The sequence below is a fragment of the Budorcas taxicolor genome, chromosome 1 (genome assembly GCF_023091745.1).
Source record: "Budorcas taxicolor isolate Tak-1 chromosome 1, Takin1.1, whole genome shotgun sequence".
Lineage (NCBI taxonomy): Eukaryota > Metazoa > Chordata > Mammalia > Artiodactyla > Bovidae > Budorcas > Budorcas taxicolor.
This window is the reverse complement of record NC_068910.1, coordinates 103057180-103201358: the sequence shown is the minus strand read 5'-3', so window position 1 is coordinate 103201358 and position 144179 is coordinate 103057180. Positions and strand designations below refer to the sequence as shown.

General features: G+C 37.1%; 3 protein-coding genes across 3 annotated transcripts in view; 1 reads left to right on the top strand and 2 right to left on the bottom strand.

The window, feature by feature from the left end:
- The window catches only part of NSUN3 (NOP2/Sun RNA methyltransferase 3), a 60233-nt gene extending 12252 nt beyond the window's left edge, over positions 1-47981 (bottom strand). Inside the window, exons 1-5 of the mRNA XM_052647264.1 lie at positions 47866-47981; positions 46956-47065; positions 37839-38182; positions 28764-28918; positions 27863-27984 (exon numbers count right to left, since the gene is read on the bottom strand). Of these exons, the coding sequence (XP_052503224.1) occupies positions 27863-27984; positions 28764-28918; positions 37839-38182; positions 46956-47065; positions 47866-47880 (746 nt within the window). The 5' untranslated portion in view covers positions 47881-47981. The remainder of the gene's footprint in view (positions 1-27862; positions 27985-28763; positions 28919-37838; positions 38183-46955; positions 47066-47865) is intronic.
- An 8012-nt stretch (positions 47982-55993) lies between these two features.
- Positions 55994-133949, bottom strand: ARL13B (ADP ribosylation factor like GTPase 13B). Its single transcript, XM_052643417.1, has 10 exons — positions 133830-133949; positions 114798-114868; positions 104179-104428; positions 75184-75289; positions 74355-74557; positions 71513-71657; positions 68131-68353; positions 65336-65452; positions 64302-64370; positions 55994-56131 (listed from the first exon to the last, which is right to left on the bottom strand). Exons 1-10 carry the CDS (start codon positions 133886-133888, stop codon positions 56055-56057), a joined length of 1320 nt encoding a protein of 439 aa, XP_052499377.1. The 5' UTR covers positions 133889-133949; the 3' UTR covers positions 55994-56054.
- STX19 (syntaxin 19) lies at positions 91413-92297 on the top strand. The gene has a single exon (XM_052643428.1). It carries the CDS (start codon positions 91413-91415, stop codon positions 92295-92297), a length of 885 nt encoding a protein of 294 aa, XP_052499388.1.
- Positions 133950-144179: the final 10230 nt, after the last annotated feature.

Here is a 144179-nt window from a genome sequence, read left to right as displayed (position 1 = left end):
TTTAATCTGTCTTCTTGTCACTGCCCCCTAAATATTCTCCACAGAAACTTTTTAAAAAGGCTCAGATCTAGACATCAGAGATATGAACTGTTAACAGGGTAACAGCGTCTGGGAGGAAGAGTAATGGACTCCCAGGATGTCCATATCCTAATCCCCAAACCTTTAAACATACCATATCACACGGCAAAAGGACATGTGCACATGTGATGGAATTAAGGATTCAAAATGGGAAGATTACACTGGATTATCTGATTGAATCCAATATAATTATGAAGATCCTTATAAATAGAAAAGGGGAGTAGGTGAGTCAGAGAAAGAGAGGTGATAACTGAAGCTAAGTTTGGAGTAACAGGAATGCTAGCCAAAGACCAAGGATATGGGCTGAATCTAGAAACTGAAAAGGTAAGGAAATCATTCTCCCTGTCTCAGTCTGTTTGGGTTGCTATAACAAAAATACCAGAGACTAGATGGTTCAAACAATAAACAGTTATTTCTCATAGTTTTGGAAGCTGGGAAGTCCAAGATTAAGGGGTTCAGCAGGTATCAGTGAGGATACCTGCCTCCTGGTTCATAGATGGCCCTTGTGTCCACATTTGGTTGGAAGGGGGTAGGGAGCACTCTGGGTTTCCTGTTACAAGGGCAGTGATCCCTATTTTTGAGTGCTCCAACTTCATAACCTGATCACCTCCAAAGGCCTGATGCAATCATACATGGGATTAGGATTTCAACATATGAATTTTGAGGGATACAAACATTGTAGCACTCCCCTAGAACCTCAAAAAAGAAACTGCAGCTCTGCTAACACCTTAATTTTGAACCTATGACCTTCAGAAGTATAAGATAAAAAATTTGTGCTAATTTAAGCCACTAACTTTGTGGTAATTTGTTAATAGTAGCAATAGGAAACTAACACATCTGTTGATGACTTCTTAATTTTTTTTTTTTATAGTGACATACTAAGGCATCAGTGATGGGAAGAAACGTGTTAGTCGCTCAGTTATGTCAACTCTTTGTAATCCCATGGACTGTAGCTTGCCAGCCTCCTCTGTCCATGGAATTCTCCAGGCAAGAATACTGGAATGGGCTGCCATGCCCCGCTCCAGGGGATCTTCCTGACCCAGGGATCGAACCTGGGTCTACCACGTTACAGGCAGATTCTTCACCATCTGAGCCACCAGTGAAGTCCCACAGCATCAGCAGATTTTGCTACAACTGTGCAACGACTACACTCATTTTCATAGCAGTAGGTATAAGATTGTTTTTTAAAAAAACTAGATTACTGTACAAGGGATATATACAATTTGAATGAAGGTATCTTTAAACTCCCATTTAAAGGATTTATTTTGATCCTAGTTCCACAGTTAGCGAAGCCAATGTCTAATCAAGTAAGCATGATCCTTTCTCACAACAGTTGTACAAAAGCACGTAGAAGCCTCATCACTTACAAACAATATGTTCCTGGCTTGATGCAAATTTAAGTTAATTTCTAGAATGTTGCCAACATCGGCCGATTCTTCTGCTTTGTTTTCATTCCAGTTTTCATAATTTATCTTCCTAAAATTAGGTTGGTATAACTTAACTGGCCACATTAATTTCTTAACAAGGAAACTGTGTGTGGTAGCACAAAGCTATTTTTATGAATTGGGCTAATCTCAATGTCTCAGAGCAAAATGTTAGGAATTCCTTTTAAATGGCTGTTGCTGTTTTGCCACTGCTGATTGCTGTTTAAATACAATTTTTGTCCTTTTGCTTACAGTAGTTACAGACCTCAAAAATACCATAATTCTGTATTCAAAGATCAAAGAAAACAGGTAATATGAAAAAAGTTCGTATAGAATTCATATAGCCAAGACTTTTCTATACTGAGAATTATTTTCTTTCATAGTGTCTAGGATAAATCATTTACTTCCATAATCAGTCACATGTATTTTGAAATAGCCTGTAAGAACCAAGTAATTATACTAATTAATTGATTTGGATAGGTTTCATCCAAATCAAAAAGAGAAACCTTTTTAAAAGGCTTTTTAAAGACTGTCCTTTTTTAAAGGCTGGTTAGCAGGTGTGAAAGAGGTGTTACTTCAAGAGAGAAAATATGACAATCAGAAGATATGGCTTAGTAGGTCTTAACAAGCCCAGTAAGAAATTTTAAATTCTAAAAGAGAAAAAAGATTTAGAAGTTATTTAGAGATTTGAATAATACTAAAATTAAACTGGGAAAGTCATGGTAATGGCCATATAAAAACATAAGTCAGGACTAGAGAAGAAAAATAAGCAATGTTGGACCTGGGATCTGGTAGAAGGCAAAAGGTTGCTCTATGCTTGTGTAAATTTCTATGCCATGTAGTTTTGTTTTTTTTTTAATAAGAGGAAGTAAAACTAAACAACTAAGCGACATCCATTCTGGCATAATGGTATCCTCTGCTAACCTTTTCCGAATGAACTATGTATCTTGATCTCTCAAAGACTTATGTTTCATGGCTTAACAAGATCCTGAATAATGGGATATTTTTCACTTGTGCTATAACACTAACTATATTACATGAAATAACAGGTTAAATTAACACGGGCTTTCTTTACTATTGACTTACAACTGATGGTGGAGAAATGGTCAATAGTGCTTTCTACTCATACTTATCAGTGGAAGGCAGAAAAAAAGTCATGACTAATTATAGAAGATGAAGCAAAGTATTATTTTGATCAGATGAGGTTAAAGGCTAACCTAATATTTTAAACTGAAATGGGAACTAGTAGACATTATCCTGGGTTTTATATATTATTCAGTACACAATGTCCAGCTCTAATGCAGAGCTGGAGGAAGTACTTCTAAAGGAAGCAGGATGGCCACATAATACAATCCCTCTATCATTTCCCTGGAACACATATATTCCCCTCCTAAGGGGAAGTCTTAGGAAGAAGTCTCCAACCTAAGTGCTGGTCAGGCTTAATCCTACTTGAAATATGAAATATTCTATCCCATAACTGTACTGCAGGAAATAAAGCTGATCTTGATTACCAGTATAGAATAAAATAGTGGGAAATGCTTTTAGCACAGTACTCCTAAGAGAAAAAGAATGATGGCTTTCTTGCCACAGAATGTACATCAGATACCCTGTTGCTTCATGGTAGATAATGGCTGTACAAATTTTTCCACATCTTTGGTTTTCTTTCAGTGTATTATGGTATTTGCTGAAATGCATTTTATACTTAAACCACCTAGTCAAAGTAAAATGTATTCTTAAAAAACAAAACCATTAAATAGAACATAACATTAAATTAAATTTTTCCCATTTACAAACAGAAAACTGAATTGATTTTTGGCAGTTCAGAGAGTAGACCAAACTGGCACTTCAGATGTACTATCTCTTACACTCCATGGTGAAATCCAAAAAGCTCTGTAAACTATAGCTTTTTTCTTAAGTTGATGGCAGATTCATTTGGCCTCAAAATTGACCTAAGTTGAAGTAAGACTGAGCCCATGTGGTATACCCACTCAAACGTTTTGCTAAAAACATACAAAGTTTGATTGCAGGGTACTGCCCCAGACCCTATCGAGAAAGGTGGGTGATACGATGAAACAAATATGTACTATACCACTTTTTTAAAAAATCAGAATTCTGAAATACATCTGGCCTCAAAGATTTTTAATAAGATTTTTGGGCTTGTAGTTTAGACTCAAGTGAGTCACAATGCAAAGCTAATTAGAATGTTTTCTGTACTATAGCTATATGATAAACTAGACACAGAGTTATTTGTTGAAAGCTTAATTATTTCTTAAAGTAAATCATTTAAATGCTAACTTTAAAAGGCATCAAATAGGCAAATCTGCACTCTATATGCAGAATCCAACAGTATTTTCTTATTCTAATGTAAATTAAGAAAAAAGCTGGATTATTTTGTGTTCTCTCCATACACCAACAGTTCTTCCCCATCACCCCCTCCCAAATGTATTATGATTTACATGTTTGTATTTTTGAAAGAACACTTTACACATCCAACAATAAAGCCACTTTTTTTAGGAGTTCACTGTGCAATTTTTTCCCAGTGATTTTCACTGAATTTCTCTGTCCTTGAAAGATCTGCTTAGAGAAAAACAGAGCATCAAGCCCAGAGAGCCATTTATAATACTGGCTTAGAAACAAGGCGAGAACATGTAGCTTTCCCAGCAAAAAAAAAAAAAAAAAGAGAGACCACCTTTATATTTCCAGACTACCAACAAGTAAAGTATAATGACCAAAGAAATAGAAAGAAAAACGATTACCTGATTTTAACATTTGAAGAAAAAAAGTATCACCTTAATGAAAAAATAACTTCGATGACCTTTAAAAACTAAAAACAAAGAAAAAAACCCTGTAAGACATGTTGGAACCCTGAAAGCCATCCAAGTATCACAGGGAGGGTATTTCAAGCCTACCAAACTTGAAACCGTGACACAAGGTATTTTATTTTTTCTCTGGCAAATCTGAGTATTAGAGAATGTTATTTTTACAAAGAGCTATTAAAACAATCTAAAACATTTTAAAAATATAAATTCCACTTTTCTGATTTATTCTTCTGGTCCTTTGATTAGAAATGTGGCATTCCACTTGAAGGGTCACTGTTAATTAGATCACTAAATCTGTTTTTTGCATTAAAAAAAAAAACTGAGCCCAAACTGCAGAAGAAAACAATGAGCACAGCAATACTGCCATCTTTTGACCAGAGCAGAAAACTGATTTTTCTCCCCTTATACTAATTCCTTGTGATTTACCATCAAGGGATAAACATATTTTTATATCTTCCTGTAATGGGTTTGAAGTTACAGGCACAGCGTCTCCTACCACAACTGCCGGTACAGAAGTAAAACAATCATAGATTCTATATTCTTGAAAATTCAGATTACAGCTAAACTCTACTGTGGTTAATATATTTAGTCCTCACATGAATATGTGCTCAGTCGTGTCTGACTCTTTGAGACCTTATGGACTATAGCCCGCCACGCTTCTCTGTCCATGGGATTTTCTGGGGTTGAACTGGTCTCTTATGTCTCCTGCATTGACGGGCAGATGCTTTACCACTATCACCACCTGGGCAGCCCCATATTTACTCCTCATCTTTCTTCCTGTCCTTTCTATCACCATTAAAGAATCAGACAATGGAGAAGCAATCAGGTGAACTAGACCTAAAAAATCCCTAAACTGACACAATATTAGCAAGCCTGTTCCCTTCAACTTAGAAACTTCAGCATTAAACATTTTTTTAACCAAGTTAGGATACAGTAATTTCAAAAACTTTAAAATAACATCAATCTTGCAACTGGTCCCTTGTAAGCATTTAATATTCAAGTAATGTTTCAGAAGTCCTATAAAAGTCTACTTTATGAGCCTACTTGCAACCTATGTGAAAAAGAAAAGCAGTTATCTAATTAATAATGTGAAAAATACATAAAAACTACTGGCAGTCATTGTATTAGTATCTTGCCCAAATTAGTATTTTGCCCAAATGACAAAAACTAAATCCAAAACCAAAAAAAAGGTGAAATGCTTCCAGAGTACATGTATTCTTCCATGAGGAAATTCTTACACTTTCTATAGGATAGAATATTCCTTCATTAATGGGAACATGGATTTGGTCCAAAAATCAAATGAGATGCTGATTCCTATGTTAGCCAAATGAAGGACAAGTGACAAGCCAAATTAATAATGTTACCTTATGTTTATTGGGTGCTTAACTTTAAAGAGCATTTCACACATGGAGTCTTAATAAAACCTTATGAAGTGTACAGGGTAAATCGTCTGACCCAATTTATCAAATGAAGCGTCACGAAGACTCAGGGACTTGCCTGAAGTTACATAGCTAATTAACATAGCACAAAGCTGCCACCCTAATCTAATACTACGAGAAGGACTGCAAGCTTTACCATCGCTACATACCTTGAAGCAAAGTTTCAGTTCAGTTCAGTTCAGTCACTCAGTCGTGTCCGACTCTTTGCGACCCCATGAATCGCATCACACCAGGCCTCCCTGTCCATCACCAACTCCCGGCGTTCGCTCCAACTCACATCCATCGAGTCGGTGATGCCATCCAGCCATCTCATCCTCTGTCGTCCCCTTTTCCTCCTGCCCCCAATCCCTCTCAGCATCAGTCTTTTCCAGTGAATCAACTCTTCACATGAGGTGGCCAAAGTACTGGAATTTCAGCTTTAGCATCATTCCTTCCAAAGAACACCCAGGGCTGATCTCCTTCAGAATGGACTGGTTGGATCTCCTTGCAGTCCAAGGGACTCTCAAGAGTCTTCTCCAACACCACAGCAAAGTATAATGATTGCTAAAATAAATATGGAATCTGGGGCAGTAAGAAAGAGGATGCCACATGCATACATTTTATCATCCCAATGTCCCAAATACTCATTGAAAGTAAAGAATAAATATGAACATTTAGACACTTTTAATAAAAAGGAACTAAGAATTAGTAGGTCTGAAGCTATGACCTGAGAATCCTGGCTACCTGTTTCTTTTATAGAGCATACAACCTTCACCTATTAAAGTGTTATTGAACTGAATTTATGATGAGATCAATGAAAGCAAATTTGGGATATAATTTTAATCTCTTCATCTCAGATTTACATAAAAATCCTCATCCTGAAGAATTTAGATTTAATGGTTAGAAACTCAAAGGCAGTTACTCCTTCATTAAAATTCCAAATCAGTTCAGTTCAGTCGCTCAGTCATGTCTGACTCCTTGCGACCCCATGGACTGCAGCATGCCAGGCTTCCCTGTCCATAGGGTTGGAGCTCCAGCTTCCCTGGAGCTTACTCAAACTCATGTCCATCGAGTAGGTAATGCCATCTCATCCTCTGTTGTCCTCTTCTTCCGCCTTCAAGCTTCAGGGTCTTTTCAAATGAGTTAATTCTTTGCATCAGGTGGCCAAAGTTTTGGAGTTTCAGCTTCAGCATCAGTCCTTTCAATGAATATTCAGGACTGATTTCCTTTAGGATTGACTGACTGGATATTCTTGCAGTCCAAGAATAATTCGGTAATTATTCCAAATTCCAAAGAATCTGGTAATTCCTTTAACCAAATTTTGTTTCCATAACTCTAAATGGTAGATTAAAATATGTTTTCCTCACAAGTTTACTGATAAAATGAGTAAAAAGGCACCACTGAAAAAGCAAGAGAGTTCCAGAAAAAGATCAATTTCTGCTTTATTGATTATGCCAAAGCCTTTGACTGTGTGGAGCACAAGAAACTGTGGAAAATTCTTAAAGAGATGGGAACACCTTACCACCTGACCCACCTCTTGAGAAATCTGTATGCAGGTCAGGAAGCACCAGTTAGAACTGGACACGGAACAACAGACCGGTTCCAAATAGCAAAAGGAGTACATCGAGGCTGTATATTGTCACCCTGCTTATTTAACTTATATGGAGACAGAGTACATCATGAGAAACTCTGGGCTGGATGAAGCCTAAGCTGGAATCAAGATTGCCAGGAGACATATCAATAACCTCAGATATGCAGATAACACCACCCTTATGGCAGAAAGTGAAGAACTAAAGAGCCTCTTGATGAAAGTGAAAGAGGAGAGCGAAAGAGTTGGCTTAGCTCAACATTCAGAAAATGAAGATCATGGCATCCGGTCCCATCACTTCATGGCAAATAGGTGGGGAAACAGTGGAAGACTACTTTTTTGGACTCCAAAACCACTGCAGATGGTGACTGCAGCCATAAAATTAAAAGACGCTTGCTCCTTGGAAGCAAAGTCATGACCAACCTAGACAGCATATTAAAAAGCAGAGACATTACTTTGCCAAAGATCCATCTAGTCAAAGCTATGGTTTTTCCAATAGTCATGTATGGATGTGAGAGTTGGACTATAAAGAAAGCTGAGTGCCAAAGAATCGATGCTTTTGAACTGTGGTGTTGGAGAAGACTCTCGAGAGTCCCTGGGACTGCAAGGAGATCCAACCAGTCAATCCTAAAGGAGATCAGTCCTGGGTGTTCATTGGAAAGACTGATGTTAAGTTGAAACTCTAATAGCCACCTGATGTGAAGAGCTGACTTATTGGAAAAGACCCTGATGCTGGGAAAGATTGAGGGGGGAGGAGAGGGGGATGACAGAGGATGAGATGCTTGGATGGCATCACCGACTCAATGAGGATGAGTTAGGGTAAACTCCGGGAGTTGGTGTTGGACAGGGAGGCCTGGTATGCTGTGGTCCATGGCATCATAGTCGGACATGACTGAGAGACTGAACTGAACTGAAGTTAAGAAGTTTATTTTCAAAAAAAAAAGAAGTTTATTTTCGCAATCACCTCACCATAGTATTTGATTCTGTCATTCATCCTCAGCTTCGAGAAACTTGCTCTCACTTTGTCTTCGTGGATACTGTTCTTTTTTTGTTCATCTCCTACTTCTCTGAGGTTCCCTTTTAGCTTTCTTATCTACCATTCCTCTTCTTCCTATGCCTGAAATATCAGTCTTCCCTATAACTTTATTTTTGGTTTATGTTCCCCTAAAGTTAGATGTTTTACATACATTATCTCATTCAATCCTTCAATTAAGTTACTGTTCTCACTTTGCAGATGAGGTAACTAAAACAAGAGGACTAGTTAAGCAACTTGTATGAAACCAGTCTAAGTATCCAAACCAGGATTCAAATCCATGTAATAGTGCTATACAGTTCATGCTCTTAAACAGTTACCCTCAATACCTTCTTTTTCTTCCCACTTCAGAGCCAATGAATCACCAAATCCTATTAACTCTCCATTGACAATATCTTGCAAATCTGACCACATATCTATACTTCCTTCCCATTCACTTAGTTAAGGCCTTTGTCATCTACTTCTTATTGTAAAATATTCAAAGTGGTTTTCTTGCTGAAGGATTTTCCTTGTTAATTTTTTTTGCATATGCCAATGTTATCTGATCAAGGAATTTCTGCCTGCAACAGACACTTCTAATTGTCCTTCAACATCTGTTCTCACTTCCTTCTGTAGTAATGAAATTTTTAACTGGGCACAGCAAAGGCTAATTTCTTAAACTGCCTTTCACTAAAGGTAGTCATATGTCTAAGTCTGACCCATTAGATGTGAATGGAAGGAAGTAAGGTGAGATGTGCTCTTTCTCTCCTTCCTACTAGTTGCAATGCAGATTAAACAGTAAGAGTTGGAAATTGTCCCTCTGGACCATGAGATACAAGATAGATAGGGCCTGGCTCCCTGATGACTGCGGAGTCCCCTGATGATTCTCTGCCTCATTTCTCTAGATGCTTAGTGAGTCCTAATGCCTAGATAAATTATTTTTCACTTTGCTTTTGAGCAGGTGAACTTTAATTCAAATTTCCAGATCCACTTCAAAGCTCACTAAGTCTCTGAAACCTTCACTGATTCGTATTTCCAGACTTACTTCAAAGCTCACTTAATCTCTGAAACCAAGTAATTCCTCCCTCGCTCCTTGAAAACAGGATTTATGCTATATTCATTTTGTATGTTTTTATTTATAGCACAACTAGAAAGTATATTCTCAAAATATATTTTTTGAAATAAGTGAATGAATGAAGGTTACCTTAACTAAGAGGTGGGTCAACAAGAGAACTTTTCAGTGCAAAACAAAGGAATATACTGAATTACAAGTAACTCAAAAATTCTGAGGAGAGAAGAGCTCAAGCAATCTACAACTCTTATATAATAGAACAGATGGAAAAAATAGAAGTGAGAGGGTTTGTTTAGGAAAAATAATAATAATAAAACCTTTGCTAACAAGTGATTTATAAGTTTACATCATTTTTATAATTAGTAACAAAGATTTTTCCTCTTGCCAAAAATAAATTTCTACAGAAAGTAAAACAGCCTGTTAATGAAGGTTGCTGCTGCTGGTGCTAAGTCACTTCAGTCGTGTCCAACTCTGTGTGACCCCATAGACGGCAGCCCACCAGGCTTCCCCGTCCCTGGGATTCTCCAGGCAAGAACACTGGAGTAGGTTGCCAAGGTTACTGCCTAGTAGTTGTGCTCTCATTTCTCATTGAGTGGAACAGTTAGGTAATGTTTAGTAAGTGAACTTGTCTTTATAGAAAACTATGGTCATTATTTTAAAACTGAGATATGTGGTACCAAAAGTGCAGTTAAGACCTATTTAAAAACAAATGTTGACCCTGACACTCCCCTTCTAGTAACATACGGGAAATTAACAAAGGAGGTAGGGGCAGGGGGAGAGGATCAGTTCAGTTCACAGTTCAGTTCAGTCGCTCAGTTGTGTCCGACTCTTTGCGACCCCATGAATCGCAGCACGCCAGGCCTCCCTGTCCATCACCAACTCCCGGAGTTCACTCAAACTCACGTCCATCGAGTCAGTGATGCCATCCAGCCATCTCATCCTCTGTCGTCCTCTTCACCTGCCCCCAATCCCTCCCAGCATCAGAGTCTTTTCCAATGAGTCAACTCTTCCCATGACGTGGCCAAAGTACCGGAGTTTCAGCTTTAGCATCATTCCTTCCAAAGTAAATCCCAGGGCTGATCTCCTTTAGGATGGACTGGTTGGATCTCCTTGAGTCCAAGGGACTCTCAAGAGTCTTCTCCAACACCACAGCTCAAAAGCATCAATTCTTCAGTGCTCAGCCTTCTTTACAGTCCAACTCTCACATCCATACATGACCACAGGAAAAACCATAGCCTTGACTAGATGGACTTTAGTTGGCAAAGTAATGTCTCTGCTTTTGAATATGCTATATAGGTTGGTCATAACTTTTCTTTCAAGGAGCAAGCGTCTTTTAATTTCATGGCTGCAATCACCATCTGCAATGATTTAGGAGCCCCCCAAAATAAAGTCTGACACTGTTTCCACTGTTTCCCCATCTATTTCCCATGAAGTGATGGGACCGGATGCCATGATCTTCATTTTCTGAATGTTGAGCTTTAGGCCAACTTTTTCACTCTCCACTTTCACTTTCCTCAAGAGGCTTTTTAGTTCCTCTTCACTTTCTGCCATAGGGGAGGTGTCATCTGCATATCTGAGGTTATTGATATTTCTCCCAGCAATCTTGATTCCAGCTTGTGTTTCTTCCAGTCCAGCGTTTCTCATGACACACTCTGCATATAAGTTAAATAAGCAGGGTGACAATATACAGCCTTGACGTACTCCTTTTGCTGTTTGGAACCAGTTTGTTGTTCCGTGTCCAGTTCTAACTGCTGCTTCCTGACCTGCATACAGATTTCTCAAGAGGCAGGTCAGGTGGTCTGGTATTCCCATCTCTTTCAGAAGTTTCCACAGTTTATTGTGATCCACACAGTCAAAGGCTTTGGCATAGTCGATAAAGCAGAAATAGGTGTTTTTCTGGAACTCCCTTGCTTTTTCCATGATCCAGCGGATGTTGGCAATTTGATCTCTGGTTCCTCTGCCTTTTCTAAAACCAGCTTGAACATCAGGGAGTTCACAGCTCACGTATTGCTGAAGCCTGGCTTGGAGAAGCTTGAGCATTACTCTACTAGCATGTGAGATGAGTGCAATTGTGTGGTAGTTTGAGCATTCTTTGACATTGCCTTTCTTTGTGATTGGAATGAAAACGGACCTTTTCCAGTCCTGTGGCCACTGCTGAGTTTTCCAAATGTGCTGGCATATTGAGTGCAGCACTTTCACAGCATCATCTTTCAGGATTTGAAACAGCTCAACTGGAATTCCATCACCTCCACTAGCTTTGTTTGTAGTGATGCTTTCCAAGGCCCACTTGACTTCACATTCCAGGATGTCTGGCTCTAGATTAGTGATCACACCATCATGATTATCTGGGTCGCGAAGATCTTTTTTGTACAGTTCTTCTGTCTATTCTTGCCACCTCTTCTTAATATCTTCTGCTTCTGTTAGGTCCAGACCATTTCTGTCCTTTATCGAGCCCATCTTTGCATGAAATGTTCCCTTGGTATCTCTAATTTTCTTGAAGAGATCTCTAGTCTTTCCCATTCTGTTGTTTTCTTCTATTTCTTTGCATTGATCGCTGAAGAAGGCTTTCTTATCTCTTCCTGCTATTCTCTGGAACTCTGCATTCAGATGCTTATATCTTTCCTTTTCTCCTTTGCTTTTCACCTCTCTTCTTTTATAGGCAGTTTGATTTAAAAAGAAAACAAACCTACTCTTTAAAAAATGTATTAACCTAATTTGATGTACTAAGAGAAATACCTTAATTACTACAAAATTTAACAAATGGTCCTGGAGAAGGGAATGGCAACACACTCCAGTATTCTTGCCCAAAGAATCCCAAGGACAGAGGAGCCTGGCAGGCTACAGTCCACAAGGTTGCCTAGAGTTGGACATGACTGAGCGACTAACATACTTGACAAATGATAAAATCACACTTTTAACCAACTGTTGCTGCTGCTAAGTCACTTCAGTTGTATCCGACTCTATGAACTCCATAAGCTTGTACCTCTAAGTTGTTCCCTCTGTCTGCCCTCCACCATAATGTTTAATTCCACTACATTTCATATCTTTTCTTTAGGGGAGTTCCGTTTCATTTACGTTTCCTTATCATTTCATATATTTTTTCCTATATCATATTGTTGGCTTCTAGTATTCCTTTCCAATTTTTCTATTTTTGTTCCTTTTCAGCAATTCCCATTTCTTTCATTCTCCCACTGCCTATTTCTTATCACATCACTCTGTATCAGTTTACTACTTCTGCTGGTAAACAGCAGCCACAGCAAGAAAGTAAATATAAAAACCCCTACCATTATTATGTTCTACAGCGAAAGAAAGCATTAAGGTGAAAAGTTGAAGCTCATGTACAATCTATCATATAAATGTAGATGCAAAATTAAGTTTGAGGTACTGTAACTACCTAAAACAAAGATATTTCTAGGTTGATAGTTACCCAGTGCTATCATCAGTTTCAAAAGTATTATTTTACAAGCCTTCAGAGTAATCTTCACTGTGCTCAGAGTAAATAATCAAATATCCAGATATCAAACTGTTTATTATCAAAGAAGTTCTATAAATTCAAGATAAAGAAATGTGATGGAGCTTGCTATTTTCAGAGACACCATACCCAGAAGCCATTCCTTTGTCAGCTTAAGAAACAAAACTGATAATGCTGATAATTATCTCCTTTCTACTCGAAGTAAGTTTTTTTCTTAAACTTAAAGAAGAGTTATTTTTAATATAATACTGGTAGAGCAGAGTAATGACACTAGACACTCCTGAAATAGATTATAAATGACAAGTTCTAACATATTTATTATCAATTTCTACTTGTACAAGATGTACAAGTTTAGCATATCTTCCCAACAGTTAATTACCTCATTATGGGTACGGGAGATAGGAATTAAAATCTCTCTGCTAAGACTGAACATGAGGAATTTAGTTTTGTGTTGCTTAAATTAGAGAAGAGTGACAACAGAAGACATTAGGCCTGCCAAACTTTTAAGATAAGGTCTTTTATGTAATATCAGATATAGCCTGTTTACTCTTATAAAGAAAAAGTACTAAAAAGCTTTCAAGAAAACCACCAGAATTGACTTGACTTTGGCCCATGAATAAATAGATTGCTTATCACTAGAAAAGAGTTTTTCAGACTTTTAATTTTTTTTTTAGTAATGAGAAACTTCTTCAAATAAAATCCCACCAGTTTAATCAGATGGAAATACCATGGTTCTACTTGGATTTGCTGTGATGAACTAAGAGACTGTCCTGGTCATTCCCCCTTCTTCCCTCAAGATGCTCCAAAAGCAATGCTATAGAACCCCTATATAGTTACAGAATAGAGTCTGAAAACCACTGTTCTATAAATAATTCTTTGGAGGAAAACAACAGCTATCTCCTACTAAAGAACGAAATCATTTAACTCCTGCAGCGGTCGAGTTATAAAAGAATGAAAAGCCCATAAAGTTTACCAAAGGCATTTTAGTGACTCTATTTTGGTCAAAGGCATGGCAAGTTCAGAGACCTGTAAGTAACTGTCAGAATGAGGCCAAATGCCAGGAAAACCATTCTGATGGGAGGAAAAAGAGTCACAGGGATTCTTGAGGGATAGGCTGGTCTAATCTTCCTTCTTCAGCCTTAGGTCAAATCCTTTGGATTATAAAAATCATTGTTCCCAGCAGAAAGAAGATTCAAAAGATTCAGCAGAGGCGAAAATAACGCAGACCACCAAATGACAGGAATACTCAAATGACAAAGAAGCACCTCCTCCCAAGTCAAAAATAGCCAGGTCATCCTCAGCCATACTTTTCAATCCCTATTTAGAAATCTTGAGAAAAAAGCTTACATTTTTTAAATAGAAAAATTTATGTGCTCCCATTGTCAAATACTTATCATATACTTATACTAAACTTATTTGTTCAGCTTTATTTTGTTTGATATCCATTAGAGGCTTTTCAAGTTATCAATAAAAAATAAATTCTTGTTAACAGTGATATTTTACAAACTGAATCAACTATGATGAGTTAATGAAATGCTTAAGTATCACTTATTTTGAATACCTTTGTGTCCTAACATAACCCACTGATAATCATTAGTCACCTTGAAAATTTCAACAACTTCCTAATTAACTTTCCTTTGTGTTTGCACCCTTGTATCCATCTACTATATGGAATTAATAATTCTAATATAAATGTAATCATGTCACTCCAGTATTAAAAATACTTTAGGAGCTCCCCACTATTAACAGTTAAGTCATAGAATAAGCTATTCAAATTAAATATCATTCAGAAGCACAAATCAGTAAAACAAATAGAAGCAGTACTGTCTAACTGACTTGGAGGAGGGCATGGCAACTCACTCCCTACTTTTGACTGGAGAACTCCATGGACAGAGGAGCCTGGCAGGCTACACTCCATGGAGTCACAAAGAGTTGGACACAACTGAGCATGCACTATCCAGCTGAAGACTAAGTAGGGAGAATAGAACCCCACTTTGTAATAGCCCAAATAGGGTGACCCCTAAGGGTTCTAAAGTTAGTAGGGAAACCACTAACAAAACAAAACTTGTATGCTACAATAACATGTAGCAAATATATAAAGTGCAACTTTATATAAGCAAATATATAAAGTGCAACTTTATATAAGCAAATATATAAAGTGCAACTTGACTGAGCTACAAGGAAAAATGTACAAATTCAAATTATACACATCTCATTCAGTAACTGACTGAAGAATCAGGGTTATTTTTTTTTTTAAGTAACACCATAAAAGATCTGAATAACAAAATTAACAAATTTCACTGAATGAATATTCATTTTATTGAAATGAACATGTCACTGAATGAATAGTATAGAACACTGTACTAATAAAGAAATATAAAATTCACATTCTTCTCAAAGCACCATAAAATATTCATAAAAATTGACCTAAAGCAAGTCAAAATAAATTTCAGAGAGCAGATATAACATATGCTTCCTTATCATAATAGAAATAAGAAAATAATAAGAAAGGCAGCCAGAAAATCTCCATATGTTTGGAAATAGAAAACAGAATTACAATAAAAAAGATGAACAATGTTTTGACTACTGGATCCTGATAAAAATTTAACAAACCTCAGGAAAGACTGATTAACAAAAATAAAAAGAAGACATCATTATAAATCCTACAAATATTAAAAAGATAACAAGGAGATATTGTGCATAGTTCTATGTCAGTAAGTTTACAGACTTGGATGAAATGGGAAAATTACTAAAAACACAAACAAAAACAAAACCCCCAAACTCATGGAACTGATTCAGGAAGAAAGAAAAAACTTAAAGAGTCTTATAACCATTAAAGAAACTCTATCAACATTCAAAATTCATCCCACAAAGGAAACTCCAGGCCCATATGGCTTCAATTGGAGATTCTGCCAAACATACATGGATAAAAAAAATAATTGCAATGTTACATAAACTATTCCAGAGTATATAAATGAGCCCACTATTCAATTCATTTTATGTGGCTAGTATACCCTTGATTCCAAACTCTAATACTATTTTAAGAATAAAAAATTATAGGTAGTCTCACTTATGAAATAAATAGAAAAATCCTAAGCAAAATATTACCATATAGATTCTAGAAAAATTTTATATATATATATATATATATATATATATATATATATATATATTTCTACACAATACATAATGGTGTAAATTTTGTTGAAAATCCAAAAGAATCTAAAGACAAATTTTTAGACTTAATAAATTTACCAATATTGTTAAATAATAGAAAATGTCTATATTCTACAAATTTTAGTAGACTTAATGTAATCCCCAAATTAAAGCCAATGACGGTAAAATAAGGCCTACAAATTTAAAAAAATGTATGTTTCTAAGGAACATCCAGAGTATGAAATTCCAGAGAAATGAAACAACAGGCCACGAAAATATGAAAACACACACTGTGGAATTTCATAGACGGTGGCTCAGACAGCAAAGAACATGCCTGTGACACAGGAGACCCAGGTTCTGTCCCTGGGTCGGGAAGATCCCCCAGAGAAGGAAATGGCCACCCATTCCAGTATTCTCTCCTGGAGAACTCTATGAACAGAGAAGTCTAGCAGGCTCCAGGGTCTAGCAGGCTCCTCGGGAGTCACAAAGAGCTGGACATGACTAAGCAACTAACAGACTACAAAACATAATCCCAAACAGAATCCCAACAAGTTTTTCAGGAAACTTGACAAGCTGACTCTAAAATATATAAGAAAGGTGTATGAGAACCCAAATAGCCAAGCAATCTTTACAGAAACTTGAGGCAAGGATGGCGACAGCTCTTCCCTATGGTTAATGCTGTCTTTGTGTCCTGGTTAGTAAGTCTGTCCTTTTTCTAGTACTCTGAATTTGACCTCTGTCATAAATCAAGTGTCCACATTAACATGGACCAAACTTTATTCTACTTAATTGCTTTACTGATCCTCAAGCTAGTGCTACATTAACTTAATTACCATAGTATTTGTATCCTAATATGTAGGCACAAATCATATCCCATCATGAAGAAAAGAGATACCATTCACTGACTGCATTAGCTGCTTCTCTCCTTGTTTCAAGAGGCTCAAGTACATAGGTGGAGACAACCTGAATTGTTCACCCAGAAAACGGCCTACCTGCTACCTTGTGGGTAGGTTAGGGGGAGATCTCTTTTATAGAAACTTGAGACATAGATATAATAAATTACATAAAAAGTAATAACATCTTTCTGTAAAAGACAAAAACATAAAACTCCAAAAGAGAAAAAGGGCAAGCGACAACATGGGAGAAGACATTTGTACTACAACGTCAAAAACTATGAAGGGGCTGATATTTCACCCTGCGTGCAAACTAAAAAGTAAGCCCATCAAGTTTCATGGCTGTTGGCAGAAGACATGAAACTCTTGAATTAGAAATGATGGACAGTTAATTACTCACAACAACAAATGCAGCCAAGTCAAACAAGGTTTGCATTTTCCCTGTTTACCACTGGTACCTCGTGGTCAGTCAGTCAGTTCAGTCACTCAGTCGTGTCCAACTTTTTGCGACCCCATGAATAGCAGCACGCCAGGCCTCCCTGTCCATCACCAACTCCTGGAGTTCACTCAAACACATGTCCATCGAGTCGGTCATGCCATCTAGCCGTCTCCTCCTCTGTTGTCCCCTTCTCCTCCTGCACCCAATCCCTCCCAGCATCAAAGTCTTTTCCAATGAGTCAACCCTTCGCATGAGGCGGCCAAAGTATTGGAGTTTCAGTCTCAGCATCAGTCCTTCCAATGAACACCCAGGACTGATCTCCTTTAGAATGGACTGGTTGGATCTCCTTGCAGTCCAAGGGACTCTCAAGAGTCTTCTCCAACACCACAGTTCAAAAGCATCAATTCTTCGGCGCTCAGCTTTCTGCACAGTCCAACTCTCACATCCATACAGGACCACTGGAGAAACCATAGCCTTGACGAGACGGACCTTAGTCGGCAAAGTAATGTCTCTGCTTTTCAATATGCTATCTAGGTTGGTCATAACTTTCCTTCCAAGGAGTAAGCATCTTTTAATTTCATGGCTGCAGTCACCATCTGCAGAGATTCTGGAGCCCAAAAAATAAAGTCTGACACTGTTTCCACTGTTTCCCCATCTATCTCCCATGAAGTGATGGGACCGGATGCCATGATCTTCGTTTTCTGAATGTTGAGCCTTAACCCAACTTTTTCACTCTCCTCTTGCACTTTCTTCAAGAGGCTCTTTAGTTCCTCTTCACTTTCTGCCATAAGGGTGGTGTCCTCTGCATATCTGAGGTTATTGATATTTCTCCCGGCAATCTTGATTCCAGCTTGTGCTTCTTCCAGCCCAGCGTTTCTCATGATGTACTCTCGTGGTATTCAATGAATACTTAAAGAAAGAATAAATGGTTAGGGAAGAACTATCACCATCCTGCCTCAAGTTTATATAAAGGAGGAGATGCCCCCCTAATCTAACCCCAAGTTTGCTGGAGTGAACAATTCAAGACTCTCTCCATCTGTGTGCCTCTTCAAACAAGGAGAGGAGAAATAGCTAATATAGTCAATGTATGGTGAACAATTCAAGACTCTCTCCATCTGTGTGCTTCTTCAAACAACAAGAGGAGAAATAGCTAATATAGTCAATGTATGGCATCTATTATTATTTTTCATTTCAGTTCAGTCACTCAGTCGTGTTGGACTCTTTGCAGTCCCACAGACTACAGCACACCAGGTTTCCCTGTCCATCATCAACTCCCAGAGCTTGCTGAAACTCATGTCCATCGAGTTGGTGATTCCATCCAACCATCTCATCCTCTGTCATCCCCTTCTCCTCCTGACTTCAATCTTTTCCAGCATCAGGGTCTTTTCCAATGAGTCAGTTCTTCACATCAGGTGGTCAAAGTACTGGAGTTTCAGCTTCAGCATTTATCCTTCCAATGAACATTCAGGACCAATCTCCTTTTGGATGGACTGGTTGGATCCGCTTGCAGTCCAAAGGACTCTCGAGAGTCTTCTCCAACACCACAGTTCAAAACCATCAAGTCTTTGGCACTCAGCTTTCTTTATAGTCCAACTCTCATGTTCATATATGACTACTGGAAAAACCATAGCTTTGACTAGATGGACCTTTGTTGGAAAAGTAATGTCTCTGCTTTTTAATATGCTACCTAGTTTGGTCATAGCTTCTCTTCCAAGGAGCAAGCGTCTTTTAATTTTATGGCTGCAGTCACCATCTACAGTGATTTTTGGAGCCCAAGAAAATAAAGTCTGTCACTGTTTCCATTGTTTCCGCATCTATTTGCCACGAAGTCATGGGACCAGATGCCTCGATCTTAGTTTTCTGAGTTTTAAGCCAACTTTTTCACTCTCCTCCTTCACTTTCATCAAGAGGCTCTTTAGTTCTTCTTCGCTTTCTGCCATAAGCTGAGGTTATTGATATTTCTCCCAGCAATCTTGATTCCAGCTTGTGCTTCATCCAGCCCAGTATTTTGCATGACATACTCTGCATATAAGTTAAATAAGCAGGGTGACAATATACAGCCTTGACGTACTCTTTTCCTGATTTGGAACCAGTCTGTTGTTCCATGTCCAGTTCTAACTGTTGCTTCATGACCTGCATACAGATTCCTCAGGAGGCAGGTAAGGTGGTTGGTGTTCCCATCTCTTGAAGAATTTTCCATAGTTTGTTGTGATCCACATAGTCAAAGGCTTTGGTGTAGTCAATAAAGTAGAAGTAGACGTTTCTCCACTTATTATTTTTACTAGTGGTTAAAGGCAAAATGGAAAAAAGTCACAATTCCTGAACATCCCAACCTCTCTTGTTCTTTTGGACCTAGTTGAGCTCTGGCACATTGGATCCTATCCCTTCATCCTCTTTTTAAGATTATAGCCAAGAACTTTTATTCTACTTATAAAGTATTTTTCCACATTAAGAAATCTCTTAATTAATTCCCTTCATCCTCTTAATCATATTTCCCTGCAGAGGACATAAGGCAGAGGGCTATTACTTTCTAACAGTTGGCTGGATGAGTTGACTGAGTTCCAAGACTTAGATGTAGGACTGGAATAAGATCCTTGCACTTGGGACTCAGGTCTAAGTCATGTTCCTCAATTTAGTTTCATCAGAGATGACTGGCTGGGGTTTGGGGATGAGCCTACACAAAGGACCTTCTTGTCTAATCAGATTCTCATGAACCAGAGATCTTACCTTCAAGCTTTACTAAAATAATTACAAGTATATAAGCAATCAAGTGGCACAAAAGAAGTAGAGATATCCAATGTGGCTTGAGTCTTGCTTCTATCTCAGAATGTTTTCTAGCTGAGAATAACAGATGATTTCTATAAGCAAAGTTGACGGGTCACTTCACACATGGGGAGCATTTAGGTTATGTCACACATCTCCAGTATACCTTAGGGAGTTAAATGGCTTACACAACATCCTCTAGGAAAACATGCCTCGTAAATCTATAGACTCTAGGTTGTGTTTACCACAGGCAATCCTAACTAGGGACATTCAGTTCAAAGTATGCCATAAGTAAGAGTTCTCCTCTTAGCAAAATTCATTAGTCTATTTACCAAGGAGGTCAGTTATCAACGTGTTTAACTGGGTCACCTCCCTTCTTCTTTCTGTGGAAGTATCTCCCTGGATCAAAAGAGAAATGGATCACAGGCCAGCTGCTAACCCCTTCCTCAAAGAATTATCAAACTCTTGCCTGGATCATTAAAAAAAAAACTGATGTTTTCATCTCCACTAGGATATGTTTTTGTAACTATTTCTTGCATTAATGAGATTCTATCATTAGGAAGAGCTATCTTTGATACTCTTAACTACCTGCATGAATGAAGAGATTTTATATGATGTAGTCATTTGAAGAGTATGTTTTCAAAGACTACTTAATATAAACTGTTACTAAAATAAATAAAATATTCCTAATGAAATAAGTGATAAAGATATCACATTATATATCACTATGATTTCCATTATTGTAAGTACTATATGCAATCAAAGGAAGTAAATCCAACTAATAATAGCTTCTTTCAATGGATGGCTTATTTTCTTCTTTATATTTCTTTGTACATTCTAAGTGCTTTATGTGGCTTGATTACTTTCATGATTAGGAAAAATTATTAGAAAAATATCTTCAGTTTAAATATTGATATTTATCTGTTGCTTATTTTGTAAAATGTTATCTTACAAAATGCCCACACCCTATCTTTAACCTGAGCAAAGTTAGGTGTCCCTCCTTTTGTACCCTCTGCACCCTAACTAGTCCCTCTATCACTAAATTTATACCATATCTGATGACAACTTCCCTGAGGATCTTGAAGACAAGAATCATTTCATATGTATTTTAGTATCTTCATGTCTAGCAAAGCTCCTGACACAAAGTAGGTATTTAATAAATGCTGACAAAAACCCTGTTTTCAAGATTGTCTTTTACACTGTCAATCTGCCCTTGAAACATATTTTTATGATTGAAAGTACAATGGCTAGAAAGTATAGCTATGGATATTTCCTCAACCCTTTACAATTTCAGTCAATGTTGAATATTTTGATGTATAAACTCTTATTAAAAAGAAACATGTACTTTGCCCAAGTTACAGATTTTTAATCTCAGAATTTCTGACTCCTGCCACCTCACTTAAAGAAAAAAAAAGAAAAAGGAGGAAAACAGGAGGAGGAGGGGAAAGGAAAAGGAGAATTAGCAGCAGCAGCAATAGTAGCAATAACATTAAAAATAGCTTTTGTTTTCTGGATTCTAAATATATGACCAAGCATATAAGGGACAGTATGCAAAGTTAACTAAGTTAAATTTTAAAAAGAAAATATGCACACTGCTGAGGCAGCATTGGAAATCTTCCATTCTGTTAGAACAAGATGCCCAAAGACTATGCTTCTAATATACAAGTATCATTGGTCACTGTGTTGATGAATGATGAAGACCATGCTCCACAGTCCAAGGTATCCCTCATCTCAGCTCAAGAGCATGACAGAAGAGATGTTATTGATTTTTTTAATGTTTCTTTTAAAACACAACTCTTACTGCAAAAGTAACACTTTTTAAGGACTATTATCTGAATGATTTATACAAATTTGCAAAACATTATCAAATAATCTAAGCTTCCTTTTTCAATGACTTCACAAATCCGATTTTACTTGTCAAGTAGTGAGAAAAGAAAACCAGAAGCGGTCACTATTTTAAACATGATCGATTTCCTCTGAGGAAATGGGTGACATGATACATTACTGCAATAAGACGCTTATATTTTTGTTATAAATCAAACTCTTCAGTTCATGCTTTTGCATCTAAAAATTATGTAAACTTCTTTTGCACAAATGTGGCGCTTTCTAAAAAGACTATGTCTATATCACTTTCAGTATCTTTTCCCATTTTGTTTTCTTAATGTAGTTAAATAAAAATGAGGCAAAAGAATTTTATTATGTAGTGTGCACATACACAGTATGTTACTGAAATGACTAGTCTCAGAAATTATTTTGAGAAATGATAATAAAGGTATACTTTCAAATGGCACTTCACTACTAGAACTGGCTTGCTGCTGCTGCTGCTGCTGCTGCTGCTGCTAAGTCGCTTCAGTCCACTCAATTAATTATTCCTTATATCTTCATTCCACATTCTCATGATATGAAACATGTACAAGAGTTGTATATATCTTATATATTCATGTTGTATGAATTTAATAGAAGATTCTAAATTTTCTACCTCTGTATGGATAAACTGAAGAGTCCTCAATAAGTGTACAATGAATTAATATGGTTTGGGATTTCCTGCCATCACTATGCCTTCCAATAAGCTTTTCTTTTCTTTTTTTTTTTCCAGTTTTATAACACTAGAGGACTATTTTTTTGTTTTTTTTTTTACTTCCTCTTGGTTTTATTTTTTTTTTCGATTCTTACATGATAGTACACATGTTTCAATGCCATTCTCCCCCAATAAGCTTTTCATGCCAAAAAAAATCAGATTACTATTTTCTTGATTATGTATAATTATATACATGCATTAATTTTTTAAAAGAATTTCTAAAAAACTGTTAATACTACATATCTACTAATATTACTCCTTTTAAAAATTTAACATCAAGAAACTTTTAACTAAGATATTGATTTTCACTGAAGTATCACATTCATAAACAATAGGTGCAAGATTAATGTTTGGCTGTAGAATAATCAGTAATAGAGTATTGGGTTTTCAACAGCTAAAATTCTGAATATTATACATGTTGCCTATTTAATGTAAATATGAATGATTTCTGGTAAGTGAACAATAACCACGGAAGGCATAAAATATTTTTGAGCATCGTATCTGTCAGCAGACAAATGCAGAAACATACAAATCCAATCTTTGACAAAACAGTACAAACAAGAAGCTTTCCTTATTTGCCGCTTAACTGTCCTCACTTCTTTTCTCTCTTGAGTGCCATCTTCTGTCTCCAGTATCAGGCTAGGCAGTGTTTGCTTGCTTGCTTTCTAACTGTTCTTTGCAAATGCAAATAAGGATCTGTAACAGTCCTTTATAACTCTGACTAAAACTCATACACATCAATGTATTCACTCTCTTGCATGTGCTTGCATTTAAACCTATTCCTTATTGGAATAAAATGACTGCCTTTTATTAAAAGATGGTAAAGCAATAACTAGATGAGGAAGACTTGGGAGAAAAGAAGTTTCACTGTACGTGACATAGTGGTAAAAGAGCCATCTTTGATGAGAAAATTACTAGAGTTATTTTTCATTATTTGGAGGCAAGGGCAGGAAATAAAAGAGAGATTATGGCTGGCATTATCATTTTTTTCTTTATCTTTTTAACCTGCAAATTTGTAGATGTCAGGGAACAAGAACCATTATCTGTGACTACAGCATTGGTATTACGCTCTTTCCCCTTCAGCATCATAATCACAAAGCCAAGGGGCTCAGAGTTTCAACTGCTTCAAGTGGCTCTGAAACCTCTCAGGCAGACCAGCATCAGAGGCAATGAATGCAGAGTAGCTGCTCAAGGAAAAGAATGGGAGGGGGCTGATGTGATGGTCTTTCCCAATCACGTATAATTACATGAAAACCAACATTCACTGTGATTGCTATGTCAATTCTGCAGCCTATTAATATGTTACTAAACTGATGTGGTGCTGAAGCCATTTCCTTTAAGGAGTAAGACGATGGGAGAGAGGGGCAGACAATAAAGAAGAGCCTCAGCTTTTGTGGAACAAGGCTGTGTGGATATAAGGTTTACAAAGATGCATGATCTTTGTGATGATGATCAAAACATTATATGATGTCAAGGGAAATGTATTAAACATTTCTAAACAAACTAAAACCACGCTTGGGTTATGTAAAACTAATACTAATCAAAATAAATCGTGTGAATTGCTTTACATTTATGCCTAATTACCACGTAACACAATAATGATTGTGTGATTATTTTTGTCAGATTAATTTTTCTATAAATTTAATTACATGTATAAATTCTAAATATTCAGCCCTCAAAATTTAGTGCTTTTAAACAATTATTTACTGACCCCGCTCCCTCTTCTACATGCCAGATACCAAACTACATACTGGGAATAAAAACAAAACAATCCTTCCTCCCATGGGGCTTACAGTCTTGGAAAAAAAACAAGTATGAGGCAAATGTCAAACAGAAGAACTGACAATCGATGAACTTTTAAATGAAGGTAAAGACATGAAGGGAATACCAATGCCAGTCCTAGGGTATCAGGTAAGGCTTCAGTCCCTCAGAGCTGATCCCTGAAGACCCAGTAAAATTAGCCAAAAGAAAGAGGAGAATGAGTTAGTAATCCAACACAAGAAACAGGAAACTCACAGGCCTCAGAAATGAGACCCTGCAAGGTGAGTTTGAGAAACTGCTCAGCTGGAACACAGTGCAAGAAGAGTCCTGAGATAGTAAGGTTAATGAAATAAGAAGAGGCCTTGAATATCATGCTGCTGCTGCTAAGTCTCTTCAGTCGTGTCCGACTCTGTGTGACCCCACAGACGGCAGCCCACCAGGCTCCCCGGTCCCTGGGATTCTCCAGGCAAGAACACTGGAGTGGGTTGCCATTTCCTTCTCCAATACATGAAAGTGAAAAGTGAGAAGTGAAAGTGAAGTCGCTCAGTCATGTCCGACTTTTAGCGACCCTATGGACCGCAGCCTACCAGGCTCCTCCGTCCATGGGATTTTCCAGGCAAGAGTACTGGAGTGGGTTGCCACTGCCTTCTCCGGAATATCATACTAAGGAATTTGAAATCGTAACAGTAATGAGGAACCACTGCAGACTTCAAAAAGGAGAATGACATGATCAGATTTACGTTTCACATCAGATGCGGCTTTACTGTAGGGAGTGAAGTAGTAAAGCTCATACCTGGAGGTGAGCAGGGCAGTCAAAAGAAGCCAATTGCAATGATTTAGGTGACAGTTGCCAGGGGTTCAGGTTAGGCTATTAAGAACAGAAAGAAGTGAATGGGCTTGAGAAATATGTAACAGGTAGAACTGAAATGTCTTAGTGATTGATTAGGTATAAGAGAAAGAGGATTTGGGGATGGATTCCTGACTTAGTCAAATGCATGATGCTATGGTATCTCAGCAAAGCGGTCTATTACTGAGATAGAGAGGAGAGGAAAAGAGGCAGGTTGATGGGATTTCTATTTGATTTTTGTTGATTTTGACAGAGGAGAGGCACAGGAGAGCATTCGAAATTATGAGTTCCTCTAGGCAAATTCAGTTCTATGTGTCTGAGGAGAGTGATCTCTGATAGGTGATTGGATATAGAGGTGTGAGGCTAAGAAGAAAGACACGTATTTGGGAGACGGCATCCTGTATCAGCTGAAGCCATCAGATAAACAGAGAAGAGGGCCAACATCAGCAGCTCAAGGAAACCCAAAATTTATGAGATGACCTGATTAAGAGCCAATTAGGAAAATAAGTAGGAAAAAAGTCAGTAAAGCACATGATCACAAAAATCAGGGAAAGGAATATTTTAAGAAGGAACAAGTAGTCAACAAAGTCAAGTACAAAAGAAAATGCAGACTGGTATAGTCATTCACAATTCAATAATCTGTACCTATTAAAATGTCTGGTTCTTAATTCCATTTCTTGATATTTAATCAATAAAAATGTTATCCTGCTTATCCAATGAGACAAAGAATAGTTTATAGAAGTAAAAAAGAATGTAAATATCCAAAAACAGAGAATTAACTCAAATATTATAGACTAACCTTGTTGAATATGTCACAGAACTTGAAGAGAACAAAATAGATTTATGAGAAAAAGACTTTAACGAATGTTAAATACAAGAAGTAGCCAGTTTTAGAACAATGCATACATAATAACAAGTTATTTTTTAACATATTTCTCTATGCATATATAAGAAAAACTACAGAAAGAGTTGGAAGAGTATACACCAAAGTCCAATAGTCAACTCTGTGAAGAAAGCTGCTATTTTGTTGGGTCTCTGGTCAAGGAGACCTTTTGCTTCATTTGTATTTTTTTTTAATTTTTACAGTGAAAATGTTTCCATGTAACAGTTGCATAATAAAACACATTTTTTAAAATGCTATCAAGAGATCAAACAAAATTAAAATTGAGAAATAACAATTAATTTAATGGTTGTTTAGTAACTTTAATAAGCATAGATTTGGAAGAATACAGGGAATAGAGGTTACATTATAATGAATTGAGACAAAACAGAAGGAAAAGCAGTACACAGAATATAAAACAGGAAGTGTGGTATGGTACAGAAAGAAAAAGAAGTGAAAGAAGGATTTTTTATGAGAAGGAAGAAAAATGATATTCTCAGGCAGCCTCTCTGCTGAAAGGTTAAAAAAAAATTAGAGATAACAAAGCTAATAAGGCACCAAAAGACCTGGTGCCTGTTACAGCGTCAGGCATAACAACAGCAAAGTCTGGAATAACAAGAGTAACTTACTGAAGAGCCAGATCAAGGGAGTTTAGGTGAGAAAAAAAGATTTATTATGGTTGGATCTATGCAACATCCCAAAACTAATAACCAAAGACAAGAGAAAGGTGGAAAAGAATTCTCAAAATATCTTAGGGTTATAGCAAATGAAGGGCTGACATTGGAAGAATACAAATAAATAGTCTAATTGCAAGATGATAAATGTTTTAAGGACCGGCTGGTTGATGGTACCTGGAATGACCAGAATGAGCTGAGACATAATCCGGTACAAGAACAAGACTATTTATTAGTATTGGCTGTAACACTTAGGAAATGGTGTATATTCATTGCTGTGATGTATGTTGTCAGCAGGGCATATTAACTGTCACTCACTCTGCTTCAACATGTAAGAAGTAATGAGTGATAAAGCATCATTTAGGTATATTTAACATAGTCCAAGAATTTTGGTTCAGCATTAAACACTAGGAATTGCTTCGGATTAGGGTATAAATATAAATCTCTTTTGAAACCAAAGCAGGATGTCCCCAAATGGCTCTGTTCTGAAGAAACCAAGTCTCTCTCAGTGGTCATGCCTTTCTAGAAAAGTCTTAGATGGGAGATAAGTGCTAACAACAAACTAAAACTTCTTACTCACCCAGAACAATGTGTCCTTACTGAAAAAAAGAAAAAAAAAAAAATCCTGGTCCAAAGCTACTCCTACAGAGCGGCTATTCACATCCTGGTGAAAGAATAGGGTGATGAACCCTATGCTTTGGATGGTCCTGATAACCGAACAACTTTAAATCACAATAAAATCATTTGTGTCCTTTAAAAGACAATGCATAGCAACACTGGATTTCATTAAGCGGGAGGGCAGAGGTGACATTACAACATGAGACTCAAAAGGAAGAGACAGAATCTTCTGGGTGCAGACGTCAGAGAATTAATTATTGACACCTACATGGTAAATTCTCCGTTTGGGCACTGCTCTGTGTCATGTTTTGTCATGACTACTGAAATTATATTAGAAACCAAAATAAACTTTTGTATTAATAGCTCTCACCTTAAGAGTTCTATCTGTAGAAGAGGCAAATTTCTCCTCTGGCTTATCCTACAGGCAGCCTTCTGAGAATCAGAAGCGAACAACCAACTTCGATCATTTGAACATGGAGCATCAACTAACACCTATAGAAAAAAAGGACACATAAGGCAAGCATGCACTGAAAACATATCCTCAGACACAAAGTATACAGGGAAGCTACATAAATTGTGGCAAAAATTAGAAACTAAATAAGTAAATTTATTTTAAAACTAAAAATACACCTTGGTAAGTTGTTTACAACATTTCTTCACTAATACCTTACAAAAGAATTTCCTGTGACTTTCAGCATTTAGGTTTTTTTCAGTGGAAAAGGGGAATGAGAGGACTAAAAGTCTACTAATGTCTACTAACATTTCATATTCTTGTTGACTATAGCAAAAACTTTTATAAAAGTTACCCATTTCATTTTATTTTTTTAAGTTACTCATTTTAAACAGATGTTACTATATTCCTGAATTCTCAGCATTTATATTTAAGAACTAATAATTCAATTTCAGTTTACTGAAATGCTGTCTTTTTCTTCAACTGTCATACTCTGATACGAAATGTCACCGAATTAAAGCAATACAGTGCACAAGCTTGTGTACTGACTCAGATAATATCTGATCTCTTCCTGAGTATCTTTGAGGTACCTGGAAATAAAAAGCATTCAATAATCCCCAATCCCAATGTTACCGCTTCCTTTGAACATGCTGACCATCAAATAAAAACTGCTTCCATGCTCACTTTATCAGAATTTCCCAGGGTACTGAGAAATTGTATCCAGCTATGTCTGGAAGCAGATGGGAAATAACCACAACAAAGCAACATAACAGTAGTATCACTGGGAGTCTATCAGTCTGTCACAATGTAATAAAAGTACCTTGTCAAAGGTTTCAGGCTGGGCATCTCCCATTTCTCTGCCATCCAATTCAGACACTTTAATTACATTTACCAAAGGCTGTGGGATGAAAGATTCTAACGTCTGCCTCAGCCACCTCAATCTCAGACTATCGTATTCATTACAATGAAGATAACCTAAATATAAAGGAGTAAAAAGTTTAAAAAAAAAAAAAGAACACAATAGAATTGTTAAATTTCCGCTTTTGATCAAATAAACTTCAGAAATACATTGGTTCATCATAATTATACAGGAACAGGGCTGAGAGGTAAACATGATTGTCTTGTGTTTAAAGACTTAAGTACACTCACAAACACTACATAAAACATTTACCATAGTCATACCTACAGAGCCTCTCAGAAGCTCTCACCATTATTCATTCAAATTTAATTCTGAAGGTAAAAACCTTTAGAAAATTATAGATTCCTAAAGATATATTATACAACCAATACCTTAGACACAGTTCTCTCCTAACACTCTTAAGAGTAAATGATATATAAAGTTCCTTCCAGGTCAGAACACCTTGATTTTAAATAAAGGAAGGTATGTGGCATGTGGAAAAAAGCATGTAAAGTGTTAAGTGGCTTTATGATAAGAAAGGCATAGGCTCAAATTAAGAATGGTAAGACTCCGGAAACCTGACTCAGCTCTCCTACAGAGTCTCACTTTCCTTATCTGTAAAATGGGGACTATAATAGTGAAGGAGTTTAGAACACTCCACTCCAAAATATGCTGCTTTGGCATACTGATTATTTTGAGTAAAAAGCACTTGAATAACAGCAGATGTGGGAAGGGCATTGTGACCTATCTTTTTCTTCCTGAAAGCAGGAGATGAACTCCTATGTGAAACATACCCTCCCTATACCAAGAGGAAAGAATATTCTTATCACCAGAGATAGAGAGTCAAGGCCAAGAGAAAAATGCATGTATGCTTTACTCCTGTCATCCTGTCTTATGTCAGTCACTGCCAGAAGCCCTAATAGGATACAGGAGAAATTTTACTACCCCTGCCTTACGAAGTGGTTGTTAAGATGAAAGGCTACACCTTAAACTTATACAGTACTATATATATGTACATTGTATCTCATAATGAAACTAGAAGGAAGAAAAAAAAAAGACTAACTGTGATAGTTTGGTAACGTATCTAGCATGTGTGATGTGCTTAGTCGCTCAGTCATGTCTGACTCTGAGACCCCAGGGACTGTAGCCTGCCAGCCTCCTCTGTCCATGGAATTCTCCAGGCAAGAATACTGGAGTAGGTAGTTGTTCCCTTCTCCAGGGGATCTTCCCAACCCAGGGATCGAACTCAGGTCTCCCGCATTGCAGGCAGATTCTTTACCAGCTGAGCCACCAGGAAGCCCATATCTAGCATAGAACTGCAAAAGGAGTAACAAGAAATGTTCATAATGTTAGTGTTAGTTGCTCATTTGTGTCCGACTCTTTGCGAACCAACAGACTGTAGGCCGCCAGGCTCCTCTGTCCATGGAATTCTCCAGGCAAGAATACTGGAGTGGTGGGTTGCCATTCCCTTTTCCAGGGCATCTTCCCAACCCAGGGACTGAACCCGGGTCTCCTGCATTGCAGGCAGATTCTTTACCATCTGAGCCATTAGGGAAGCCCAGTTTTTTTTGGCACCAGTTCTTTTAGCATTGAACTGCAAAAGTAGTAACAAGAAATGTTCATAATGATTATTAACAATACATGTAGCAGTAGTGGCTTCCCTGGTGGCTCAGTTGGTAAAGTCTGCCTGTAATGTGTGAAACCTGGGTTTGATCCCTGGGTGGGGAAGATCCCCTGGAGAAGGAAATGGCAACCCACTCCAGCAGTATTCTTGTCTGGAGAATTCCATGGACAGAGGAGCCTGGTGGCCTATAGTCCATGGAGTCATAAAGAGTTGGACATGACTGAGTGACTAATTTTCACTTTCTTATAGTAGTAATTATTATCTTGAGTCCCTATTAAGGGCTAGGCACTGTTCTAAGACTTTACATGTAGTAACATATTTAATCCTCACAAACCTCAGGTAGATAATTTTATTATCATTTCTCTTTTACTGATAAGGAAACTGAGGCAAAGAGAGGTTAAGTAATTTGCTCAGGTTTACACAGTAGGAAACCAAGATACCTTGGTTCCAGAGCCTACCTACTTTTCAGCACCATGCCATGCTGCTTCTCAGAAATAGAAGGGATTTAGCACATTGTTCTCTAATAAAAAATTGTTTTGTTTTTCCTATAAATATATATTTATAAATATTTGTATATATTTATTATAGTAACATAAATTTCATATAACATTAAAGACAAGCATATTTTCAAATGCACAAAAGTATAAAGAACACCAAAAATTACCTAAAACTCAGCCTTCAGATAAGCATCATTTAACATTTTCATTAAATAATCCTACCATATCTCTTTATGTCTACACCTACATATAAAACCAATATAAATGGAATTATATATTTTTGTAGTGTCTTTTTTCCATCTTACTCTTTATCTCCCCACTGTCAACTGCCCAACCACCCATCAAAAGGAACCTATATTATCAACCTGATATACATATGCTTATATAATTATCTGCATATACAGAATTTTATTTACACACTTTTCTGCCTCCTGACTCTCCACGTCAATACTTCAAAGGCAATACCACCAACTCAATCAGCAGAGATGCGAATCACTTTTAAAGGCTAATGAATAGTATACAGACAAAAACGTGCCCTTTTTTATTCAACTATTGCCAATTTCGGGGCATTCACACAACTGTCATTAACAACAATATGCTTCTGAACTGTGGTGTTGGAGAAGACTCTTGAGAGTCCCTTGAACTGCAAGGAAATCCAACCAGTCCATCCTAAAGGAAATCAGCCCTGAATATTCATTGGAAGGACTGATGCTGAAGCTCAAACTCCAATACTTTGACCACCTGATGCGAAGAACTGAGTCATTTCATGGCTGCAGTCATTGTTCACAATGATTTTGGAGCCCAAGAAAATAAAATCTGTCACTGCTCCCATTTTCCCCCTTCTATTTGCCATGAAGTGGTGGGACTGGATGCCATGATCTTAGTTTTCTGAATGCTGAGTTTCAAGCCAGCTTTTTCAGTCTCCTCTTTCACCTCCATCAAGAGGCTTTTTAGTTCATTTTCTGCAATTAGAGTCGTATCATTTGTATATCTGAGGTTGTTGATATTTCTCCCAGCAATCTTGATTCCAGCTTGCGATTCCTCCAGCCTGGCACTTCGTATCATATATTCTGCATATAAGTTAAATAAGAAGGGTGACCCTATACAGTGCTGACATACTCCTTTCCCAATTTTGAACCAATCCATTGTTCCATGTCCAGCTCTAACTGTTGTTTCTTGACTCGCATACAGGTTTCTCAGAAGACAGGTAATGTGGTCTGATACTCCCATCTCTTCAAGAATTTTCTACAGTTTGTTGTGATTCACACAGTCAAAGGCTTTGAAATAGTCAATGAAGCAGATTTATTTCTGGAACTACTTTGCTTTCTCCATGATCCAACAAATGTTGGCAATTTGATCTCTGATTTCTCTGCCTCTTCAAAACCCATCTTGCACATCTTTAGTTCTCTGTTCCCAAAGTGCTGAAGCCTAGCTTGAAGGATTTTGAACTCAGAGGAGGGCATCAATTTAGGGAGTGGTTTCAGAAAGGAATAGAAAATCACCTGAAAGCTTCATTTGTACAGGTAGAACATTCTTTTTTATTTAGTCTACATTGTTTATTTTGAGTGGTTTTTGGAGGATTCACTAATGCAGCTTATGGATAGGTAGCTGAAAGCTTTTGTCTTAGCCTGAAATCACTAGAAAACAGCCTAAGACAAAAGTTTACATCACAGAATGGTATGATCCCAGGGAAGCAAGAGTGAGAAATAAAAAGAAGTAAATCATGCAAGGAGGGAGCACAAATGTAAGAGGGTTTATAATCAAGCTGGTTATGTCATTGTTCAGTTAAATTTCATTCCACTTTTCTTTTTTCTGGTTTAAATATCTTATATTCTATTTCTGTTTTTTTAGTGGTAACCCTAAAGCATTTAACATGCATATGTAAAAGAAAAACCTAAAATAAGTCAATCTACACCATTTTTCCTAAAAGATGCAAGAATCTCATAACATTTCCTCCTAAATAAGATGCTATTGCATTGTATATTGGCATTTATTTGTGCTTATATTTTTTAACTGTATAAAATGTTATTATCATTGTCTTCTATATCCAATGACTGTTAGATTTTCCCCATGTATTTCTCACTTTCTTCTTTCTTCAATTCTTTTTGTATTTTCCATTTTCCACCTAGGATGGCTTTTCCTTTTCCTTCAGACTTGCTGGTGACAAACTACACTCTTGCTCTCTGTCTAAAAGAAAAGTCTAATTCACTTTTTCTCTTCAAGGATATTTTGATGTATGAATTTCTGGACTGACAGTCATCTTTTCTTAGCACATTGAAAACATCATTCCTCTGAATGCCAGCTTCCATTATTACACTAAGAGGTCATTCCTCAGTCCAACTGTTGTCCTTTGAAGGTAAACTGTCTTCTCTGACTGCTATTAAGATTTTTATTTTCATAATTCTGCAACTTCACTATAATGGTCTACACTGGCTTAACTCTGGTTACAAAGTTTCAGAGGGTATGTCCACTCCTCCCCTACCACTAAAACTGAAAACAATCTTCCTTTCAGTTCTTTGGAGAGGACAATTTCTTCCTAGTTTACCTTATTGGAGGGAAAAGTATTTTGGAGTCTCAGGTTTGTACAAGTTAATCTCCTAATCGATGCTTTAATTGAGCAGGCTCTGGCTTCTTTTATCCACACATGTTCATGAAGCAGTAAATTTTCCAGGTGAAGCAAAAAAAAAAAAAAAGTGCTCTCAAGTGAAAACCCAGCTTCAATGCTCAATTTACCTCCCAGGTTCTCAAACTATTAACTTTCGGCCACTGAGTATTTGGAGAACATTGACAGACTTTAAAAAGATTTTGCTTTTCTTTAATATTATATCCCATACTTTTAAGTTATTTTCAACAGGAGAGTTGGCTAAAACACACAGTTTATCATATCACAGGAAACAGACATCTTAGTTACCTCTCTATCCTTCAGAGCTCTACACTTACCATGCAATGCCTCACACATAGTATGTGCTCACCAAATGTGGCTCACTTGATGTAAAATATGGCATTATAATAAAGATATTTAAATTGCTAAAACTGAAAATCAGGGCAGCTTTTCATTAAATTGTAGCTTAAGTCAAGATCCTCAATTCAGCATTTTAAAGTAACTCTCAGTTGAAATACAGCTTTATGCTATATTACAGTTTGGTCTAGACAGATTTTATTTGAAATAGAATTGGTTAAACTTTAAAAAAATATACAATATAAGGCATTACAATCCAAGTTTCATACACACACACACACACACACACACACACACACACACTCAGACTCACTACATTGAGAAAGAATTAATTTTCAAGCTTAAATTCCCAAAAATAAACCAAAAATTTTTTTTTCTCATCTAAGTAGAAAAGGGGATAAATTTAACAAATTCTTGAAAAAGTCATTGAGCTTTTTCAGGAATAGCATTTGGAATCTCGGCTTTACTTTTTCTTTTTTCTACTACATGCTCAAATTTATCACTGTTGTTATTATTTCCAAAAAGAAGATGCATCTAATGCAGGGAGTTCTTGGAAGGCTTTCCAGGAAAGCTGATTTCTGAGTGAAAACCTGAGGAATGGAAAAGAATTAGCAAAGAGGAAGAAGGGGAAAATGGTACCTGTAGGGTGTGCAAAAGGCTCAGAGGGAGAAGGGCAAAAGCAATTCAATAAAGAGTCTGATTAATGTTCTCTACTACCAAAAGCTAACTAGATGTAAAAAGGGTATTATTGACAGCAAAGAGAATTTCATGTCAACCCTCAGCAAGAAAGTTGATCAAGCCACTCTATCAGGCTGGGTCATTCTTAACTTTTTAATGCTTTCCTATTTAGAATCAAAGGTGGTTTTTTTTTTTTTTTTCTTTTTCTGTGAACACCAGGACATTACAAAGCCTCCACTGACAAAAACAGAACAATAAAAAACACTGGACAGTCCCTCACCATGCTAACAGGTAGGAGCAGCTAGACCAAGAGAGTAGACTAATTTTTTTTAATCATCCTAAAATATGAGCTTTTTAATTATTCATAGCTGTGAGCCTCCTGACCCAGAATAAAGGCCAGTACTGATCTGAAGAAATTCAGAGGATAAATGCACATTTAGTGCAGCCATCATTTAAAGTTTTGCTCATAAAAGCTTTTTTTAGCATGGCATCTGCATTCCAGATTCAAGCACTGTAGCTAACCTAATTTGGGATTTGAGCATCAGCATGAAGACATCTGTACTTCTTAGTAAACCATTATCATTAGCCCTTCTTAGATGAAAAGCTACTTTACTTGGACTACTGCCTGTAACTCATTGCCCTTGATGTAAGAAGAGGAAGATTCTTCTATACTTCAAACTCCTAGAATATATCCATTTGCCTTTGGATTCTTAATCTGAATTTCTTTACCATAAACATGTTAAATATTTATAGCCTACTAATGAGGATAATCTAGGATTAAAATGCCCTCTTTTCAAAATGGTACCCAAATTTGGCATTTCTCTTCCATTTTTCACAATACTAAAAATTCTATATTCGAGACTGATGTAACAAACAAAATAAGCATGCTATCAAAGAACAGAGGGTAAAAGTAGTAACAAATACTCCTTATAACACAATTCCATAAAATTTCATTTTCAGCTCAAATTGTAAAAATAATAAAATAAACTTACAAAATAATCTCTTATGTTGTGATTTCTTACCAAAAAAAAAAAAGCAAGTTTCAATAACAGTTATAACCACAATTTGAAAACACAGTATTTTTTCACCTAAAATATACATTTAACTAGTATACTTATACCAATGCCTAGTACAACTGGATTCAGAGTTCTCATAAAAATGTTTATAAACTATTTCAACAGGAATGCTTTTGAAGGAAGATATATATTAGCAGTTCTCAAACTAGGATATGCATGCCCTGGGGATACATAACAACTTTTAAGGGATAAGCATTCTTAATAGCCTAACCTGAACCCCTGGCAACTGTCACCTAAATCACTGCAATTGGCTTCTTCTGACTGCCCTGCTCACCTCCAGGTATGACCTCTACTAACTTCACTCCCTACAGTAAAGCCACATCTGATGTGAAACGTAAATCTGATCATGTCATTCTCCTTTTTGAAGTCTGCAGTGGTTCCTCATTACTGTTACGATTTCAAATTCCTTAGTATGACATTCAGGAGAAGGCAGTGGCAACCCACTCCAGTACTCTTGCCTGGAAAATCCCACGGACCGAGGAGCCTGGTAGGCTGCAGTCCATGGGGTCGCTAAGAATCAGACAAGACGGAGCGACTTCGCTTTCACTTTTCACTTTCATGCATTGGAGAAGGAAATGGCAACCCACACCAGTGTTCTTGCCTGGAAAATCCCAGGGACAGGGGGAGCCTGGTGGGCTGCCGTCTATGGGGTCGCACAGAGTCAGACATGACTGAAGCGACTTAGCAGCACCAGCAGCAGCAGGCTTAGATAGTTTCAAAGGAATCAGTTTTCAGATCATCAGCTTCTTAAAAAAGGAGAACACCTCTGGTCAAGGCTTCTCCTAGCTCTTCACCAACTTTATAAATAAGGAGCACACTTCCTACCCATCCAGAATCTTATTACAGCAAGTTGTGCCAGGGCACAGAAACCCCCCAGAGCACTCCAAAGGCAGTTCAGCACACTAGTGCTTTGGCTGAGAAAGTGAATGAGTCTCCTAATTAGGCAACACAGTCTTTTAAAATTGGTTTCCAATCCTTTGCCTTCTTCAAAATCAAAAACAGACCTAGTGTTTACATAGGTTTACATAGTTCTTACATTGGTTTACATAGAGTATCTATATAGTAGATGATTAAAATAATGCTTAGTGAACGAGATCTATGTGATTAGGGTTATAATTCAGGAGTTTAAAGAATTAGTGAGATTACTATAACACATTTCTCACCATTTCATCTTTTCATCTCTGTGAACAGCATTTGCACTTATGAAAACAAAACTATCAAACAAAAACCAGGTAGAATTGAGGCTGAACCCTGTCTAATCTACCCATAAGTAATTTTCACCCAGGGAAATCTGAAGTAATAGTGTAAAAGTCGCATTGTCTCATTAAGAAAAGAATTTGCAATGAATGCATTACTTTTAACAAATATATAAATGTATATTACATATATTTCATCCTTTTTGTACTACTAATATAGCAATGATAAGTCATTTCAAAAGAACTTTAAAAATCTTTAGAATTGCACCATCCAATACTATACCCACTTGCTACATGAGGCTGTGAGCACTTGAAATGTGACTAATCCAAATTAAAATGCACCCTATGTGTAAAATGCATACCAATTTCAAAGACTATAAGAAAGAGAATGCAAATATCTCATTGATAACTTCTATTTTGATTACATGTTCAAATAATATTTTGAATGTGTTAGGTTATAATGTATTATTAAAATTAACTTTACTTGTTTCTTATATTAATGAGATTGCTCAAAAACATAAAATTATATATATACTCCATGTTATATTCCTATTGGACAGAACTCTCTTAGAACCTTATGGTCCAATAATACAAAAAATGAGTTTCAATGTGTATGTTTTTGTTGCATAAAAGTATACCAGGACATCAATACAAGACTCTGAAGTGTAATAGTAACAATAAAACTTTAAAAATCTCATCAGGTTTCATATTATCTGATAGATTTGTGTTCACAAAATGTTGTAGTTTTGTTGTAGTTTCCCAATTACCTGTAAGGACTAAGTAGCCGGGGGGAAAAAGTTATTTACACTATTTCCTCAGTAAAACTTCCACTCTTCTCCACACTGTCTTGGTTTTTAGGCTTTAAAAGTCTGAAAATTCAATCTTACATTTCTCCCTGCATATTCTGAAAGTATTCTGTAACGTGGATATTTAAAAGCTGTCAGTTATGGAGAGAAAAGTACATTACCTGGATAAGCGCACTGCAGCAAAGCTAGAGATTTCCCTCCAGGGGCAGCACACAGATCCAGAACCTTCTCCCCATCCCTCAATTCCAGAGCCAGTACTGGGAGAAGGGAGGCAGCATTCAGGAGATAGTATTGTTTTAGGTTTCCAATTTGGTGTCTTTCTGAAGGCATTCTGTGAGGAGTTCTGCTAAGGTAACATTTCATTGACTGAGGATAGTAGGGTAAAGATCCTTGAAAGAGGGAGTGATAGCCCTTCAAATGTAAATTCTTTTCCAGTTCAAAAGGGTAATTGAATCTGTTAAGAAGAACAGCATATTGCCAACAAGATGGAGATGTTAGTATGTCCCTAGGGAGAAAAAGAAAAACAAAGGGGTATTAAGATAATACACAGTAATACAATTTTATACTAAGTCAGGGAACTAGGTCCTAGTCTTACGCTTTATTTACCTATGATTTTCAGAACCAGGAGAATTACTTTTTCTTTTGCCTCAGGCTCCCAAATGACTCAACACAGCACTGTTTTGATCCTGTTTTTAAAACTTTGATATTTTGTTCATCGTGGGTTTTTCTCTTTGGTATCAGTTTTGGTCATTAAAACAGTATTTATCTTGGTTCCTGAGTTTTAGGGGCCCCTTAAAATCTGCACCAAAGAGGAATGCCTCACTTGCCTCTCAATCTTGTCCCTCCCTGCACATTATCTTGCAAAAAAAACATGACCTGTCTTTCAGTTCAGTTCAGTCACTCAGTCGTGTCTGACTCTTTGTGATCCCATGAATCGCAGCACACCAGGACTCCCTGTCCATCACCAACACGCAGAGTCTACTCAAACTCATGTCCACAGTCAGTAATGCCATCCAGCTATCTCATCCTCTGTCGTCCCCTTCTCCTCACGCCCCCAATCCCTCTCAGCATCAGAGTCTTTTCTAATGAGTCAACTCTTCACATCAGGTGGCCAAAGTACTGGAGCTTCAGCTTTATCATCAGTCCTTCCAATGAACACCCAGGACTGATCTCCTTTAGGATGGACTGGTTGGATCTCCTTGCAGTCCAAGAGATCTCAAGAGTCTTCTCTAACACCACAGTTCAAAAGCATCAATTCTTTGGCACTCAGCTTTCTTCACAGTCCAACTCTCACATCCATACATGACCACAGGAAAAACCATAGCCTTGACTAGACGGACCTTTGTTGGCCAAGTAATGTCTCTGCTTTTGAACATGCTATCTAGGTTGGTCATAACTTTTCTTCCAAGGAATAAGCGTCTTTTAATTTCATGGCTGCAATCACCATCTACAGTGAGGGATCTCAAGAGTCTTCTCTAACACCACAGTTCAAAAGCATCAATTCTTTGGCACTCAGCTTTCTTCACAGTCCAACTCTCACATCCATACATGACCACAGGAAAAACCATAGCCTTGACTAGACGGACCTTTGTTGGCAAAGTAATGTCTCTGCTTTTGAACATGCTATCTAGGTTGGTCATAACTTTTCTTCCAAGGAATAAGCGTCTTTTAATTTCATGGCTGCAATCACCATCTACAGTGATTTTGGAGCCCAAAAAAATAAAGTCTGACACTGTTTTCAGTTTCCTCATCTATTTCCCATGAAGTGATGGGACCAGATGCCATAATCTTCGCTTTCTGAATGTTGAGCTTTAAGCCAACTTTTTCACTCTCCTCTTTCACTTTTATCAAGAGGCTAGTTCCTCTTCACTTTCTGCCATAAGGGTGGTGTCATCTGCATACCTGTCTTTAGCATACTTCAAAATCCATCAAAGTAAGATTTTAGTCTATCACTCTTTGCACAAGGAAGTGTTTAAGAAAAAATTTAAAACCTGAGTCTTAATTTTAAAGGGAAAAGTACTACATTAAAGGCTGTTCGAAAGAGTCAAGTATTCAAGTTTTCCTCTGATGAAGATAAAAGTATGGAAAGCTAACTACAGCGAACACTACAGTAAAAGAGTTAATGAGGCAATCAGTGGCTCAGAGGATACAAAAACCAAGGATGGTTTAAAAATCACTTATGGACTGATGCTGCAGGTTTTCCCTGCTCCCACCTTCCCAGCAGATGTACCATCCTAATTTTTTATTCGGTCCAACAGTTAGATCTCTTGACAATCACAAGCTCACATCAACTGACAAATGATACCGCAGGAAATATTTATTTACGAGCTGACCTTTCTAGCTGAGTTATTTAGGAGCCTCATTAACCATGGTCAATTAAATAAATTCCAGCTGCTACTCACCCTGGTGTTGCCTATGCGAGGAATGGCTGGATTGAAATGTAACACCTGCGACTCTTAGAGTGCCATGTGAATTTCAATTGAGGCTAATATGTGAAATTGCTTTCTCTTATCACTTCCACTTACTATGACAGTGCATCACAGAAGCCCAGCATTTCAGCTCTACCGGAGGATGACAATCTCTTTCTTTAAAAACATGCTTCATAAACTTTAACGTGCATCAAGTGACTGTAAGAGATTGCTGGGCCCCATCTGGGGTTTTCTGTTGCAGGTCTAGTAAGTCTTCAGGTGATACTAATGATGCTGATCCGCAAACCACACTTTGGGAACCACTGAATTAAAATGGACCCTAAAAGGAAATCTACTGTCGCAACCATATGTCAGTCCATCCTAATTATACTCTCTACACTGGCTGAATATTGATCCAGAGTTTTGAGTCATGTAGTAACAGGGAAATAATGCTCAGAAGTACAACTTTATTAATACAGACTGGAGCGGCTCGGTTTACATCATGTGTCCATCCCTCTGCCAACAAATGGCTTTACACACTTCCAACTGGTTAACATCTGGCAGGGCACTTTTAATTGGCTTTATACACTTTCAACTGGCTTTAAACACTTCCAATTGGTTAACATCTGGAAGGGAAAAATCTAATTTTTTTCTTCATAATTTCCAAAGCTCTTTTAGAAAGTTTATTATTTCAGATGAACATGAAAAGCCGTTAGTTAAAAAAATTTCATAAAATATTTGTAAAGATATATTTAGCAGATTTCCTTTAGGATGGACTGGTTAGATCTATGGCAGCAAGGAGATCAAACCAGTCCATCCTAAAGGAAATCAGTCCTGAATATTCAGTGGAAGGACTGATGCTGAAGCTAAAACTCCAATATTTTGGACACTTGAGGTAAAGAACTGACTCATTTGAAAAGACACTGATGCTGGGAAAGATTCAAGGCAGGAGAAGGAGATGACAGAGGATGAGATGGTTGATGGTATCACCAACTTGATGAACATGAGTTTGAGTAAACTCCGGGAGCTGGTGATGGACAGGGAGGCTTGGCATGCTGCAGTCCATGGGATCACAAAGAGTTGGACATGACTGAGCGACTGAACTGAAGTGATTTAGACAGATAAAAACTTTAACTAGGATTATATTAAATGTACTAAATTTGGGGAGAATTAACATCTTTATTGTATTCACTCTTTCTAACTTTCATCACAATATGTTTCTCCATTTATTCACATTTTCTTTCAGATCCCTTAGCAAAGGTTATTAATCTTGCATATTTTATTTAACCTTATTGTATGCAAGGACTTTAGTTCAGGGACACTATAGATTCCAATATGCTAAATCTTGAAGGATGAGGAATTAGCCGCAGGATGAAAAGAGAACACAAGTTCCGAGGCTAACACCACAGCATATGGACAGGTACCAAGGTATGATGGAGAACAGTGCATTTGGGGAATTAAAAGTAACCCAGTGTACCAGAAGATTACATGAGACAAGTCTAAGATTATCAAGTTTTAAAATTTTATCTTATATATTTTAAATTCCTATAGATGAGAAGTCATTGAAAGACTCCGTAAGAGGGGACAACCTCATTAGATTTACTTATAGCAGGATGTGGCAGGAATCTTCAGAAATTAATCCTATCTCGTTCTCTAACAACTAGATAAAATAAGCCCTTGTTCAGAACAAACCAATTTTCTGATCCCTCCTAATCTATACCCAGCCAACTTAACTACCTGAATTTCCTGGAGCAAGTTTTCTTTAGTCTTTAACTATCTTAGGATTAACTGGCCCCTCTGCACTAAAATGACCTTTCCTCTCTCACCAACCTGCAGCCTGGCTAACTCTCCTATTTGCTATTAAGCCTTCTCTCTCCAGAAAAGCCTTTCTACCTACCATCCAATCCACTGGATGAGGCTCCACCTCACCCTGACAATATTAATAATAAAGATTACTGACCAGATGCTATGTGCTTTTTTGTGAGGGCAACTATTATGCTTATTTTAGAGGGCAGGCTAACTGAGGTTTTCAGAGATTTGGCAACTTCCAAGGTCACATCACTATTGAAGCAGAAGTCTTTGATTCAAAATCCTCTGGCTTTAAAGTCTAGTAGGAGTGTGAGACTGTAGCACAGTAGCACAAGAGGTACAGGACAGGAAGAGGAAGAGAAGTTCTTCTCCAAACCTCAGTGCCAGAGGCCCTTCCTCTCGGAAGCAGCCTATTGTCTATTAACAATGGGAACAGCTTGACTTAAGTGGCCCTTAAGGAGCAGCTACGACAGGATCAATTCAATGATGGGACTGCTAAGGTTGCTCAGGGTGGCACTTACCAGCCCTGAGAAAGAAAAGCTGTGTATTAATGTGAATCTCAGCTCTCCCTGGCACTCTAGTGCCTGCTCTGGTGGGATGATGCCCCAGAGCCTACTCATTTTGAAAGCTCTGATGGATGGGCGAGTAGCCCAGCAGAAAGTGGAGAGAGCATATACTAGAAGACTTAAGAAGACACTGGCCAGATGCCATATTTCGGGCCTCCTCTCAAGATTCTGAAGCTGCTTCAGAATCTGGTCTCCAGATTCTGGTCTCCAAGCCAGAAGTTCAACTACACCAGCAATCAGCAGAACTGGGACCTAGAAGATCAGTGACCTGCAAATGTTTTGCTAGCATATTCACTGACATCATTTGGGAAAAAAAACTCTGTACCCTCTGCAAAATTTTAAGTTGGTATCAAAATCTTCACCGTATGTTTAAGGATGTAACTTCCAGCATACTGTAAAAATTGACATTTTAAAATATAAATTACACTACTTTTTAAATCTATCCTGTGGAACCTAAATACCAGAGTGATTTTAAAACCCATCACTGTCCATTTAAAAATTCATGGACTGACTCTTCTTGAACAGGTGGAAATTTTACACTGTTCCTTTCCCTTTTCTTTATATTTCCCCACACAACTTTTATAACTTTAAGTCCTAATACAATTTTGTGCTTTTAATCTTTATTACCCTGTATTTCTCTCTCACACATACACACTCACAGACACATGTGCATGCATATACTAAATTCGTTTTCATTGTAGCCTTAAAGTTCTAAGTGTTAAAACAGTAGCTTCCAGAGTAGTTATCAATAAAATTATTAGTACAAAATTGACCAAAATAAACTTATACATTTGATAATTATCTATACATAAAAAGGGGCTTCCCTGTGGCTCAACTGGTAAAGAATCTGCCTGCAATGAAGGAAACCTGGATTTAGTCCCTGGGTTGGGAAGATTCCCTGGAGAAGGGAAAGGCTATCCACTCCAGTATTCTGGCCTGGACAATTCCATATATATAGCCCATGGGGTTGCAAACAGTCGGCCACAAATGAGGGACTTTCACCTTCCTTCTAAACATAAAAAGAAAAAATTCATAGGAAATGGCTCCCTTAATGAAATTAGATGCATCCAGGAATGAATATTACCCAGTGCTATAATGATCAGGGTTCAACATCAATTTCTGTGGTGGCTCAGTGGTAAAGAATCTGCCTGCAATACAGGAGATGTGGGTTCAATCCCTGGGTCAGGAAGATCCCCTGGCGAAGGAAATGGCAATCCACTCCAATATTCTGGACTGGAAAATCCCACGGACAGAGAAGCCTGGTGGCTGCAGTTTAGGGATCTCAGAAGAGTCAGGACAAAACTGAATGACTAAATAACAACAACAAATGACCAGGGTTCAACATCAATTCCTATTTTATGTTTTTAGAAGGGGTAAGAAAAACCTTCACTTATATAAGTAGATGAGAATTAAATATATTTTGTTGCAACAATGTCTCCCTTTTGTTAAAATATTTTCTGTTATGGTCTCCAATCACTAAATTAAATATCTTCAGAAATATTTTAAATGATTTGTTAGCTAGCAGCTCAATTGCAAGTCCTTTACTTTTGCTGAAAGCAAAACTTGAAGACCTTCTGATCTGTCAAAGAATCCTGTAGTAGTCATTTACACTAGCAGTCCCATAGTTTCTTGCAGAGGGATTTTTGACACCCTGGAGGGAATGCAATGTGGAAGAGTCAAGAGAGTGAAAGTGAGACAAAGACAACTGTAGAAGGACAGATTGGGAAAGAGGAATAAGCACCCCCTTAATCAAAGGAAGCAGCGTAATCTTCTGAAAGAGCATATATGAAAGCTGAGCATCCGGAAGTCAATTACCATAACTTGCCTGTGCTCACATATCCCTTGAAAATTGCATATTATTTGGACAAAGTCTGTTACATAACATGATTTTCAACTTTTCTGTGATTTCTTTTCTTTACTATTCTCCATTCTTTTTAATGATGAGGATAAAAAATTATCTTATCTAGACATTGCTAAGTACCATTGCTTAGTTCTGTGTAACTGCACAGATTATAGAACCCACAGAGTTCATAGTTAAAATAAAGAAATCCCTTTTCCTTTATTGCTATTATTGCCCACTAGAGAGCGCTCATACAATCATTTTAAAAGTCTGGTTTAGAAATCCAGAAATAATCAGCTCACAGAAGTGCCTCAAGATACCTTCTTGAGCCACTTTCCCTTCAGTCTTCAGGGACTTCAACAATGAGCTGATGGTCTCCTACTCTAGCCTGACATTGTTTCCTGCTTTCCTCCCATGTAAGGGCTGCACCACAGGAGATGATGGCCTGCTGCTGCTGCTAAGCCGCTTCAGTCGTGTACGACTCTGTGTGACCCCATAGATGGCAGCCCACCAGGCTCCCCCGTCCCTGGGATTTTCCAGGCAAGAACGCTGGAGTGGGTTGCCATTTCCTTCTCCAATCCGCGAAAGTGAAAAGTGAAAGGGAAGTCGCTCAGTCGTGTCCGACTCTTCGCAACCCCATGGACTGCAGCCTACCAGGCTCCTCCGTCCATGGGATTTTCCAGGCAAGAGTAGTGGAGTGGACTGCCATTGCCTTCTCCGAAACAGCATACTGAGGGACCTTTAAAGACGTGACATGAATGGGCTCACCTGAAGAGCATGTAAGCAACAAGGCAAAAATCGAATCAGGGTAAATTCAACTTCAAAGGGCTGCTCAAAGAATGACGGCAAGAAAGATTTTTGCGGAGCAATAAAATTAAACACTAAATCTTCCTCACTACTATAACTAAGAATACTGAGCAAATTATTAGCTTTCTAGATAGCACAAGAACCCACTCTCCCTTCCCTGGTAGTACATAGCCTCTGCAAGCACAATATTATGTCTTGGAAATAAATAGTTAAAAAACAAAAACACTTCTGTTCTTATTTCCCCATGCCATGCTCAGTGCTCAGGCTACTTTCTAAGCAGAGAAAGCCTTTATTTTGCTTACGGCAAATTTAGCACATGTTTATGCAAAACTTAAATTACCATGAAAACCCAACAAAAAGGTAGTTGAAGCAGAAGACATGGCTAATCAAATGGATTTGAGGTTCACTGCTCATTTTGGTTAGGGTCAAATAATAATTTATAAATCTGTCTGAGCACATTAAATATAAAAATAACTCATTACAGGGTCTGAGTAGCCAGATTACTGTTAAGTCTGAAGACAATACACCTCTTGAAATTTTTTTTGATCATCCATTTATGCCTAATTACATCTGAGGTATGAGAGGTATATGGAACAGGAGTGAGCAGGAGTTTGTGAACCAGAGAGGCACACAAACCCTTGTTCTGTCACTTAGTAGCTGAGTGAACCTGGGCAAATTTTAATACTTAAACTATGTGCAGTTCCCTCATGTGAAAAGTAGGAAACCTGGGAGCTTTCTTCCAAGCATCAAATAAAGGCACTATTGCCTGGCACATAATAAGCATACTAAAGATGTCTGGCTATCTGGTTCTTATTCTATCTGAGTTAACTCTGCATACTGAAAACCTCATGAATTAATTACACACTTCACTGTTCATCCCTCTTCTCTGTGACAGAAGACACTCATTTCACTCATTTAAAAACTCTAGTTTTGAAATAAATCTCCAACTATAAACTACACTTTCAAGCTACAGTGTTTACAAGTTTCTAAAACAGTTGGTCTAAGATTACTTCAGAACCATCTCATACTTTGTCAAATTACCAAGACCTGGCTTCTCCTTAGGTCTTTGCTGTCATCAGGCCTTGTTACATGGGACTGGGTACTCCTGCCTGCTTCTATTGGGATACTTATGGAATTAGCAGTTTATATAGTTTTAATCATGTTCCTTCTCTCCTATGAATACCAGAACACTGGACATGGGGACTGTCTTCCTGTGTTTCACAGGGTATGGTATAGTGCATCAGACACTCAATGTAAAGAACCCATAAGAGTTAACATACTGACCAAATGCAAAACTCACTGACATACAAATCAAACTTCTCTCATGTCTATGCATTATTTCTCATTTCTGTTTTCTATAAAATATTTAAATTTGTGTGTGTGTGTGCGTGCATAGGCATGTATGTTCAAAACACATAAAGCTAAAGACATACAGAAGAAACATGATCACCCAACAGTGACTTTAGCCATGATAAAGCAGTGATGGCTTTAAAGATTTGTTGCATTATCTCCTGAACTTTCAGAAACTAGTCAAATATCCTCAGTTTAAAAACCTTTCTGTTACAGTATAATTAATTTTGTCAGACTGGTGGGCAGTCCTGTTTCAAAGATCAAAGCAATTAAACAGGGCTAGGTATAACAATTTTTGCTTATAACAAAATTATGACTACAAAGTTTTCTTTCTCCCCTTTCCATCTTCCTGATTCAAGCTATTTCCTCCTCCTCCTTCTTCTCTTCTGAAGCTACAGCAAAAAATGGTTTAAATTCTTTTATCTTCACAGTACCCCTATCCCAGAAGGGTTTGTTTCTTGTTCTTTCATAAAGCATCAAAAGATTAATTATACTAACCTTACTGTATTCCATGCATCTCCAAGTTCTTTGGAATACTGCTTTTCAAAATGATCCAATACAACTTTGCAAATCTGTTTTGCAAGCTTCCTCTCTGGTTTTGCTTTCAGCTAGGATGACAAGAAAAGTTTGCTGACACACTCTATTACAAATTTACTGAATTTCAACATTACTAGCACAGTCTTTTTTCTTAAGATAACACCCTTTCTTCCCCCTGATAATTACCAGTTAATATAGGAGCTATACCTTACACTTAATAAAACTATATTATCATAATCTACTTATAAAAAACGTTTCTCCAAATGATTATTGCTCAAATGTAAGGCAAAAGGTGAAGTGGAATTGTGGTGCTAACATAGGAATGTGTGTCAAAGGAACAAAATTAATCTAAGCCACTCTAGATGTTAACATCAGGGGAACTCAGGAAAAAAGCATGTATTATCTTCGCAATATTTTTGTAAATGTAAAATTATTCCAAAATAAACTGCATTTAAAAGAAAAGTTACGTTAGTTTCCTGTGGAAACTTCGCTGCAGTTTTATTTCATTTACTAATCCAAAGAGTTTATCGAAGGCCAATTATGGAACAGACATTCTTCTAATCTCCCAGGATAACACGGGGACAAGGGCAGTTTCAGCCTTCCAAGAGCCTGCATTCCGCTCAAAGTTGAAAGGATATTAAAGCCTGCAGGCTAGAGTGCAGACTGGTTATTAGCAGCGGAGGTGAATCGGGAGAAAACAGAAAACGCTCAAGAGCAAGCGTCTAAACACTCAGCATTATTCTACAGCCTTGGACTGAAGCTAAAGAAAGCCTGAAATCACCAAGTTCCCCGCATCCCAGCCCCCTCCCTCGCAACGTCATCGGTCGGTAATGCTTTTGGCTCAGGTACGCGGCTGGGTGCCAGCCCTCACCAAGGTTAACACCATCCCGTCAGGAGAGATCAAACAAGAAATCAATTCCACAGGGTATCTAAAGCTTCCTGGGAACAAATGAACAGCCAGTCTTAGGATGTTCGCCGGAATTCTCTCCCATCCCTCACGTTTCCGGTTTCACTTCTCGCGAGATTCTGCTTTGCCCAGGTTACGAAATCTCGCCTTTTAAAAGATCCCGATCGCGCGAGGCTTTACCTGGCGGCTTAAAAGGTAAAGATTGCGTGCATTCGGGCACGACTGAGCAACTAACACATGTCCCGCGAGAGGCAAGAGCAAGTGAAAGTGAGGTCACTCAGTCATGTCCGACTCTTCGTGACCCCGTGGACTGGAGCCTACTAGGCTCCTCCGTCCATGGAATTTCCAGGCAAGAGTACCGACATGGGTTGCCATTTCCTTCTCCACGGGATCCTCCCGACCCAGGGATTGAACCCGGGTCTCCCTCATTCCAGACAGACACTTTACCATCTGAGCCACCTGACCAGAGGAGGCAGTGCCTACTTACTCCGGGGGTGTGGCCGGAGCCCCTGGTTGGAGCCTTGGGCAGAGGGTCTTCAGAAACCATGCCTCACTCTGAAAAATTTGTTTCTGCGCTGTATTTGAAGTTCAGAAAAAGAATGGAAGTGTTTGTCACTGTTGTTCAATCGCTCAGTCGTGTCTGACTGCGACCCCATGGACTGCAGCTCGCCAGGCTTCCCTGCCCTATCACCAACTCCAGGAGTTTACTCAAACTCATGGCCACTGAGTCGGTGATGCCATCTAACCATCTCGTCCTCTGTTGTCCCCTTCTTCTGCTACCTTTAATCTTTCCCAGAATCAGGTGTCTTAGTCAGCTTGTATGATGGTTGTTTTAAGATGTTCTCAGAGGCGAAGATAGCTACTGCTAATATACCAAATCTGAAGATTCCCATTAGCCCAGATTCAGGACTCAAGATAAAAGGACAGATATGATGAAAAAAAATTGTCACGTGTTTCTTAGAGATGGCTCAGCGGAATAATCTCTCTTGCGGGGAGAGATAAAGGATTAAACTGATTTAAATACACAAAACGTTTAGCATAGAGATCAAGAAATAGTTAACACCCAAATGTTAGCTGCTACTGTGTTTTATATTCACTATCTTGATCTTAGTGATTATCATCAAGTTCTGATACCAAATGCTGACTAACAAAATGACCTTACATTCGATCACCCTAAAAAATGAACCTCTTCACCCACTTTTACTAGGGAAAGTGTTACTGGTTCTCTGGAAAGGATCACACCCATTCTGATAGGAATAGCAATTTATTTGCTCTTTTAGTGTTACTCTTTAGTTGTTCCCTTGTAATATCAATTAGCAATTTATCAGAGAAAGTCAGTGCTAAGGTAGTGCCTAATATTTAATGAGCATCATCATTTTGAGACCCTTGATGCTCAAAATATCAATGTAAGTATATACTATAAGTACAAATCTTAAGACCATATAAAAAGATAAATTTTATTATCTCTAATCTGAAGCTTAATATATTTATTTAAACAAGTTATCCAATAACCTAAAAATGAATTTAGATTTGGTGTAAAAAAAGTACAGTATTAAGGAGTGAGATGATTAAATGAATCATTTTGTTGAAAGTTTAAGGAAAAGTCGTTAGTCTACCTTTAAGCCTCTAAGAGATTTCATATAGTTTTTTCCTGTACTTCTTACAGATGGTTGCATTTAATGAATCAATGTGCTAGTAGTATAATTGCAATGTAGACATATAAAAAACTTAAGGTAAAAATCATATAAACTTTTTCTTTAAGGGAAAGGGGTTAAGAGGATATGGAAAGAGGTCATATTAGTTATTATATTGTTTTGTAACTTCTTTAGCATAATTGTTTTCTGATTTTTATTGAAGAAAAAACTTTTAACCCTATGAGAATGAAAATCATGCATAATGCCAATAGTTCAGTTCAGTCGCTCAGTCATGTCCGACTCTTTGCGACCCCATGAATTGCAGCACACCTGGCCACCCTGTCCATCACCAACTCCTGGAGTTCACTCAAACTCACGTCCATCCAGTCAGTGATGCCATCCAGGCATCTCATCCTCTGCCATCCCCTTCTCCTCCTTCCCCCAATCCCTCCCAGTATCAGAGTCTTTTCCAATGAGTCAACTCTTCACACGAGGTGGCCAAAGTACTGGAGTTTCAGCTTTAGCATCAGTCCTTCCAAAGAACACCCAGGACTGATCTTTAGAATGGACTGGCTGGATCCCCTTGCAGTCCGAAGGAATCTCAAGAGTCTTCTCCAACACCACAGTTCAAAAGCATCAATTCTTCAGCGCTCAGCTTTCTTCACAGTCCAACTCTCACATCCATACATGACCACTGGAAAAACCATAGCCTTGACTAGACAGACCTTTGTTGGCAAAGTAATCTCTCTGCTTTTTAATATGCTATCTAGGTTGGTCACAACTTTCCTTCCAAGGAGTAAGTGTGGCTGCAATCACCATCTTTAGTGATTTTGGAGCCCCCCAAAAGAAAGTCTGACACTGTTTCCACTGTTTCCCCATCTATTTCCCATGAAGTGATGGGACCAGATGCCATGATCTTAGTTTTCTGAATGTTGAGCTTTAAGCCAACTTTTTCACACTCCTCTTTCACTTAATCACTATTAACATTTTGGTGTGTTTCTCTAATTCTATGCATTTTCAAGTTTGCTAAAACTATGTGAAATTGTATCCTGTTTTTATAAGCATTTTATTAAAAATTCTTCACATACAGTATATAATTTCTAGAAGTTGCGTAGTATTTGAAAGTACTTAGGTTAACATACTATCTTATTGATAGACTTTTTTTTCATGATCTTTGCATGTCTGATAATCTTGTAATTTTCAATTATGTCCTTAGTCTGGTAGATCTTCAAATCTTATTACTATATTTCTGTTGTAAATTACCTACTCATATCCATTTATCTGGAGCTATCTTAGTGCCATTTAGGTTTACCTTTATATTAGAGCTATTAACCATATCACATCTTCAAGTACTCTTCCAATTTTTCTTAAAATCATGATTTTAAACATGAAAATTTTAAAAATAAATAAACATGAAAATATTTTAAATTTGTATGCAATTGTTTGTAACTGATACCACTGCTTGGAAATTTCTTCTCACAGAGGGGACCTGCTTCAGTTTCTTTCTCTTTTTTCTTTAGTTTGACCTTTCTCATTTAACCTGCTAATCTATTAGAATCAATATCAGTATCATAAGAATATTAATGGATTTCCCTTACCCAACACCAAATAGCTACTGGAGAATAAACAAAGTTCTACACTTAGTTTTAAGAACAGAAACTATTAGAGAAAGACTTGTTTTTGTAAACATGAGATAAGAAATTAAACTGACACAAACACCAGAAATTGTACTAGGGTTTTAAAACTGTTATGATAAAGACTGAGGCAGCTTAAGAATATAAGGACTTACTGCTATACAGGAAAATAATTTCTACATACTTATGCAATTTTATTGTTGAGGTCATTTAATAAGTGTCTCAGAATAAACTATGAATTTTCATATTTATATAAAATACCTCTGAAAGTACTTCATGTTTAGGTTTATGCATCAAAAAGGTACAGACGGGGTCTGTAAGTAAAACAATCTGATATCAAGAGTGTTAGCTTCTTAAATTGAATGGCAGAAAAACACAACAGAGAAACTTACCATCAAAGCAAGAGAGCAAAGTATAGTTACAGGTGAGGCAATCTTGGACGTCACTTTAGTAGTCAGCTGAGGCTCTCACTTTTTTAATAACAGCCCTCCAAAATGGTGTCTACAAACTACAGCTAACAATAATCCTCTGGAGCTGGGAAGTGAATGTAGTAACTTGTTTTAACTTTTTTTCTAACCTTTAAAAAAAAGTTAGGAAGGCATATATACAAAATATGGGAGAATATGTATATTAATGAAGGGCTGAAACTTTTCCCCTGAAAATTCATTATGTTGAAGCCCTAACTCTCCCCTTCCCTGCCCTCTCCCATCCATTACCTCAGAATGTGACTATTTGGAAATCGGGCCTTTTCAGAAGTGATTAAGTTAAAGGGAGTCCTTTAGGGTGGGTCCTAATCGAATTGATTGGGGTCCTTATAAAAGAGGAAATTTGGGCACACTGAGACACTAACAGCAAATGCACACAGAGAAAAGACGATGTGAAGACAACAGGAGGAGGTGGCCACCCGTAAGTAAGCCAAGGAGAAAGGTTTCAGACACGGTTACCAGCATCTTGATCTTGGACTTCCAGTCTTCAGAGCTATGAGAAAATAAATGTCTGTTGTTTAAGTCACCCAGTCTGTGGTACTCTTTGTTCTGGCAATCCTAGCAAACTAATACAGTAACTTTATATTTAATGTATACCAAGAGTGTTTACTGAAAAGGACGTATAAAATTTGGAGATCACTGTTTCATTTACCCAGGACATAAGTTGTTTTCTCATCAGCAGGCAAAAGGAATTCACAACTCCTGCTGTAACCTGACAAGTGATTTTCTTCATATTTTCCCTTTAACATAAACTCCCATTCAACAAAGAAAATTCATTTCTGATTTACTATTTAAAAAAAAAAAGACTTCTATTGTGTTTCCACAAAGACAATGGATTATTACTATTTTGATAATTTAAAGCATTTTTAATGTAAGCTTTGAAATATATGATTTTTTGGATACACTGGAATGTATTTCTTGATAAACTAGAGGGTATTTGCAGAATCTCAACTGCAAAGTATACTTCAGTTAGAGAAAAATTTAAGTGGCAGAGCCAAGGATAACACAATATATAACCTACAGCTTTATTTACATAGGCAGTGTCATTTTTTATAAGCTTTTGCCATCTGCAGGAAGAGTATTTCTTTAATGGGAGAAACTGAGTAATATAAAAAGCATAGCAAATAGAACCAAGTAGCAAATAAAATAAAATACTGCCACAGTAAAAGAATACTAAGTAAGAGATCAGCCTCAAACATAGTGGCATATTCTAATGCTGAATGAGTCTCAATTATTCACAGAAGTTTTACAAATTCAGTTCAGTTCAGCTGCTGTTTTGCGACCCCCATGGACTGTAGCAAGCCAGGCTTCCCTATCCATCACCAATTCCTGGAACTTGTCAAACTCATGTCCATTGAGTCAGTAATGCCATCCAGCCATCTCATCCTGTGTTGCCCCTTCTCTTCCTGCCTTCTATCATTCCCAGCATCAGGGTCTTTTCTAATGAGTCAGCTCTTCACATCAGGTGGCCAAAATATTGGAGCTTCAGCTTCATCATCAGTCCTTCCAATGAATATTCAGGACTAATTTCCTTTAGGATGGACTGGTTGGATCTCCTAGCAGTCCAAGAGACTCTCAAGAGTCTTCGCCAACACCACAGTTCAAAAGCATAAATCCTTTAGCACGCAGCTTTCTTTATAGTTCAAATTTCACATCCATACGTGACTACTGGAAAAACCATAGCTTTGACTGGATGGACCTTTGTTGGCAAAGTAATGTCTCTACTTTTTAATGTGCTATCTAGGTTTGTCATAGCTTTTCTCCCAAGGAGCATCTTTTAATTAAAAGCATCTTTTAATTTCATGGCTGTGTGCAATGTTTACAAATTAGGTGAATTCTATTCCATAATTTGGCACTTAAAAAGCATTTAATCTTAAACCTGCAGAAACATGACATTTAATTTTTACAAAATAATGAATTTGCTTCCTCCATTATAAGAGACAAGTTTAAAAAAACCTAGTTTGAAAAGCTGAGGAGAAAACAATAGCTAAAATAGTTTAGCATTTTTCAACATTTCTTTCTACTGTTGTTTCTAGAAATAGTATAAAAAAGTATTTGATACTCATAGCGATGACATACAAAATTGTATATATGTTTTATATTTTACACATAAAGGTATACAGAATTATCCTCCAAATAAGTGAAGCTGTATCTTTTGAATAATAGTTTTATCTCAAGAGACAGACCTTGAATCATCTAGAATCATAAGGCAATACGATCTTGTTTTTCAGTCTTTAAAATAATGTTTGTTTCACATATGTAAAAATGTATGCAGAAGAAAAAGTTTTTAACGAAAAACAACAAAAATGTATTATTTTAATTTCTCAACTTGAAATATCAACAATCATTTTTCAAATCCTTTATTTTACTACCAAAAAGAAATCTTTAAGTTTCTCAAATGAAAAACAAAACAACATACTGATACAAGCTATTTTTATTGTGTGAAAATGTCATAATTCATAGTGATTAAGAATGAAAAGGCAGCATATAACAAAATAGGCATTTTACTTGTTAAAAGCCACGTGGACTTACAAAACTAAAAATATTTTCAGAATGCGTTAAGAATACAAATTAATTTTTGAGATATATAAAACATTCTATTTTACCATATATTTAATTTCAAAATCTTAAAAATGATTTTATTTTTATTAAGTGAATTCAGTAATTATTGTACACTAATCACTGGTAGGATACAAAAATTTTAAAGATACATGTATTCCCAAACAAGATGAAGAGTAAAAATGCAAAAGTATGAGTTTAGGTTTTAAAAAATGAACTAATGTAAATTTTACAAAAAGGAACCAAGAAGATATACAAGCCAGTTTTTTCTCTAATGCCAACAGAAAAGTTACATTCTGACTTCTTGTGTTACTTTTCCTTACACTTCAGTCACCTATCAAATTTATTATGAATTTTGTATCTGAAACAGAATGCTTTCTACTCAGGGTGCTAGGTAAGCTCCATGTACAAAACTCCAAAAAACTCTATATGATGCTCAAAACAAAAATTTTTTAAGTAAATAATTGTATTAAACTGCCTTAGACATGCTTAATCGTGTTACTGTTAGGTATCAGTATATATATATATATATATATATATATGTTATCAGTACAAGTTGCCAAACTGACTTACCAATTTTAACAAGGTAATTTCTGTTTACAGTATTTTCACCTTGATGTATATGGATGCTTTTAATTAAACATTTTAATCTATTATTCAAAATATATACCTAAAAGTTTGTCTAAATGCCAGTTGGAAGACAGAATATATAGATGCCATTCTTCAGTGCAAGGGAAGTACTATTATTTGAAATTAATTATTTTGGAATTGTTTCTTTATAAATGTAATTTAAACTAACATTTTATTCTTATTTTGGTAGTACCCAAGCGTTTCCCACTTATAAAATAAAGTTTTGGACTATAGTAGCTTTCTCAGTCTTTTTGCCTTTAATTTCAAGGCACAAAAGAGGTAGAATAACCTACAAGAGTTACTGAAACTTCTGACAGAACAAGGGAGTGAGAAGGAGCACCTTGATTTCTGAAAAGATCTAATCTTTGAAAGAGGGGTTTACTGGGATTTTTTAATAGTATCTCATAAAACATTCCTACTAACTTAAAAAGCATTTAAGTCAAAAGGAGTTGCAACTGTCTTTCATTTATTAGAATGTCATCAAAGAAAACAAACAGCAATAAACATTCAATTAATTAGTGCTTTCAAATAATATAATTTGGTAAAATAAAAATGTGAGAATCTATTTTGATAATATCTTAAGGTCAAATTAAGATGTATACTTAAAGAACAATACTATTATAAAACATACTTTAAACCATATAAATATATCTCCTTTGTATAGTTCATGTCTGTCAAGTAAATCAATTCCATTTTCCAGACACAGTTGAAACAAAGTATCTATAGAAAAGTGCACAGTCAATATCATAGTAATTAAAATCCTTAAACAAAACTTTTAGAAAAATATAAAAAGTTAAAAATTGAGGTTATAAATTCCCAAGAATCCCCTTTCCATGCACATATATCTTACAAACATTTAAAATAAAGACATAAAGACTATTAAATAGTAAAGGAAATGTACAGAGTCCATTGGCTCTTTTTCTGAACAGGCTTTCCTTCAGGAATATACCCATAAGTGGGGATGTATAAACCAGAGTCAATACTAACTCTTGCTAACTTGTTCCAAATGCTCATCCCATTTGCTGGTCTTTTTTTCTTTTTTTTTTAACCATGAAGACCATGGATAAGCAATTTGAACAGTCAGGTCTTTGGCTCACTGATATTGCTATGGTTATCTTGCCCCAGTCATGGATGTTCAAGGTTTTCCTCTGTTGAGAAAGGCCCTCCAGTTCATCCTGCTGATGTAAAGAGAGCACATCCATATGACTTGGTTACGAGATGACATCGTGAGCATCACTGTTAGGTCTCTGTCGCACAGCCACAGGAGGTAGTGGCTTTCCATAGAAATCTATATAAAGAAGGTATACCAACAATATATAATTGTTATGGTAAATCAAGACTTCTAACACAATTCATTTATTTCCAACCAACACCTTTAAAAGAGTAAGAAACTGTGACCTTGTAAGTGAAGCACTGCATAGGGCAGATTGGGGAAACAAGTCTGAATTGGAAAAAAGTTGAATAAACTCAAAAAACAACCACTAGGGTAAATTTTTAACTCAAGGTTATAAATTAATCTCTACTGATTTAATATAAAGCTGCACCTAATATATATATTATTATTATTTCCAAGTAAGTGTTCACATCAGAACAAAACAAATAACAAACATCCAAAACTAATGGAACCTGTTGCCAAAGCCCTGATAAAATCAGTATTTGTACAATCCATGTTCTTATCCAATGTCTATTACTTCTAAGAATTTGGTAAGAAAAATTAATTATCTTACTGTTCTGGTATTAGGAATATTTTACAATGATACTTCAGTATAATTCATTGATATAGGGCATATCTGAGACAAAAACAGTCTTTTAGTTTTTACTTCATAATAAGTTCCCAGCCCTTAATTATCATAAATAGGTTTATAAATTTATTAGCATATGGAAACTTCAGTTTTTCTGGCCTATTACTCAAAAATTATTCTAGAAGCAAAGGTGTTCAAGGTCACTTGAAATAAATATATTAAAAATGTATTTAGGGACCCATTTCCAGTTTCGCACGTGCCAGAGTTCAGCTAAGTGGCTCCATGATACTGCTGCCTCAGCATCCGTTTTGTCTGGCCAACTGGGCTAAGGGGGTCTTAAATAGATACTAGCACCACATGCAAGAACATGCCGTAGAAAACAGCCTGCAAAATTAGATTAGTTGTAAATGTATTTTGCAAACTCTAAGGCTGCCATTAACAAAAGTCTATGACAAAGGAGGCAAGAATATACAGTGGAGAAAAGACAGCTTCTTCAATAAATGGTATTGGGAAAACTGGAGAGTCACGTGCAAAATAATCAGACTGGATTACTTTCTCACACCATATACGAAAATAAACTTTAAATGACTAAACATAAAATCCAAAACCATAAAACTCATATAAGAAAACACAGGCAGTACACACTTTGACATTGGTCTTAATATTTTTTTGGTATGTCTCCTCAATCAAGAGAAACAAAGGAAAAATAAAAAAAGTGGGGCTATATCAAATTAAAACGCTTTCACACAACAAGGAAACTATCAACAAAAGAGCCTACTGGGAGGAGATACTTGCAAATAATACATCCAATAAGGAGTTAATATCCAAACCACACAAAGAACTCATACAACTCAATATCCAAAAACAAACAAAAAAAGTTTTTAAGTGGGCGAGAAGATCTGAAAAGACTACTCCAAAGAAAACAGACAGATGGCCAACAGACACATGAAAAGATGTTCAACATCACTAATCATCAAGGAAATGCAAATCAAAACCACAATGAGATTATCACCTCACACCTGTTAGAATAGCTATCATCAAAAACAACACAAATACAAATGTTGGTGAAGATGTGAAGAAAAGGAAACCTCATACATTGTTGGTAGGAATGTAAACAGCACAGCAGCCACTATGCAAAACGGCATGGCGATTCCTTAAAAAATTAAAAATAGAACTACCATACAATCCAGCAATTCCATTTCTGGGTATTTTTCCAAAAAAAAAAAAAAAAATACTAATTCAAAAAGATCTATGCACCCCTACATTCATTACAGCATTATTCACAGTAGCCAAGATATGGAAGCAAATTAAGTGACATTCAACAGATGAATGGATAAAGATGTGATACATACACATACACACACACATACAATAACTAAGCCATTAAAAAAAAGGAAATCTTACTATTTTTGACAACATGAATGGACTTACAGAGTATTATGCTAAGTGAAATAAGTCAAAGAAAGACAAATAGCGTATAATTTTACTTATGTGAGGAATCTAAAAAACAAAAAAACAAAGGAACAAACAAAACAGAGTCGCAGACACAGAGAACAAACGGGTGGCTGCTGGACAAGGGAGCGGGATGGCAAGGCAGCAGATGGGGTGCAGGAGTGAGGGAAACCGGCGAGGGAAATTAAGAGGCACAAACTTCCAGGTACAGAATAAATAAGCCACAGGGATGAAATGTACAGAGTGGGGAATACGGTCAGTAATAACGTAGTATCTTTGTATGGTGATTAAGGTAGTCAAAAGGTACAAACTTCCAGTTATAAAATAAGTACTAGGAATGTAATGTAAAACATTATTAATACAATTATATAATTAACACTGCTGTATGTTATATATGAAAGTTGTTAAAAGAATAAATCCTGAGAGTTCTCATCACAAGGAAAAAAATTTTCTTTTTTTTTCCTTTTTAATCTGTATGAGATGATGCATACTCACTAAATTTACTGTGGCAAACATTCCATGATGTATGTAAGTCAAAACATTATGCTATACACTTTAAATTTATACAGTGCTTTAGATTAATTATATTTGAATAAAACTGGAAGAAAAAATAAAAAATAAAATACTGAAATTGAACAAATTTCAAGGAAAGAAAGAGTAATAGACAATTACAATTACGCAAATACCACAGTAAAAATTCTCGCACACACAATCCAATGACAGATGCTAAAACGGAAGCTAAAGTTGTGGAGAAAAGAATACTTGCATATTCCAAAGCGTCACTTCTATGACATCTACTAATTACAAAGAAAATAGCAACACTTTACAGTGTGGCAAATGTCACCTTATTCAAATGATGAAGGCTGGCACCACCAATATTGAGACTTATCAACATCACATACACCCCTATTTCAAACATTGTATCAAGTTGGTTCAACAATGACAGGTGCTCTTGTGCCATCAGTTTGCAGCCTCTACCAGAGGGTACCGTAGACAATACTATATTTGCCACAATTATGTCATTACTTTAAGAAAATTTAAAATAAACTGTATATTCTCTCCTTAAAAAAAATTAGGAGAAAATGATTGTTCAAGCAACTATAAATTTAAAGCGAATACTAAGCTGCCATGATGCTCTAACAAATCTTAATATAACAATGTCAATAAAATGAATTAAAAGTATGGATTTCAAAGCTGGACAGACCTAATTTCAAATTCTGTGTCATTTATAGCTGTGTGAGCTTGGGTGTAGGTTTCTCACACACAAACTGCTCATCTTACAAGGCTATTAGAGGAATTAAAATGAGATAATGTACTTAAAAGTGCTTAGCAATATGCCAGGGACATAGTATACAGTTATTAGTACTGCTATTAATAAAATTATAAGATACAATTATTTTGATAAATTTAAAGTATGCCTTTTCTAATTTCTTGCTTTCAAAATTAATGAGAATTTTAACATATCACAGAACTCATGATTAAACCAGAATGAATAGTTTCTATTATGTTTTACTTCTAGAATTGAAAAGTACCCAGATCACATACACATGACAAGAAGTATCAATTGCAGTTGATTCTGTATTATTTCATTGCCAGAATATTATATCATTCTATACAAAACAGGTTTCTTATTGCCTTAACCGTAGGGGATATAAGTTGACCATACTGACCAACTGATATGACCAAATTAATTGATACCCATTTTAATAAAGGGCTTCAAACTTAACATACAAAATATAATCTTCATTCATATTTTAATATTTGAAAATATTCTTTAGTTTTATACTTGGCACTTTTGGCTAACAATGTTTATTTCTCATAATGTATAACATTTATGAAGTATGGATTAAGAGTATTTACAAAGAGAATATAGATTCAATTTTTAAGCCTATTCTCTGAATGTATGTCTTATGTATTACCCAGAGTGAGGTTTAGAGAAAATAAAGCAATTAGAAAAGTAAAACTGCATATAGGGTTGTCATTATCATCTTTCTAAATTCCATATATGTGCATTAATATTCTGTATTGGTATTTTTCTTTCTGACTTACTTCACTCTGTATAATAGGCCCCAGTTTCATCCACCTTATTAGAACTGACTCAAATGTATTCTTTTCTGTAGCTAAGTAATATTCCATTGTGTATATGTACCACAAATTTCTTATCCATTCATCTGCCGATCGACATGTCCTAGCTATTGTAAACAGTGTTAAAATGAATATTAGGGTACACGTGTCTCTTTCAAGACTTGTTTCCTAGGTGAATATGCCCAGCAGTGGGATTGCTGGGTCATATGGCAGCTCGGAGGGGTGTGGGAGGGGGTTCAGGATGGGGGGGAAACATGTACACCTGTGGCTGATTCATGTCAATGAATGGCAAAACCATCACAATATTGTAATTAGCCTCCAATTAAAATAAATTAATTTTTTAAAAGAAAAAAAAAAAGAAAAGTAAAACTAAATGGCCATCAAGGAATCAATGTCTATAATCAAAGAATAAACAAGAATCTGCCTTAATTCCTAATTTAACTATAAAAAATTATTTTTCATCTCAATAAATTTTAAGTGCCAAACCCAAATGCAGTTAACTTAATTATTTCCCTTTGCTCATTATATGTCTGTTGTCTACTTCCCATCAACCACATTCAAATAAATATATATTAATACAGTTAGGAAAGAGAAGAGGATGCAATGATAAGACTGGCAACTATCAGCATCTCAAACAAGAATCTCACAATAAATACTAAAAATTAATTTAACTTTTTAATTAAAATTTTAAATTTACTATACCTACTTTCTTCTCCATAATGAAAACAGAGTTGATTATACTTTTTTTTAGCTACACAAGGTATACTTTGACTTAAAATTTACGGAAAAAAATAATGAAGATATTTAAAAACTTGTAAAGTTAGAATGTTTAATTTTCTGCTTTAAGAAGTTAAATTTATTGATTTACTTAAAATTAACTGATATATTAGAATAACAGTGGTCTTAAATTTAACTAATTCATTATAATTCTTTTCTAGGAGTTCTAATTTTAAAATATAGGAAAGCAAAGAAAAACAAAAACAACTAAAAACAACCTTCTTATTAGCCCATTTTCAACCTCTTTTTTAGTTGCTTTTAACTAATGTTCCCCCAGATGCTACCATTCTTTTCTCTTTATTCTACATACTTTCCCTCAGAAACAGGAAACTATCATTTCTTCAACTGCATTCATTCAGTAAACAAATATACAACATCTATTAGGGACAAAGCATTTCTATTCCGTGATGACAACTGAAAAACAAGACAAAAACTACCTACATACCCTTCCACCCACCTGAGTCCCCTTTCTCCAGAGTTCCAGAATCTTACTTGCACTGATTTATAGACATTTCCAAATAGTTAAGCCTACAGACACCTCCAAAGCAAGTTTCCTTTCTCCTCATGTATTGTCAGTATTAGAGATAGCACCAACCTTCTAGCCCCATCAACCAAATAATATTCTGTTCCTATCTTCTTTCATCCCATACACTCATTCTTCATATAGAACTTATGATTGTTTAAATATTCTCTCAACACATTTTTTATTCTCCATTCCCATTCCCAGTCTTCACTTCTCACTCTGACTACTGCAACAGCTTCTAACTGGGATCCTAACCTTAGTGTGGGCACAATCTAGTCTATGCTGCTGCTGCTGCTACTAAGTCACTTCAGTCATGTCCGATTCTGTGTGACCCCATAGACGGCAGCCCACCAGGCTCCGCCGTCCCTGGGATTCTCTAGGCCAAGAACACTGGAGTAGGTTGCCATTTCCTTCTCCAATACATGAAAGTGAAAAATAAAAATGAAGTCACTTGGTCATGTCCGACTCTTTGCGACCCCATGGACTGCAGCCCACCAGGCTCCTCCATCCACGGGATTTTCCAGGCAAGAGTACTGGAGTGGGTTGCCATTGCCTTTTCCAATCTAGTCTATACATACATAGTGACAAAAATTACTTTCCTAAACAATAACTCTTGTAATACTATTTCCCTGTTAAAAATGTATATTGTCTCTTATAAAATTATAGCGAGTCTAGGTATCTTAAATATATTTGTGAGGCCCTAAACAATCTGGCTATAAGCTATAAATTCTAGTTTCAATATCTCTCTATAACTTTAAACTTCCTATTTCTTACCTGTTCCACCTACATGAACCTAAGCTCTAGTCACAAGTAACTTCATACTATTTTCCAAATTAAGCAATGTGTTTTCCCACCTCTCCATCTTTGAACAGTTTATTTCTTCTGCTTATTAACTCTTCTCACACATGTACGCATGTATATATATCTATATACACATACATTAGCACTACCTAATTGTTTCTAACAATATAGTGAGTATTTAAGCTGATAATATATTCTAACACAATTTCAAAATATAAATAAATAGGAACTAATCTATTATAGTCAACAAAAACATAATGATGTAAAGTTAGCACCAAAAAGACATGACTTCCCTGTTATTCTGAAGTTGAAGGACAAACCTTCTATCTTTAGAAATTAAAAAAAATCTTTTAATTTTCACTGCAAAGCGATCAAATCAGTCAATCCTAAAAGAAATCAGTTCTGAATATTCATTGGAAGGACTGATGCTAAAGTTGAAGATCCAATACTTTGGCCACCTGATGCGAAGAACTGACTCACTGGAAAAGACCCTGATGCTGAGAAAGATTGAAGGCAGGAGAAGGGGACGACAGAGGACGAGATGGTTGGATAGCATCACCAACCTGATAGACATGAGCTTGAGCAAGCTCCGCAAGTTAGCAATGGACGGGGAAGACTGGCGTGCTGCAGACCATGAGACAGCAAAGAGTCGGACATGACTGAGTGACTGAACTGAACTGAACTGAACTGAATGATTACGAAGAAATATTTCATTATTGATACAGTATTCAGAAAAAGAAAGCAACCAGCACATTTACATTTAAATACTTTTTGAATAAAATGTTTTATATAGTTTGATATAATCTCAAACTACATACAATGTTTTTTGAAAGATTAAACTTCTGAATTTTTCTTTTCTAGTAAATGGATCTTCTTAGGAAACCAAGTTTGAGATTAGGTAAACAGGGTTATCAAAAAGGAAATGAGATGTTCTTGATGAATTTTATTGAGCTACAATTCTATATGTATAAATCATCCTTTTGCGTTAGAAATCAGAACTTCTGCCTGTTGTAAAGGGCAGTTCTATATTCCCCACTGTCCTTTTTCAAGTTTCCAGGTGGAGCTCTTATACCCTATACTGGCTGTACTATACCTTATGTTAATTTCATCCAAAAAAGTGTTTCCTTGATTCAATGAAGACTTTAGTAATTTTCTTTCTAGTAAGCTGAATTTCCCTGGTGGCTCAGATGGTAAAGCATCTGCCTACAATGCGGGAGACGTGGGTTCAATCCCTGGGTCAGGAAGATCTCCTGGAGAAGGAAATAGCAACCCACTCCAGTATTCTTGCCTGGAAAATCCCACTGGATGGAGGAGCCTGGTAGGCTACAGTCCATGGGGTCACAAAGAGTCGGACACGACTGAGCGACTTCACTTTTACTAAGCTGAACTTTCTTTGGTTTACTGATTTGGTTTCTGATCTTACAAACTGCATTACTCTTTATTGTAATTTCAGCAGCTGAATATCATTAGAAGCAGAGAAAGAGCAATTACATGGTATTATCATCACTGGGGCCAGTGTAAAGAACACTCCTGCCAATGCAGGAGACATAAGAGATGTGGGTTTAATCCCTGGGTTGGGAAGATTCCCCTGGAGAAGGAAATGGCAGTCCACTCCAGTATACTTGCCTGGAGAATTCCATGGACAGAGGAGCCTCACAGGCTACAGTCCACGGGGTCACGAAGAGTTGGACATGATTGAAGTGACTTAGCATGTATGCATCACTGAGTATACTGAGCATATATAGGACAATGAAGTTTTTAACACCATAATTGTACTGTCTCATATTTAAGCTGCTTAAAATCTTTCTCTTTTACAACTATTTACATTAATATATAATGGAGAAACACAAGCTATGATGGTCTTTACCTCAGTTTTCTAAGATAAATGTTAAATCAAATTATATTGAGGCAAAGGACACTTAAGAATAAAAAATTAAATAAATGAAAGTGAAGTATAATGAAAAAGGATGGTTGTGGATTTGAAAGGCTCCCCAAAGTAAAAGTTTATTGAAGTAATGAGGTAAAGAAAAATAAATGTGATGTGTATAAATATTTGAAAACTGATCCTTTTGCATTACCATTATGACGTGTTTCACCAAGAGGCTCAAGTTTTGGAAGTCTAGTGACTTTGGGGGTTCCCCAGCCAACTGAAGAAAAAGAAAGACATTTAAAAACACTGTTAAACAATATTTCTTTAGGTCTGTTAAGAGGATCCCTCTCTTGACAGCAATGTTTACAACTTTAATGTCAATTCATACACATTGAATGATTTAGTACCAAATAACCATAAACCCATTTTAAATGGTTTCTGTTTTAAAATGTAATTTTAGGTTGGTAATACTTGCTTTAAGTTTTTGTTTCCCTTTAGTAAAAAATATAAGCATCCTCACCACCATCATAAATAACCTTAGGTTACTAATCTAAGTCCCAATAAAAGCTAAAAGAAATATACACTTATTAAATGGAATATCAGAAATGATCCTAAAATGGGGCTCAAAGGAAAATGTTACCATCTTACACCTTCTAGCAAGACTAACAGGAAACTACAAACACATACATTGTAAGGTATTTACTGAATATGTGAGGTACAATGCTTAGTGATGAAAAATTTCTCAAAATTACTATGCCCCAGTGTTTTATATACAGCATTTCATTTAATCTCCATAACATTAGTTAGAAGGTCAGGATGTATGTTGGAAATATAATGGAAACATACAAACATCTTGGCTTCAAATGTTAATTTTCAGGATGAGAGATCCAATTTTTTAAAAGGTCATACTAACCATCCATTCATTACAATTACATTCCTTTTAGCAATCTGGGTACTGATATTCCAAACAGGACCTGAATCCATTATAGGAGGTACTTAAGTAAATATGTCTTATTAATTTTTACTATTTTTTTACTTTCATAAAGCATTTTTTTCTGAATTAAAAAAATCAATATTCATGATGATAAATTCTGAACTAAGCAGACGGAACAAAGAATTCTACCTTTCTCACAAATTCATGAGATTATGAATATGCTGAATAAAAACTGAAAAATTTTTTTTATTTTTCTTCACTGTTTAAGGCAGTATTTCTAAATTCAGTATCAATATCAATTTACTCACCAGGAGGAGGAGGTGGGGGTGGTGTTGGACTCTTAGGAACAGAATCATCTGTATTAACAGGTTCTACACGGTGGCTCCTTTTCATCCTTAGTTTCTTAGTTTTCTTTTTACTGTTATCTATAAGAATATAAACATGAAACTTTATGCCTTTTGGAAAAAGTTACTTCCATAATAAAAAAAAAAGAACAGAATTAGAATACTGATATTATTATTACCATAGAAATATAACTTCAACTTAAAAATTGTTACCAATAATGAAACTGTGAACTTGTCTTTTCTAAGAATAAATTTGTAAGTGCTTATTGAATCAATGATTAAAAATATGATGCAAGTAGCAAAAAGTTATATTTTAAGTTCTATGAGAAGTGATTCAGAATACAAAAAAAATCCATATTTCCAAAGGTAACATTTTTTTTTCAAGTGTCATAATAAATAAATGGAAATATCTAATTACAGAGACTTCTACAAAGCTAGGGATGACCTGGGGGGGAAAGAGAGGTATCAGTTTATCTCAGTAGGATATACACAATGATTCCAGCTCTAAGCCCAAAAATAATCCTTTGAAATGTGAAAAAAGACCCTAATCAAACTGAAGCACATTATCTATGAAAATAATGCCCAAGATGTTCAATATAAATGTATGTAACCAAAACTCATATTAGATCTTACAGAATTGAATCTTAATCTTTCTAAAAATATTTACAAACTCTCGCTTAAGCACATATAGACATTTTAAGTTAATCTATGTTGTTAACATGTAAACTTTAACAACATAAACCAGGATGGTATAGTAGTTAAATAATCAAACAGCAGAGCCACTGAAATATTTTAATTGATAATCCCAAATCACTAAATTTATACATATAATACATTTTCTAAAATGGAAATTATGTTACACAAGAAACAGCTAACATCTATGAAACCTATAAAGCAGTAAGAAAGACAAGTACATTTCGAAACTCATTATTTTTCTAAATAAATTAGAGTCACTTGAGAACATAAACAGAGACATCCTTTTACAATTAAAGCTATAAGCTTTGCAGCTGGGAGAAAGGAAAGAGAGCTTCCAGAATCAAATGGTACTTGAGCATGGGCAGTAAGTCAGGGTCATGGAGGAGCACCGGCTATGCAACAGAGGATCAAAAGTGGAGGGAAGTGTATACCAGCACAGCCACAGATGAGACGTGTGATCTCAAATTACTCAACCTTTCCAAGTCCCTGGTGTCCTACTCTACATAATGGGGAAAATATACCCCAGGATTGCTATGTGAAGTAACAGTTTTGTGTTAAATAATATTTTCAAATCATCTACCAAAACATTTTGTTCTTTAACAATGTATTAATGTTATTAGAAAGAGTTCTTCCAATATATTTAGAGACCGCTTTAAGTCTATATTTTGTTTTATTCTGTTAACAGAGTGATACAGGTACAAATGTGGATACCCTAACTTCCCAAATTACAAAAAGTATAACTTTCAAATCTATGTATTTTTATATAGCAAAACATCCATGTTAGGTACTCTGCATCTCAGGGACTGAGATCTTGTTTTCATAAACTCTTTGAAAGTGAAAGTGAAGTCACTCAGTTGTGTCCGACTCTTTGCGACCCCGTGGACTGTAGCCCACCAAGTTCCTCCGTCCGTGGGATTCTCCAGGCAAGAATACTGGAGTGGGTTGCCATTTCTTTCTCCAGGGGATCTTCCGCACCCAGGGATCAAATCCAGGTCCCCGGCATTGCAGGCAGACGCTTTACCTCTGAGCCACCAGGGCAGACCCCATATTAAATTCTTTAATACTATACAAAAATTCTTATATACCATCCTTATAAATACATCATATACCTAGCTATTGTATCACCAACTAAGAATGGCAAGGAAGCAATGGTTACTGGGTATCTCTCATGTATCAGGCCCTGTGCTAGGAACATTGTAGAGTTACTTTTATTATAAGGAAACCTAAAAGCCTGATGCAAAAAAAAAAAAAAAAAAAGATGAAAACTCCATTTTTGAGAGGAGAAAAACAAGGACTGAAGAACACCACATAACATAACATACATCTAGTAGATGAGAAAGTCTGGACGCTACCTCAGGTTGTATGAGTCCAAAGACATACAAAGACACCAAAAGACAAAAATTTCCTGTTAAATCACATAACTAGTTTAAAAAAAGAAAAGTAACTATAAATTAAAGATTTCATATAATATTAAAATAAGAGGAAAATGGGTATTTGGTAATAAAATAGCTTTTAAATTATATTGTTTTAATTTACTTTAATTGATGGATAATTGCTTTACAATATTGTGTTGGTTTCTGCCATAAAGCTTTCAAAATGTTCAATTATGTCTGCATCCCCTAAAAATCACAAGTAAATAAAGAAAATGTTGCTGACTATAACTTTATGAAGATTAAGAAAAACAAAACAAACCCTCCAAAAATTTTAAACATTGTAAATATATTCTAAGGATTTCTGGGGCTATGCAATATTCCTAATTATTGAAAGTGGAATTTTCAGCTGAAATTCTTTTCAGTTACAAAGGGCTAGGTTTTAAGACATCATGAATAAAAACATAAATTAGCAAACTAATGAACTAAAATTCATGAAAAAAACATAATAAACATTGCATTTGGAGATGAAAAATCTTATGATACATTTCTTTGTGAAAATAACCATGACGAAAGAATATTTTTAAGTTTTATATAATGTTATTTGTCACATATAATACATAAAACTTAAAAATAAACACAATGACCATAAAAATAAATACTTTATATATTTTTAATAACTAGATTTATGACCTGATTCTGATGATCTCCAGTCTGTCTCATCTTCATTTTCCAACTGCTGTGTTAATGCTTCCTTATAATTTTCTACTACTCCGAACTCACTGTTTTTTTGGCTGCTGTCACTGATCTGGCTCTGTGTCTCTATTTGCTCATGCTCCATTTTATGTTTCAGGGGGCAGCCATCACCGTCTTCGGTATTTTGCCTCTTTTTCTCTCTTTCAAGTTTTTTTTCATTCTGACAAAAATGAAATGTATCATTCTTAATATAATGGTCATATCTAAGATAGCTTAAGGGAGAAATCAAATAATTCATGAGCATTATGTAACTTCAGGGCACTGTGATATTTCCGTTAAAAATTATTTGAATGTATCATTAAAACATGCTAATTGCCAAACACTCAGAAAACAGAGATAGTATAAAGAACACTTATATTACTAGTAATTCCACAGTCTAGAGATGATCACTATTTGATGTACAAATCACTGAGAGGTGCTTTTCTTTGCCTATCCCACACATACGACATACACATCCACAAACATACACATCCACAAACATACACAAATGTGACTGTCTCTCTATATATACATATTTATGTATATTTTTGGAGAAGGAAATGGCAACCCACTCCAGTGTTCTTGCCAGGAAAATCCCATGGATCGAGCAGCCTGGAGGGCTGTAGTTCATGGGGTCACAGAGTCGGAGATGACTGAGCAACTAAGCACAAGCACATGTATATTTTTAAACAGATAAGAGTCAAAGATTTAAGAATACATACTTCTTTCTCTGCCAATCAATTTATGAAGCGCTTACAATATTGCATGGCATATACATAGTAGTGTTAGCTATGAAAGTATTATATTATGCTACGGTTTAGTCGTATGCTACGGTTTAGTCACATCTGATTCTTGCGACCCCATGGACTGTAGCCCACCAGGCCCCACTGTCCATGGGATTTCTCAGGCAAGAATACTATGGTGGGTTGCCATTTCCTTCTCCAGGGAATCTTCCTGACCCAGGGATGGAACCAACATGTACTGCATTGCAGGTGATCTACTGCATGGCAGGCAGATTCTTCACCACTGAGCCGCCAGGGATTCCCTATATTATAATGTATATGTAAGCTACTACTACTTTCATCAATTACACTACTGTTTTGAATAATTCTATCATAACTTATTTTACCAACTCCCTCTCAATGGACAAAGACGTGATTTTCAAGTTCTCATTATTACAAGAAATACAATTATTGAATTAGTTCTCCAGAATAAATTCCTAACAGTCATGCTGCTGGATCGATGGGTAAAGCACATTTTAAAGTGTGACTAATGTCAAATTACACCACTGGAAAAGGATTGAAAGAGTGACATTTTCCCACATCTTCCCTTGTTTTGATTGCACAGTGCAGCATATAGGATCTTACTTCCTCAACAAGGATCGAACCTGCATCCCCTATACTGGAAGTGTGCAGTCTTAACCATTGGACTGCCAGGGAAGCCGCCCACCCCACATCTTTTTCAGTGCTTTTTTAATCATCGTGCTCAGTTATTCAGCTGTGTCCGACTCTTCGGACTACAGCCTGCCAGGCTCCTCTATCCATGGGATTTTTCAGGCAGGAATACTGGAGTGGGTTGCCATTTTCCCCTCCAGGTTTTAATCATTATCAATCTTTTATATCTCCACCAAACTAATAAATACTTTTTTACCTCAGTGTTGATTTATTATTTTTATTACTACTGAAGATAAGTTATAAAATATCCTCATTGCCATTTAAATTTTTTCTATAAGGAACTACCCATTATAACCCAATGACCTTTTTTCTATCATATACTAATTATTTACCCAGTAATTTTTTAAGGATTCTTTTTTTCTTTTTTTTTGGTCCCATGTTTCTCAAATATTTTTCATTACCATTAGTTTGGTTTGGTTTTTTGTCCTTAACTTTGTAGAACATCTCTTTAAAAACTGAATATAATAAGATCTACTTTATTTTTCCCATTTTATGATTTTTCACTCTGTGATTTGTGGCCTCATTGTCCTGCTTTGAAAGCTTCTCCTCCTCCAAGTTTACAAATGTCTAACTGTATTATACCCAAGTGTTTTTCAGGCTTCTTTTTTCTATGTTTAAATCTTTTAAAATTTAATTTAGTATACAGTGTTCAATAAGTTTGCTTTTTTTCCAAATGACTCTTCAGTTGTCTCAATATCTTTTTTGCTCCCAGATTTGAAATGCTACCTTTCTCTTATACTAAATGTTTATATATAACTCTGTTACTATTGTTTCATTGTGTATTCTGGAACCAACATCTCACCATTTTCATTATCTGTGATAAAAATCAAAGGAAAAAAATGTCAGGTAACATTTTAAAGGAGAAGTTTTGGGGGGAAGAAAACTTGCTTGATAAAAAGGATAATTTATTTCCATTTATTTCATTTCTTAAGTAACTTAAAACTAAATGTCTCATATTGGCAACTATTTTGCAAAAATAAAGCAACCAAAAACTATACAATCATCTTCTTACCTGCGGAGCTGCCTCCCTCCTCAGCAGCAGCCCCAAGGAAGAAATAGCATCCACCTTTCCAGATGAATACCTGTGTGGAAGGAGGCAGTGATAGGGGAAGAGGGATGGAGAACATACAGGTGGGGCATGCGAGCCACCTGCCACATTAAGCTCTGAGTGAATGGAGAGGTGGCTCAGGAAGCTCTGCCACTGAGGAAGCATAGCTGCTGGGAGTGATTAAAGCAGGACCAATGCAAACTCTGAACATCAGTAGAAAATGAAAACAAAGACACAGATACACAGACAGACAGATATAGAAACACACACACATACACACACACATACTCTCTCTCACCCTTAATTTATGATTAAGATCTACAAATTAATTTTAAACTTCTGACATTTAAAATTAAAATAAGTGATATTCAGATATAAAAGAACATATCATAGTTTCAAACATTAAGTATCCTGGGAAAATAGCTAGAAAGTCATTTACATACGCTAATGTTTCATAAACATCTAAATATTACTATAAAAAGACAGTAATAGCAATATACAGGGATAAAGACAATGTAAATAAGAGTAAACACTACTATCATAGGATATGTGACAAAATATATTTATCAGAACAATAAGATAGTTGTACATCCTATCTTCATTTTCATTCTCAGTGAATTCTGCAGCCATCCTTCCTTTTTATACTAGATCAGAAGGGAAGACTGAAGAGGAAGAAAAAGCAGCAAACCTTTAGCCTGTCTCCCCCTTTTAACTTCTTTTACAAATAATTAACCCTGGTAAAATACTTCTATCTCCCTGCCTCCTTTCCCTACTCCTCACCTCCTTTCTGAACTTCCAACTTTATAACATATAAAAATTAATTCACCACTATCCATACCTCAATGATTACAGATGCTATTGGCTGGAAAGGATTAACAATAACTGGTTCTGGGTCCAACTCAGCCATACCACTGGTTCCATGGAGTTCAGCCCGTTCTTGCTCTCTTTGTTCTCTATATTTTGAAGGAAAGAATTTGGAATTCCTTATTAGAAAATGATAAACCATGTTTAAGAACACTTGCAATAGGTTTATGGCTATTAAATTCAGTATTTAAACATACGGATATGGCTTTGAATTACTGGTTTTCAGATATCCTTATGCAGGTAACAGGCCTCTATCTCCATGTAAAGACTGATCGTTTGAATTTTAAAAGAAAGAAATGCTGACAAAAATGACATTCTCTATGACTGACTTCTTAATGTCTGCAGTACAGATTATTTTTCTATATAATAAAGATTTATATTTCTCAATTTATTAATTACCCTCCCAAACCAATGCTATCCTCTTCTCTAATGGTAACTAGATATGTTCTACTGTTAAACCTCTTAAGAGCTGTGTACAGTTATATATCATAAATGAACCAGATAACAATTATTGCTTTGCATAAGTAGAAAAGGCTATAAAAATAAGTTGCCCTTTGTCACTCAAATCAAATTAAATATTTCTATATTATTTACTATGGAGAATTTTATTACCTGTGACTTAAAATTAATGTTGCCCCAGAGATAAAGGTAATAAATGATTAAAAGAAGCAGCTATAGACAGAAACATGACTATTTTAGGTCTGCAACTAGACTATAAGTATAGTAGAACAATGTCAATGTTCATTACTATGGCATTTATTAATTAAGTTCTATGATGGGAAGATATATTCTCTCATCCTAAACCTAGAAAGCCAAGATTTAGTGATCTGCAATTTACTAATTCTGTGACCTTGGTCATTTATCTGCATACTTGAGTCCATAAATGTGGACAAAATACCTATTTCATAGAGCTATTCCAGGTAAATTAATGCATGTGAAAGCTCTCTGTATATAAACATACTTACAGCACACTTATTCATTATTAATGTTATTCATTTATTAGTAAGTAATTTCAGGTATCTGGTTTTAACATACTATTTTCAGATACCAATAACAGCTGCTTTACTTTTTTTTCAAAATTAGCTAAACCTATAAAAATCTAAAAACCTATTAAATTGTATTTAACAATCAAAAGTTCTTTTTTAACACTCTCATCTAAATTTAATTATGGATTCTGTTAAACAGGAGAGGATTCAGACCACAAGTGGCATGGCTAAGAGAAAGGAGGAAAGGGGAGAGGGGTACCAGAAAAGCCAGCCATAACATGATCTGGAATATCATTATGGAAAAAGGTAAAGGTAAAACCGAAAAAAAAAAAATCTAAATGTCTTTTATTCAATCTTTTTTTTCTTTTTGCTTGTTTTCTAAGTGGAGGAAAAGCAACGAAACTTTTAGAAAACTATGGCCATATATTTTGTTTTCATAAATACATAGAAGGTATATTTACATAAATGGTTGGGTGTACTTAGCTTTATATAATGAAAATATACACTAGAATAGAAAATCAAAGATTCTCACAGGAACTAAAACCTCTTGTTGGTTCAAGAGAGACCTATGTCACTGATCTGCTCATGTTATTGAGCACTTAAGGATAGAAAAGTTATCTCTCCAAGAGATAAGTCCTGACTCTGAATTAAATGAAAGATACCAGTAATCAGAGGATTTCCTTGACAGTGTGAAGGAGCACCTCACAAAGGCATCACCAAGGACAGTTAGTGGGTTCTTGCCTACCAGGCTGCAACTGTTAAAGCACACAGAGGCCAATATTACTTAGGTAGATGGAAGACAACTTTGGATGCCACAAGGGCTCACTTGGAAATCTTTTTGTTTCTTCCCTCCCCTGACATGTAACAATCAAATGAAGAAAGAAAATCTTGGGATTACGAACTAAATTCAACATCTAATCAAATCTGAGAAGCCAATTCGATCTCTCTGTCAGGAAGATCCCCTGGAAAAGGGCATGGCAACCCACTCCAGTATTCTTACCTGGAGAATCCCATAGACAGAGGAGCCTGACAGACTATGGGCCATGGGATCACACATAGTTGGACACAACTGAAGCAACTTAGCATATATGCATGTAGTCAAATCTGGGTATTATTTTACTCCAGCATAAATATTATTATAACTGATTCTGTGGTAGAATTTATGTAAACTTTTTTTAATTTAGAGTTTGCTAAACATTTTTAAAATTTCCATTTAGGCAACACATTTAAAAAATAGTTTTAAAAACATGTTTTTAAAACCTGAGATAGTGCAATTCATTCTCCTTTCAGACAAAAACTAGTGTTGAAGATCAGATTTTGCTTCCGCTGGTTCATCCACTAACAGCTTACCTTCTATTTTTACTAGAAGGTAAGATATGAGGAGTATCTCAGTCTATAACACATCCTTTCCTATGGGAGATTGTCCTGTGCATCACAGAATGTTTAGCAGCATCCCTGGCCTCCACCCTCTAGATGCCAATTGCACGCCACCTCCCAGCCATGACAAGCAAAAATGTTCCTAGACATTGCCAAATGTCTTCTGAGGAGCAAAACCACCCTGTGGATTGAGAACCACTGCACTAAAGGTTGTCATAAGAAATTAAGAAATAAAAATTGTAAAACGGTGAGAGATAAATACCTCAGCAATAAATATAACTACTATACCACCATTAGGAAAATTAGAACTGTATCAACCAAACCTGCTAAGTCTACAGAAATAAAAAAAAATTTACCAAGAAAAACCTGAATAGGCAAACTAAAAAACTATTCATAAAAGTGAGGTGTTTCTGGCTTTTCATACGCACTGCGCTATATAATTAATCTACTTACCTTTCTTCTCGTAATTTCCGTACGCGTTCAGCCCTTTCTCGCTTCTCTTGCTCCTCAAGAGCACGTTGTTCTGTTGTGTCTTTTTGGATGCGTTCATTTAAGGCATCAAAGTCTCTTGCAATGATATGTAGCAGCCAATAAAGGCCCTTTTTAATGGACTTGTCAATTTTCTTTCCATATCCCAAGACTGCTGAACAAGGTTCCTTAAAAATAGAAGTTTATTTGACTTAAAGATTAAAACTAGAAGTTCTCTATAAATATTTATTCATAAACCATTAGTATAAGTACTGGAGAACCAAAATCAATTAACTCGTTAAATAATGACATAAAGCACCTGCTTCTTTCACTTATAAAATACATCTTTGCATTTGTACTACATTAGTATGTACATATGAGCTGAAATATTTTATGGATTATACCTGTAAGCTTCGAGAGTGATTATGACTCAAGCAGTTGGCAGTTCATTATAAATTTTCCTAAGTATAAATTGTCTATTTATACTTCCACCATTTTACAATATTTATAGAATAACATGTTTGTATAGCTTACATATTTGTCAGCAATGTTTAAACAAAATCAAATCTGAAGACTTTGAAATGATGGAAGATATTTTGAAGAAGTCAGTAACAATTAAAAAGAAAACAAATATCACTGTATTAAGTAATTTCAAATGAACAGTGAGATCATGTATTTCCTGGGTCAAATATTTAAAAAAGAAACACTAATAAATTATTTTGTTAGCTGCCTACCCTCTAATTGCTTATCACTGTTACAAAAACTAAGTTATACTGAATATAATTTATAGGGCAAAAGAAGCCTCAAAACTTACTATCTGACACAAGCACTTGTGCTCATTGACCAGCTTTTCCAGAGAAAGACACTCAATCACATCAGCTTCTCCTAGAGCCCCTTCCTTATCCTGTTTATTTGCCAACCTAGAAAGACATAAGTGAAGTGGATTTACAGCAAATATACAATCAGACAGCTGCTTAAAAACATTCTCACCAAGTTCCTACTCCAAAGTTTTAACCCTGCTGATTACAGAACATGCTGGTTTTACAGAGCAATGTACTATCTTTTATTCCATCATTTTTCCTTTATTAAGTTTGTAAACATTTTTTTAAGATTTGGCCTACAAAAGGGAAATCAAGTAAACAGAAATGTCAAGAAAACAAGCTATAGGCCAACAGGCCAACAACAAAGTACAAACAGAAAAAGAAGTGGACTAGTCTCCACAGCACTCAGCCATCAGTTACACCTTTCACCTTAGAGCCTTATCTTCTTAAAATACGCTGCATCGTGATGCAAAGGCCCTTATCCCAAGTCTTTTTTCTTCTTTAAAATACAAACTGCATCATGTTTCACATACCTAAATATTCATTCAAAGCTTGTATTATTTGAGCTAACCTGTATTTCCAGGGTGTGGATGTGTTCACATAAAAGTGCAATTTACTGGAGAAATGAGGTCACTTTTATCTAATTTATTTAGCACAGCACTGGACATAGAAAACCTTATACTCAATTAGGAACAAGCAAAAAAAAACAAAACAAGTTCTAAAAAGAGTTAGGAATTACCACAAAATACTGTTTTCCTGGAAGCCTGGCATGCTGCAGTCCATGGGGTCACAAACAGTTGGGTACAACTGAGCAACTGAACAACAACAACTATTTTCCAATCAGATGGCAGAGGTCAAAAGGTAATAAAACACTGTCTTGGAAAGGGTTTGGTAGTATTTCAGGAAAATATATATATCATAAATATGTAGAATAATCAATCTAATGAACCCTATCCCCATCTTTAAAAATTTATACCATTTTTGCTCATCTATATTATCTTCCATGTTCCCATCAGTCATATCACTTCACCTCAAAATTTAAAATTTTCTAATTCTATTAGAATTTTCTATTCTAATACCACTGTCACACTTAAGCTCTGAAAAAAAATTAATATTCTTCGATATCTTTAAGTGTAATGTCCAAATTCAGACCCAATTTATTCTTTTAAGTGTTTTTGAATCAGTATCACCCCCAATGACAACACTGCCTACTCCTACAACATCACTATCAATACCTCTGAAAAGACTGAATAAAAATGGCAGTATCGTCAATTTTACTTATAATATCTAACTATAAAAACAAGTCAGGGAGGGTACAGTGGAAGGATGAATGAATTTTCATTAGTTTTTTATTAATAATATAAACATGTACATGGAAAAAATGGTATTTTAAAGATCACAATTAGGGCACCTTGGCTATTCACTGGTAGTGATTGGTTAACAGTTATTTATATGTGTTTCTATACCTTCCCTTTCTTCCTCAAAAGTTAGCATACTATATATACTCCTGTGAATCACTATGCATTTTTTTTTCAAACAGTAAATCCTAAAATTACTCTGAAGCAGTATAAAGAAATCATCTTCATTACTATATTCTTTACTAATAAAATGTTCATTATATGCATGTTTCATCATTTACTCAGCCACTAAAGAACTACATGCAGTGTTTATGGGTAGTTCTCAATGTTTTGCTTTTACAAAAAGGGCTGTGAGGAATAAGTGTGTGAAGGTATTATTCCTTATTGTGGGAACAGACTTCAGAAAATGGGACTACTAAACCAAAGAATAAATACAAATGATATTTTGATAAGATATTATAGCAATGTCCTGCCTCTCGTCCTCAAATCATAACACCTTAGGCAAAGAAAAAGTGTAAGAAAAGTTAGTCATGAAAGAGAAATTTCATGTCTGATTTTTCCTACAAATATTTCACTCTGGTAAAACTTAATTTTGAATTTTTGATATAATAAACAGCATAACAGCACTGCGCAATTTCAGTCTTTTCATATGGAAAATTATGAAAGAAACTTAAAAATAGCAGGCATACCAAAAAGAAAAGTAAAGTTGCCAGTTTAAAGATACTATCTCTTTTCTGGCTGTTATAGTTCTGAAACTTGGTAATTTTCTGAGTTAAGAAAATAAGATGAAATTCAACTATTTAATTCCCTAAGTGAAAGTTGCTCAGTCATGTCTGACTTTGCGACCCCATGGATTACACAGACCATGGAATTCTCCAGGCCAGAATACTGGAGTGGGTTGCTGTTCCCTTCTCCAGGGATTCTTTCCAACCCAGGGACTGAACCCAGGTCTTCTGCATCGCGGGCGGATTCTTTACCAGCTAAGCCACCAGTGAAGCAAATTCCCTAAAATAAGATGGAATTCAATTATTTTAAAGTAAACTGAACAAAAAGCCTTCACCCAAGGTTCTTTTCATTCCTATTTATTCCAAATTCCAACAATTTAGCAAGGTTTCACACCTTTAAAAAACAAAATAATCTTTGTTTAATTACAAACGCCCTTTTCTGTGAGTAACGTATTTGATATATACTATAGGACAGGAATTTCAGAGACTATGCCAAGTTTTCTATAGCAGACAGTTTAACAAGGACTTCCTGTTACCAACTAGCTCCAGTGAAAACAATCTTCCTTTAATCTAAAGAATAGGCAGCTAACAGGCAGAACCGGATTCTCCAGGTGTGAGGTAAGCAATTTGTTCTCACTTGATACGAACTGCAAAACAACTTTATATCTAAATTATTTGACTTCATTATGTGGCTTTCAATTACGTTAACTAAATGAAAACCATACAGAGATCAGCCTGTGAACTATAAGACAGAGATCTAAATAAAATATGAATAAAATGTTCCAGGTGATACTCAAGATTTTCTCTCACAGGCAAGACTCCAACTACGCAGGTGGAAAAGCAACAAAAACAAGCCAAAGGAACAAGACAAAGGTAAACAAACCACTCTTTTCTGTACTTTTAATGTGAGACATCCAGAGCTTGAAATCTGTGACATTTAAAAAGAACTCAACAGATAATTGAAGCTACCTGTTTTGTTCAGATTTGGACCAAGCTACAGGCAGCTGATCCGTTCACATATACTATCAATAGGCTGAATGAGATAGGAGTTTAGAGTCCCTAGAAATAGACCACTACAAACAAAATCAACATTTCCTTTTAAGTCCTTTAAAAAATATCTTTCCATTTTGGAAACACTAGAAGGTCAGAACCTATAAAAACAAACTTCAAATTCTTTCCTCTATAAGCAGACTATATAAATTATACTGTGCTTGCTTTAGAGAATATTTTTCTGCTTAATTCCGAAAAGTTTATACCCAACTTGCCACATGTGTATAATGTTTAAAAATTAAGGAAAATTTTCTATAAGGCCTTAATTTCTTCATTGTTGTTTCCTAGAATCTTTAAAATTAATTTGAAGAAATTAAAAAAAATCACGTTGTAAAAGGACTAATGTAAAATATCGACATAATTTCTTTTTAAGTACTCAATTTTAGATGTTTCAGTTAGTACTTAAATTATAAAATTTAATATCAATATTATATTTGATTTGATAATTTTAAAAATTAAGTCACCATCACTTAAATGCAAACTACACAGGTAGTTCCAAATGTAAGTTTAGAAGCTTAATCAAAACATGTTTTATTTTTTTATATTTCTTCAAAGTTATTTTACAATTGTTATGAGATTTTAATATATAATATTTCAAATCAAAATAATATTTCCATTAGTAAATGCTTTAAGGGTAAACGTGAAAGCTGACTATGTAATACCCAGAACACATTACCTCTGTGACAATGCAGTTTTAAATTTAATATAAAAATGTTATATATGTACAGCTTACTTTAGTCAGATATGAGAGTTCAAAATTACATGAGTGTTAATATTTAAACAAAATAGTCTTACTGCTAAAGAGTTAATTTTATAGTTATTTACACTAAACAAAAAGTAGAATTTAAAAAGCACTCAAAGGTTGCATTACCAAAAACTGTACAATAATTTTAACTGATGTAATTAACATAATTCGCAATATTTTTTTTACTTTGTTTTCTTCCTGTAAGCAGCCAAACAGGTGAACATTCCAATAATAGCTGCTTTCACCTTGAACTAGGGAAATGCTGCACACTGTCTTCATACACAGAGGCAAAAAAACATTCCATTTTTTGTTAAATAAACATTTGTTACATTTCTTGAAATGTTTATTCAAAGTGAAAAGTTAAAGTGTAGTCACTCAGTTGTGTCCGACTCTCTGAGACCCTGTGGACTGTAGCTAACCAGGCTGCTCCGTCCATGGAATTCTTTAGGCAAGAATACGGAGTGGATTGCCATTTCCCTCTCCAAGGGATATTCCCAATCCAGGAATCAAACCTGAGTCTTCCGCATTGCAGGCAGATAATAGTAACTATAAAAAGAAATGTCTTACTTTTAAAAACTCTATAAATTATATAAAGTATCCATCCAGGGCATATTTCCTAAAGCATTAGAAAAATTTTACTCATATTTCTGTTCCTAGAAATGTTCCCTATCTGCAATAGGGTGGAGAAACTTTTTAGTCATATGTTTGCTTTTGTATTTCAGAGAACAAATTGTCAATTTACTTACTGTATTTATAAATCAGTGTTCTAACTTTCTTTTTGCAAATATTACATTTAAGCTCAAAGATACAATCAGTTGTTAACAGTAAAATTCAAAACTGTATAGCAAAGCAGTACATTAAACATGCTGAAAGATGACATATTTGAATAGAACTCTCCTGATATTAAAAAAATAAATTTAAGGTACAGAAAAGATTGCATAAATGGTAGTATCATCAATTTCACTTACCTAAACAATTAAATGATTTCACAACTATGTGCTTAATATTTTATGCCTTCATGAAATCTGTCTCTTCCAACTTTAAATTCTAATACTTAGATATCTCACTTTGCTTATATAATTTATAAAGATAGAAGACGATCATAAGATAAATTGGAAATATACATAAAGTTATGAGTACGCAACCACTGGAAAACGCAATTTATCTATAGAATGAAAGTATACCCAAATACCTACATTAAGTTAGTTTCTACAGAGATGAATATAAGGATTTAAGGAATATCTGAATTATGTAAACTCTTTAAAGTAATCACCTATGACTTTCAGTGAAGATGCACATATAAAGAAATTCCTCCTCTTGCTAGAAACCTAAAGAAGTGCTTGATATAATCTTATGGGGAAAAAGAAAAGAAAGACAAATTTCTAAACTACATTATTATATCTGAAGTAAGAAAGGGAAATTTCCAGGTGCCAGAAATGAAGAGCAAAACCACTCAGAGCCAAAGTGGAGAGCAGGAATTAAAGCTAACTCCACTGGTTACTGGGCTTTCCTGGTGTGTTAGTGGTAAAGAATCCACCTGTCAGTGCAGGAGACTCTAGTTCGATCCCTGGGTCAGTAAGATCCCCTGGAGAAGGGAATGGCAACCCACTCCAGCATTCTTGCCTGGGAAATCCTGTGGACAGGGGAGCCTGGTGGGCTACAGTCCATGAGATCACAAGAGTCAGCCATGACTTAGTGACTAAACAACAACAACAACAACCAACCACTGGCAACTAGGGGCAAACACTTTTATCTTAGAGGCTGGGGTTTAGAGTGTGCGTAATTGGGAACTAAAGTCAAGTTTCCTGTATAAAGTATTGAACCAGAAAAAAAAACAGAACACAGTCTGCATACAGAAAAAGGAAAATCTCTGTTGGTTTGTCCAGGACTACAGCAAGGAGTGATGTATTCACTCAGGCTACAAAATCACTACAGAAAAATCAGGCCCATACTTATACTACCTGAGCTATAGAGATCCCTAGAGAAAGGTCAGGCCCACACACTCAGTATCTGCAGGTCCTATGTCCATGGATTCAACCAACATCAGATGGACAATATTTAGGAAAAAATCCAGAAAGTTCCCAGAAGCAAAATTTGAAATTTCCATGTGCCAGCAACTATTTACATAGCATTAACATTTTATTTACAAACATTTATATATGTTACATTGTATTAGGTATTATAAGTAATCTATAAATGACTTGAAGTATATTTTTTAAGTAAAAATATACAAGAGGATATATATAAGTTGTATGCAAATATTACATCATTGTATATAAGACACCTAAGTATCCATGGAGTTTGGCATCTGTGGGCGTCATGGAACCAATCCCCCACAATATCCAGGGACAACTGTATACTAACTGGGCTATGATAGTTTGAGTATGTCAAACTCATAGTTGCGGCAATCATAAAAATGAGGTTAAGAACATATCCATAATGCAAGGCCCTAGGGGCATTCCTATATAATTCCCTACTGAAGATAAACTGCTGATGAAGTTTACTAAACACATTTGTCCATCACCAAGAAAAACAGTTGGTGACCACAATAAACAAAGGAACTATTTCTAAGTAATGGCAACCCACTCCAGTATTCTTGCCTGGAGAATCCTGTGGACAGAGGAGCCTGGAGGGCTGCTATCCATAGGGTTGCACAGAGTAGGACACGACTGAAGTGACTCAGCATGCATGCATGCATGCATTGGAGAAGGAAATGGCAACCCACTCCAGTATTCTGGCCTGGAGAGACTCCCAGGGACAGAGGAGCCTGGTGGGCTGCCATCTATGGGGTCACACAGAGTCGGACACGACTGAAGCGACTTAGCAGCAACAGCAGCAGCAGAAATAACCTAACAATGTAAAAGGATCCAGAACATAAATATATTTTAAATGTTCAAAAGAAATAAATGAAGACATACACAAGATGAACGCAGTAAAACTAGTTGATTTTATATAAATATCATTTACTATAACATGCATGCACTGAAAGGAAATCTGTTTTTCCTTTAATATCAGTAACATATATAGCTTTATAGAAAAAGATTAAAAATACTTTCTTTTGCTAGTAGATTTACTATGATTAATGAATATGAAATACATATTGATATATTTTAAAGAGTTCTTTAAAGTATCTTTTATTCAAATATGAAGTTGTGGTATTCCTTCAGGAAACTGTTCTTCCAAAAACACAGAAACCCAGGATAAGATCGCCTTTAGAAGGGTCAGAGTCAAATATCTTCATTTCCAAAATCAGTGACAGTAAAATTTACCTCCTTAAAAGCACTTTGCAAAAGCATATTGTGCTACTATATTTGAAATACCCTATTTCTTTAAAAAAAATAAGTTAAACTATGAGGCTTCAAAAAGAGGCTTTTGATGGCACATGGCACTGTTCATTCATCGATTCATCGATAACTAACACAAAAAATAGAAGAACCTAACTTGCCGTAAGTATATTAGAGTTTACTTCGGGATTTGTTTCAAGCCATGCAATCAAAGAGAAAATTATACGCACTGTAGTTCTTCACAACTGTGAAATTAAAAAAAATTTTAGGCTACTTAGCACATGAATAAAAAATTAAAATCTGTTTTGGTTTGATACCCACTCCCCTTATTTCTCGTCTAAGCCTCAAATACTCTTTTCTTTTCCCCATATTATGAGGAACAGAAGTCAATTTAAAAAATAGTGCAACAAACATCATACCTGCTATGTACAACATAGTTATAAAAGTTCATAGTAACAGGTTTGAATAGGATACATAAGTCTGTGTACATAAAAAGGAATGCAATACACCTCACTTCCTATCTTATCTCATATTACGACTAAAGCAGAAGAAAATATAAGAATGCCAATTTTTTCATGGTGCCAAAGCTAGAATTCAAAAAATTTTAGTAGATTTCCCATGACACAGGTATATGAGATCAGAACAAATTATTTTTCTTTTTCTAAAGTACTTAATTTGAAAAATTCTAATATGCAAAATCCTAACTAATACAGATGCTAACATAATTATTTTCGATCTAATATGCTACACTACCTCCTGCAAGAACTTTTTTCTTTTAAACACAGCATTTATATTAAAAACATAATATCTGATACAATTCAACTTCACTTATAACATGTTTCATTTAGGATAATCTAAATTTTAAAAAAATTTTAGGCTACTTTCTATTTATTATGAAATAAAGAAAAATAACAGATCTACAATCAAGGGAGGAAGGGAAGGCGGAAGGAAGAAAGAAAAGAGCTTATGACTGTTTCAAAAGCAACATGACATCCTAAACACTTTGGGAAGGAATTAATTTTCAGCACCAATATGGTAATACCAGAGGAAGCATACAGATAAGTAAGTGATAAACACTAAAGCAAAGAACAGTATGGAACTATTCAAGATAATTCACTAAACTAACCAACTTTAGTAAATTACTTCCTTCTATACTGGAAAGATTAGTCTTTATCAGAGGCATATAATAAATCATGTGTGAGAACTCTGCTTCCTCAAAGTTATTACATGATAAAAATTTCTACAATCACTTATCAATAGTTTTTAGTTCTTTTTGAAAATCTTCACCAGCATAATCATCAAATATTTATAAAATACTGAATATAAAAGAGCATATAGACAATGCCAGCTTTATATAACATATACATTCTAGGAAATTTATATTAAACATCTTATAATGTAAAAAAGCACTGGCCTAGCAGCCAGGAAGTTTGCATTATTATACTAGTACTACTAACAAGCTCTGGGTAAGACATTTTACTTCTCTGATTTTCAATTTCCCCATGAGAAAAATCAATTAGTTAACTCTAAGGATTAGTTAGATATTGATTAGTTAACTCTAAGGGTTCATTTTGGAAATTACAATATTCAATAGATGTGGAAAAAACCAGGTTCATGACCTCTCTTTCAGAGAACAGGTGAGAACTACACATCACGACCATCATCCTTCAGTTGGTTGAGGAGTTGCAAAGCAGAGTAACATGCTCTGTTTCATTTCAGGGCTACAGCATGTTAATGTCTATGAGAACTCTCCAGGACTTCCAACTGCCCTACCAATCTACCACATTCAGAAAGGTGGAGCTTAGGTCTCTGAAAGACCAAGATGGGAATAAGAGCCCCTGCCTACCCAACATGGACATGAAACATGAATGAGAAATACATCTTTGTGGTTGTAATACACCAAGATTTGGTGACTGGATATTACTGTGACATAATTATGCAAATCTTGACTGATAAAATGGGACCACAAGAAAGTTCTCATAAACTGAATTATTTAAAACTCACAAGAAGTTCCAACCTAAATTAGTTTATAAAGCTAAAAATCTTTACAATTTATCTTTTAAAACTGAATTTTTATATTAAGAATATTAGGTTAACTACAATTAATTATAATTATAAATAACTATGAAATTATATATATAAATTTCAAACATAGATCTCCTGCATTGCAGGCAGATTCTTTACCCCCAAACCACCAGAGAATCCCCCATACAGTCTAAAAGATGTGAAAAATATAAAAAATGATAACATCAAACTTTCTGCACATTTAATTGGCTGCTCTAGTACTGAAATCTTTCTCAATTAAAATCAGTTTGTTTTTACTTTAATAAAGGACTTAAAAAATAGTATGCTCACATACTATTAAATAAATTTCCTCTATTTTGTCTATTTCCTACTTGTAAGGGCAAAGGCCAGTAAATACATTCCTAGAAGACATGCTTAACACGATGGACAGTTAACTGTTTTATATTGATCTACTTTCCTAACACCCAAAGTCTGCAATCTATATTGCCACCTTCTCATCATCTCCCTTAACTAATCTTTTCACAGATTTTCCAGGCTTAATGTTATAGCTTATCATTTTTTTCCCACAGATCTTAGTAAGCCACTAGATTGTGTTAGCTCTATTTCTAAAGTAGAGAAATTATTCCTTGCAAATAAGGTAGAATACAGACATTGGAAAGGTGGAGAGAGAGGGAGAATAAAATCCTTTCCCTACATAGAAGTCTCTTATTTGCATATATTATACAGACTGAAACTTTTTTAACTTCTAATATAGCAAATCAGTGGTAAAATAAAAGACCTATAGCTATTTGAATTACATATTTAGATAATTTAAAATACATAGCAGAAAATTATAAGTGCATTTCAGGAAACAAAAACTTGCTGTTAAATGTTTCCAACCAATACTTCAAATGCTCAGCAATTCAGGTACACAGAAATGTCTCTGAGTAAACAGTTAATATCTATAAAAGACTTTTTCTATCAAAAACAGATTTCAAGGTCTTATCCTTTGTGATCTGCCTTCTTTCTCAACCACTTCATTTAAATAGCTGCCTCTTCTGAAAACTTACCTGAACTGATCTCTACAGAGCATCTGACACCATTGAAGAAGGCATTATATTATAGCAAAGAGGGAGTCATTCACACTAGACTGCCTGAATTTGAATCCCAGCTCTATAAGCTGACATCTCGGTTAAGTTCCCTAAGATCGGGTCCGAATGTTATTATCTGTAAAACAGAGACTATGGTAATACTTAATTCAGAGTTCTTAAACTTAGAACAGTACCTGTCAAATACTAAGAACTCAAGAAAACACGAGGTGTAAGGAGCTCAATATGAGAACTTGAATAAACATAAGACTTGTCAAGGCGCTAGAAATACAGAATGAATAAATATCCTTGCCCTCATGGAGCTTATATTCAGGGGATAGAGCAGCCAATAAAGTAAGATAAATAAGTAAAATGTAGTGAAAAGTGCTAGGAAGAGAACTAAAGCTGGGGATGCTGGTTGCAGTTCCTGATAGGGTGCCCAAGGACAGCCTTATGGAGAGCGGTGTTATTTCAGTAGGATTTCAGATGGTAAGTGCTAAAGCCCTAAGGCCAGGTATGTGTAAGGAATAACAAGGAGAGCAATGTGGCTGAAGCAGAGGAAGTGAAGAGTTATGGAGGCAGGGTCAGAGAGGCAAAAAGAGGGGTGGAGAAGTCATACAGGACCTTGTGGTGGTGGTTTGGTCACCAAGCAAGTCTAACTCTTGTGACTCCATAGACTGTAGCCCGGCCTCTGTCCATGAGATTTCCCAAGCAAGAATACTGAAGTGGGCTGCCATTTCTTTTTCCAGGGGATCTTCCCAACCCAGGGATCAAACCTGGATCTCCAACACTGCAGGGAGACTCTTGACAGACTGAGGGAAAGAGACCTCAGGGAAGCCTTACAGGACCTTCCTCTGAGAGATCATGTTAAAGGAGGACTTTAGATATAGGAATGATGTGATCTGACTTACATTTTAACTCTGATCTCTATACTAATAAAAGACCAAAGGGGCAAAGGAGAAGGGGATACAAAGGAAGAAACAAAGAGACAATTGCAATAATTCAGGTGAGAAAGGATGGTGCTGACTTGAGTCAGGGAGGTAGTTCGCCATGTACCCTAAAAAGAGATTGGCAAGATTTGCTATTAGTTTAAATATAAGGTATGGGGGGAGGGGGGGTGGGGGGAGGACACAAAACAGAATATTCAGAATTACTCCAAATTCTTTGGTCAAGTGACCTGGATGAAGACTGCAAGAAGAGACCAGAAGAGATGCCACTTACTGAATTGGAGCAGCAGTTTGGGAGTTCAGAGGAAGATCAGGAGCTTACTTTAGACACAGACATTCAAACGGAGCTGTTGAGTAGACAGGTGTTATGTGAGCAGTCTCATAACACTTGAGATATAATTTTGAGTCATCAGCTAACAGACAGTATTTAATGCTGTGAGGCTTGAAAACAATGGTGGATAAAAAGAGAACTGTGTGGAAGCATTCCAGTATTCAGAGGAGGGAAGACAAGGAGAAATCAGAGAGGAGAAAAAGATGAAGAAAGAGCCAAAGAGGCAAGAGGAAAGTCAGGAGAAACACCTGAAAGCATTTGAAGAAGTAATGGTGGTTACATGCTGCTGAAATGTTAAAATCACCAATAAGTCCTATTGTTTCCACCTCCAAAATATATCCCAAATGGTTCCCATTTATTCCATCTAGTTTCATCATCCAGATCTCTCCTGGAGGTCATCAGAAAACTATTTTCTATACAGTGATAGAATTCCAGTTGAGCAATTTTAAGTCCTAAAAGATGATGCTGTGAAAGTGCTGCACTCAATATGCCAGCAAATTTGGAAAACTCAGCAGTGGCCACAGGACTGGAAAAGGTCAGTTTTCCTTTCAGCCCCAAAGAAAGGCAATGCCAAAGAATGCTCAAACTACCGCACAACTGCACTCATCTCACACGCTAGTAAAGTAATGCTCAAAATTCTCCAAGCCTGGCTTCAGCAATACATGAACCGTGAACTTCCAGATGTTCAAGCTGGTTTTAGAAAAAGCAGACAAACCAGAGATCAAATTGCCAACATCCGCTGGATCATAGAAAAAGCAAGAGAGTTCCAGAAAAACATCTATTTCTGCTTTATTGACTATGCCAAAGCCTTTGACTGTGTGGATCACAATAAACTATGGAAAATTCTGAAAGAGATGGGAATACCAGACCACCTGACCTGCCTCTGTCAGAACGGGACAGGGAACAATAGACTGCTTCCAAATAGGAAAAGTAGTACGTCAAGGCTGTATATTGTCGCCCTGCTTATTTAACTTCTACGCAGAGTACATCATAAGAAACGTGGGGCTGGATGAAGCACAAGCTGGAATCAAGACTGCTGGGAGACATATCATTAACCTCAGATATGCAGATGATACCACCCATATGGCAGAAAGTAAAGAAGAACTCAAAAGCCTCTTGATGAAAGTGAAAGAGGAGAGTGAAAAAGTTGGCTTAAAACTCAACATTCAGAAAACTAAGACCATGGCATCCGGTCCCATCACTCCATGGGAAATAGATGGGGAAACAGTGGAAACAGTGGCTGACTTTATTTTGGGGGGCTCTAAAATCACTGCAGATGGTGACTGCAGCCATGAAATTAAGAGATGCTTACTCCTTGGAAGGAAAGTTATGACTAACCTAGACAGCATATTAAAAAGCAGAGACATTACTTTGTCAACAAAGGTCCATCTAGTCAAGGCTATGGTTTTTCCACTAGTCACGTATGCATGTGAGAGTTGGACTATAAAGAAAGCTGAGCGCTGAAGAATTAATGCTTTTGAACTGTGGTGTTGGAGAAGACTCTTTGACAGTCCCTTGGACATCAAGCAGATCCAACCAGTACATCCTAAATGAGATCAGTCCTGGGTGTTTATTGGAAGGACTGATGTTGAAGTTGAAACTCCAATACTTTGGCCACCTGACGCAAAGAACTGACTCATTTGAAAAGACCCTGAGGCTGGGAAAGATTGAAGGCGAGAGGAGAAGGGGACGACAGAGGATGAGATGGCTGAATGCCATCACCAACTCAATGGAGATGAGTTTGGGTAAATTCCGGGAGTTGGTGATGGACAGGGAGGCCTGGCATGCTGCAGTCCATGGGGTTGCAAGGAGTCGGACACAACTGAGCGACTGAACTGAACTAAATATAGTTATCTATTAAAAACATAAACCTTAGGTCAATATCCTATTTCTCTTTTAATTGTCATCCCCTGTATCAAAAATAAAATCTAAACTCCTTACTTTGACCCACAAGGCCATTTGTAATCTGATCGCTGCCTACCATCCTGATTTTACTCCTTCAGTGTTACTGCTCATATTAATTTCTACCCCTCTCTAAAGCTCTAAAGTAGCTAAGTCGTGTCCGACTCTTTGCAACCCCATGGACTGTAACCTACAATGTTCCTTTTCCACAGGACTTTCCAGGCAAGAATACTGGAGTAGGTTGCCATGCCCTCCTCCAGGGGATCTACCCAGGCATCGAACCCAAGTCTCTTAAGTCTCCTGCATTGGTAGGCAGGTTCTTTACCACTAGTGCCACCTGTGAAGCCTGATTTCTATTTACACAGGCATTAATTTTGTCCTTAAAACACAGCAGTCCAATTCACTGCTCCAGCACCATGTGTCTAATTCTCAGGATACACTTCCTTGGCTCTTCATCTTCTTGATATTTATGTCATACAGCTCAAATAGCTCTTTAGAGAGGCCTTGCCCAATTGATCTATCAAGATCTAAAGTTATCTCATTTATCTGTTTAATTGTATATTGTCCACCCCCCTTCAGAGAGTAATTACTCAAGGACAGGTATTATTGAATATACAATACAGCATTTAAAACTTTGCGTAAAGTAAGCTTCAAAAATTATCTGACAGAATGTCAATTTCTTAAAAGCAAAGGGATATTAGTTTAACTTTTTATGTAATAAAGGTATCATTTCTACAATATCCTTTATTGAATCATCATTCAAGAATATCTTGAACATCTCTAGAGATGGCAAGGTTTTTATGTCATGAAGCAGTTCATTCCATGTTCAGACAGCTCTACTTATGTGAAACGCCTTCTTTATACTAAATCAAACCTCGCTCCATGTAATTTCCACCTGCTGCCTTTTGGAATTATGCCAAGTAAAGCCTAATAAAGTCTAATCCCTCTTATATACACAGACCTACACGTTTTAGAAAACAGTTGCAGATATTCCCTACACCTTCTTTTTTTCAGAATAAATATCTCTTTTTCTTTCAACAACTCTCCATATACTACAGCCTTCCAATATCATCCTTTCCATGACAGTTTGAAAATACCCCATTTATGAATTTTCATTTCATACTTAACACAGTCCCTCTCCTATCTGCTTTAACTAGCACAGAATCAGTGAAACAAATATCTTTCTTAGTCTAAACATAACACTATCACTCATGAAAGCACAATAATTATTCTGATACTTTTGATTAAAAGCTCAAAATTAACTAAATCTCTAGTGATTTTCATAGGCCCTGCTATGAACTCAATGGTATTCCGTTTTATAGATGTAAAGGTGTTTTCTAAACAACTAGGTGAAACATTTTACACCTATTCAGTTAAATATATTTTTTTAATTTCAGTATAGTGTTCCATGATATTTTAATTTTCAAATACCAATTCTGTACTTCAACATACTAAAGAGCTCTCTAAATTTTGCACCATCAACAATTTTGAAAAGAATGCCTTCTGTGACATCCAAATAACTGATAAAAAATATTTGCATAAATGTATCAAACACTGAGTGTGATAGTATAACAGCATAACACTAGAGACCTTTTCTCCTAGTTGATATTGATATCACGTGTGGTTCAATGAGCTACTTGTAACTCCCTAATGACTTCTTATCCACAAAAATATCATGAAAGGTATTCTGAATGCCTTTCTAAAGTCAAGATTAACTATGAAAATAAAGTATTTTATTAACAAGGATTTCCTTTTATTCACTTCATTCACATATGCATATTATTATATGTGTATATGCATATCACTATATTTAACTATGTCTATCAACTGATTCCCTGAATAACTACCAACACAGGATAAAGTAAATCTCAATATCATCAGTGTCTCTCAAATAAGATTTTTATATATCCTATAAAAAATACCACTTATTATGAATTTATATAAACAAAGCTATGTCAAATAATGTGTTAGTCAATTCCAGAAGACTGAGAAATTTTAAGATAAATTCAAATATTATCTATACTGCTTAAGGCTTTCATTTGGAATCTCCCGTCCCTATACTGGTTTTAGTTGAATTGCACATATGGGCTTCCCTGGTGGCTCAGAGAGTAAGAATCCACCTGCAATACGGGAGACCTGGGTTCAATCCCTGGGTCAGGAAGATCCCCTGGAGGAGGAATGGCAACCCACTCCAGTATTCCTGCTTGGAGAATCCCCATGGACAGAGAAGCCTGATGGGCTACAGTCCATGGGGTCACAAAGAGTCAGACATGACTGAGTGACTAAACACAGTACAGCAAAATGAGAATGTTTTTAACATTACATAGACCAAATTAACTGGGAATCGTATCTTCAGTAGTAAGGACACATTCAGAGTGACCTTAAAGTCCTAAAAAGATCTGGTCAAATCATCCATTCTAAGATAAATCTTCCTAAATCAAGAAAAAACTCTTCTGTGGCAGTATCATGATACTGAAAAACTTACTTTGGGGCAATTATTTCTCTATCACTGCTTACTCAGCTACTTTACGCAACTGAATAGGACTCACAGAAGCCCTGAATTATGTAAAGTAATTTATAAGACATTTTACACTACTTTTCCTAGTTGAGTAATCTTTATGAGAAAATTCTTCTCAATTTTTCTTATTTTTAACCATCTTCTCAGAAAACCATGAGGGTTTTTCCTGTGAGATAGATGTAGCTATGTGAAACCAACTCCTACTGGGGGAAAACACCAATTTTTTCTTTGTTCAACTCCATCATTTTTGCTTTTAGGAGAAAAGAGAAGATGAAAGACCGACTTCAAGAACTGAAGCAACGAACAAAGGAAACTGAGCTCTCTAAAGACAAGGATGTGTTGACTACAGAAGCAGAGGAACAAGGGGTGTTTCTGCAGCAAGCTGTTATTTATGAAAGAGAGCCTGTAGCTGAGAGACACCTATATGAGATACAAAAACTACAGCAGAGTATTAACAATTTGACAGATAATGTTCAAAAATTTGGGCAGCAACAGAAAAGTCTGGTGGCTTCAATGAGAAGGTTTAGTCTACTTAAGAAAGAGTCTAGCATTGCAAAAGAGATAAAAATCCAAGCAGAACACATTAACAGAGGTTTGGATGATTTAGTAAAAGAAGTTAAAAAGTCAGAGGATGAAAGTGGTCCATCATCAGTGGTCACAAGGATACTTAAATTTCAGCATGCTGCAATGTTCCGGCATTTTCAGCAAACTATGTTTACATACAATGACACAATAGCAGCAAAACAAGAGAAGTGCAGGACATTTATTTTCCGTCAGCTTGAAGTTGCTGGAAAAGACCTACCTGAAGAAGAAGTAAATGATATGCTTCATCAAGGAAAATGGGAAGTTTTTAATGAAAGCTTACTCACAGAAATCAGTATCACTAAAGCACAACTCTCAGAGATAGAGCAGAGACACAAAGAACTGGTTAATCTGGAAAACCAAATAAAGGATTTAAGGGATCTTTTCATTCAGATATCTCTTTTGGTAGAGGAACAGGGAGAAAGTGTCAACAGTATCGAAATGATAGTGAATGGCACAAAAGAGTATGTTAACACTACTAAAGAAAAATTTGGACTAGCTGTAAAATACAAAAAAAGAAATCCTTGCAAGATATTGTGTTGTTGGTGTTGTCCATGCTGTGACTCAAAATAAAGAAGCTATTTTAGAAATTTTTCCAGTGCAATGAAGGATGTCCTATAATTTACTATCTCATATCACTCTTCTTCATTTCATAGAGTCACTCATAACCTTTCATCACTACTAAGTTAGAATTTTCCCCTTTCATTCTTAACTACTAGAAATTTCTCAAGCTAGTAACATAAAACAAGTCTTCGATTATTAAACTAAATATAGTATATTAGCTTCAAACTCATGGGTTAACTATTAAAAATGAGATGAATCATCTTAAGTTTCTAGACAGATAACAAGCTCTATCACATATTTTTTGTAACTTTCAATACCTAAACAAGATAAATGTCAATAAATGAAAACTACTTAATCCTTCAGGTTCCTTTAAGAGCATTTTGGTAGTTAAGAATTGTATAAAACAAGACTTCAAGGAGTGCTATATTGAAGCAAAATCAAACTGGAAGCTGTATAAAACCTTTTATGTTCAGATAGGTCAGTTAACTCAGTGGTGAACAAATCCTAGGAAAACCCAACTATTAGTATGTACTCAATGAAGAGTCTAGTTGGTAACTAGGAGCTGATTCTAGCTTAAGGCCTAAAAAGCTAAGTGAAGGCACTGTTTTCCTGCCCTTGGATCCATTCAGGACACTGTATTACAGATTAAGAAAACTGGCAAATAAATTTAAAAATAAAGATAACTGTATTATTCCTGGAAGTTTCTCCATCACTTCATTGTGAAGTCAGGCAGTAGACTAGGGACTAGGGATACACTCTGAACTAACGTGGGGATAGAGTTTTGGAACTAACATTCTAGTGGAGAAGGGATATAACAAATACAAATAATTAGACAATGTAAAGCTCTGGGCAGAGATTTAAAGTAAGGATGATAAGACAGACTGTCAGAGCGGCTTCTTTTTGACTGGGTGGTCAGTATAGGCCTCTCTAAAAGGTAACGTAAGTGAAGATCTGTGTGGTGAAGACAAGGGAAACATTTACTCTAGGCACACGAAACAAACAGTACAAAGACCCTAAGGAGACTATAACTTACTCCATTGAAAGAAGAATGAGCATACAGCTGTCATCAGTGGGGAAAGCAGTGAGGTAAGAGATGAGGTTAAGAAAGGTCAGCAGGAGCTAGACATAAAGCTCTGCAAGTCGGAAGTTTCCAGCAAGTGTAACGAGTGCAAAGCCCTCGGGCAGTTTCTGGCCTGGGAATTTATGTTCGAGAAAAATCATCCTGTCTACTGTAGGAGAATGGGTTAGAATGGAATTTAGGGCAGGTGAATAGAGGACTAGCACATACGTATAAAAAACAATTAACTGGCTAATGCAACAGTCCCAGTTAAGAAATGATGGAGGTTTGGGCTAGGATGGGAGGGCTGGTGGTGATGGTGGAATCAGCAATAATACTCAAGACTGATAAACAACATGCTTGCTATGTCCCAGCATTGTTCTAATGATTTTACAATTTTACTAATAAGAACACTGAAGCACAGTTAAGTAAGCTAACTTGGGCCATAGAAACTGTACAGAGAACTGGGATTTGAACCTAAGCAATATGATTCCAGGAAACAGTTCTTAATTACCATATACCATGTTGCAGTGATGGGGAAAAATTAGACTAAAATGTGATAGATTTAACAGCTATTATCCAATCTGACTGGATTATAATACCATTTATAATCAGAAAAGACGGAGATGAAGGTTTCAAAACTATGGGTGAGGAAGAAATCAAGAAATTCTATCTTGGCCAAGAGAGTCTGATATGACCATAAAATGTCTTAAGTGAAGGCTTCTAAGATACTAGTTACATCAGGAGGAACTTTTGGGAGATGTCAAAGCTATAGATTTGGGTCATCTGAGTAAGTAAAATAAGGTCTCAAAAGTATCTAGATGTAAAAAACTGGAAGCCCAGAAAAGAGCCTTAAGTATTCTAAAATTTATATTTAAAGGAGAAGAGTTTATGAAGGAGACTAAGAAGAGACCATCAAAGAAGTAGGAGGAAAACAAAGAAAAGAATGCTGTAATGCAAAAGTATTTAAAGAAAAACAAAGTTATAGTACATGTACTTCTGCTCAATGTTATGTGGCAGCCTGGATGGAGGTGAGTTTGGGAGAGAATAGTTGTAGTGTTAGTTGCTCATTTGTGTCCGACTCTGAGACCCTATGGACTATAGCCAACCAGGCTCCCCTGTCCGTGGAGATTTTCCAGGCAAAAATACTGGAGTGGGTAGCCATGCCCTCCTCCAGGGGATCTTCCTGACCTAGGATCAAACCCAGGTCTCCTGCATTGCAGGGGGATTCTTTACCATCTGAGCCACCAGGCAAACCCTGGGGAAGAATGGATACAGGTGTATGTATGGCTGAATCCTTTCGCTGTTCACCTGAAACTATCACAACATTGTTAATCAGCTATACTGCAATACAAAATAAAGAGTTTTAATTTTTTTAAAAAAAGGAAAAACAAAGTTGAGGAAATAAAATAAAAAGCTTAAAAAAAAAAAACAAAGTTGAGGAAATAAGTCAATTTTAGGTAAAATAAGAACAACAAAGTAACAATGGATTTGGCAACATAAGAGATAATTTGTTGACTCCAACAAGAGCAGTTTCAAGGAACTGTAGGGAAAGAAGCACAAATGCAGTATGCTGAGGAAAGAATGTGATATAAAAATGTACAGATTTACTACGGGCAATTCTTTCCAGAATTTGGAATAGACTCCTATAAAAATGAGAAAACAGAGACATAGAATCAAAAAATTCCACAATATACCACAAAACACCAGAGCACACTCTGCTGACGGAAACAGTCCAGGGAGAGAAACTCAGTATAAGAAAAGGAAGGGATAACATACAATAGTAGAAAGGGGTGGGATCTAGAGCAAAAATGGAGAAGCTAACCTTAGATAGGAGTAGCAACACATCTTCTATATTATAGGAAGGAAGGTAAGGTTAGGAATAAAAGCAGATAACTGAGCAAACTTGGTGGTGGGAAAAATGAGACAGTTCTTATATGATAGTTTTTATTTCCTTAGAAAACCATGGGGCAAAATTATAAACTAAAAGCCCCATGGAATTAAGGAAGAAGAGAAATATCAGTATGTATGTGTGTGTATATGTATCTCCTAACACTATAAAATGGAGAGGCCAATGGCACCCCACTCCAGTACTCTTGCCTGGAAAACTCCATGGACGGAAGAGCCTGGTAGGCTGCCGTCCATGGGGGCGCAAAGAATCGGACATGACTGAGCGATTTAGCAGCAACAACACTATAAAATAATTTCAATTTATAAAATATAAATAAATTGAAGAGTTTTATACTTTGCTGCTGCTGCTGCTGCTGCTGCTAAGTCGCTTCAGTCGTGTCCAACTCTGTGTGACCACAGAGACGGCAGCCCACCAGGCTCCCCCGTCCCTGGGATTCTCCAGGCAAGAACACTGGAGTGGGTTGCCATTTCCTTCTCCAATGCATGAAAGTGAAAAGTGAAAGGAAAGTCGCTCAGTCGTATCTGACTCTTAGCAACCCCATGGACTTGCAGCCTACCAGGCTCCTCTGTCCATGGGATTTTCCAGGCAAGAGTACTGGAGTGGGGTGCCATCGCCTTCTCCGTCAAATGTTTAAGGAACATATAAAAAAGATAAATTTAGGGCTTCCCTGGTGGCTCAGATGGTAAAAAAAAAAAAAAAGATAAATTTAATGATAAACTCCCCAGCTAATCAGGTGGTGAGTTTTTCTTCTGTCCCTTCTAAAGCTGTGCTATATCCTTTTACGTAGTGCCTTACTGATACTTATTTGTAATTGTTCCTAAACTGTTTATTATGAAAACTAAGAAAATCAAGTACTATTTATTATTCATTAGCATAATTATATACAGATGGTTTCAGAAAATAGCAATTTTCTATAGTAATATTTATATATCAACATACTCCTTTTAATACAAGACAACCACAGAAAGATTCACAGGACAGTGATATATCACATATATCACAGGCTTCAGCAATATGTGAGCCATGAACTTCCAGATGTTCAAGCTGGTTTTAGAAAAGGCAGAGGAACCAGAGATCAAATTGCCAACATCCGCTGGATCACTGAAAAAGCAAGAGAGTTCCAGAAAAACATCTATGTCTGCTTTATTGACTATGCCAAAGCCTTTGACTGTGTGGATCACAATAAGCTGTGGAAAATTCTGAAAGAGATGGGACTAGCAGACCACCTGATCTACCTCTTGAGAAACCTGTATGCATGTCAGGAGGCAACAGTTAGAACGGGACAGGGAACAACAGACTGATTCCAAATAGTAAAAGGAGTACGTCAAGGCTGTATATTGTCACCCTGCTTATTTAACTTCTATGCAGAGTACATCATGAGAAATGCTGGGCTGGAAGAAGCACAAGCTGGAATCAAGATTGCCAGGAGAAATATAAATAACCTCAGATATGCAGATGACACCACCCTTATGGCAGAAAGTGAAGAACTAAAGAGCCTCTTGATGAAAGTGAAAGAGGAGTGAAAAAGTTGGCTTAAAGCTCAACATTCAGAAAACGAAGATCATGGCATCTGGTCCCATCACTTCATGGGAAATAGATGGGGAAAACAGTGGAAACAGTGGCTGACTTTATTTTTGGGGGGCTCCAAAAATCACTGCAGATGGTGACTGCAGCCATGAAATTAAAAGACATTTGCTTCTTGGAAGCAAATTTATGACCAATCTAGACAGCATATTAAAAAGCAGAGACATTACTTTTCCAACAAAGGTCCATCTAGTGAAGACTATGGTTTTTCCAATAGTCATGTATGGATGTGAGAGTTGGACTGTAAAGAAAGCTGAGCGTGGAAGAATTGATACTTTTAAACTGTGGTGTTGGAGAAGACTCTTGAGAGTCCCTTGGACTGCAAGGAGATCCAATCAGTCCATCCTAAAGGAGATCAGTCCTGGGTGTTCACTGGAAGGACTGATGTTGAAATTGAAAGTCCAGTATATTGTGTATATACCACACACCTTATGCGAAGAGGTGACTCATTTGAAAAGACCCTGAGGCTGGGAAAGATTGAGGGCAGGAGGAGAAGGGGACAACAGAGTATGAGATGGCTGGATTGCATCACGGACTCAATGGACATGAGTTTGTGTAAACTCCGGGAGCTGGTGATGGACAGGGAGGTCTGGCGTGCTCCAGTTCATGGATCGCAAAGAGTCAGACATGACTGAGCAACTGAACAGAACTGAGCTGATATACCACATACAATTTCATTGTTATACTTCAAAAGCATCCTATTAAGCAACAAAAACAACATTTAACTAATTAGCTGCTGAATATATTGTTTATTCACACACAACATGTATTAAAAGTAGCCATCTTTTTCCTTAAAATTACCTTAAAAGAAAAAATTCTTAAGCATTAGAAGCATAATATTAGGAAGCTACTGGCTCAGAAAGTATGCAATAACAAAAATAGTGAAAACTACTTTGAGCACTTGGACTCATTCTTACTAAGCCATGTCAGTTTCTATAAATCAAAAGCTTCAGGTAGCCTGAAATCACACAAGATACTTTAACACTGGCTCTCTTAATTCAATCTACCTGGGCACCACATATCAGCAATCAACAGCAACTATTCAATTCCACAATCACATGCACAGAACACTAATAGAGAACTGCACTAGATGCTTTAAATACATTATTTCAGAATTCATGTAATATAAATATTAAAATCCTTATTTACAAGTGGAAACATAGAAGCTCAAGATGATTACTCAAGGCCTGGCTGACTCCAGAGCCCATGCTTTCCCCTATACCAGTAGATCCCAATTTCTGTTGTGCATCAGAGAGACCTGGAGAACTTGTGGCAAAAATGGAAGCATCCTTGGCCCCACTCTAAAAAAATGTAGCTTGGTCTGATACTGATACAGGTGATTCCTAGAAAACATCTTGCTGCTCAACAACACAGTCAACAGGTTTTTCTTCATTGTTTTGTTTTATAATAGAGTGTGTTGGGACAGGGGAGGGAAAGGATAGGAACGTCTACCGGTTCTTGGAGCATAAATTACTTGAGAAGTCAACCAGCTAAGAACCTTTACTGTAAACTACAGCTACTAGTGAAGCTGGATGCCGTAAGAGACAAAAGGTGGCCCTCAGCAAGGTAATGCAGAGGTAAGTCTACCGTGTAACTAACTAAGGTTGATGAAGATGACAGCTTGGTTAAGTTTCCACTGAAAGAAAAGAAATCTTAAGCCAATGGGCCCTATAAAGTGAGTAGAGGTTTCAGACAGTAAATTAAGGGACTCACCACTACAACTAAAGATCAAGTGATTAAATGATATAGGTTGTCCCCACTCCCATACTTGAGGGTTTCCAGAATTTGACAAAGGACCCAGGTTCTCCTATTTCTCACTGAAAGCTGTAACTCTGTAAAAGTACATTTGACTTAAATTCTAAGGACAGTGTTAGGATAGCCCACAACCTAATTAACTTCTCTTGGGCACTTACAAGAAAAAAATATCACTCAAACTAACAGTTTTCCATACTACTGTCTAGAAGAAAGCTGAGTCAAATAGGTATATAGAAGCTGAAAAATCCCCTTATCAAAAACTGATAAAATCCTGGTTATTGTTTCTCCTAATATAAAAACTCACTGCCATTTTTTTTTAACCTCTTTGGTCATGAAATCCTTTAGCAATTTGAAGAGAGCTAGAATCTGCTCTCAAGAAAAATGCACAAGCACTCAGAACTGTGTACGTGATTACAGAGGATCTGGAAAGCCATCCGTGGTACAAAGACCTCTAGGTCAAAATATTCTTTTTCCCTGAAATGTTCATAACATCTAATCAGATTATAAAAGAGATATTATGTTTTCTTCCCTGAGTGAATCTCCTATACATTTAACACTTTTGGTATGAAGTATATAATTTATGAGGTTTGACTAAAAGTTAAGTTAGGTCATATAACTCCACAGGAAAGCAGACAGTACATAAGGAGAGAGTGGCACCATTCCAAGAGTTCAAGTGTGCTAACACATAAGAGTTGTTATTATTCTGGGAGGAAATTTTAGGCAGTGGATCTCCAGAGTTATTTCAGTTGGCAGTATTAGGAGATTCAACCACAAAAAGTGAAGGGTAATTTACATTCGCTCTAAGGGCAACATTTAAGACTATATTAGAAAGAAGAGATACAGAAAGAACATGCATCTTCTTATAACATTAGTGTAACCTTGGGTTGCTGAAAATTGCAACTTAAGATGTTTAAAATATCTGCCAGCTCAGTAGCAAGGAATCAACAAACAGTGCCTTGTTTTATTGACAGAAAACTTCTATGGTGGATGTTGAGCTTAAATTTTGAAATTACTGCTGATTTCAGTGCTACTTATACAACTGCAAAAGTTGTTTACTTTTTCTCTTGGAAAGGTCTTCTTTATCTGACTATGTAGCATTAGGCTTTTAACAAAATAATTAAGTTATAAATGGTTAAAGTTAAGCATGTGTATGTGGAGGGGAAAGTGAGGGTAGATAATATATTTCAAACCTTAGTTAATTTGAGTACATTGTTTTTGTTTAGTCCCTAAGTTGTGTCTGACTCTTTGCGACCCCACGGACTGTAGCTCCCCAGGCTTCTCTATGGGATTTCCTAGTCAAGAATACTGTCGTGGGCTGCCATTTCCTTCTCTGAGGGATCTTCCCAACCCAGGGATTGAACTCAAGTCTCCTGCATTGGCAGGCAGATTCTTTACTGATGAGCCACAAAGGAAACCCAATCAGAGTGTAGGTTCAAATTAATCTCTATAATAGTAGATATGAGAGAAAAGAAGCTTTCTATTCTAGGTAAATAAACAACTTAACACGATAACATGGTAACATTTAATATCTTAGAGCAGATATTTACATCAAATCTGTTTTTAATTTCTTTAGAAGAAATACAAATCACTTCTACCTTTTTACCAAAATGGATTCTTCACATAGACTATACTATGGTTCACATTATAATATACAGCTGAATACAATATTTTACAGATACTTTTATTAAGGAAGAGGTATTTAACCATTAGGGCTTCCCCGGTAGCTCAGCTGGTAAAGAATCCACCTGCAATGCAAGAGACCTGGGTTCTATCCCTGGGTTAAGATTCCGTGGAGGAGGGCATGAGAACCCACTACAGTATTCTTGCCTGGAGAATCTTCATGGAGAGAGGAGCCTGGTGGGCTACAGTGTATGAGGTCACAAAGAGTTGGACACAACAGAGTGACTAAGCACAGCACAGCATTTAACCACTAAGCCCTAAGAAGCAAAGTGACTTGCCAGGGTCATAAATTCACAATAGCTCTTAGAATCCAGGTTCTAGGTGCTCCATTTTCTCCCTAAACCCATGTTTTTTCAACTTTTCATCACTTATTTCAGAGATCTGACTAGAATATTATGCTGATTAAGAAGTAAATACTACGTAACTGCCAAACAGAACTTCCAAGCTAATAAAGCACAGAAGCCTAGTGATCTGTGATTCTGACCTTTCCCGAGAACCCTCAAGTCTATGACATGAAATGACACGTGACTGAGACTTTATGTGCAACAACACACGCTGTCAGACCAGTATGCAGAATCCAGTCAGGCAGAGCTGGAGAAGTGTCCAGGACCTGCTGTCACTGTCATCTACTCTGCTTCTCATAGCATGAATGAATCCTGCTCTACCAATCTGTAACCTTGTTTTTACTGATAATTCGTCCGGTTTATTTCCTTCTGTCGAAGGACTGAATCTTCTTACAGGTCTGTTGTTCCCTGCTCATAGAGGATGGGAAGAAAAAATAATCAAGGGGTTGAACTGAGTTCTGAGAAGCTTTGCAGATCCTAAATCCACTAGCTGAGGCTCAGAAAAGTGGCAAGCAGAAGACATTAGATGTCATAACTGGATTTTTCAGCTAAGAAGTCCAGATGTCCATGGCAGGAAGGAAGCAGCTGTGTGCAACAAGGAGCACTGTAGCCAGCCTCTTAATTGGGTAGCTTTTCCTCCATCTCCATACCTGCCAGCCCAGAGCATGGACTTTAGTAGGGCTCTACTGGAGGCCCTTTCCACTTACTAGCCACTTACAACCCTTTCCTCTTACTTTTCAATGCCCTATCTATTATATGCTAGAGTTATTATCTGAGTTATTATGCTAGAGTAATTTATCTCAATGATAAAACACAGACTTTCCTATCTGCAAGGAGCTATGAATGCAACGTGGACTCCAGGGAAAAGTAAAATGATCAAATCTGCATTTAAAAAGGAGCTCTTAAGTACTTTATTCTTGCATTGTTTCACTTATGAAAGCATGTACCAGTTCTGTGATTTGAAAAATATCAAATAAAAGGGCTTGGGCTCCTGCCTTCAGTGTAGAGGAGAGCTTAGAGAACAGGCAAGATGCTAGCAGGGAGACTGGTCTGGAGAGTAATCAGTAACACAAGGGAGAAGTGAACAAAGGTTGAAAGGAGTTGACCTCAAACGGAATAGAGAGGAGTCAAGAGACTCAAATATTAAAACAGCTAACATCAGTAAGACAAACACTGTAGGTCAGAGACAAAAAAGGTAAACAGGAGAACCTTCAAATATGAGACAAGTGGATATTAAAGAGGGATTTATAAACAGAAAAAAGGGTGGGATAGAAAATTGTATATATTATATGAACACTACATACATTACATGTTTTACAAAAATATGCACAGGAAACTCATAAAAATGATAGCAGCGGTTGGCTTTGCATGATAGGCCAATCATTTTTTATCCTCATTCTTTCTTACATCTTCTAAATTTACTAAGAATATGTACTTTCTGGTAAACTGTGCGCATTTTTGAAGCACACACTTCTCAAAACTTTAGCCTAATTAACAAAAATTCTACAGTTGTAAAACTCCCTTAAGAAAAATCGTTCAGATGGTGAACCATTTTATGTTTCATAAACCTATTATATGATCTATAATTAATTCTCATGTCTTTGTGAGATCTCACTGACAGTTAAATTGTAATTGTGAGCAATCATTCTAGTTGTGAATTGTTTCCTTTTTTCCAATTCTGCAAGAGAAGTGACAGAGCTCAAAGCAGGTATCTTGCGGACAGTTATCAAACCATACAGTAAACACTGCAGACATTTACCAATTGCATGGCTCTGCCTCGGGCTTTGTCACAGACATCTGCATGACTGACTCTCACTTCCAGTGTCATCTTCTCAATAAGACCTTCTATGATTATTTTAAGAGTAACATGCCCGTCACCACCACCACTACAGGATTCCTGATCTTCTTTTACTTATTTTGTTTTCAATATACTAATCACCTAATGTACAATACAATTTATTTATTACATTTATTATGTGTCTCACCTCCTAGAATGTAAGCTCCTGAGATCACACATGGAGTTTTACTGTTGCTGTTCTCAAATGTATCCCTATAACTAAATGGATCCCTATACCAGAACAATGCCTAGCGTATAGTGGATGCAACAAATATTTGCTGAATTACTACTTGTATGAGTGAATGAAGTCATGAAAGAATACATGAAAAAAAAGAATAAATAAATGACTACTGGGTTAAAAAGCACACTCAATTATTTTACAAATGAACATCATTTGTTAGTACTGTTTATAAGTCACTGGTTCTCTGCTTCAACATTTGTAGAGACTAATTTAGCCTATGGGGTTCAACAAAGTTTACTCTTTGTATACATGTCTATTAAAGTTTCTTTCAGATTCAATAAAATAATTAATTATATCAAATAACTTCTCTAATTAGTTAGAAGTATAAAAATTAAATAGTATAAGCTTAACAATAAATGTTACAATAACAGTTTATTTTTTGTAATCAGAGTTTTCAGACTGCCTCATTTAAAAATGTTCACTTATTACTGAGGACCACAGAGACAGTTTGCTTACACTTTACCATTTAACCATGTTGATAGGTTGCTTAGTTTTTTGTTTTTTCTTATTCAATCATTAGTCATGAATTGCAAGAGAACGAGAGAAAAGGACAAGAAGGCAAGAGAACACATAGCACCTACTCAATTTTAAGAGCAATTTCAACTACTTTTCACTTGACTATGTCTCAAAGTCATAGCACCACCTTGTGTTTACTCTCCAGAAATGCTATGAGGGCAGACAGTGCAAAAAGGCTTTGTTGTTCAACTTTTTAATGTTTAAGCAGCTGAAGAAAATGATGCTAAGCCTATGACTAAGTTGATAACAACACAGATCGCACACTGATAACAACACAGATCACATGCTCAGATTGGAAATACAAAAGTAAAAACTGAGAAATCAATGTGGCCTTAGAAAAATAAACCACCTAAGTAAGTTTCAAACAAGAATACTCAAGGAAAAAAAAAGAGGCAAAACCTAAACGTTACTAAAAGAGGAAAATAAGTTGAAAAACATTTTAGAACCTCATTAACAGACCATCTGCAAAATCTGACAAGAGTAAATTATCAAATAAAACAAAGAGTTCACATTTGAAAATCCAGACGATCTAATTATAAGATATTTTCTTTACACAGCCTCTGCCCTTAATCCCTACAGACAGCATTATAACAAAGCCTTGGTATATTAACAACTCCCAGTAAATTACATACATTTGATTATGTGAGACTGTGACAACACTTTTTCAGTGTTTTGTAACTTAGGGAGATTTCTTTAATGACTAATGCTGCTGCTTCTTTGTTTACAATAACCAACATCGCGCGCAAGCTCAGTCGCTCAGTCGTGTCGACTCTTTGCAACCACATGGACCCAACCAGGCTCCCCTGTCCATGGGGATTCTCCAGGCGAGAATACTGGAGTGGATTGCCACGCCCTCCTCCATGGGATCTTCCCAACCCAGGGATCACACCCAGGTTTCCCCCAACTGCAGGTGGATTCTTTACTGTCTGAGCCACCATGGAAGCCCAACACCAACATTACTTACACCAATATAGGCTTTCCAGATATCCTAGGGTGTCTCAGCACTTCTGACATTGTCTCTTTTGTTTCCTCCATTCTTTCTTCATCACTTGAATCCACAACAAATATTACCCCATAGGACTCAGCATAGTAATTCTTCCAGATTCCTCGAATTCTTTTTCCACCTCCCAAGTCAAAGATGGTGACTTCAAACTTTCCTTGTCTAAGGTCAATTTTGGAAAATCCAACAGTAGGGGCTACATCTTCAGGATATTCTGTTTCAAATGATATAAAGAAAAAGAATCTTGAGACTTCAAATTAGTAACATTAATTTAACTTCACAACTTAAATGGCATAAGTGTATTATTCATCATATATTAGAACTAAATAGAATATTTATTATTTGTTTACATAATAAGCATTACATCTAAGCAAACTGGTTTGGAGGAAAGGTAGATACTATACAATATCCAACTAGAATTTACACTCCTTGCAGACAGGGCTTTTTGTTTGCTTGTTTGTTTTCACTGCTATAACCCCAGGTCCTAAAATAACGCCTACAATATAACAGATACTTAATAAGTATTTGTAGAATAAATAAACAAATGAACCTTTGCCTTTAAGGCTACAGATTCTCCAAGTTACAGACAATAAAAATTTCAACTTTCAACACCACGGCCATCCCCAGGGACTATTACAACCCACACACAGTTATAAAGAAAAACTAAACATTTAGAGAATAGTTTAAAACAACCAAACAATGGGAGAAGCTATGAAGAGCATGGCAGAAAGCAAAGAGAAACCAAAGAGCCTCTGGATGAAAGTGAGAGGAGTATGAAAAAGCTGGCTTGAAACTCAACATTCAAAAAACTAAAATCATGGCATCCGGTCCCATCACTTCACAGCAACTAGATGGGAAAACAACGGAAACAGTGACAAACTTTATTTTGTTGGGCTCCAAAATCACTGCAGATGGTCACTGCAGCCACAAAATTAAGATGCTTGCTCCCTGGAAGGAAAGCTATGACAAACTTAGTATTTGTGTGTTAAGTCACTTCAGTCATGTCTGACTCTTTGCAATCCCATGGACTGTAACTCGCCAGGCTCCTCTGTCCATGACAAACTTAGACATCATATTAAAAAGCAGACATCACTTTGACCACAAAGGTCCATATAGTCAAAGCTATGATTTTTACATTATTCATGTATGGAGGTGAGAGTTGGACCATAAAGAAAGCTGAGCACCAAAGAACTGATGCTTTGGAACTGCAGTGTTGGAGAAGACTCTTGAGCCCCTTGGACTGCAAGGAGACCAGACCAGTCCATCCTAAAGGAAATCAACCCTGAACATTCATTGGGAGGACTGATGCTGAAGCAGAAGCCCTAATACTTTGGCCACCTGATGCAAAGAGCCAACTCAGGGGAGAGCACCCTGATGCTAGAAAAGATTGAGGGCAGGAGGAGAAGGGAGCAACAGAGGATGAGATAGTTGGAGGGCATCACTGACTCAATGGACATGAGTTTGAGCAAACTATGGGAGATAGTGAAGGACAGGGAAGCCTCGCATGCTGCAGTTGATGGAGTCACAAAGAGTTAGACACAACTTAGCAACTGACAACAATGAAGAGTATGGGACCATTCTTTTTTAATTAACCGAATAAAAGCTATAATTGGAATAAAGAAACTTTCAAGGACAGCTTATAAATGTAAAGAGTAGATTTTATTTTTTTCTACAAGAAAAGAATACAGGATATTTTCATAAATTATAATTGAATTGCTTTGTACGTCTGCATATGACAGCACAAAGAAGTACAGGATATATACAATTATAACTGCCAAGGAATGGTAATGACAACAAGAGATTAAAAAGATCACTAAGGGTCAAGCCTTGAACTAGGAGCTGAAACCTAGACCTTAAAGCTGCTGCTGCTGCTGCTGCTAAGTCACTTCAGTCGTGTCTGACCTTAAAGCTAGGTTGAATTTAAACAGTCAGGTCAGTGATCTAAGTAAAGGAAATGGAAAAGGCAAGACACACAAACAAGCTGAACACTGCAGTTGGAGCAGATCTTTAATACTGAATGTACACTGAAGAGGGTTCTGAAGACAGAACTGGGAGCCACAGGCATTTCAGCAGACTAATAATATAATTGAGATGACTAAAAAGGAAAAAGGAAAGAGAAGTCGCTCAGTCATGTCCAACTCTGCGACCCCATGGACTGTAGCCTAGCAGGCTCCTCCATCCATGGGATTTTCCAGGCAAGAGTACCGGAGTGGGTTGCCATTTCCTTCTCCAGGGAATCTTCCCAATGCAGGGATCGAACCTGGGTTTCCTGCACTGCGGCAGACTTTTTACCCTCTAAGCCATGAGATGACTAAAGTAGTCCATTATTGAGATTCATCTTTGTAAAAGTATCTGGAACTTACTGAAAATGAGAGTGACAGTCATTTTTTAGAGAGGCAGGAAAACAAAACAAAAATAGAAGCAGGGCAAGAGAGAATGCATGAGCAATTAACAGATGCAAGTGACTCAATGGTTACAGAGAAGAGTTCAGACTTCATGTCTGTCTCCTCCATTCACTCACCACTGTGGTTGCTATCGTTTAGTTGCTAAGTTGTATCCAACTCTTTGTGACCCCACCGCCTACAGCCCACCAGGGCTCCACTGTCCGTGAGATGTCTCAGGCAAGAATACTGGAGTGGGTTGCCATTTCCTTCCCCACATCATCATGGAATTCACAACAAATATTACTCCCCTGAACTTTGTTTATAAAGTCAATACAGTGACCACAAACTACATGAGGATTTCAAAGTTAAATCAAATATATCAAAAGTTCAGTTCCTCAGTTGTACTAGCTGCATTTAAAGTGCTCAAGAGTCACATGTGACTAGTGGCCCACCCCACTGAACAAAGCCAATGTAGAACATGTCCATTACTGCAAACAGCTCTACTGAACAAAACTGGTTTAGAGGGTATTATCATTCCCACATTCAGCAAAACATTTGCTGCTACAAAAATAAATTTCAAAGGCATTTGCTTTTAGGCTTAGGTATGACTGAGAAACAGACTTGCAATGTACCACTGCCTCTCAGCAAGCATCTTATTACAGTTTAGACAGCTCCCTAGAAAGTTAATAAAGACAACCACAAGTCACATTTTTAAAAGACCTGCCTTATCTAGAGGGAGAAAAAAGCAAGTTTAGAAACAATATAACCAGACATATATTCCAAAAACAGAATTATACTAGACATTTTAAAATGTGGAACTAAAATAAATAAATAAATAAATAAAATAAAAATAAAAATGTAGATCTAGTCCAGACCAGAATTGGTTTCACAGTTAAAACCGACAGCTATCTTTAAGTACAAATTGAAAGGTACTCCCCCTCTCCCCTAAAATTATCAGCAAAAATAAGTCAACTGTCCTGAGGAAGAAATAAGAAAAATAACATATTCAGAATAACCTACTCAGTACCAGAACCTTGTTAGGTATTAAAATGTAAAGATAAATAAAATAGGGTTGCTACCCTCACAGAATATCCAGTACACTTCAGAGAGACATAATATTAATGGAAATAATGTAAGAACTTACATGGTCTGTGAATAAGTCTGGAGGGGACAGTGTAAAGGTGTAATAAACTACATGGTTATGTCCTAGCCAAATTCATCTGCTGAAATCCTAATTCCCAATGGTGACGGTATAAGGAGGTGGGGTCTTTGGGAGGTAATTAGGTTTCAGTTCAGTTCAGTTGCTCAGTTGTGTCTGACTCTTTGTGACCCCATGTACTACAGCAGGCCAGGCGTCCCTGTCCATCACCAACTCCTGGAACCTACTCCAACTCATGTCCATCAAGTCAGTGATGCCATCCAACCATCTCATCCTCTGAGTCCCCTCTCATTCTGCCTTCAACCTTTCCCAGCATAAGGGTCTTTTCCAAAGAGTTAGTTCTTCACATCAGTTGCCCAAGTTTCAGCTTCAGCATCAGTACTTCCAATGAATATTCGGGACTGACTTCCTTTAGGATTGACTGGTTAGATCTCCTTGCAGTCCAAGGGACTCTCAAGAGTCTTCTCCAACACCACAGTTCAAAAGCATCAATTCTTTGGTGCTCAGCTTTCTTTATGGTCCAGCTCTCACATCCATATGTGACTACTGGAAAACCCATAGCTTTGACCAGATGGACCTTTGTGGGTGAAGTAATGTCTCTGCTTTTTAATATGCTGTCTAGGTTGGTCATAACTTTTCTTCCAAGGAGCAAGCATCTTTTAATTTCATGGCTGCAGTCACCGTCTGCAGTGATTATGAAGCCCAAAAAAATAAAGTCTCTCACTGTCGCCACTGTTTCCCCATCTATTTCCCATGAAGTAATGGGACTGGGTGCCATGATCTTAGTTTTCTGAATATTGAGCTTTAAGCCAACTTTTTCACTCTCCTCTTTGACTTCCATCAAGATGCTCTTTAGCTCTTCTTCACTTTCTGCCATAAGGATGGTGTCATCTGCATTATCTGAGGTTACTGATATTTCTCCTGGCAATCTTGATTCCAGCTTGTGCTTCTTCCAGCCTGGCCTTTTGCGTGATGTACTCTGTGTATAAGTTAAATAAGCAGGGTGACAATATACAGCCTTGAAATTCTGCTTTCCCAATTGGGAACCAGTCTGTTGTTCTATGTCCAGTTCTAACTGTTGCTTCCTGACCTGCATATAGGTTTCTCAAGAGGCAGGTCAGGTGCTCTGGTATTCCCATCTCTTTCAGAATTTTCCACAGTTTATTGTGATCCACACAGTCAAAGGCTTTAGCATAAGCAGAAATAGATGTTTTTCTGGAACTCTCTTGCTTTTTAGATGTTCCAGCGGATGTTGGTAATCTGATCTCTGGTTCCTCTGCCTTTTCTAAAACCAACTTGAACATCTGGAAGTTCACAGTTCATGTATTGCTAAAGCCTGGCTTGGAGAATTTTGAGCATTACTTTACTAGCGTGTGAGATGAGTGCAACTGTGAGGTAGTTTGAGCATTCTTTGGCATTGCCTTTCTTTGGGACTGGAATGAAAACTGACCTTTTCCAGTCCTGTGGCCACTGCTGAGTTTTCCAAATTTGCTGGCATATTGAGTGCAGCACTTTCACAGCATCATCTTTCAGGATTTGAAATAGCTCAACTGGAATTCCATCCCCAGTGGGTCTGGTAGGTTCTTTCTATTATTAAATTCTAATCCTGTTATCCTAAAATGTAACTTGTGGGAGTGGGTCTGGTAAAATTTTACAACCTTGAGACATTCTTTTGATTTGCTGTAATAATTAATTAAAAAGTATATACTTCCCTTGCTAAAGACTTGATCAGTCCTGGGTGTTCACTGAAAGGACTGATGCTAAAGCTGAAACTCCAATACTTTGGCCACCTCATGCAAAGAGTTGACTCATTGGAAAAGGCCCTGATGCTGGGAGGGATTGGGGACAGGAGGAGAAGGGGACGACAAAGGATGAGATGGCTGGATGGCATCACCGACTCAATGGACATGAGTTTGAGTAGACTCCAGGAGTTGGTGATGGACAGGGAGGCCTGGTGTGCTGCGATTCATGGGGTCGCAAAGAGTCGGACACAACTGGGCGACTGAACTGAACTGAACTGAAAGACTAGTGAGGGGAGCACTCTCTGACCCCTTCTGATGTCTATGTCAGAAGCTTTCTCTGTCCCTTTTTCACACTTTAATAAAACTCTGCTACACAAAAGCTCTTGACTGATCAAGCCCAAAGCTAAATCTTCTTCGGAGATGAAGAATCTGACACCGTTCACCATAAGCTATCACTGTTAAATCTTTAATTGACTTTGGAGGCTGTGGAACTCTGATATATAGTATTTGTCAATTTTCATGCTGTAAATACTACCACTATGGCTACTTTGAAATTACCAATATGAGGCACCTGACCATAAAGTTGGACAAAGAGGTACCTAATTGGCTTTCACTGACTTTATGAGCCAATATGAGCAAGTAGGAGCCAGCTCTAGAATACCACAGGTTGCAGCCAACAGCCTGTGAACTATAGTGATATGGTGGCTTCTGGGTCACACGCTTTGATAAAAAAAGGAGGACAGTCTCCTTTTATCCTTTTTACTTCTTCCTTCTGGCTGAAGTACATACGTAGTATTGAGTCCAGGTTGGTCCTGGACCAGGTTGGCAAGGAAAATACTAGGAATGGCAAAGCAAATAGGAAAAGGACCTTGAGTTCCTAATACCATACAGCTGCTATGCCAGCCCTAAACTACTTCTGCCTGTGCTATTACATGAGAGGGAAATAAATCTCTATTTTGTTAAGCCACTGTTATTTTAGGCTTTTTAGTACAATCGAACCTATATCCTATTAATGCAATCACTTTAACAGCCATGAAGAAGAGAAGATGAATGAATGAAATGAAGATAGGGAAAATACTTTTAGATTCAGTTCAGTTCAGTCGCTCAGTCGTGTCCGACTCTTTGCAACCCCATGAATCGCAGCATGCCAGGCCTCCCTGTCCATCACCAACTCCCAGAGTTCACCCAAACTCGTGTCCATCGAGTCGGTGATGCCATGCAGACATCTCATTCTCTGTTGTCCTCCAGGAAACTATAATAAAATCATAGATGAAACACTAGGGTTTGGACTTAGCTGATCACAATACAGTAAGAGAGGAAAATTATCTCAAAAGAAAGGAGGAAATATACAATAAAATTTGCTTTTAATTAAAAAAAAAAAAAAAAACGAGAAGAGCCATAAATAAGCTAAAGAGTAGAAGCCATGGGAGAAATGTTTTAGGAAAACGGCTTACTATATCCTAAGGCACCCCACTCCAGTACTCTTGCCTGTAAAATCCCATGGACAGAGGAGCCTGGTGGGCTGCAGTCCATGGGGTCGCAAAGAGTTGGACATGACTGAGCGACTTCACTTTCACTTTTACGTATTAAGAGAAGGAGATGGTAACCCACTCCAGTGTTTTGCCTGGAGAATCCCAGGGATGGGGGAGCCTGGTGGGCTGCCGTCTATGGGGTCGCACAGAGTCGGACACGACTGAAGCGACTTAGCAGCAGCAGCAGCAGCAGCAAGGCATGACTAACCTGGGACACCAAAACAAGTAAAACTGCCCTTGGGAATGTACAGTCTGGAGAGGTAAAGAAATACATAAATAGAGGAGCAATTAAGCACTGATACACATATTATATACAAACAGGAGTAGACAAAAATAGTAGTAGCCAATTGTATTCATGGTGGTGATAAGGGGTGAGGGCACCAGGAGACCAGAAGGGACTTCCTAAAGGAGACAACATGACAAACAACTGTCTTTAGAGATAAGCAGACGTTCTGTCTTTAAGGAAAAGTTTATTTCTCTTTAATAAGGCAAATGGGAACAGTATAAGCAGAAAACAAAGGCATCAAAAGGCTCAATCAAACCTATATCCTAGGAAAACTCCCAACTAGTTCTATATAACTGGATTCTTTAGAAGAGAAAAAAAGGTAAGAAATCAGTCACCGGCTGAAGAGTAAATAAAAATGAAGAACAAAAACAGAGTCATAAGGCAGCTCAGAGTTGAACGCAGCTTTGACTTTTTTGTTCAGGACATGACACCTTGAACGTTTTCTAAGCTCAGAAAATGACACTGATAGATATATAGAGGGGTGATTTAGAAAAAAAAAAAAAAAGACCTGATGGAAAGAGAATATTCTAAGTACATCCAAATAATCAGATGGATTTATTAGCAAGTTCCTAGATGCTGTTCCCTTGAACCTAAGGTTTTGAAGGTAATAAAAGAGAGGATGTTTGGATAAGGCTTCATGGACTGCAGGCCAAATCTGGATAGCCACCTGTTTTTACATGGCCCTCAAGAACAGAACACGTTTTACATTTTAAAATAATTCCAAAACAATTCCAAAGGATATGTCATAACACATCAAATTTTAGTTTCTATAAGGAGAGTTTCATTGTAACATGGTCATGCTCATTTTTTACATACTGTCTATGGCTCCTATCAAACCAATGTGTCAGAACTATGTAGTTGGGAATGGGACCATAAGACACTCAGAGTCTAAAATATTAGTATTTACTATCTGGGATTTCCCTGGCAGTCCACTGGTTAAGACTCCATGGATTCAATCCCTGATTGGGAAACTAAGATCCAATATGCCATGCAGTTTGGCCAAAAAAATAAATGAATTTAAAAAAATAAAATATTTACTATCTCGGTCTTTACAGAAGAAACTTGAAAACCATATTTCAATTCAGTTCAGTTCAGTCACTCAGTTGTGTCCGATTCTTGCGACCCCATGAACCGCAGCATGCCAGGCCTCCCTGTCCATCACCAACTCCCAGAGTTTACCCAAACTCATCTCCATTGAGTCACTGACGCCATCTAACCATCTCATCCTCTGTCGTCCCATTCTCCTCCTGCCCTCAATCTTTCCCAGCATCAGGGTCTTCTCAAAAGAGTCAGGTCTTCGCATCAGATGGCCAAAGTATTGGAATTTCAGCTTCAACATCAGTCCTTCCAATAAACACCCAGGACTGATCTCTTTTAGGATGGACTGGTTGGATTTCCTTGCAGTCCAAGGGACTCTCAAGAGTCTTCTCCAACACCACAGTTCAAAAGCATCAATTCTTCTGTGCTCAGCTTGCTTCAAAGTTCAACTCTCACATCCATACATGACTACTGGAAAAACCATAGTCTTGACTAGACAGACCTTTGTTGACAAAGTAATGTCTCTGCTTTTTAATATGCTGTCTAGGTTGGTCATAACTTTCCTTCCAAGGAGTAAGCGTCTCTTAATTTCATGCCTGTAATCAACATCTGCAGTGATTTTGGGGCCCAAAAAAATAAAGTCTACCACTGTTTTCCCATCTATTTGCCATGAAGTGATGGGACCGGATGCCATGATCTGCGTTTTCTGAATGTTGAGCTTTAACCCAACTTTTTCACTCTCTTCTTTCACTTTCTTCAAGAGGCTCTTTAGTTCTTCACTTTCTGCCATAAGGATGGTGTCATCTGCACATCTGAAGTTACTGATATTTCTCCCGGCAATCTTGATTCCAGCTTGCGATTCTTCCAGCCCAGCGTTTCTTATGATGTACTCGGCATAGAAGTTAAATAAGCAGGGTGACAATATACAGCCTTGACACACTCCTTTTCCTATTTGCAACCAGTCTGTTGTCCCATATCCAGTTCTAATTGTTGCTTCCTGACCTGCATACGGGTTTCTCAAGAGGCAGGTCAGGTGCTCTGGTATTCCCATCTCTTTCAGGATTTTCCATAGTTTATTGTGAGCCACACAGTCAAAGGCTTTAGCATAAGCAGAAATAGATGTTTTTCTGGAACTCTCTTGCTTTTTCCATGATCCAGCGGATGTTGGCAATTTGATCTCTGGTTCCTCTGCCTTTTCTAAAACCAGCTTAAACATCTGGAAGTTCACGGTTCACGTATTGCTGAAGCCAGGCTTGGAGAATTTTGAGCATTACTTTACTAGCGTGTGAGATGAGTGCAATTGTGCGGTAGTTTGAGCATTCTTTGGCATTGCCTTTCTGTGGGACTGGAATGAAAACTGACCTTTTCCAGTCCTGTGGCCACTACTGAGTTTTCCAAATTTGCTGACATATTGAGTGCCCCTGATTTAGACGGTGACAGTTCTTCAAGGATATAACCTAAGTGACTGCATGAGGGGTACAAAAAGCCTTTAGAAGACTGCTTCAAACAATAATATATAGTTTGTTGGACTTCCCTAGTGGTCCAGCATTTAAGATCCTGTACTTTCAATGTAGGGGGCACAGGTTCAATCCCTGGTTGGGGAACTAAATACCACACATCATGAAGTGCAGCCAAAAAAAAAAAAAAAGAAAGAAACATATAGTTTGTATCTAACATTATAAAACAGAATTGGGGGTGACAAAACATTTCTTTCCAACAACAAGTTTTGCAAGGTGTCAATTTTCTTTCATAAACCTTCCCAAGTAAAAGTTCCCTGTTTGTCACACATATCTTTGTTGCAACATTTATTTTCAGAAACAAATATATGTTAGGTTTTTTCCCAATTCATACCCTTAAGATGCATGGCTCATGCTTCCTCTTCTGGGTACACAACAAACTCACTAGTAGAGCAACTTCTATATTGTAGTTACAAAGCATTAAATTAAGACTAAATAAATACGTTCAATGAGATGTAACATAAATGACATAAAACCCTTCAATGTATCTTTAACATAAGTGTAAAAAACACACATCATATTGGGAAAAAAAAAATCAAGAGATACAAAGAGAGCTGTCCTGGCTATCTGTATTTCTTCCTTTCTTTCACTGAGTTGTAGCTGATTAACTAAATTCTGGCCAAAACAATGTAGATGATATGCATCCTTAATAGCAGGGGCATGTCCTTTTTACACTTTTTTGTTCCTACTAGCTAGAAGACAGCTATGACTCCTCCTAGCTGATCAAAGACCTCAAGGAGTCTCCATATCTTTGCATTCATTCAAATATGAAACAGAACAGGCTGGTCTATTCACCATATTAGACACAAGTACACTAAGAATATAAAGTAATAGAGTACACAATATCTCTACCCAATGAATACATAATAAAGAAATTTAAATAAATAAATCAGAATAATTCAATAATAATTTTTTTTCAGCTTACCTCCTTGGATTCCCTTCGCTGTCGCCGTTTTACCAGCATTATCAAGTCCCACCATCACAAGAGTCACCTTTCTTAAAATAATAAAAATTTTAAAAAAAATCACCTTCTGAGTGAATTAAATATGGGGGAGGGAGGGGAATAAAGGCAAATACATTCATCCAAGCAATACTTAAGAAGCAACTACTATGTACAAGTCAATATGCTGAATGCTAAGGGGTACAATGATGAACAAAATATATATTCAAAAAGCAAAATTCTTGAAAAATACCTGTAAAGTGCCATCCTTTTGCTCTCTAAGCACAAAAAAACAGAAACTGTACAGTAGATAACCTGAAGGGTAGAGAAGAAATTAACGGAAGAAGAGAGAAAGGGAGAGAGAGAGATGGATTCTAGAACATGAGTTATTTATCACATCTAAAGATTCAATTTTCTAGTTAATAGAATTCTAACCATTAGCAAAAGTTTGTTTTTTCCAGTGAAATTATGTAAGAAAAGAATTAGGTTAGCTTCTATACACTACTAGTACACTCAATTGCTTTTATATATGTAGCACCTTACCAAATACAAATCTTATAGTACAGTAACATGATTATTAACCTAAGATCTAATGTATTTTAAAAGAAGGTTCCTAAATTAGAAAATTTAATATTTTTTTGATGATATAGCTAAACTTCACAGAGTAAGGGAAAAAAACACAATCCAGTTCAATTTTACAACTGAAGAAGCATAAGCCTAGAATCATAAGCTAAGACAATGAATTGGTTACAGTCAGAAAGTGAAAGTGAAGTCGCTCAATCGTGTCTGACTCTTTGCGACCCCGTAGACTGTAGCCCACCAGGCTCCTCCATCTATGGGATTCGCCAGGCAAGAATACTGGAGTGGGTTGCCATTTCCTTCTCCAGAGGACCTTCCCAACTCAGGGATCGAACCCAGGTCTCCCACATCGCAGGCAGACGCTTTAACCTCTGAGCCACCAAGGAAGCCTGGTTACAGTCAGAACCAGAACCTAATGCACCTAACTTCTAGGAACTTCTTAAACCTGGGACAGGTTATAAAGGAACAAACCTACCACACAGGTCCTAGTATCCTGGGGATTAAGTCCAGCACTAAAGCCCATTTCTGTTCCAGGCTTAACTACTGCTTAGTATAACAAGTGATGAGACCACTTATTAACACCACACACTTGGGAATAGAGAGAAAAATCACAGTATAATTGGGCCACATTTCCATGGAGTGGAGGCAGGGTTTCTGCCAAATACAGTCATTCTTCATGGGCAATCATTCCAAGAAGGGTTAGAAAAACAGAACTTAGATGGCAAGAAGGGTGTTTTCCATCTGGCTAAGCCTGGCTTTCCTGGAGCTAGACTTTATTAAACAAATAGTTACTAAACATTTTCTGTATACCATACACCAGTGTTCTAGGTACTGAGACACCTGCTTATTAAAATAACCACAACAACAATGAAAAACAAAAAAATGATACACTCTTCCCTTATTAACTTATACTTTAGTTGCAGGAGACAAATAATAAATGTAAGGAACAAGTAAATTACAAGTTATATCCTAAACTAGAGGTGATTAAATACTACAGAAAAAAGTATAGAGAAGGATAAAGGGGAGCAGGAGTCAGGGTGGAGGTGGACAGAAGCTTTATACAGGGCGATCAGGGCAGGACGCACTGAGAAAGGAGGTAAAGTCTGAGCAAGGTCTTGAAGGAAGGAAAGAGAGCACAGTGGGGGCCAAGGCACTAAGGCGGTGGGCATGGTACGTGTGTCGGGAGGTGTTGACATTAGAATGTTCCAGAATCAGCCAGGAGGCCAGTGTGGTAAAACCCAGTCAGGGCAGTGTAGGGAAGAAAGACAGGAGGTTAGAAACACCTCAGAAGCCAGATCAGGTGGGCCTGGCAAGCCATGGTGAGGACTGTGGATTTTGTGAGTGAAATTAACTCTTCATGTCAATTAATTCTGAAAGACATGGGCATACCAGATCACCTGACCTGCCTCTTGAGAAATCTGTATGCAGGTCAGGAGGTAAACAGTTAGAACTGGACATGGAACAACAGACTGGTTCCAAATAGGAAAAGGAGTACGTCAGGGCTGTATATTGTCACCCTGCCTATTTAACTTATATGCAGAGTACATCATGAGAAACGCTGGGCTGGAGGAAGCACAAGCTGGAATCAAGATTCCCGGGAGAAATATCAATAACCTCACATATGCAGATGACACCATCCTTATGGCAGAAAGTGAAGAAGAACTAAAAAGCCTCTTGATGAACGTGAAAGAGGAGAGTGAAACAGTTGGCCTAAAGCTCAACATTCAGAAAACTAAGATCATGGCATCTGGTCCCATCACTTCATGGCAGATAGACAGGGAAACAGTGGCTGGCTTTGTTTTTCTGGGCTTCAAAATCACTGCAGATGGTGATTGCAGCCATGAAATTAAAAGACGCTTACTCCTTGGAAGGAAACTTATGACCAACCTAGACAGCATATTAAAAAGCAGAGACATTACTTTGCCAACAAAGGTCCGTCTAGTCAAGGCTATGGTTTTTCCAGTGGTTATGTATGGATGTGAGAGTTGGACTATAAAGAAAGCTGAGCGCCCAAGAATTGATGCTTTTGAACTGTGGTGTTGGAGAAGACTCTTGAGAGTCCCTTGGACTGCAAGGAGATCCAACCAGTCCATCCTAAAAGAGATCAGTCCTGGGTGTTTATTGGAAGGACTGATGTTGAAGCTGAAATTCCAATACTTTGGCCACCTGATGCAAAGAGCTGACTCATTAGAAAAGACCCTGATGCTGGGAAGGATTGAGGGCAGGAGGAGAAGGGGAAAACAGAGGATGAGATGGTTGGATGGCATCATCAACTCGATGGACATGGGTTTGGGTGGACTCCAGGAGTTGGTGATGGACAGGGAGGCCTAGTGTGCTGCAGTTCATGGGGTCGCAAAGAGTCGGACACAACTAAGCGACTTAACTGAACTGAACATGCCAATTTCCTCTGTTATCCAGGAGCCTAAGTCTTTTCTAAATGCTTCAACCATCCCTATATCCACCATGAGGAATAAACGAAAGTGTGTCTACACTGGAGTCAGTGGTAAGTCAGTTAGCAGCCTTCTCATACCCCATTCCCAGTCAGCCAGAGATGGGGTCAGTGGAAATGTCAGAGGCATGCGGCAGACTATGAATTTATGGAGCTGAGGGAGTAGGTGAGGTCTAGCTGCTTCTATCCATGTGAAAGTTTTACCTGCATCACTAACTGAAAAATATGTTTACTTCTTAAGGAAGCTTTGAGATACGTAGAATATAATTTTACTACTATCAAAGTACAAGATTAAAGTACAAAATAACTTCCTAAACAAAAATAATAAATGGCTATCCAAAAATATGGATGATATAGCACAAACAATATTTGGATAATTTAAGTTACTAAATACATAATGAATTAGACCATAATATTAAAGTTAATTCAATTGCTCTTGAATTATTTATTCCAAGATCTACAGTGTTTCAAACATCACCATAACCAAAACAATTACTTTGGGGGACAAATCCCCATTTTCTGTTGGTTTTCTTTATTCTGTAAATCTTTAATCCAGTTTTCTGCTGAAAGGTGAGGCCTTGTTCCCTCCTGGTAGTTTGGCCTCAGGCCAAACTATGGTAGGAGTAATGGCTACCTCCTTCAAAAGGACTTATGCCAGCACACCACAGCTCCCAAGACTGTTGTAGTCAGTGCCCCTGACCTTGCAGCAGGCCACTATTGACCCACCACACCTCTGCCAGAGACTCCTAGACACTCATAGGCAAGTCTGGCTCAGTCTCTTGTGTGGTCACTGCTCCTTTCTCCTGGGTCCTGGTGTACGCAAGGTTTTGTTTGTGCCCTCCAAGAGTCTGTTTCCCCAGTCCTGTGCAAGTTCTGTAATCAAATCATACTGGTCTTCAAAGTCAAATTCCCCGGAGTTCTCAGTCTTTTTGCCAGATCCCCAAGTTGGGAAATCTACTGTGGGCCCTAGAACTTTTACAACAGTGTGACAACTTCTTTGGTATAATTGCTCTCCAATTTGTGGGTTGTCTGCTCAGCAATGAAATGGAGCTAATGGCAACCTCCTCCAACAGGAGTTATACCACACCAGGCTTCAACAGTATGTGAACTGAGAACTTCCAGATGTTCAAGCTGGATTTAGAAAAGGCAGAGGAACCAGAGGCCAAATGGCCAACATCTGTTGGATCACGGAAAAAGCAAGAGAATTCCAGAAAAACATCTACTTCTGCTTCACTGATTATACTAAAACCTTTGTGGATCACAACAAACTGTGGAAAATTCTTAAAGAGATGGGAACACCAGACCACCTGACCTGCCTCTTGAGAAATCTGTATGCAGGTCAACAAGCAACAGCTAGAACTGGACATGGAAAAACAGACTGGTTCCAAATCGGGAAAGCAGTACGTCAAGGCAGTATATTGTCATCCTGCTTATTTAACTTATATGCAGAGTACATCATGAGAAACGCTGGGCTGAAAGAAGCACAAGCTGGAATCACAATTGTTGGGGAAAATATCAATAACCTCAGATATGCACATGATACCACCCTTATAGCAGAAAGCAAAGAAGAACTAAAGAGCCTCTTGATGAAAGTGAAGGAGAAGAGTGAAAAAGTCAGCTTAAAACACAACGTTCAGAAAGCTAAGATCATGACATCTGGTCTCATCACTTCATGGTAAATAGATGGGGAAACAGTGGAAACAGTGTCAGACTTTATTTTCTTGGGCTCCAAAATCACTGCAGATGGTGACTCTAGCCATGAAATTAAAAGATACTTGCTTCTCGGAAGAAAAGCTATGACCAACCTAGACAGCATATTAAAAAGCAGAGACATTACTTTGCCAACAAAGGTCCTTGTGGTCAAAGTTATGTTTTTTCCTGTAGTCGTGTATCAATGTGAGAGTTGGACTATAAAGAAAGCTGAGCGCAGAAGAACTGATGTTTTTGAACTGCAGTGTTGGAGAAGACTCTTGAGAGTCCCTTGGACTGCAAGGAGATCCAGCCAGTCAATCCTAAAGGAAATCAGTCCTGAATATTCAATGGAAGGACTGATGTTGAAGCTGAAGATCCAATACTTTGGGTATTTGATGGGAAAAAAGTGACTCACTTGAAAAGACCCTGGTGCTGGGAAAGATTGAAGGCAGGAGAAGCGGACGGCAGAGGATGAGATGGTTAGATGGCATCACCAACTCGATGGACATGAGTTTGAGCAGGCTTCAGGAGTTGGTGCTGCCGTCTGTGGGATCCCAAACAGTGGACACCACTGAGCTACTAAACTAAAGTGAACTAATACGTTCCGAAACATTGTTCTTAAAGCAGTTACCAAGGAAAGTTGTTAGATTCTATCTTAAATGCTTTCTTTTTAAAACAGAATATTAGATTCAAACAAAAAAAGTTCTTCAAACGTGAAAATTACTTCGAAAAATTATAATCATGCTGAAACTGCACGAAATAAGTCTTTCTGGATTTATATTTTTATGTTGACTATCCCTGCAAGTACATAGTCATTATTTAAGATCATTATGCCATATACTTGAAAACAAGGCTTTAATTAAATATCTGAGGTAATTAAAGCCTTAATGAAAAATATAACACTAGCAGGACAAATGAAAATCACAGCACGAATTACTGCCATGCCTGACAGCAATGCATTAAACTTATACTTTCAGAACAGAATGGGTTTAAAAGGCTAACATTCAACTATCACTCACAATTCTATGGAACTTTTAAACACTGAATATGTTCAATCTAACATACACCAAAATGTACATGTCATTATAGCTTTTTAAAATATGAGAAATAATCATTGATTGCAAACAATTTGGCTGTGATGCTATATAACAACAGAGAAATAAAAGACTGTCTTCTGATTACTGATCAAATACATTAGCTCTTCAACTGAAAAAATAATATACAGTGTTCTTAGGTTCATATCGTCTTGAAAGTTGACAGCAGCAATAAAAGCCAACATTTTGTCACTGAGCTAGACAGTTGTAATTAATAAAAGTAGACTAGGCATTTGAGTACTACAGACACAAAAAAGCCTGAGCAAATGCCTGAGACATGGTTTCTATCCCAGAGTGCTTCTCTTCTAATGACAGTGACTAAAATGTGAACAAATATTTGTACATTGTGACACTATGAAAGTTTAAAATCCTTATCCATATACACAAGATTCTCAGGGAATACAGAGCAGAAGACTTCATTCTAGAGATACAGGAGAACATCTGGGAAACTTCTTACACAAGATGATGATGCCTCAGCTAAGTTCTTAAAATACAGAAGTTTGCCAAGGAACAGGAAGATGAGAACAGGAGGAAGCATGAAGAGGTTCTAGACTAAGAACACTGCCTGAGACACCACACCGTGAACGTAAGAACTGAGTGCTGAGTCGCTAAATCCAGGCAATTAAGAACACACCTCTGGAAAGCAGCCTTAAACAAAAGGAGAACATGCATACACACCACAACTCAATACAACAATGTATTGAATCTAAAGGGAACTTAACATACTTCTAGTTAAGAAGTATCATTAAATAGTTAACAACATGAACTTCCCAGAAGCTCGAAGTGATCACTTTGCTCTTATTACAGCTATCACTGAGTCTTGAATTATACACCAAACCAGAAAGGCTGATAAGGAAAGGACTCTATTGTAAGAAGTGCAGTATGCTTGTACTAGTAATAAGTATCCCAATAGGGATAATGGGTATTCTGATATATAGTCATAAACTTGGTTTTAGAGCAACCTCTGTTCAAGCCCCAGAACTGTCATTTCCAAGCTATATGACCCGGACACATTATTTAACTTCTCAGAATTTGATCGGTAAAATGGGATAATAAAAATATCCATCCCATAGGATATGGTGAAATTACGTAAGACATGCAAGTAAAGTGCACAATGCCTGTGACACACGGTAAGTGCTCAACCTATACCTCAACCTATTACTACAGCATAAAATCCAAGACACGGAGTCTACAAAATGAGAGTCGCTAAATCCAGAGAGATGGAAAGGGATTAAGTAACAGAGGAGGATTAAGGGGTTCAGTTTTGCATATGTTGACAGAAGTGCGTGTCTCACACTGAAGTCTGAAGCTGGAGGAAAGATATGGACCAAGATAATGAGATTATTATACATGCTAATTAAAACTACGGGAATAGATGGAAGAGCACAGAAGAAAGAGCTAGGGGACAGGGGACACGGAACCCTAAGAACCTTTGAAGGAACTCTTACAATTGCAGCCAGAAAGAATTGAGACCAATAATGATGCTGGGATGGGAACAGTTTCCTGAAGGGTTAAGAGACGAACAATATCAAACACTACAGAGTTCTGCAAAATAAAGGAATCTTTTTGGTAACTGCCATCAATTAAGTATCTCAGAAACAAATGCTCTCAGCTTTTCACAAACCCTACAATACCAATGCTTTGAATTTATTTCATAATGTGTCTTGATAGTTCAAAGCTATTTTACCCTATCATCTATTTTCACACCATCCCTGAAAGTAGAGAAGATCAAAGTTACCCAAAGTTACAGTGCTAGTTAGTTAACAGCAGTTTCTATGGGAAGTTTAAATACAATGATTCATAAAAACAATTATTAAAGGGCAACTGGAACCATCTTGTTTATCCTAAAATTTACCCACATTCATATGTATACATACACACACACAGATATACACCAGATAGGCAGGTTGTCTGGCTCATTTTCATCAAAATATTTTTTCCCCACGTTTCAGTGTATCACAATCATAACCTACTTGTTGGAGCTAAGACAAGGTAGATTAAACCTAGTATCACGTAGATTAACTAAGGTAATGAGCTGCATGCTGTTAATAAAACCTAACTATGATGTTAATGAAAAAGCTAACAATGACATTTTTCTGTTTAAAATCCTTAAACAGAATCAAGTCCAAACTCTTCCAGCCTCCTCTTCTGTCGCTCCCCAGCAGGCCTTTAAGGCTGGGAACTTCCTAGGTCTTCTTGACCAGGCATGTTATCACAGCAAACAAACCTTAACTTTCTCATGTAACTTTTAATTCAGTCTTCTCAACTAGAACTTGTCTTAACTGTGCAACACCAAGATCAAATGTGCTGAGCATACACCTTGTACTTTTACTGAATGAAACAATATAAACGTATTTTCTGATCCCTGGGCTTCTGATCCCTCTCTTCCCTGGGCTCAGTTGGTAAAGAATCCTCCTGCAACACAGGAGACCCCAGTTTGATTCCTGGGTCAGGAAGATCCGCTGGAGAAGGGATAGGCTGCCCACTCCAGTATTCTTGGGCTTCCCTTGTGGCTCAGCTGGTAAAGAATCCACCTGCAATGCGAGAGACGTGGGTTCAATTTCTGGGTTGGGAAGATCACCTGGAGAAGGGAAAGGCTACCCACTCCAGTATTCTGGTCTGGAGAATTCCATGGACTAGTCCATGGGGTCACAAAGAGTCAGACAGGACTGAGCGACTTTCACTTTACTGGATAAGTAAACATAAGTAAAATTAAAACATACAACTTTAAGTTGAGACTGTACTGTAATGGATTCAATTTATATAAATCTTCAAATCAAAGTAACAGCTCAATGTTAGAGAATGTAATTAAAATTACCTATTTTCTTATATTAAATCAAAGTTTTCTGAGTAGATCTACATGCTGTGGTTTCAACACAATAATTAACAGTGAGAAATATTTTTAAAACTAAAATAATTCTGAGTTAAAAAAAAAAAGTAGGGATTAAGAGAGCCAAAGAGTTTTATATACATTATATCTCAGGGCCCTTTTTATATAAAAGATAAACAAATTAATATGCCAGAAATATAAGTCATATTATATTAGCATTTTGAACTTAGAAAACATGTGAATTCTGAATCGTTTCTGAATAGTATTATTACAATTTTTTGAACATTTTTTTGAACATGTACAACTCTAAACTTCCTCATCTGTCAACTAAGGAAGACAATACTTCAAATAAGGTAATTATATAAAAGATATTTCTAACTTCAAAAATGTTGTGCAAGTTAAAATAGAACACTGAGAAAACTAAAGCAAAATTTAACACAACAGAACTGGTATTTATTACTTAAAATATTTAAAACTACATGGAACAATTAGCAAATAACAAATACGTATGAAAAGGGACTTGGAAATACTGCCTTATGATGTATGTGTGAGAAAACAAAAAACCTACTACAAAAAGAATTAATGAAATGAAAAAACTTACCAAACCATTTATTTATGCTGTGATTCTATTTTTCTATTATTTTATAATTACTATTTTCTGGTATTTTAATTCAGATTGTATAGGTCAAGATAATACTACACCAAAATCACTATCTAAATTTATGAAGTACTAAAAATGGGACCAAACTTGGGGTCATATGCTACCTTTGAAGCTTGATCAAGTGAAATTCTTATTGTCTGCTTGTTCATTTCTAAAATATCAATATAAAAAATAAAACCTCAACATAAAGGAATAGTGTAAACTGTGGACTTTAGTTAATGATATGTCACTATCTGTTCATCGATTGTAACAAATATACCTACCCCACTAATGCAAAATGTTAGTAAAAGCAGAAACTAGGAGGAGGGAGGGTGTAAGGGAACTCACTGCACTTTCTGCTTGGTTTTTCTGTAAACCTAAAATTGACCTAAAAATAAAGACTATTTTTTTAAATCAAAAATAAAAACTAAAACTAAAATACAAAGAGGTAGAATCAGAATATCTCCAGATCCTTTTCTCTCCTAAAATTCTGAGATTCCTACTATGAATAAACAAGAAGCTGTAAGGGGATAAAAAAGAAATGTAAGAAGTTCCAGTTTTGCCATGACACATCAGATAATCCTTGCTAATCTGCATGTACAGCTTACTTAAGAAATAAGAATCAGCAATTTCCATAAATAGTCTAGGATTTACAGTTACATTAACTTAGACCAAGAAAGATGGTTTATAGGGTACTGCTTCCCCTAGCAGAGATAACATACCACATCACGGCATGTTTTACCAGATACAACGCTGATACACAGAAAGCAACAAGTCACATTGCTTAGCGTGACATTTGAGTCTCCTCTTTTAATGTGGGCATGATGAATAACAATTTACTAATAAATTTGCAGCAAAGCTTTGGTAGGCTGACTTGTGACAATGAAAAACACAGATGAGTAAGAAACTACTTGCAGCTAGTGGGAAGTTCTAAGAGACAAATAGGGTGCAGAAACTTCAAAGATTTATCCATTTCTTCAGGAAAAAAACTTACATCTGATGACCAAAGGTTAATATCAGTAAAACCTTGGGAGGCAAGCACATGAGTACTGATTACATTTTTCTTTTTGTTTAAATATTGCAAAAGATTTTTTACTATTTCAAATTATATTACATAATTCTTGCTGCCAAAATTGCTTCCTTTAAACTGATGCTAATTTTCTGCCTCTCTAGGTGGGCTACTCCTGAAATCATGCTCAGGGAAAATACAGGAATCACAAATTTCTTCAAGACCCAAATAAAATTACACCCTTTCCAAAATTCTGCTTGCAGTCCTTGCTAGGAATCTTAGAAATCATCTTTAAACTCTTACATATTCTATCACAGGGCTTCCTAGGTAGCGCAGTGGTAAAGAATCCACCTGCCAATGCAGGTTTGATCCCTAGATCGGGAAAATCCCCTGGAATACAAAATGGTAACCCAAACTAGTATTCTCACCTGGAAAACTCCACAGACAGAGTGCCTGGTGGGCTAACGTCTAGGGAGCTGCAAACAGAACCGACTGAACAACTGAGCACGTGGCATATTTTATCACATTATATGTAATATTTCAGCAACTAGATGCTACTTGGTATAAATAATTGGAGTTCTGAATATGTAGATGACAATATGTAAGAGTGAGGACCTGTTGACAGGGTCCAGATATTTACTGAGAACCATGGAAGTGGCCACAGGACTGGAAAAGGTCAGTTTTCATTCCAATCCCAAAGAAAGGCAATGCCAAAGAATGTTCAAATTACCGTACAACTGCACTCATTTCACATGCTAGCAAGATTATGCTCAAAATCCTTCAAGGTAGGCTTCAGCAGTACATGAATCAAGAATTTCCAGATATACAAACTGAATTTAGAAAAGGCAGAGGAACCAGAGATCAAATTGCCAACAGTCGCTGAATCACAGAAAAAGCAAAGGGAATTTAAAAAAAAATCTACTTCTGCTTCATTGACTATGCTAAAGCCTTTGACTGTGTGGTTCACAGCAAACTGTGGGAAATTCTTAAAGAGATGGGAATATCAGATCACCTTACCTGCCTCCTGAGAAACCTGTATGTAGGACAAGCAGCAACAGTTAGTACTGGATATGGGACAACAGACTGCTTCAATATTGGGAAAGGGGTATATCAAGGCTGTATATTGTCACTCCGCTTATTTAACTTCTATGCAGAGTACATCATGCAAAATGCTCAGCTGGATGAATCACAAGCTGGAATCAAGATTGCCAGGAGAAATATCATAAATTCAGACATGGAAATGGTACCACTTTAATGGCAAAAAGCCAAGAGGAACTAAAGAGCCTCTTGATTAAGGTGAGGGAAGAGTGAAAAAGCTGGCTTCAAACTCAGCATCAAAAAACGAAGATGGTGGCATCCAATCCCACCACTTCATGCCAAAGAGATGGGGAAAAAGTGCAAACAGCGACAGATTTTATTTTCTTGGGCTCCAAAATCACTGTGGATGGTGACTGCAGCCATGAAATTAAAAGACGCTTGCTTCTTAGAAGAAAAGCTATGACAAACCTAGACAGGGTATTAAAAAGCAGAGACATTAGGTCTCTGCCAACAAAAGTCCAACAAAAGTCCATCTAGTCAAAGCTTCAGTTTTTCCAGTAGTCATGTACAGATGTGAGAGAAAGGAGGGTGAACGCCAAAGAACAGAAGCTTTTGAACTGTGGTATTGGAGAAGATTCTTCAGAGTCCCGTGGACTACAAGGAGATCAAACCAGTCATTCCTAAAGGAGATCAACCTGAATATACATTGGAAGGACTGATGCTGAAGCTGAAGCTCTAATACTTTGGCTGCCAACTCACTGAAAAAGGCCTTGCTGGGATGGCAAGAGAAGAAGGGGGAGTCAGGATAAGAAGGTCCGATGGCATCACTAACTCAATGCACATGAGTTTGAGCAAGCTCAAGGAGAAGGTGAAGGACAGGGAAGCATGGCGCGCTGTCGTTCACTGGGGTCGCAGAGAGTCAGACACAACCTGGTAACTGAGTAACAACAACAGTGGCTTGTGTTCCGGAAAAAGGCTGCTCCCTATACACAAAATAAATTTCAAGAGAGTCAAACGTTAAAAATTAAATTAAAACATAAAGTACTAGAAAAAATTATAAGTGAATATAATCTTGGAGGGATGATGAATTTTCTATATATTACACTGAAAGAATGATACATTGGAATTTTAAAAGTTTAATTTTTATACTTCAAAAACTACCAAAAAATTAAAAACATAACAAAAGAAAAATATCCGTGATGTGTATTAGAGAGAAAGGGTTACTAGTAATAAACACTTAAAATCTCCCATAGAAATAGCAATAAGAAAATGAAACTCTCCCAATAGTAAAAAAGCAAAGGGAAACTGTGAGAAATTCTCAAAAGAAGTACAAATATCCATGGGGAAGTAATCAAGAAAATAGAAACTAACATATCCACCTTAACCTAGAAAAATGAAGAAGTGACAGCTCTTATTTTTTTTTGAGGAAAACAGCACTCTTACACCCTGGTGGTAGGAATAGAAATTGGTTTTAAAAAAAAAAAAACAATAAGCCTGTCTGAAGAGTAATTTGGCAATATATATAATACACCTTAAACTTTTTCTATCATTTGATCTAGAATCCCAATCCAAAAACATTTATATAAGGATGCTCACCAAGGCATTTTTGAAATAGTACAACATTTTAAACATTCTAAATATTTAATAACTGGAATGATTAAACACACATTGGTGAATTAATACAACACATTACTCTGCTATTATTAACAAAAAGATGTTGAACAAAAAATATGCAATGATACAAAATGATGTTAACTATGCATTAAGGCAAGATAAATAAATAAAAAGCTGTGAAACAGCACTCCATTATCTCACTACTGTTTAAAAATATTTACATGTATATAAGAAATTCTACACCAAAATGCAAAGTGGTCATCTCTGGCAGATGAGATTGTGAGTTAACTTAAATTTGCCCCATTCTGCTTAACTGTGCCTTCAAGGTTCTACAATAAACTACAATAAAGTAATAAATATATTACTTTCAAAAACAATAAACACATATTACTTTTAGATGTTTTTAAATAACACCACCTCCTGTCCAGGAGACATCCTAGATGACTAGGGAAGGTGAATAAACATTACAATACATGGATAAGTACAGATCAATACAGGGGGTTACTTAGCAAACACAATGCAAGGTAAAGAATCTAGCTGGAATGCAAAGAAAATTTCCTGAAGGAAAGAATCTCCCAAGTGAGATTTAAGCACGATGAGGAATAGTCAAAAAAATAAAAAAGAAGAAGGGCATTCAGGCAGGAACGCAGGAACTAAAAAATTTAATTACTCCAAATCTGGAATGACAGGAAGAAAAAGAATGGCTTATGATGAGTTCATATAGCCAGGCTCAGGTCAAGTCACAGGTATCCTCTAAGTAATAAGTTTGGATGTGATCCTGAAGGCAATTAGGAAAGACTCAAGGTTTAAAATCAGTTGCATACTAAAAAGACTATTGACAGTGGGGAGGATAAATCTGAGGGGAATAGTGGAAAGTCTGTCAAAGAGATCTGGGAGAGAAATAATGGAAGCCTTATTTTAAATGGAGCGATGGTATGGAAAAGCTGAAAGAGTGCAAAACACACAAGTGGTATTCAGTAAGAAGAAACCAAAGGACTTGATGATTTGAGATAACAAAGCACAAAGAGGTACCCAGGATTACTCTCGGCTTCTGAGCTGGGTAAGAAGGCAGAAGCAATTCAACACGAAAGAAGATGTAAAGTTCACTTCTGGATGTGCTGCTATTGAATATTCTATGGTAACTGGATATGTAAGTCTTCAAGTGGTGGTTAAGTCTTTGGGTGGGAAATAAGGACTTGAGAGTCAACGGTGACATGGTAGCTCAAGTCCCATCTTGTGAGACTGATCATAAAAAGAGCATACGTAGAAGAAAAGAGAGTCGAAGACAGAACCTGGAGGAAACTCAGGAATCAGGTGAAGAAAGACTAACTGGCAAAAAGAGACAGAAAAGGAAATAGGTTAAATAGAAAGGTTAAAAAAAATTAAGAAAAATAAATCAGAGAATTCCCAAGAAGAGAGTGATCTTAAGTGTTATTTGATGTCAAAAGATTGAAAAGTATCCACTGGATTTAATAACCAGACAACATCTTGTGTAGCAAGAAAAACTGAAGGGTCTGGGTAATGCACGAAGTTCAAGAATGCATGAGAGGGGAGGAAACTGAGAAAGTACCAGTCATATGAGGTCAGGTGTTAAGTCTGGAGTAAAGGGAAGGAGAAAGGATAGTGGCTTCAGGCAAAAGATTGTTTAGAATGGCAGACACAGAACAACAAGCTCCTAAAGATGTCCACATTCTAATTCCCCAAGCCTGTGACTGTGCTAACTTACCTGATAAAAGAAACTTTGTAGATGTGATTAAGCTAAGGATCTCAGATGAGGAGCCTATCTTGGAATATTTAGGTAGGCCCGATGTAATCACAAGGCTCCTTACTTAGAAAAAGGAAGAGGAGATCACAGAAGACAGAAGATGTCATGATGTTGGCTTTGAAGATGGTGGAAGGGCATCACAAGCCAAGAATGTAGGCAGCCTCTTTTTTGGCTGGAAAAGGCAAAGAAAAATATTCTCCCCTAGAGCCTCCAGAAGGTAAACAAGCAACCCTGCTGATCCATTTTAGAGCTTTGATCTCAGAACTGCAGGCTAATAAGCTTAAGTTACTAAGTTAACAATTTTTATAGCAACATTAGGAAACATTTCATTTGGTTTATTTTTTAGGTAAGAGAGGCTTATGTATGTTTATATACTAAGCAAAGAACAGAAGCAAAGCTCTGAAGACAAAAGAGAAAGATTTTGTATTTTTGATGATCAAACTGGACAATAAATCTTGGGATAAAAATTTAAGTTTAATCTTACATCCAAGAATTTCCTTCTGTGATCTCTGGCTGAATGCTGAATGACTGAGCTTCACCAGGAAATGGGAAGAAATGGAATAAACAGAATTAATTTATTCCTAGAACTAGCTTTGGAAAAAGAACCCTTCTACTAACAGAAAGAGAGGAAGGGAAGGGTATTTATGCTGAAAAGTGCAAAATGAATTGAGTAAGTGATAGTTTAGTCGCTAAGTCATGTCCAGCTCTTGCAACCTCATGGACTGTAGCCCACAGACTCCTCTGTCCATGGGATGTCCCACGCAAGAGTACTGGAGTGGGTTGCCATTTCCTCGTCCAGAATTAAGGAAAGTAACCTACTAATCAGCATTTATCTCCTAAGATCAGAGTTATTATTTACTGACTGACTACTATGTGCAAAGCATCAGGTACTTGCATAAATTTTCTTTCTTAAAATGTTGCAAGACAAAAATTACGCACACTTGACTAGGGGGAAAAGTGGCAACACTCCTAGGATTCAGATGAAAACTTGTATGACTCAAAACACTACATTGAGAAATCTGGTAGACACTACCATAACTCAGTGATTAAGGTTAACAGTACCAGTAATAAGACATATCAAAATCAGGTACCCCTTGATATAATGTACTGAAAAGGACATTTCACCTCCATGGTATTCCTTTACCCAATTATGCAGCAACACTTTTATCAAATCACAAGAAAACAATGTCAATGTGAGGGATATTTTACAAAACAATTGAGAAGTACTCTTCAAAGTCTCAAGGCAATGAAAGACAAGAAAAAACAGGAACTATCACAAACTGAGAGAGAACAGAAACACAACAAAACAATGTGGAATCCTTGATTAGATCCTGGGCAGGAAAAAAAAAAAAAAGCATTAGGTGTTAAAACAAGTGAACTCAGAATAAAACCTATAATTTAGTTAATAGCACTGTACCAGTGTTAATCTCTTAGCTCTGATCACTGTATCACGAACTCAAAAACTTAAAAAAAAAAAAAAAAAAAAACTGATTCTACAGGAGAAAGTCACTTAATGATGAGTCTAGCTTTCAGTCTATTCAAGGTTAACTTTATGGAGCAGCAGAGCTTACGTTTAGGTTCTCTCTGGTGGTTAACAATAGTACATATGGTATTCCTGAATTCCCTGGCATTCTGGTCTGACTCCTGTCCTAGACTGGTGCTTGAACACTTGACCTCTGACTCCTGCCTTGGTCCTATCCACACATTCTGACTATGCAATCTAATCCCTGGTTCCAATCTCCAGAATAATATGCTTGTTGGGAGAGTATCTAAGTAAGGACAAATAGGTAAATACAAAGGGTGCATGCAAAGTCAGCAAAGAAACCTCAGAATAGAGTGTATTAATGATTATCTTCTCTCTTACACACATTCACTCCTCACATTTGCAAACATATCTTCATAAAATATAAACATAAAGGGGAATCTCAATAAGGAGCAGTATAGCCTAAAACATAAAAACTACAGAGCAATATATCATAAAGCCACAAAATTGGATATATTTTTACAATCAGCTTGCTCATCTTCCGTTTGTTCTGGCAACTGGACTACCTGCTAGTATTGTTTCCTTACGGATTTGCAAAGGAGTAATCAAACTACATAGAATACTTTGCAAATATTTACTCAGCCATTATTATGAACCAGGCATCAACAAACAGGGTACTTAAAACACAGGTATAACTCATTTATTTTTACGTTATATGACAGTCAGCTCTATCCAACATTGAGAGATTTTATTCATGTCCTTCATATTAGGCCATGATCTAGATTAATGAGGTCCAATAAAAAAATATAGTGCAAGCCATATATATAAGGCTAGATTTTCTAGTAACTGAATTTTTAAAAATGAAAATAGAACGTGAAAGGTCATGTAATCACATTTAAAAAAAAAAAGGAGTGATATTTACCTTTTTCCTTCCTGTATAATAAATCTTCAAAATCTACTTTGTATTATACACTTTGCATGCATGCGTGCTCCACGGTGTCTAACTCTTTCGCAACCCCATTGACTACTGCCCCCAGGCTCCTATGTCCATGGGATTTCCCAGGCAAGAGTACCGGAGCAGGTGGTAATTTCCTTCTCAAGGGATCTTCCCCCCCCCAGGGATTGAACTGGTGTCTCCTGCTTGAGCAGGCAGATTCTTTACCACTGAGCCACCTGGGAAGCCCTGCTGCTGCTGCTGCTGCTGCTGCTGCTAAGTCGCCTCCGGCGTGTCCGACTCTGTGCGACCCCATAGACAGCAGCATCTCAATTCTGACTAGCCACATTTCAAATGCTCAACAGTCAAATGCAGCTATCACTACCCTATTGGACAGCACAGATCTTGATACTACTATTTATTTAAAAAAATAAACTGAGTTATAGGGTTAAATTTCAATTTGCTTTATTAATCAAATCCAATCCAATTATGTTTTCTACTCAGAAATCAATACATTCTCTGTTCTCTGAACTCTGCACTTTCTTTAATCATCCCAAAGATTATTACATTACAGCTACTGAGAGGAGCAAACACAAAGAATAATGAATTAAATTGAAAACTTATTTGCAGTGAAAGGTTTTTGAATGTTTTTAGTTAAAAGGACACATGCTACTACTGTGCTTTCTTAGAAAAATAAAATATATTTTTTAAAAACCAGACACGTCCTCCAGGCTTAGTAGAGACTGCAATCAGACCAGAATATGTTGAAAACAAATTAAATCAGTCTACACACCCAACACATCTTTGATCATATCACTTATATGATTCACATTTGTTTAAGAGTTAATAATGGGAGAATTCAAAAGTTTCATTTAAGACAAATCTCCAAATACACACATTTATTTTTCCTTATACGTATAGCTTTTCATTCTTTAAAGAATAGTTCATCTTTATGGCAAATACGTATTTGAAATGTTAATGTTTTAACATTAACATTAATGTTTTTTAAAAACCCAAAACTTTTGCTACAAATTACCCTTGGCTTAATTCTAAAGTAGAATTATTTAAAAAACATTATTTATAAAGACAAACTCAAGGTTTCTTTATAGGTTGAGTAGCTCAATTTTAAAAACATCATTTTCACTGACTTCTTCCTAGCACAGTGCCTGGCACGTGGTATTTTCTCAATAAATGAATGAATATCAAGTAGCGGGCTCTAAATATTAATACATTTAGCATTTAAAACGAAATGTTAAAAAGCAGACTTTTTCAACTAAAGGGCTTAACTAGATTTCATGTAAAAACTGAAGCTACACTACAGTTAAGAACACCTTCCATCAGTTATTCTCATTTAACTCAACACTCCTAGAGCACAGATATTATCACCCTCTTTTAACACGAGGAGGGTGGAGCCAAAAGTGGGAAAGTCATATAATTATTAAGTAGTGGAGAAAGATTTCAAGTCCAAGTCCTCAAACAAAACAGTGTGTGTAGTGGGAAGGTGTTTGTGGACTTTATGAAAAATATCTTATAATGCCCTATTTTTTTTAAAAAAATCCCATTACAAAAGTTTCAGAGGAAAAATACACAACGGATAGACTCCAATTCCACACACACACACACACAAAACCCACAACTTTTTAAGAAATTAGGACCCATTTAAACTATAACAACAATAAGTATTACGGATTAGAACTTAACTGCAACTACACAGAAAGGCTACGTCCTCCTATCGCTCCCTGAGGAGATAAATCAAACTGAGGGCGAAAGCATCCCTAGCGGCCTGTGAGAGACTCGAGCTGGAGGGCCGAGGAGAGGCGGCGCCCCTTCCTGGGGGCGCAGCTGGCCCCCTCCCCTAGGAAGGCACCTGGCCAACTGGCTCCAGCCTACCTGACGGGCTCCCGCCACCGCTTGAACCAGTTGCAGCAATTGGCCATCAGACTGAACATCCCAGGCCGCTCCTCCCGCCGCCTCCCATCCGAGCCCGGAGCAGAGATGGGCCGCTAGTCCTCCTGGGCCGAGTCCTCGGGGACGCCGCCGCCGCTCCGAGGAGGCCCAGAGGAGAACGGGCCTGGAGGAGAGGCCGGGAGGAGGGTGAGGGCCGTCACTCTCAAAACCAAGCCCAACAACCGCGCCTACAGGCGAGCGGAAAACCTCGCTCCTCGCCCACGCAGTGGGGATCAAAGGCGCAGCTACACGAACCCCGACAGGCTTCTCCAGCTGCCAGAGAAAACCCCCGCGTCAACGTGCTGACGTTACCCCCAGGCGCGGAAAGGCCGCCCCAAGCACCGCCCTTACACTTCTCCAATCACCGTTGGATGGCCCGTCGCGAGGCGCTCTCAGTGGCTGAAGAGGTCCGGCTCCCCGCCCCCACCGGGGCTGGGAGGGAGAAGGGGGAGTGGCTTGAAGAGAGAAGGGGAGGGGGAGGGGGGCAGGCGGTTCTCGTAGCTAGGCAACGGAAGCGTCCAGAGATGAGTTGAGGGATTTCCGACAGTTCTTAGGCTAAGAGGGATCTGTACACTTATCCAAACTATGTGATCGTGCTGCTCCTTGTCTGTCTCCAATCCCAACCGAGATCCGGAGATCTCAGGTCTTGTGCATGTTTTATTCTGTTTCCTAAAGCAAGGAGTGGATCCTGTGTGATGCCAGCGGACACTGGCTGCACAATTACAGAAACAATACACTGAGACAATCAAGTTAAGAATGAGGGTAAAATTCGTTCGCTAACTACCCAATAGTTTAGATGAGAGTGACGTTTTAGTTTTTTGTTGTCATTCAGTCGTGTCCGACTCTTTGCCACCCCGTGGATTGCAGCAAGCCAGGCTTCCCTGTCCTTCACCATCTCCTGAAGTTTGCTCAAACTCATCTACATTTGCTCAACTCAATTGCCATTGAGTTGGTCTTTTCCAATGAGTCGGCTCTTCGCATCAGGTGGCAAAAGTATTGAAACTTCAGCTTTAGCATCAGTCCGTCCAATGAATATTCAGGGTTGATTTCCCTTAGGAATTGTATATTGTTACATAGAATGTGAAATGGAATTGTATCATATATACTGTGTGGAGGTTATGCTTACAAAAGTATTTTGGAAAGTATGAAAAGGAAAAAGATGAAGAAAGTAAGATCTCATAAAGGAAAGTGAAGTCGCTCAGTCGTGTCCGACTCTTTGTGACCCCATGGACTGTAGCCTACCATGCTCTTCTGTCCATGGGATTTTCCAGGCAAGAGTACTGGAGTGAGCTGCTATTTCCTTCTCAGGAGGATCTTCCCTACCCAGGGATTGAACCTGGGTCTCGGATTGAATCTGGGTCTCCCGCATTGTAGGCAGACGTTTTACCTTCTGAGCCACCAGGGAAGTCCCACTTAAAGGTAACCAGTATTAAATTTTGATCTATGTACTTTCAGGATTCTTAGAGACGTAGATTGCTAGCTGTTTAGTTTCTGGAAGATGGAGATCATGTCGTTGTTGTCCAGTTGCTTAGTCATATCCGACTCTTTTCCACCCATGGACTACCGGACCCCTGACTTCCATGTCCTTCACTATCTTCCGGAGTTTGTTCAAACTCATGTCCATTGATTTGGCGATGCCATCCAAACATCTCACCCTCTGTCATCCCCTTCTCCTCCTGCCTTCAATCTCTCCCAGCATCAAGGTCTTTTCCAACAAGTCAGCTGTCCACATCAGGTGCCAAAGTATTGGAGCTTCAGCTTCAGCATCAGTCATGCCAGTGAATATTCAGGGTCGATTCCCTTTAAGATTGATTGGTTTAATCTCCTGGCAGTTGAAGGGATTCTCAGGAGTCTTCTATAGCACAACAGATCAAAAGCATCAATTCTTAGGGTCTCAAAATTCTTTATGGTCCAAATCTCATATCCATACATCATTACTGGAAAAACCATAACTTTGACTAGACAGACCTTTCTCAGCAAAGTGATGACTCTGCTTTTAAATATGCTGTCTAGGTTTTTGCTGCATTCAATATGCCAGCAAATTTGGAAAACTCAGCAGTGGCCACAGGACTGGAAAACGTCAGTTTTCATTCCAATCCCAAAGAAAGGTAATGCCAAAGAATGCTCAAACTACTGCACAATTGCACTCATCTCACACGCTAGTAAAGTAATGCTTAAAATTCTCCAAGCCAGGCTTCAGCAATATGTGAACTGTGAACTTCCAGATGTTCAAGCTGGTTTTAGAAAGGGCAGAGGAACCAGAGATCAAATTGCCAACATCTGCTGGATCATCGAAAAAGCAAGAGAGTTCCAGAAAAACATGTTTTTCTGCTTTATTGACTATGCCAAAGCCTTTGACTGTGTGGATCACAATAAACTGTGGAAAATTCTTTAAGAGATGGGAATACCAGACCACCTGATCTGCCTCTTGAGAAATCTGTATGCAGGTCAGGAAGCAACAGTTAGAACTGGACAGGGAACAACAGACTGGTTGCAAATAGGAAAAGGAGTACATCAAGGCTGTACTGTCACCCTGCTTATTTAACTTATATGCAGAGTACATCATGAGAAACGCTGGGCTGGAAGAAGCACAAGCTAGAATCAAGATTGCTGGGAAAATTATCGATAACCTCAGATATGTACCACCCTTATGGCAGAAAGTGAAGAAGAACTAAAGAGCCTCTTGAAAACTTGAAGGAGGAGAGTGAAAAAAATGGCTTAAAGCTCAACATTCAGAAAACTAAGATCATGGCATCCGGTCCCATCACTTCATGGCAAATAGATGGGGAAACAGTGGAAATAGTGGCTGACTTTATTTTGGACGGCTCCAAAATCACTGCAGATGGTGCTTGCAGCCATGAAATTAAAAGACGCTTACTCCTTGGAAGGAGTTATGACCAACCTAGATAGCATATTCCAAAGCAGACACGCCACTTTGCCAACAAAGGTCCATCTAGTCAAGGCTATGGTTTTTCCAATGGTCATGTATGGATGTGAGAGTTGGACTATAAAGAAAGCTGAGCGCCGAAGAACTGACACTTTCGAACTGTGGTGTTGGAGAAGACTCTTGAGAGTCCCTTGGCCTGCAAGGAGATCCAACCAGTCCCTCCTAAAGGAGATCAGTCCTGGGTGTTCACTGGAAGGACTGATGTTGAAGCTGAAACTCCAATACTTAGCCGACCTGATGTGAAAAGCTGACTCATTGGAAATGACCCTGATGCTGGGGAAGATTGAGGGCAGGAGGAGAAGAGGACGACAGAGGATGAGTTGGTTGGATGGCATCACTGACTTGATGGACATGGGTTTGGGTGGACTCCAGGAGTTGGTGATGGACAGAAAGTGTTGGCATGCTGCAGTTCATAGGGTCACAGAGTCAGACATGACTGAGGACTGAGCTGAATTGAACTACGTTTGTCATAGCTTTTCTTCCAGATAGCAAGCATCTTTTAATTTCATGGCTGCAGTCACTGTCTGCAGTGATTTGGGAGTCCCGCAAAATAAAGTCTAAAAAAAATGTTTCCATTGTTTCCCCATCTATTTGCCACGAAGTGATGGGACTAGGTGTCATGATCTTAGTTTTTTGAGTGTTGAGTTTTAAACCAGCTCTTTCACTCCTCTTTCACCTTCATCAACAGGCTACTTGCTATTTTGTAACATATTGTATTTTATTTAGAGAAATATGTAATATCTGCTTTCCTGTTATATTTTTTGGAAATAAGTAAATGGCAGGTACATTTCTATAGAAAGAAATGAATGCATTATATGTAGGGATACATGTGTCCATTCAGTCTCCAGTTATGTATTGCTACTGCTACTGCTAAGTCACTTCAGTCGTGTCCGACTCTGTGGGCCCTATAGACGGCAGCCCACCAGGCTCCCCCATCCCTGGGATTCTCCAGGCAAGAACACTGGAGTGGGTTGCAATTTCCTTCTCCAGTGCATGAAAGTGAAAAGTGAAAATTGAAAGTGAAGTTGCTCAGTCATTTCCGACTCTTAGCGACGTCATGGACTGCAGCCTACCAGGCTCCTCCGCCCATGGGATTTTCCAGGCAAGAGTACTGGAGTGGGGTGCCATTGCCTTCTCTACCAGTTACATATACTTATTTTCAAATTCTAGTAAAACAGAGACAGGGCCGTAGGAAGCCCAGTGTATTCAAGACAAAATAATGATTTGGGATTAAGGTAGTTCTAGTTTTAAAATTAACTTCTGTCTTTTACTCATTCATGAAACCCTAATCCCAACTCATATAGCTTCAGTACAGTTCAGTTCAGTCGCTCAGGCGTATTCCGACTCTTTGCGACCCCATGAACTGCAGCACGCCAGGCCTCCCTGTCTATCACCAACTCCTGGACTTCACTCAAACTCACGTCCATCCAGTCAGTGATGCCATCCAGCCATCTCATCCTCTGTCATCACCTTCTCCTCCTGCCCCCAATCCTTCCCAGCATCAGAGTCTTTTCCAATGAGTCAACTCTTCGCATGAGGTGGCCAAAGTACTGGAGTTTCAGCTTCAGCATCATTCCTTCCAAAGAAATCCCAGGACTGATCTCCTTAGGATGGACTGGTTGAATCTCCTTGCAGTCCAAGGGAATCTCAAGAGTCTTCTCCAACATCGCAGTTCGAAAGCATCAGTTCTTCAGCATTCAGCTTTCTTTATAGTCCAACTCTCACATCCATACATAACCACTGGAAAAACCATAGCCTTGACGAGACGGAACCCTGTCACCAAAGTAACATCTCTGCTTTTGAATACGCTGTCTAGGTTGTTCATAACTTTCCTTGCAAGGAAGAAGCGTCTTTTAATTTCATGGCTACAGTCACTATCTACGGTGATTTTTGAGCCCCCGCAAAATAAAGTCTGACAATGTTTCCACTGTTTCCCCATCTATTTGCCATGAAGTGATGGGACCAGATGCCATGATCTTTGTTTTCTGAATGTTGAGCTTTAAGCCAGCATTTTCACTCTCCTCTTTCACTTTCATCAAGAGGCTTTTTAGTTCCTCTTCACTTTCTGTCTTAAGAGTGGTGTCATCTGCATATCTGAGGTTATTGATATTTCTCCCGGCAATCTTGATTCCAGCTTGTACTCCTTCTAGCCCAGCATTTCTCATGATGTACTCTGCATATAAGTTAAATAAGCAGGGTGACAATATACAGCCTTGACGCACTCCTTTTCCTATTTGCAACCAGTCTGTTGTTCCATGTCCAGTTCTAACTATTGCTTCCTGACTTGCATACAGATTTCTCAAGAGGCAGATCAGGTGGTCTGGTATTCCCATCTCTTAAAGAATTTTCCACAGTTTATTGTGATCCACACAGTCAAAGGCTTTGGCATAGTCAATCAAGCAGAAAAACATGTTTTTCTGGAACTCTCTTGCTTTTTCGATGATCCAGCAGATGTTGGCAATTTGATCTCTGGTTCCTCTGCCTTTTCTGAAACCAGCTTGAACATCTGGAAGTTCACGCTTCACTTATTGCTGAAGCCTGGCTTGGAGAATTTTAAGCATTACTTTACTAGCGTGTGAGATGAGTGCAATTGTGCAGTAGTTTGAGCATTCTTTGGCATTACCTTTCTTTGGGATTGGAATGAAAACTGACATTTTCCAGTCCTGTGGCCACTGCTGAGTTTTCCAAATTTGCTGGCATATTGAGTGTAGCACTTTCACAGCAGCATCTTTCAGGGTTTGAAATAGCTCAACTGGAATTCCATCACCTCCACTAGCTTTGTTCATAGTGATGCTTTCTAAGGCCCACTTGACTTCACATTCCAGCTTGTCTGGCTCTGGGTGAGTGATCACACCATCATGATTATCTCGTGAAGATCTTTTTTGTACAGTTCTTCTGTGTATTCTTGCCACCTCTTCTTAATATCTTCTGCTTCTGTTAGGTCCGTAATATTTCTGTCTTTGATGGAGCCCATCTTTGCATGAAATGTTCCCTTGGTATCTCTAATTTTCTTGAAGAGATCTCTAGTCTTTCCCATTCTGTTGTTTTCCTCTATTTCTTTGCATTGATCGCTGAGGAAGGCTTTCTTATCTCTTCTTGCTATTCTTTGGAACTCTGCATTCAGATGCTTATATCTTTCCTTTTCTCCTTTGCTTTTCGCCTCTCTTGTTTTCACAGCTATTTGTAAGGCCTCCCGAGACAGCCATTTTGCTTTTTTGCATTTCTTTTCCATGGGGATACTGGGTCTGAGCTCAGATAACCTCATCTGTGAAATGGGAATCACAATACCCACTTTGCAGGGCTGCTAAGATGATGAAATGTGAAAAATAAAGCTCAGGTGCAGTTTCTAGCAAACAATAGATTTCTGAAGGTGGTGATACCTGTCCCATAAATATTTACGATATATCTCCTCCCATAACTGTCTCCAAACTGTTAGGTATCTTGTTCTCTGTTCGCATTTTCCTGTCTTAATAACTTCAGCTTTCTTTCCAGCTTCTCCAGAGTGTATGACCTCTAGTGACTTTCCTAACTGAACCAGCCATTCCTCATCAGTGCTAGACTGCCTCTCCCCAGAGTGCCCTTCCAGATACTATAACACCTCTGTAACTACAATTAATACGGTTAGCACTTCTAAAATTCCTTCCTTCCTTGGTTTCCACAATTATATACTATTTTGGTTATCTTCTGATCTCACTGATTATTCCTGTATCAGCTTCCTATTTATAGTCCTTAAAATCTGACTTTGTTCCTCTACTGGTTCTTAAAAAATATGTTCTCTTGGAGAATCTAATAACTATTAGACTTCTGTACCTGAAGAGCTGTACTATACTTACTGTCCTTGAGCATTTCTGGAACTGTGCTTAACCCCTGCTCTACTTCATGTCAAGCTAATTCTGGTAGTGGTACATTACCAAACATTTCTGATACCAATATACAGTTGGTCAGTTAGTTAACTAGCTGACTGTTAGTTTTTCATTATATTAAATGGTTTGATGGACATGTACTGCTCACTATTTCCAGTTCTCTTTTACTTTTACTAACACATGAGATAGATACTCCCACTGTCTTGAAGACATAAGACCTCCTTTGTTCAATGAAATATGAGTGTGCTGGCTGTATTACTTTTTGGTGAAGGCATTTAAGAGCTGGTCCACAATTCTTCATGTTCTATCTTGTGCAATGCTAACTATAGAAGCCTACTTTACCTCTGAAGTACTACAACATAAAAAATAGCATGGAATGATGAGGCAACACATGGAAGACAGCTGCCTAGAAAGTCCTATAGTAGACTGCCTATAACCAAAAAGTAAACACTTATTTTAAGCCACTGTAATTTTGTGGCTGTTTGGCCACAGTACAAACCTATTTGTTATGAGTGAAAAAACAGTCTTGCTGTCATCATTCTAATTAAGACTCTTGCTTAATTTTTCAGACACTGTTGAATTTGCATCCTAAATGTTACCTGGTTTCTTTTATTTCTCTCCAGTTTTATTGAGATAAAACTAACAAATAAAATTGCAATATATGTGATGTGTACAAACTGATGATTTGATGTATGTATACATTGTGAAATGATTTCCACAATCAAGTTAATTAACACATCCACAGGCTCACATTCCTTTTTTTTCTTTCTTCTTTCTTTTGGGGGAGGGCTGAGACTTTGCTACTGCCTTAGCAAATTTCAAGTATACAATACAGTATAATTAACTTTAGTCACCACGCTGTAACTTAGATCCTCAAAATGTATTCATCCTATAACTGAAAGTTTGTACCCTTTATCAGCCTCTCCTCATTTCCCCACCTCTCAGCCCCTGAAACCACCATTTAACCCTCTATTTCAATTAATTTAACTTTTTAAAAATTGTACATGTAAGTGATTACATGCAGCATTTGTCTTTCTCTGTCTGGTTAACGTCACATAATACCCATGTATAAATGTGAAATATACATAGATAGATAGAGAGATACATAGATAGATAGATTTGGGCATAAATGTTATCAGACTTATACTGTTAAATTGAATTTAGGTGAATGTTTATGTATTAGTCACTATTCTTGGCACTAAGAAAACAGTTGTGAATAAAACATTAAAAAATTCCTGCCCTTGTGGTTGTATTTTACATTCTAGTAGTTGTGGACTAAAAAAAAATGCACAACATGAGAGCTGCAAGTTAGATGTTTATTGGGGGCAAAATGAGGACTACAGCTGGGGAGAGAACATTTCAAATAACGCTAATAAGCTGTTCTAAAGAGGTAGCAGAAAGGTCAGTATTGTATGATTTTTGTCAGGGGTGGGGTGGTATATGTAAGCAAGCCCAAATTTTGGCAGAGGCTTACTGCTAGTGATATGGAGCGTCTATCACTCTTAACAGTTTTAGTGGTTTTCCAGATATGAGGAGATGCAAGAATTTGGCATCACCAAATCTGAAAATATGTAACTTTCTGAAGGCCCATTCTGTCCATTTTTCCCAGAGCACAGAGTGCCTCATTCCTGATCTCCACCCTGAACGTGAACTCTGTTCAGGGTCTGTTGAAGATAGCAGCTTCAGTGGCTAATGACTTAATCTTTGTAGAGGCAGATGACCAGTATCAACTTTTAGTAGACATGGTAGAGAGTAATGAGGATGCAGATAATAGACATAATAAGTGGGAAAATATATTAGTAGAAGATTATACGGAGAAATGTAAAACTGGGTGAGGGAATGGGATTAGAACCAGGAAAAGGGATTAGTTTGCCAGTAAAAATTTGGATAAGATTTAATTACAAATTTAGAAGTGTACTGAAAACAAATTTTGACTAAGTGAAATTGACCAAATGCTAATCAATATCGAGCTAAAGGTGAAATCATCCTCACAGAGTGAATTCATGCAATAAATTAAAAACCTGAAAAATTTCTCCAAAGATGTATTATTAAATTTTAAAACATTTCAGGGTATAATTTTTCAAAATTCAACATTATAGTGTAGGTAGGACACAATTTTTCACCATTGACAACCAATCTTAGGACTGTGATGTACATTTGTGGTCTTCAAATGATTTAAAAGTTTCACACTCGGTTGAACTTTTTTAAAGATCAAGATTTTTTTTTTAGGTCCCTTGCATTTCGCTAACATTTCTTTCTTCATACTCTGTATTTTTTAATGTCTATATGGGTGATGCTTTGTTATGAACGCTATTGATGCATGATATTTGAAGTCTTCCCTTATGAAATATTGATACCTCAAAGCCAATATTCTCTTAATTCTTCCTCACGAATGAGGCAATGCTGTGGCTTAAATGCATTTAAATATTCAGTAATTAAATATAATACTTAAAAGTCATTTTGTTTTATGTTCTGATAGCTAGCACACCAAACAATTCTACAGAGATTAGACTTATATTTTTAATTAAATCGCCTGGGTTTGGAATAAATCTGAATAGACTGACATGGTAGGTTCAGACATAGCAAGAAGGAAGTTAAAAGAGGGAAGAATATGGATATGTTCAGCAACTCCTTTGCACATTTTCAGAAATAGTGACCCACATAAACTTCCATCCAGCTGGATCACAGAACCACAGAAAGCTAGAGCTGAGAAACACCCTTGAGAGAGCATCAGGCTATTGACTTTGACACACATAGAAAATCAGTTGATACATTCATTAGGCAGAAATACTGAAAGTGATACTTAGGAAGTGTGCCTTAAGTACGGGCTACCCTTTAACACACTAATTGCCTCACATGTGTTCTCTCTCTAAATTCTTCCCTCAACACTGTAAAAACTTACTATTATCTCCATTTTACAGATAATACAACTAGTAAACTGCAGAGCATGGCCACTCTAATCTAGGCGGTTCTTTAACGTAGTCTTAAACATTAATAACATGTTTCAAATGTGCATGCCTAAACATAAAAAGCAGAGGTAATATGCAAAAACCAAAAATGAGCTATTTGAAGGTGATAGAATCCGATACATTCGCTTTTCTCCGCAGAACATTTTTTTTTTTTTGCTATACTTTACACTATAAATGCAAGAACAAAATTAAAACGTTGATGATCAAAACCTCCATTAGCTCTGTTCTCCGCAGCCAACTTAGAGTTCTCATTTTTTCCAGATTTTGGTTAACATCTTCATCGCCAACATCAGATTTTTTCCTTTTAAACTTTAAGCCTGGATACCCCAATCTTTAAGAGTCAGACACGATGAGCGACTGAACTGAATTGAACTGAACCCTGATCTCTGAGTCCTCAGTCTTCTGGGCCACTCAAGTCTTCCACTCCGGTTCGCTGGAGGTGGTGGAGATGGTCGTTTTAAACGCTTTTGCTTCCCCTTGTTGGCAAACTTCATATTCCGGAGACTGGAACGAA

Excerpts from the sequence above, each read along its gene's own strand:
- STX19 (XM_052643428.1), top strand. The coding sequence starts at position 91,413 with ATGAAAGACCGACTTCAAGAACTGAAGCAACGAACAAAGGAAACTGAG.
- ARL13B (XM_052643417.1), bottom strand. The coding sequence starts at position 133,888 with ATGTTCAGTCTGATGGCCAATTGCTGCAACTGGTTCAAGCGGTGGCGG. Across the intron at positions 65,453-68,130 it reads CTGGAGATCATCAGAATCAG|ATAACAGTAAAAAGAAAACT; the intron begins GTCATAAATCTA and ends ATATTCTTATAG. Across the intron at positions 64,371-65,335 it reads ACCCCCACCTCCTCCTCCTG|TTGGCTGGGGAACCCCCAAA; the intron begins GTGAGTAAATTG and ends CTTTTTCTTCAG.